The sequence below is a fragment of the Benincasa hispida genome, chromosome 9, assembly GCF_027475165.1.
Source record: "Benincasa hispida cultivar pf3 chromosome 9, pf3_genome.v1.1, whole genome shotgun sequence".
Lineage (NCBI taxonomy): Eukaryota > Viridiplantae > Streptophyta > Magnoliopsida > Cucurbitales > Cucurbitaceae > Benincasa > Benincasa hispida.
Genome location: NC_143486.1, coordinates 3132792 through 3276970, shown reverse-complemented (window position 1 = coordinate 3276970; position 144179 = coordinate 3132792). Strand labels below are relative to the sequence as shown.

At 35.6% G+C, this 144179-nt stretch overlaps 5 protein-coding genes across 6 annotated transcripts; 3 read left to right on the top strand and 2 right to left on the bottom strand.

Moving 5' to 3' along the window:
• Positions 1–47427: 47427 nt before the first annotated feature.
• On the top strand, positions 47428–52687 carry PDAT (phospholipid:diacylglycerol acyltransferase). The gene is made up of 6 exons (XM_039041991.2): positions 47428–48433; positions 48780–49002; positions 49138–49421; positions 50254–50563; positions 50993–51252; positions 52065–52687. The coding sequence occupies exons 1-6, from the start codon at positions 48009–48011 to the stop codon at positions 52546–52548; spliced, it is 1986 nt and encodes a 661-aa protein (XP_038897919.1). The 5' UTR covers positions 47428–48008; the 3' UTR covers positions 52549–52687.
• Positions 52688–54487: 1800 nt separating this feature from the next.
• On the top strand, positions 54488–60179 carry LOC120085821 (PHD finger protein ALFIN-LIKE 4-like). 2 transcript variants are annotated; one of them, XM_039042030.2, is made up of 6 exons: positions 54488–55075; positions 55912–55944; positions 56198–56426; positions 56515–56635; positions 57094–57363; positions 59110–60179. In XM_039042030.2, the coding sequence occupies exons 1-5, from the start codon at positions 54973–54975 to the stop codon at positions 57358–57360; spliced, it is 753 nt and encodes a 250-aa protein (XP_038897958.1). In that variant the 5' UTR covers positions 54488–54972; the 3' UTR covers positions 57361–57363; positions 59110–60179. The 2 variants fall into 2 exon arrangements, with proteins under 2 accessions (XP_038897958.1, XP_038897957.1); XM_039042029.2 differs by lacking the exon at positions 59110–60179 and having other exon boundaries at positions 57094–57647.
• Positions 58821–60088, bottom strand: LOC120085820 (Mitochondrial substrate carrier family protein). Its single transcript, XM_039042028.2, has one exon. It carries the CDS (start codon positions 60086–60088, stop codon positions 59033–59035), a length of 1056 nt encoding a protein of 351 aa, XP_038897956.1. The 3' UTR covers positions 58821–59032.
• An 18360-nt stretch (positions 60180–78539) lies between the features above and the next one.
• On the bottom strand, positions 78540–129569 carry LOC120086959 (midasin-like protein). Its single transcript, XM_039043780.2, has 78 exons — positions 129389–129569; positions 127712–127980; positions 127144–127460; positions 126448–126532; positions 124338–124597; positions 124052–124258; positions 123675–123844; positions 122833–122942; positions 122619–122738; positions 121958–122036; positions 121145–121267; positions 120952–121048; positions 120781–120877; positions 120558–120692; positions 120351–120407; positions 120100–120276; positions 119886–120011; positions 118046–119803; positions 117587–117654; positions 117300–117504; positions 117103–117201; positions 116728–117024; positions 115665–115858; positions 115529–115583; positions 110650–110800; positions 109666–109739; positions 102794–102941; positions 102475–102573; positions 102289–102389; positions 102080–102169; positions 101942–102007; positions 101667–101831; positions 101363–101570; positions 100407–101287; positions 98738–100315; positions 98484–98661; positions 98294–98374; positions 97864–97940; positions 97537–97785; positions 96840–96975; positions 96531–96616; positions 96352–96437; positions 94527–94668; positions 94352–94438; positions 93843–93966; positions 92717–92871; positions 91301–91417; positions 90704–90841; positions 90441–90611; positions 90165–90356; positions 89976–90077; positions 89654–89866; positions 89432–89554; positions 89018–89099; positions 88794–88924; positions 88552–88716; positions 87890–87965; positions 87699–87811; positions 87298–87356; positions 87098–87208; positions 86797–86865; positions 86544–86700; positions 85285–85379; positions 85094–85206; positions 84778–85007; positions 84439–84684; positions 83989–84210; positions 83745–83903; positions 83313–83537; positions 82913–83200; positions 82655–82825; positions 82222–82428; positions 80412–82112; positions 80035–80316; positions 79668–79847; positions 79195–79293; positions 78948–79073; positions 78540–78866 (listed from the first exon to the last, which is right to left on the bottom strand). Exons 2-78 carry the CDS (start codon positions 127814–127816, stop codon positions 78834–78836), a joined length of 16299 nt encoding a protein of 5432 aa, XP_038899708.1. The 5' UTR covers positions 127817–127980; positions 129389–129569; the 3' UTR covers positions 78540–78833.
• A 9993-nt stretch (positions 129570–139562) lies between these two features.
• On the top strand, positions 139563–143206 carry LOC150033580 (uncharacterized). The gene is made up of 4 exons (XM_090318145.1): positions 139563–139670; positions 140574–140635; positions 140806–140953; positions 141182–143206. The coding sequence occupies exons 1-4, from the start codon at positions 139563–139565 to the stop codon at positions 143204–143206; spliced, it is 2343 nt and encodes a 780-aa protein (XP_090174271.1).
• Positions 143207–144179: the final 973 nt, after the last annotated feature.

Here is a 144179-nt window from a genome sequence, read left to right as displayed (position 1 = left end):
GAAGGTAGGACCTTTTGTTCAAGTACCGGAGACACCACTTAAGAGAACACTCATCTACTTACCCTTTATTCGGGAATGAGTGAAATCCATCTTGTATGCTTATGTTCTCAACTGCCCATTCGGTCTTATCTCCAAAATGGTAGGCATATTGAGTCGACAAACTGGTCACTCTCACCTATATAAATCAAAGTACAATCCATCGTGAACAAAAGTTCATAATATACCCAGGAGTAAGACTAAGTAACCTAGGTCATCCTATTGAAATAAAAACTTAACTAGTCAACGGAGTTACATCTAGTGGTTACTATTGTGTGCTCCAGCCTTGTGTAAACTCATTGCACAAGATACCCCCACTCGCGTATCTCTTACACGAACGCAATGGTTCACTGCGTTTGTATCAAATACAAAGTGGGCCGTATCCATAGTGTTACCAGGATAAAGTACCCAACCTTATCCCTATACTATAGACCCTTTAGGCTGTATCTAGAACATTGATCCCTATATGACTCTATATACAGTTCAAGACTCATAAGACAACTTAGGATGTTAGTTCATTGGATTTTAGGGTTAATAAGAAACAATTAAATAAAACATCAATAACACTTATTGATAGTGTTGGGAATGTCCTAGAACTCGCAGTTCATAAATTTTGTTTTAAATATTCTATTTATCAATAAAATATTATTGAGTATCTTATTCGATAAAAATGTTGATATTGCATTCTATTATGAAAATCCAATAAATATATCTATGGCTATAGTATGAACACTTTAACTTTAAGTAGTGACATAAATATGATCAAGTTAATAGTATATAGCCTAAATGGTCTATAAGTATATGGATAAAATTGTATATCTCATCCTGGTAACACTATTGGTTGCGGCTTATTTTGTATAGGTAATACAAATGATGTGATTCGTAGGTCATTTATATAGAGACATGTGAGTGGAGGCATCTTATGCAATGAGTTTGCATAAAGACTGGACCACGAAATAGTCACTTTTCTTTATAATGACCGTTTACTGTTAAAACTGACTATTACATACTAAAGTAACCTAGGATAACTCGATCTTAATCTTGAGCTAGCTATGAACTCCTGTTTATTCAGGATTGTCCTTTGATCTGCATGGGTGAGAGTAGTCCAACAGCACTACTCAATAAGTCTTCCATTTTGAGGATAAGACCGGATAGATAGTTGGGGACATAATCCTGCGAGATGAAATTTTCTCTTACCCATTTTAGGGTTAGCAGATAGGTTGTTCTCTTAAGTGTTGATTTTGGGTCTTAAAAAATCGAGGCCCCGCCTTCTCATGATAGAGAAGGACATGATTCATAAGTAGTATTATGAATCAATTGTTCATTAGAAGGTCAGTGGGAACTTAAGAAAGAAGATGCATTTACAGGGGTAAAACGGTAATTTTGACCTAACTGTAAATACGAACAACCTGTGAAGGATCAACTTACAGATTATGATTAACGTGGACAGAAATACATCTATAGTGAGGAGAGTGCAACTATCGAGCTATAGTGGTATGTCTCAATGGTTAACAAAAAGTAATTAATTCGATTTAAAGAGTTTAACCAATTAATTACAAATAATTGGAGCTCATGATCTGTAGGTCCAATAGGCCCCTCTACTAGCTCATAAATTAGAATAATGAATTGAGTAATTGTTTGGATGAATTTTGAATTTAGGATTATGAATTTGAAATGTTCAAATTCAGATTTAGGGTTTTTCAAATTGATTGTATACGATACAATTAAAACGTTTAATTTATTCAAAATTAAAACATGATTGGAGAATCAATTAATATTTAAATTATGATTTAAATATTGATTATATGAATTTGGATCATATTAGTGGAATTGACGTTTTATTAATTTAATATTAAGATATTAAATTAATTAAATTAGTTTTATTTAAATTAATTATATAAAACTAAATTTTAATAAAATAGTTTTATTTAAATAAAAATTCAATTTTTTGAAATTGATTTTGAGTTATTGGTTTTTTCCCAAAAATTGGAAAAATCCACTAAAGTCACATATGATGTATTTTCACCAAATTCCACCACACACTCTTCAATCAACACCAAGTAGGAGCTGCCCTACATGCAGTCATCTTCTATTACATGATTTAAGGCTATATAATGAAGCTTCATGCATGAAAATTGATAGAAGACTAAGCACTTTATCCTTACAGCTATAAAATTGAAACCCTGCTCCACTCTTACTAGTTCATCTTCAATTTAGCTTGATTAGAGTGTTTTCACCACACATTCCTTCTTGAGCATAGTTGAGAAGATCTTGTTGGTAGTTCATCTAAAGAATCCAGCTCAAACTTGTGGAGATTCTACTGAAAACATGAAGAGAACTACAAAGGTATTGTCATGATCAAACCCTCTTTTGAAAAACTTCATGAGTAGCATGTTTAAAACTCAAATTAAATGTAGTTTAAGTGCTTATTGATTATGAATTATTCCATTGCATATTTTATTACTCCTTCAAATGAAAACATTAATAATTATTTATTAATGATAGTAATTTAATTACATTCACCATCTACGAGTTTTAGGGCATAAAACCCAATAGTTAACACTCTCTCAATATACTCGTGTGTCTATTGACTGATTGCTGAACATAGGTTTTAAATAAAACCTACTTTTGGACCTAGTGAGCCTCAATTGTGGGTCTTCACTAAGAGTGAAATAACCGAACAAATCTTCCCCTATTTCACTTTCTAGAGAAACTTGTCATTCCCATGGTGGAACGACAAAACTCAAGCTTCTCTTTTGGTAGATTCTCCGTCAAAATATCAGATCCATTATGGTCAATATGCATATTCTCTAGCTAAAAAAAATCATCATTAAAAGCATCTCTCATCCAGTGATATATCATATCTATATGCTTCGTTCTGGAAGGAAATGTAGCATTCCTACCAAGATGAATAACACTCTGATTGTCACATTATATCACGTACCTTTGTTGCTTGAAGCCAAGCTCCTATATAAAGTGCTTCATCCACAACATCTTTTTACAAGCCTTTGCTACTGCAATATACTCTACTTTAGTTGTAGAAAATGCAACACATTTCTACAACCTTCATTGCCAAGACATTGCGCCACCTGCAAATGTCATCAAGTAACCTGTTTCACTCTTACGTCTCCACATAAAGTTCAAGTACTCATGTAATAGTCATGGATCTTTTAGTTTATTAGATTTATTTCTGAAATGAAATAAGCAATTCATATATTCAATACAACTTTATTGAATCAAACTTCAATAACAACTTTATTGATTTACAGAATGAGTTTATTGTTTATTGTTTATAAACCATGAGTTTTAGGGCATAAAATTCAACAAACTCCCACTTGGACTAAAACTCCAGAGGAAATATACATATGAATATATAATGCTGAGTTGAGTTTTACGGAGAAATACAATAAACAAGGGCATTACATACCCATGGTTTGCTTTAGGTATCACATACCCATGAGTTTTTCTCCCACTTTCTCTAGGTTATTCAACTCGTAATCCTAGTCGCAATAGGTGATCCTCAAACACTTTAGCCGAGAGGATTGCTGTAAACACTTTAGTATACTATGGATTTCTCATTAAACTATATAGGGAATGCATCTTATTTTTTACAATCTTTGTTTCTCGATACCGTCACCGAAATTTGGTGACTTGAGTTTCCACTCAAATTATGGCTAGGCTATCGTACATTCCTCCCACTACATCAAGGTACCCTCAACTCTTTGAGTAAGATGCATCTGACCTGTCCAAACAACTTTTTTTTACAGTGTCAACTATAATCAATAACTCTTTATTGATATACACTTTGCTTTTTAAGGAAACTAAATAATATATGGTGATCTCATATACTTTTCTAGGAAAAATTTAGCATTTGTCAACACAAACACTTGATTTTCTTTTACATGAAAAGTGTACTACTTTTGGGTTGCCTACAAATAGGCATGCCTTTTGAACAATATTTCAACACTTGGTTCGACACTAACACATGTGTCGATCTTTTTTCTTGATTTTTGAATTATGTAAACATATTTTACATATCATAAATAGATTTATGAGTTATCCACATCTTATATGGAGTTTTAGAAAATACCTTAAAATTGGAATGATGTTCAAAACAACTAAGGCAACTAGGTGTAGAAAATTGTCACTAGATTTCATGTTCTATCGAAATAGCCCTAGAAATCTCTGATTCTCAGTATTCTCTATTTCAATCTAATCGAAGTGTTTTTCTTATTTTACCTAACAAGTTTTATACACCTTGAACCTTTCAAGTGTTCTAAACTTACCATTTAGGTTAAATAACTATTTGTCATATAGATTTTTAGCCACTTTAAATATCTAAATATTTGCAAATGACCTTTAACTTGGTTGGTTTTAACAAAAGTTTCTTTATAGTAGAACAAATATAACTTTTGCTAATGAAAATTTCATTTATATAAAAAAATTATACATATGTTCTTTACAAAAGATAAAATAACTTTTATTACAATAACAAAAGTAAACAAGTTTATCTTTCAACAGCAACTGCATCTCCCACTGGTTGTTTTGAGAAATTCTCCCCTGTTCAAAACGTGGAGTTTACAAGGAATTAGTTTTCTTGTCTTGCTTTCTCCGCTTTTTTCTCCGCAAGGTATTGTGGACAGTTTCTCTTCCAGTTAGGGGTGGAATTGGTTCGGTTCGGTTCGATTTGGAGGCCAAACCGAATCGAACCGCTTTTATTTATACATGAAACCGAATCGGTTCTATTCGGTTCGGTTCGGTTTCATGAATCGGTTTCAGTTTTTTTTTTATCTTTTTTTTGTTTCTTCTTCCTTTTATTTTCCTTCTTCCTTCCACTCTTTTATTTTTCTTCTTCCTTTTTTTGAAATTTGTATATTCTCTTTTTTTATTTTACCAATTTTTCACATAATTTAAATTACCGTTTATTTTCCTTGTTCCTTTTTTGAAATTTGTATATTCTCTTTTTTTTTATACTCTAAACATAATTTAAATATCAATCTAGTAATCCACAATAAGAACATGTCCAAAGTACACAATACACAAATTTCTTAAATATCAATCCACAATAACTCATAAAAACATATCAATCCAAATGACTACAATAAAAAGTTAAAAACTAAAAAGTTCTCCAAAGTAGAAGTACACAATACACAAGTCACATAAAAGCAAATAACAAGCTAAAACACTAGTGCTGAATTCTAAAAGTTCAATCAATACAAACAAATTTCTTCGCTTGTCAATCATGATTCTTCTTCTCCTTGTTTTTTTGCATTTGCCGCTCCATTGAATCCCGTTATGAAAACTAAGAAACAAATCATAAAGTTGTTAGTAGTTACTATAATAAATATATGAATAAATATGTTAATATATATATATATATATAAATATGTTTAGAATATATGAACCTTCCTCTTCATCTTCAATTTCCTCCAAGTATTGTCATAAACCAGTGCTAATTTGTTCAGAACGTAACCAATTTTGTACACATACAAGTGCCTCAACAATGGTTGGAGATAATGAGGTACGAAAAGGATCAATTACTCTCCCACTAGTGCTGAATGCGGACTCAGAAGCAACTGTGGATACCGGAACTGCTAAAATATCTCGTGCAATTTTTCTAAGAATCTTATATCTAGAAGAATTCCCCTTCCACCAATCTAAGATATCAAAATTATCTTCACATTTAACACGAGGCTCTAGTAAGTAAATATCAACTTCTGAATCCACACTTTGCAAATCATCTTCATCTAAATCTTCAAAATCAAAATGGAAAATCCCTGAAGCACTTGCTCTTGAAGTTCTAAATGGAAAACTTTTAATGGTACATGAAGATTGCCCCTTATTAGCAACCGATAGTGACAAATTGTATTCATTGAACAATGCTCTCAAACACCCTCTACCTTACTTCCTATGGCTTTTGGCACATCAACATCAAATAATTGATTTAGGCAATGCAAAAGAAATTTCATCTTATAACGAGGGTCTAAAACAAAGGCAACATACAAGAATAAATTTGTTCTATCTTTTTTTCCCTAATACTTATCAAACTTTCTTGCATTTTCATTGCCATTTCTTGCAAAAGCACATCGTTAGGACCAGTTGCACTTGAATATTTTTTGATGCAATTCTGAACAATACTAATCTCATGGAAGATTGTATTGGAAGTAACATACAAAGACCCTGAAAGCCTAACAGTTACTTCATAGAACACGGACAAGAATTTGGTAAATATTCTCGCAATTTCCCAATCCCTGGTGGTTAGTTTTTCTTCCTCATTCATGTAGACTGTGTCGTAGTCTTCTAACCTCTCAAATGCCTTTTCAAATTTTATAGCAGCCTCAAGCATCAAATAGGTAGAATTCCATCTAGTTGGAACATCAAGACACAACATACTTTTACTATCTATGTTCTTCTTTGTGATACACTTCTTAAATGTGCAAGTCTAATAGGAGAAGATCTAACAAGCCTCACAGCATCTCGAATTCGAACCAATGAATCATTAATATCTTTTAGGCCATCGCATACAATTAAGTTCAATATATGTGCACAACATTGAACATGCAAGAACTCACCATCTAACACCAACCCATGCTTAAAACGCTTCTTCAAATAAGCAATAGCAATATCATTTGACGAAGCAGTATCAACTGTCAATGTCATAACCTTTTCAATACCCCATTGTTTTAGACATTTCTTATCCTCTTTTCCTATCGTCTCTCCTCTATGATTCTCAATTTGGGTGAAATTAAGAATTCTCTAATGTAATTTCCAATCTTTATCAATAAAATGTGCAGTCAAAACCAAATAGTTCAGATTTTGGATTGATGACCGCGTATCGGTTGTGAGTGACACTATATATCCTTCTTTCACAAAAATGCCCTCAATATCTCTTTCGCGCTATCATAAATTCCCAAAATATTCTTAGCAATTGTTTTTCGAGAAGGAAGAACAAAATTAGGTTCTACTAACGTCAAAGTCCCATTCACAAACCTCTTAAACCCTTGGTTCTCCACGAATTTAAATGGCAACTCATCTATAATAATCATCTCAGCAAGTAATCTCTGAGCACTCTAGTAATCATCTTGTAACTAAGGGATGAATGTGATTGTGAATTATCTCTAATACCCTCATTGTTCTTAAAAACCAACTTAGTTTGTGTTACATCTAACTTAGACTTCTTAATCTGATAAGGATTTTTTTTACAGTAGTGTTCAATATGCATTCTCATAGTTGAATTTCCATTCCTTCTAGGATGACATGCATACACCATACCATAATAGTTACATTTAGCATGCGGATCATCATCACTATATTCAGAACATTTAGTAAAGTGATCCCATACCATAGATGAATTTTTTCTCTTTCGTCCACTTGTATGCTTTGAAACTGTCTCCTCACTTTCGGTTTTTCATGGTGGTGGTGGTAGTGATGGTATCACAATAACATCATCATTGGAATCATTGCTCTTTTTCAAGCTCATTGTGATAGACCGATGGTACCTATAAAGGGGAAAATAGAGAGAACTTATTACCATCAAACAAAATCATTTACTTAAACTAAAAATTCAAACACAACAACAACAACAAGACAACATCAATAGGATTTTATTTGTTCAAACATAACAACAACAACCAACAACAACAACAAAAGTTGTGCTAAAATAAGATAAAGATTACCTAACAATTTCATTAGTTACTTAAAATTTTATTTTATTTATCTAAAATTTTATTTTATTTACCTAAAATTTCAATAATTCAATCGGATGAGGACTGCCTCGAATGAGCTGCAGCCTGCGGGTGGCGATCTGAGCACGAACCAAATTTTATTTACCTAAAATTTCATTATAAAATCATTAACACCTAATTTTTACATGTATTTAAGAATTCTTAAATGAAAAATATTAATGTGGTAGTAGCGTTAAATGAGGGAGAAAATTTTTACATGTACTAGAGCTGCGGCCTGCAGGGTTATTTTCCTTTCCTTAGCACGACGAACGTTCCTGAGCACAAAGCGAACGGAAGCGACAGTCTGGTTCACGAAAGTTTCCTCTTGTTCACTGGCAGTCTCGAATGAAAGTTTCCTCTGGTTCACGAAAGAAGAATGGTAAAAGTCTTTCGTGCGTCCTGCGTCAGACTCAGATCGGCGCCGACGGCGGCGGCAACAAAAAACCCTAGAAGTTCTAAAGGAAGAAATCGAAAGCAGACGCCAAACGGAAAGGAAAAACTTGCGTGCGTTATCGTGCGGTCTACTGGTTTTCTCTTTAGTTTTAAATTTAAGTTATTTATTATTAAATAAATATTAATATTATATATGTATATTTAAACGGATCAGTTTAGAAATCAGTTTTCAAGCTTTGAACCGAACCGAACCGTTTAAATTCGGTTTCAACAGCCCAACGAACCGCATCGAACCGAAATATTCGGTTTTGCTTATAAATCGGTTCGATTCGTTCAATTTTGCAATTCGGTTCGGTTGCTGTCCACCCTACTTCTAGTGCCCTTCTTCGCCGCATGAAAACATTTTCCTTTATCTACAACTTTTTCCTTTCCCTTTCTGCCATTAGGTTTCTTTTTCCCTTTCCCTTTGTTCTTCTTTACCGGAATACTCTTACCCTTTGAAGAAGAAGCAATAACAGCCTTTTTAGAGGACGATCCTTCTTTTTCTGCAGTAGTAACGTTTACTTCTGGTTCTAATCCTTTTTCTCTCATCATGGTCTGGTAAGCCTGTAGCTTATTGAGAAGCGTAGTCAAGTTATACTCTATTTTATTCATCAGTGCATTCGTACAGAACTGCAAGAAACTATTTGGAAGAGATTCAAGAATAAAACCAACTTGACTCTTCTCATCAACGATGGCATAATTTACTTCTGCCACGTTGAAATGGACCATCATGTCCAGGACATGTTCTCTAACTGAGGCCATTTCTTTCATATGACAGATGTAAATATATTTGATTGCATCATGCCTCAGGAAGAAGGATGGTTGTCCAAACATCCCATGAAGAGATCCCATAATCTCTTTGAGTATTCATGCTCTCATGTTTCTTAGCCAATACATTAGATATGCTGGCAAGAATATAGGCACGGTCTTTCTCATTAGCCTTGATCCATATGTCGTATACATCCCAAACATTTCGATTTGCATTTGAGCTAGGAACAGGAGGACATTCCTCTATTAAAATGAGCCTCAAGTCATCTATTACCAGTATTGTATTTAAGTTTGATTTCCACGTAGCATAGTTATCATGGGTAAGTTTATCAGAAGTCAATAGTTGTACTAAAGAGCTCGTCATTCTGAAAATATAAACAAATTTTATTAGTGAATTGTTTTTAAACCCAATTATGTTTTAGTAAAGTAATAATGTACCCAAAATTCATTATTTTTGTAAGTCAGAATAAGTGCTATCGAGGGGCAGTCAAATACTCCTTCACTAAATCAAGACATTCTTGACTAAATACTATCTTCAGAATAACTCATATTCTGATAGTCATTTAACTACCGTTTTTTGTCAGAACTTAGTAACATTTTAGTAATTCCATAAGTGTAACCCTCCATTTTCAGACCTTAGAGGTCGGCCCCAACGATGCTACTAAATTGGAAAGTCAAGGTTGCAAAATGACCTAAGAAATCCTATCTATTTTTGGAGTATGAATTATTTCAAATCCTATGTTACAACCCTCCGAGGAGATAGCCATCATTAAACGAATAGCAAGTCCGAACTAAGACGACAAGCAGGTGCAACATAGGAATCTCACAGTCCAAACAAGCGGAAGAGACCACAGGACACGTTGACACATATCCTTCACCCACTTACTATAAACTACTTCCCCCATTCACCTTGATCTTGACCCATACAAACACTTTTCGAATGAAACACTTCAAATTGATATCATTCCAAATTCACTCAATTTACTAATTCAAGGTGTTCATGTTTTACGAGCTAGTAGAGGGACCTTATGGACCTACAGATAACAAGTTCCAACAATTTGAGATTAATTGGCCAAAACTCTTTAGATTTAATTAATCGATATTCGTTAACTATTGAGTCACACCACTATAGTTCAATAATTGCACTCTCCTCAATGTAAATATATTTATGTCCACTTGATTTAACCATAATCAGTAAGTCGACCCTTCCAAATTTTTTTGTAATAACGACTAGGTCAAATGTTATTTTACCCCTGAAATTTTGTTTTGCTCCTTAAGTTCCACTGATTCTCTAATAAACAATTGGTTTGTGATCCAATCACTAAATCGGATCCCTTTCGGGCCAATGAGAGGGTGAGATCTCTTATTCAAGACCTGAATTCAACACTTAAGAGAACAACTAGGCGTGAATTCTATCTTCCACTCTATATCCCCAGCTATCTACCCGGTCTTACCATTGAAATGGGAGGCTTATTGAGCCGGCGCTGTTGAGCTAACCCTCACCTATGCAAATCTAAGGATAATCCCGAATAAACAGAAGTTCATAGTTAGCTTAGGAGTAAGATCGAGTTACCTAGGTCATCTAAGCGAAATAGTCAGTCTTAAACAATAAACAACATTATAAAGTAAGAGCGACTTATTTCTTGATTCGATCTTATGCAAACTCATTGCATAGGATGCCCCCACTCCTCATGTCAATACATGAACGAATTAGGATCACTGTTAAATTATTAAATAAATTTTAGAATTTATTAAAATTTTAATAAATGATAATCATACATTGTTAAATTATCCGGTATAAAAGTTATATTGGGCAAATTTAATAAAACTTAGATAAATTTTTTAGCCTAATTTACCTAAGTAACGAACTCTCATTTTTAAAATACTTAGTGGAAGGAGAAAGATATATATAATATGTCATTTTCTTCTCATGTTCTCCCTTCAAGTTCACACCGTGAGATCTATGCTTAGTCTCGTGGCACCTTAGCTTGTGTCCTCATTCGAAAGGTGTTTGCATAGGTAAATATCAAGGTGAATGGAGAAAGTGTTTATAATAAGTGGGAGAGGGACGTGTGTCAACACATCCTACGGTCTTCTTCATTGGTTTGCAAGTGAGATTTCATGCTCAGCCTCGTAGCATCTCTACTTATGTCCCCCTTCGGAAGGTGTTTGCATGAACTTAATCTCAAACTCAAATAATGGATAGGATCGTTTTAGTTTTTGCTCCAGTCAGTTGTTTCCTTCGGTTGACTCGTTGGGACAAAATTCTAGGATCTAAAATGGAGGGACACATTTACAAGAAATTGTTAAACAAGTTATTGATTTCTTGACCAAATCAATGGTAGCTTATTGTTATAAGAATAAGAGTTGTTCTAATGTAACAATTAGTTGAGAAAATCTCAATCCAGTAAAGGAATAACTGATCAACCTTCAGTGGCTTTTATTCTATATCACTGAAGTATTATAGCAATAGAAATTTTAGAATAATATGAATAAGATTCATATTAAATCTATTAGATTCATTTTAATTTATATCTTGAATTAGAATGGATAAAAGATTGCATATGTTTCAAGATTATGTCAATTTCTTTTGGGAGTTTTAGTTTTAAATTATCGATATAAATCAAAAGATTTGATAAATAAGTTACTTGGAAAAATGTCATCAACACTTAATGACAATGTAGTTTTAAATTTGTCTTTATTTTGGAAAATGTTCTTAAAAGGGTGTTGTCAATTCATGAAGTGTTCATGAAGTACAAACGAAGTGATAATTTACTTTTATCATCTAGATAACACATGATGTTTCTGGATTTGAAGATAAAGTCATGACAAAAACATATTATATGTTGACTTATGGAAAGCTAAATGATCTTAAAAGTTGAATATTATTTGAGTGGAAGATATTTTTTTGTGACCAGAGTCAATGAGGAAAAAGTTTCCAAATTAGCTTGGGATGTCACACGATGTGGAATTTTAGAAATACCTCATAAAGGAAGAAAAAAGTAGAATAAAGTAAATTTGATTTACTGAGTTCTTGGTGGAGAATAAAGATTTCCACTTTGATAGTTGAATAAGGATACACTATCAAAAAATTTTATTCTTCATTACAATTAAATTGTATTTTTTTGGAAAATACTTAATTCAATAGAATAGCTTCTACTAGTTAGTAATAGAAAGTCCATCTCACATAGTTGGTGGCATTAAAATGTCGTTTATTTATGTTGAATACGGTGCTTTTATCACCGTAAGAGAAATTCAATTTCTCTAGAATTTATTACTAAATAATTCATAAAGTATGAATAATTTTTCTTGATAAGACATGTTTTCAAAGGTTGTTTAAAAATATGTTCAACTTTAAATAATTACACTTTTCTGTGTATTAAAAGTTAAAACGGCTGAATACTAAACTGAGGGAGAATAAGGATTAATGAGTCTAGAAAGAAAGACAACTTCTTTTCTCTTAAAAGAATATTTTCTTTGGCATTTAAATGAAAATTACGTGTAATTTTCTAAGAGTTAGAGTTAAATTACTATTATCTATCAAAAGTATGTAAGAGTGTCAACGAACCTTATTGAATAAGGCTACTTGGCCAAATAATTTGTTGGACTTATGCATTTTTACCCAAGTGGTCTAGTGATTGAAAGATTAAGTCTGATATCATAAATATGTCATTAATATGATTTATGAGTATTTATGAAGGAAAATATCTTAATAGAATGAAACTTAAGTCTTATTCTTTTTGAAATGTTCAAACCAAATCACTAAAGTTTAAGTCATTTAGGCATGTCTATTGTGACATTATGATTAGATCATAATGACTAGTACATGAAATTTTAATGTATTATGCCTAATTGATAGAGATGAGATAAGATCTCAACTTCAAGCATTAGGTACAATTTGGATGAAATTATGCCGTAACAGGAGAAATTTGGCCTTGTTAAACTTAGTACATGTTAAATACCTTGTTAAACATATTCATTACACTGATGACAGACTCCACTAAGGATATGCAATAGATATTGCAATTTTTTATCATTGTTTCCTCAAAAAATGTTTGAGAAACAATTTTGAATTAAGAAAGTGTTGTAAAACCGTTTACGAAATTTCAGTATTTGGGTAATTTGAGATACTTGTGTCAAAATGAACCCTTAATAAATACATTTAATGAAACAAATATTCGAACATACATCTAAATGTAGGTAGTCCTAAAGGAGTTATAAAATGACCTTTTGTACACTTCAAAATAAAGTAATGTATTTTTGTGACAAATACTGATTTTATTAGGAATGTCATATAAAAGGCTACAAACCTGAAAAAAGGTTAATTTGTGTTGATGAACTAGTTCCAAGTAAAACCACTTAATAGTTAACAAGTGTTGTTAACCATTTATTTTTATTTGAAAATAAAATTTTAATTGTTAACTAGACAAGTCTTCATCATAGTGGGAGAGTTGTGAGATAACTCAACCTTACAAAGATTTACTTGAAGTCTACACTGTGACATTAGATGACAAGATGGAAAGTTGTAGACCTAAAAAATAGTGGGTAAGTTATGAAATGACTGAACCTTTGCTATGACTTATTGACAATCAAAGTTGTCATAATGGATGACAACAATTGAAGGATGTTGACAAAAGAAATTATGTCAAAGTCATGAAACTTGAGACAAAGTATCTGTACTTAAACAGTATGTTTTTGTAGATTTTCTTGATGGGGTAAAGCCTAGAGGATATGAATGGATCTGCAAAAAGGAGACTCGATAGTGTAGAACTTGGAGACAGAGATCTTCAAAGTAGAATTAACGACACCTATTTCATACCCAAACAATTGGCTGTATTTCTTACAGTCTGGCTTAATTACGACTTGGAATGGATTATAGAAGAGGTTTTTGGAGAAGTTTTTTCCCTATTCTCAAGCTTCAGTATAAATAAGGATATCTACAAACTTTAAGGAAAGAATTTGAGAGTTATTGTTTGAATACTGGGAACTATACAAGAGGTTTTGTACAAGTTTCCCCCATCATGAAATTTCCGATCAACTACTTATACAATTTTTTATTCTGGTTTGCTTGAAGGTGATTGGAGCACCATAAATGCTACCACATGTGGAGTATTAGCTGACAAGACTCCTATAGAGGCTCGTGAGCTAATCTTCACCATGGCAGGAAATTCTCAAAACTTTGGCACTAGATCAACTGATGTGGATTCCTCGAACTCCAGGGAAATTAATGAATTAAGATCTTAAATTTCTTATTTAACTTTTCTTCTGAAATAGGTTACTACTAGAGGCAGTCAACAAGTAAAAGCTTGTAGAGCTTGCGATGTGCCAGGGCATTCATCTGAAGTATGTCCATAGGCTCATAAGAAGGTTAACGCCATGGAAGGATACCAAAGGAAGTACGACCCCAAGAGTAACACAAATAATCTGGGGTAGAAGAATCACCTTGATTTTAAATGGACCCATCAAGGAAGTAATCGAAAACCATCTTCATCTTCAAGTATGTCACTTGAAAGTATAGTTAAATCCCTTGCTGAAAATTCTTTCAAATTCCAATAAGAGATCCATCAACTGCAAAAGGATTCTATTAAGTTTCAGCAGGAAACTAGGATAGGGTTGAGTAACTTTGGTTCTCAGTGAAGGAAATTGGATACGTGATTTCCATGAGCAGCAGAAAAAGATTATTCCAAATCATAATCATGAATGAACATAACATTTACAGTCGACTTCAAACAAGCGGTTATACAATTCAAATGTAGAAATTACAGCATGAACAATACAAATGCATAAAGAGCAAGCTGTACGAACAATCGAAGAAGCGTCTCCACGCTCCGTTGCGCATGACCGCTCGAACAATAGAAATCTTAAATGCAACAAACACAACTCGAACACTTTGCACTCGTCTTCAACGATACCTCGGTCACGAACTCTTCAGCAACACGAATGGCCTTCACAGCACCACGAACGGTCTCTAGAAAACCTCGACAGTGTTGAGTTGAGTTTGACACCACCAACAAGGCTACCTTGGTATTCTCGATGTGAGAATCCAGAGGGTGGGCTTTGTTCGGACTTGGTATGAGGCAAAGAAGAAGGAACCACCGATCACGAACACGACTGGGCAAGTGGGAGAAGGCGGAGACCTATCGTATATGTCGATGCCCAATCGTTTAGATAAAGCTAAGTGATCGTCTAACAAAAGCTATGCCATTGTTTAGCTCATCGTTTAGCTCGGTTTGTCGGCTACAGACTCTACACGATCGTTTACTTTGGGCAAGCGATCGTCTAGCAAAACTATGTGATCGTTTAGTAAATACTGCATGATCGTTTAGCTCGCCACTGCACAATCATTTAGCTCGCCCAGTCGTCGTTTAGTAAATCCGTATTTACTTGACAACCTCGTGAGTTTCTTTTGCACGAGAGAGAAAACTCAAAAAACTTTTTAGCGATTGTAAAACTCCTTTTCAAAATAGGAAAACCATTTTTCTTTTAAACTCACGGTTACCATGAATTCAATAACCACCCACTCATATGGTTATTTAAAAGAAAAAGAATTAATTATTCAATAATTAATATTGTTATAAATATAAATGATAACTAACTTATCATACTATATTTATAACCTATAGTTTTAATATTTCATCTCATGAAACATATAAACCATAGTTATTTTTCTATTATATGGTACTTAATGTAAATCTCATTTACATCAATCCTCCACTAGATGCATCTCATACATCAAAGATATCGTATATAATCAAAATACCTAATTTAAACATTTCAAATCAACACCAAGAACTGATCCTCTACTGAATCCATTGAGCTACCAAGGGGACCTCATGGACCTGTAGCTCGAAGCTCCAAGGTACGTGAATAACTGACTAAACTCTTTAGTCACGGGATCTACCATCTGTTAATTGTCAGGCACTCCACTAAAGACCGACAGTTGAACTCTCCTTACCACATATATATTATGTGTCCATCTTAACCAATCAGTAGTGCGACAATCCTTCATAGATTGGTCGTAAGTACAGCTGGGCCAATAACCGTTATGCCCCTATAGTTATATCTGTCTCCTTAAGTACCACTGATTCTTCTAATGAACATAAGTCATAGTCCTACTATGACTGAGTCTTCTCTTCCAAAGAGAAGTTGTGGCCACTATGTTCATGCCCCGGAATCAGCCCTTAAGGGAGCAATTTCTCTACTTATCCCGAGTGAATTCCATATTGTGGATTGAGTTCCCAGCTCCCAGATCAGACAAGTCGCCAAAAAGGTAGACATGTTGAGTTGGCAATCTGGCCACTCTCACCCATACTAATCAAAGAACCGCCCTCAAAGGCAAGAGTTCCCAGAACACTCAGGATTAAGGTCGTGTCACCTATCTTTTAGGTGAGATATAAGTCTCTAGTATCAATGGTGTTATATACAGAGTCTAATCATCTCGTGGTTTAGGTCTTATACAAACTCTTTGTATAGGACACCCCCCGCTTCACGTCTCCACATGAATGGTTAGGATCTACCATCTGTAGTAGTTTACAACATTTGCAAACTTCTACAAAGCGGGTCGTATCCGTAGTGTCACCAAGATTAGGTATCCCACCTCAATCCTTATACTACAGACCTATTTAGGTTATCACTTAAGACATGTTCCACTTGTATATCACATATACATGCTTAAGTTCACATAAGATAATTAAGAAGCTTTGTTTATTGGATATGAGTAAATGTTAGAATTAAATAACACTTATTTTATTCATCGAACAATGTGTATCCTTATAAAACAACGAGACTTCGGGAGAATTAAGACACCAGTCCCAACACTCAGATCACCCAGTTGGCAACTTCAGTCAACAAGTTGGAAAGCAAGTCCTTTAGTAAAAGCTTCTAGCTCAACCTGATTATCACAACAACAATGCCATTACTTTGAGAAGTGATACAGAGCTTCCATATATAGCTCCACCACCAACTTCTCCTCCTGTTACTTCTTTTGTGGATACCCCTGATAAGGTAGAGAAAAGTAAAGAGAGTCAGAAGGAATTACCTAAGCCTTCGGTCACCCAAGTAAGTTCCAGTTCCCCATTTTCCTCTGATCCACTTATGCCTAAAGCTTCTTTTCCCAACAGGCTAGCCAAGCCTAAGAACGATGTCATGGATGATGAAATTCTTGAGACCTTCAAAAGAGTGCAAGTGAACATTCCACTCCTTAACACGGTGAGTTAAATTCCCTAGTACGTAGAACTCTTTAAAGAATTGTGTACCAAAAGTAGAAAAGAAAAAATGAAGATTGGGTTGTTGTGAATAAGAATGTCTCTATCATGCTTAAATGTAACATGCTTGAAAAATGTCGCAATCCAAGTATGTTTACTCTACCCCATGTAATAGAAGAAAGGAAGATTTATCAGGTCATGCTTGATTTGGGTGCATCGGTGAATGTTATGCTTTATCATGTGTATGTTGATCTGAAGTTGAATGACTTGTAAAAGACGTCCATAATAATACAATTACCCGATAGGTCTTATATCCAACCTCTAAGGGTTGTAGAGGGTGTCTTGGTGTAGATGAAAGATTTAATTTTTCCAATAGACTTCTATATTATGGATATGGATAATAATACCTCTACAAACTCAACTATTATACTGTTAGGTAGGCCATTTATGAAAACTGCAAAAACTAGGATTAATGTAGATCAGGGCACACTTTCAATTTGATTTGATTTGATGTTGTTAAATTTAACATATATGATGCTATGAAGTTTAGGAACATAAAGATTTACAACCAAAGACATGCAGGTGATCATAAGATATATCCTTATTTGATCATACTTTTCGAAACTTCTGATCCCAATGGAACACATGGTGTGAGATTTAAAACATGCACAATTGTATTCAATGCTTCACCTTAGAACGATTACGATAATTGTGACTCATAAAGCAAGCATTCCATTCTTTCAACTATTGTTCTGTTCACTCTCTCAGATATCCTATTTAACTAAGGAGTCTTAGGAGGTGTCTTTTGATGTTGAATACCATGGTTTCTTCATTACTCATCAAAATGTCCAAAATAATCACCTTCACTATCAGTCCTACACTTCAACTTTTTACTAGTTTCGCACTCAACAAGGGCATGAAATTGCTTAAACACTTGTACCACCTAATCTTTAATCTTCAATGTATAAACCCACGTCTTCCTTATATATCAATAAACATCACAAAATATGATGCACCTCCAAGTTTTTTGTTTGTTTGTTTGTTTTTCTAGGACCACACACATCAAAATGTATCAACTCTAGTGTATTTGGTTTCCTTGAATGCTAAGATGACTTAAAAGTAACTCTAGCCTGCTTTCCTACCAAATAACAAGGACATCTTTTTAGGGGTGCACTCTTTATGTTAGGAAAATGATTCTTCTTGGCTAATATCTTCAAACCCTTCTCAATCAAGTGACTAAATCTTTTATGCCAAAACTAACACTTGCGTCATCATCCATTGGATTTATATCACAATCAGTGATCTTAGCCTCTATATAATACACTGAGGATCATTTCTCTCCCTTAGCTACAACTATAGTGCCTTTAGTAAGCTTCCATTTGCCGTTATAGAAGGTATTATAGAAACCTTCTTCATCAAGCCTACCTATAGAAATCAAATTCATGCGAATATCAGGAATGTGTTTCACATTTTTCAAAATAAGCTTAGAACCACTCTTGTTCTCTAGTGTACATCTCCGATGTCAATTGATTTTGCTAATCTGTCATTACCATCATAACACTGTCGAAATCACCAAGTGTATAGGATGCAAAGAAATCCCTCTTTGATGTAGCATGATTTGAGACACCACTGTCAATCACCCAGTTGCTCTATTGTGTAGCAAGATTTATAACATCACCGTCGAAAATGATGTAAAAATCTTCCGTGGCTACAGTAATTGTGTCTGCATCACAGTCATCGTCATTCTTATTTTCCTTGCCTTTATCATTTTTATTGTCCTTTTTAAATTTTTGATAATGCTTCTTTATATGTTCTTTCACATGGCAATAATGGCATTCAACATTTGTAAACTGACCACTCTTACTTTTGCCTCTATCTTTATCCGTCGGACCTTTACTCTTACTTCTTCTCCTTCTTTCAGTGACGAGAACATCTGATTGTGAAGAAGAGCCCTATAACTTTCTTCTCATCTTATCATTCAATGCATTGCTTTTTACTAAGTCCATACTGTTGAGATGTATACTCTAAAGCCTCGTAGTTAATATGTTATTAGAAATAATGGTTGATTATTTTATATGTGCAATTATCCATTAAAGAAAGATATGAGGTTATTTGAAGATTGAAAAGTATGTGATAGACATACAAGTGGATCATGTTCAAGTAATAACCTAAATGGTCTGTAGTATATGGATAAGGTTCGGTGCTTTATCCTGGTGACACTATGGATATGAATCACTTTGTAATTGTTACAAGAGTTGTAAAGTGTTATAAATGATTTGATCCTAATCGTTCATGTGGAGACATGTGAGTGAGAGTATCCTATACAGAGAGTTTGTATAAGATCGAACCGAGAAATGAATAATCTCTCTTTATAACATGGTTGATTGAAGAGATTAACATTTCATAGGATGACCATAGGTGACTCGACCTTAGTTCTGAGTGAGTTATGAACTCTTGTCTATGAGGACAACCCTTTGATCTATATGGGTGAGAATGGCCAGATTCACTAGTGCAATATGCTTACCATTTTGGGGATTTATCCAAGTAGGGAGCTAGGAACATAGCTACAAAAGATGAAATTCACTCCTTCTTGTCTTTAAGATAAGTAGATGAATTGTTCCTTTAAGTGCTGACTCCTCCTCCCTGTCACTAGCCCGAGAGGGTTGTAAGGAGTTAAATGTAATTACAAGGATAAAATGGTAATTTTGATTCAACTATAAATACGAGCGACTCGTAAATGGTCGACTTACTTTTGATCAGTTATATAAGGGGACACAGAAATATATCTACAGTGTGAATAGTGCAACTGTTGATCTTTTAGTGGAGTGATTTGCAGTTAATGAATGTTAATTAATTTAATTAAAGAGTTTAATTAATTAATCTCGTATTATTGGAGCTTCTAAAATGTAGATCCATTAGGTCCCCTTGTTTGCTCACTAAGGGTAAAATAAGAATAATCTAATTTTGGATTAATTTGAATGGTTCAAATTAAATAAGGAAATTAATTGTATGAGATACAATTAATATAATGTATATTGATACATTATGATACAAAATTAATTATGAATGAGATTCAAAATTATACTTTATTTTATGAGAGAGATAAAAATTTGAATAAGATTCAAATATTATTTATATTAATGAGATTCATATAAAACTATATGTTAAAATTAATATAATACTGTTCATATTAAAACTATAAGTTATATGAGAGATAAATATTTGAATAAGATTCAAAGATTATTTATATGAATGAGATCCATATAAAACTATAGGTTAAAATTAATATGAATGAGATTCATATTAAAACTATGGGTTATATGGGAGAAGTAAATATTTGAATAAGATTCAAATATTATTTATATGAATGAGATTCATATAAATCTATATGTTAAAATTAATATGAATGAGATTCATAATAAAACTATAGGTTATGTGAGAGGATATTATTTGAATATGATTCAAATGATATTAAATATATGATATTTAATTTATTAATTTATAATATATATATATATATAAGAATAATTTCCAAAAGGAATTATTCTACATATTGGTGGATGGGAGTTGTAACTCCTCCTCCAATAAATTCATTCACACTCTCATATTAAGAAAAATTTATCATCTTCCTCAAGTTTCTGTCTAAAAATTTTCTCCCTTCCAAAGGAGGATCCCACCATTCGTAACACTTGTCCGAAGAATAGCGAGAAAATCAAGTGGTAGTGTCTCAGTGTTCGTGACTATTTGTGAGAATTAGAAGAAGTTTTGAGTTTGTGTCTGTTTATGAGATTGACGCAAGGAGAAACATTTTGTTGAAGACGACCTTCAAGAGGTATTCTTCTCATTCCTTAATAGCATGTTGTAGAATTAGTGTTCATCTTGTACAGGTTCTATGTATTTTCTCTGTTTTTCAAGTTTCCAAAAACGAATTTTATTGGCACCACTACTACAGAAATTGGATTACTTGACGTTCTTCCAGTGTCAAGTAAAGGGTATACCTGACTCTTATAAAGGGGTCAACTATTCGAGTGTCAAGTATAGTGTGATAACTTGACTCCGAAAAAACGTCAAGTAATATATTTCTTGATACAATTTTCGTGTCAAGTAAGATAATACACTTGACATTGGTGGTATGTCAAGTTTATTCGAGTGTCAAGTATAGTGTGATACTCTTTGACGTTTTTTATGTGTCAAGTATATGTCTTTTTGTTTTCAAATTAAATGCCCCAATCAATATTCTCATTTTCTACCTTGCATTCCAATAATACAATTACATCAAATAAATAAACATTATACATTTAAGATTTATCAACTCAATATATTCACTAAAAATCCATATGTTCAACTATGAACACTCCTCACAAACTACAACAATATTTCTCTTCCACATGTACATGCACAAAATAAAATCTCAACTATTACTTTTGTATACAAAACTCAACTTTCAACAAACACAAAAGTGACAAATTGTTTAATAAATAACCTCTCAACAAAGTACATTATTTAATCTACACATTGAGCTTTGAAGTCTAAAGATCGAGAACTAAGGGTCAGGCAAGCCATGTTTAAACAAGTCAACCTGCAAAATAGAATAAAGGGCGATAACATCAAATTTCAAAATATATAAATAAGTGTTAAAATACAACAATGTAATCCAACCTACGAAAAGTTCAATAATAATGGTTACAAAACGCAAATTCCAGCAACTATGTAATAATTCCAAAAGAGTTTCAAGACCTTAATACCTATCAAAACGTCCAAACATCATTAACTTTGTTGGATAGTGGCTCCAATCCCTTGAAATCTTTGAATTGAATATCAAAAATTGAAAAAAACTCAATTATTAAACCAATACTTCAATAGTTAACAAAGAACTATTAATACTAACCTCCAAACTTACCAAAACCTTGCCACGATCGGTCTCAAACCTATTGGACAAAATCTCAACTCCTTCCAACACTTCAATCTAACACAAAAAAATGACAGGTATTACTAAGTTAAAGTCAAAACTTATTGAGTGTTCAAAAATTTTCAAGTAAAACCACCAACACCAACCAAAATATTGGGGGCAACAATGGAACAAACCCAATATCAAACAGCAAACAAGATATACCTCATAAACTTACCGAATATCTTGTCGAAATCAATATCAACCTGTTGGACAACACATTAATGTTCTTCGAATCTTGAATCTAAAGCCAAATCACAAAGAGCATCAATCAATTTGGGTAAAAAAACTTATGAGTATTCAAAAATTTCCAAGAAACCCACTAAAGTAATCAAAACTCACCAAACTTACCAAAACCTTACTAAAAAATACAAGATTCCAGCAAGATGAAGTATAGATCTGATGAGATAGAGTGAAGCCCACACTTGAACAGATCTGTTACAAAGCTAGATCTCAATGAAGACGTGGAAGACCTCGATGACAACAAGTGGATTTGGCTGGACCAACTTGATTGAAGCGACGGAAGCGGTTGGGGGCGTTCGACTACAGATCTGGGCAGAGCTGAAGCGACGGAAGCGATGGAAGCGTTCGGCTATAGATCTGGGTGCGGCTGAAGCGACGGAAGTGGTTGGGGGCATTCAGCTACAAATCTGGGCGGGATTAAAGACTCGCAAATGACATGCACAACTAGCCGGCTAGCGCGACTGAGCAGATGGTGAGGGAACTAAGCAGACGACGAGGAAGAGGGCTGGCGCGAATGGAGGCAGGGGGAGAATGAATGCAGACGACGGCTAGGGCTCTCGGGCGCACGGAAGAAGAAAAAAATTAGGGGGAAGGGGAAGGTCGTGAGTGAGATGGTGAGGGAGGAGAGAAAGAGTTTTTAATTTGAGAGAGGGAAATGAAAATGGGAGAAGGAAATGTTATTTTATTTGATAATTTTGGTAGGAGGGAAACCAAATTTGAGAGGGAAATAAAAATTAATGTCTTTACATGATCGCTGAGTAAAAAATAAAGTCTCTACACGATCGCTGAGTAACACTAGACGATTGCCTACCAAATGCTACAAGATCGCTGAGCTCGGCTACATGATCTTTGAGTAATAAAATGCTATACGATTGCCTATCCAGTGCTATACGATCACCTACCAAATGCTACATGATTGCTTAGCTTTGCTACACGATCGCTGAGTAACAAAATGCTATACGATCACCTACCAAATGCTACACGATCGCTTAGCTCTTTTACATGATCACTGAGTAACAAAATGCTATACGATTGCCTACCCAATGCGATACGATCACCTACTAAATGCATTACAATCGCCTATCAAATTGGAGGCCTATAAAATATCCAAAATATTCCGTTAATTTCTACTTTTTTAACCCTTTTACTTGACACGAAAAAAATGTCAAGTAAGAGCTTCTTATACTTGACACGTGAAACGTGTCAAGTAAGACCTTATAGTACTTGACATGAAAATCATGTCAAGTAAAGGCTTGTGTGAAAATATCTGAAATATTCCGTCAATCTTTGCTTTTTTAACCCTTTTACTTGACACGAAAAAAATGTTAAGTAAGAGCTTCTTATACTTGACATGTGAAACGTGTCAAGTAAGACCTTATATTACTTGACACGAAAATCGTGTCAAGTAAAGGTTCGTGTGAAAATATCTGAAATATTCCATCAATCTCCGTTTTTTTAACCATTTTACTTGACATTTTTTTGTCCAAAATCATATTACTTGACGTTTTTTCCACAGAAACGTCAAGTAATTAAAAACTACAAGTGTCAAGTAATGTTGATTTTGTAGTAGCACATGCGTTCATGCGCTTGCGTTGAAGAATTTGATTCCTTCAATTGGTATCAAAGCCAGATCGTGCCTTTGTTTTTCATTTTCAAAACGAAGAATTAGAGAAAATGTAGGTTGTTTTCTGCATAATGTACGTGGGTTTGCATAATAATTGTTTAAAATATTGACACTTAGATTTACAACTTTTTACTTTAATTTGATCAATGTAAAGGTCTGATATCTTGGACATTTATTCTGTAAATCGATTCTGTAAGTCTGGTTCGCTTGTGGCATGTTTACTATGAAAAAGGCAGAAACAGAGGTGAAAGATGGGTTTTGGAGTGCATACCCAGAAGGTGTCTGTGTAGATTTCTATCGTCTTTCATGTTTAATGCATCATTAAAAGTTTCTGATTGCCATCCGTCATGAAAAGTGTGGCAGTTTTCTTCAAGCATGAAAGTGGTTGTTTTCTTCCAGCAATTGAAGACAATTTTTGTGTTTTTAAATTAAATTAATGTAATTTAATGTAATGTTTTAATTAGGATGCCAATTTTAGTTTATTATTACTATAATATAGTTTTAACATGCATGAAATATATGTTTAATTATCTTAACTATATGTTGCATATTGTATGCCATATAGATTAAAATCCCACATTAGGATAAACATGTTAATGCATCATATTTAATATAAATGTTATATTATGTAGTTGCATAATATATAATAAGCATGCTCATGCATCACATTTATTATAAGTGTTATATTATATGATAACATGTTTATTGTTTTCATTAGTGCTGATAGAAGAGTTGTATTAACTAATGAAAAGGCATGATCATGCATCATATTTAAATATAAATGTTATATTTAAAGTTTAGGTTAATTCCTAAAGTATGCACATGCATGATTATACTATATAGTATGCATCATTATATTATAAGTGTTATACTATATGTTTTAATGTTTGATTAAAAGTATGCCTACTATATAGTTTTTCATTAACATTAATATAAAAGTTATATTATGTATGCTAATGAATGTGATATGCATGGAATATTGTGTAATTAATTTGTTTATAGTTGTTATATTCAATTAATAATACCATGAGATGCATATGTTGTGATTGTATGCTAGCCTAATGCGATCAAGATAAGGTTAATTAATTTATTTCAAATAGTTTAAAACTTGTTTAATTAATTTTCAAATTTTGTTTCTAATGAGATTAGATTTAAAATAAATATTTTATTTTTCTTTTAATAAATTAAAATGAGAAGATAAAAGATTAAATTAATTTATTTGTCTAAAGAACAATCTGTCTAGGATTGAGAAGTTGACGAAAACAGAATACCCCTACCTAGGAACCGACGTAGAAGGTGAATTAGTCAAATTATTTTATAAGCATGTAATAGCTGATTAGAATTTATTAAAGTGTTTAATAAATGATAATCATGCATTGTTAAATTATCCAATATAAAAGTTATATTGGACAAATTTAATAAAACTTAGATAAATTTTTTAGCCTAATTTACCTAAGTAATAAACTTTCATTTTTAAAATACTCAGTGGAGGAAAAAGATATATATAATATGTCATTTTCTTCCCATGTTCTCCTTTGAAGTTCACACAATGAGATATATGCTTGGTCTTGTGGCACCTCAGCTTGTGTTCCCATTTGAAAGGTGTTTGCATAGGTCAATATCAAGGTGAATAGAGAAAGTATTTATAGTATGTGGGAGAGGGATGTGTGTCAACACATCCTACGTTCTTCTTCATTGGTTTGCAAGTGAGATTTCATGCTCAACCTCGTGGCATCTCTTCTTGTGTCCCACTTCGGAAGGTGTTTACATGAACTTAATCTCAAACTCCAGTAATGGATATGACTGCTTTAGTTTTTGCTCAAGTCGATTTTTTCCTTCAGTTGGCTCATTGGGGTAGAACTCTAGGATCTAAAATGGAAGGTCACATTTACGAGAAATTGTTAAACAAGTCATTAATTTCTTGACCAAATCAACGGTAGCTAATTATTATAAGAATAAGGGTTATTCTAATGTAACAATTAGTTGAGAATATCTCAATCCAGTAAAGAAATAATCGACCACCCTTCAGTAGCTTTTATTCTATATCACTGAAGTATTATAGCAATAGAAATTTTAGATTAATATTGATAACTTGTAAAAATACAAGTTATCTTTGCTCTTAAGTTAGAACAATTAGGATTTTTAATGATAAACTCTCCTCGGTTTTAATAGAAACACATGGATTTACTCAAACAATAGCAATTCACGTAAAAAAAGTTTATCACTAAAAACCGCGACGCTAACACACTACTTTGCAGGATTTCAACGCAAGAACTGACAATAATGCATTAGACAAGTGCCGCAGGAAACGCGTTAACACATGAGCCATGTGTCGGAGAAAATTCAACGCATAGAAGATTCATTACTCCGGGTTGATTGTGTCACATCACCACTTGCAAGCATGGACACCTGCAACAGGCGGCGTCTGAAAAGCTTCCAGAGGTCAAGCGGCCAACCAGGGCATGGACTTAAATGTAGCCTATCCTCCAAGTGGATGAGACCGCCTATAAATACTTGAAGACCCTCCAGAATTAAGAGTTCAGACAATTAGAAGCTCCATACTCTCTGTAAATTTGTAGACTTAGTTTTAGTTTGTACAAGCTGTGCCGAGGTGTAAGACGATCGAAGGAGCTAAGAACCACCACCATCGTTGGCCAGGGAGTGGAGAAAGTTATTCTTGAGAAAGATACTCTGTCCTCGGCTCTTTAAAGTGATTGTACACAATAAGATTGAGCCAAAGAACTACAAGAGATTATATTTTTTGGCTTGACTCAGTTTCTCTCTTAATATCATTTCCATTTCATTTTGATTGAATATAGTTCTTTGTAAAGACTCATTGATCCTTTATAAAATTCATATATTTGATCATCACTTTTGCTATTGTTTATCTTCTGTTTATGTTGAAAGCATTAGTACTTCATGCATAATTCTGTTCTAACGCCTAAACCAACTTGACAACTTGATGAAAGCTTCTTTACTTAGTTGTTCGAAAGAATAGCTAAGCCGCATTAAGTAGAACGCCTAGTACAACTAGAGATAGACTTACTGGTATTTCTTGCATTCTAAGTTAGACGCATGCACCCTAGAGATAGGCTTATATGTTATTCGCATTGAGAAGTGTTGAATGATGTCTAACATATGAACAAAAAGATAAGCAACCCATCCCATTTCATCCACATTACATCATTTGTGTGCAATTATCTTTAATCGACACGTCCACCTACTTAAATTCCATTTTCACATGATCCTTCATTTTCCACTCAATTCTTTTGTATTGTCTTGCACAGGCATAGCATGTTAGTGTAAATAATACATCTTTCACATTTATTTAGGAAAAACCTCCTACTGCAAGTACAACGCATAATCTGTGTTAGTGAAACTGAATCCCTATGATCGACCCTGGACTTGCCAGGAACCTAGATTAGATTTATACTTGGGTTTAATCTAGGAAAATTTGAATGTTATTATAAGGAGTTGTGTGCCTTCTGTGAATAATACTAATGCCCCAATGCGTTGCATTCATTTAAACGCATCAAGGCAGAACGCAACACTTAGACTTTATTCTTCCAATCTGTTTTACTTTATACACTCCTAAAGCATCTAACGATAGCAAGCGACCAAGTTTTTGGTGCCGTTGCCGGGGATTCAGCAACAAGAACTAACCAGAAATTTCGTTTGTATTTGTTGTAGGGACACTTCAATTAATGGAAGTATTACAAGCTACGCCTAGGCTTGTGAACGTGTATGAACAGGGAGAACACTCCTGAGTTCAGATACGACCCCGAGATTGAACGGACCTTCCGGCGTAGGAATCAATACAACCGTCGTCGAAGGTTGAGGCAACAGTTACTTAGACAGCAAGAAAGGGAAAGAGCAATGGCGGAAGAACAACAAAATCAGCAACTTGCTTAGCAACTGGCTCACGCTGCACAAAACCCAATCCTGAAACAACAACACGCGTCCTATGAGAGAATATGCGTCCCCTGTGATATATGATTTCTCTTCAGGAATCATATATCCGACGCCCGATGGAACCAAGTTTGAAATGAAATCTGTTATACTCCAAATGCTCTAGACTGCTGGGCAATTTGTGGGTAGCCGTGGCGAAGATCCTCATGCCCATATGAAGCATTTCCTGGAAACGTGCAATTCCTTTGTGATTCCTGGAATCACACCAGAGGCAATCAGGCTCTCCTTGTTTCCCTAATCTTTATGAGATGACGCAAAGCAATGAGTGAGTTCATTAGAGCCTGGGGAAATCACCACATGGGAAAAGTTGGTGGAAAAGTTTATGCAGAAATACTTCCCACCTACCACCAACGTGAGGATGCGTCGGGAAATCATGAACTTTGAACAAGAAGACACTGAGGCCTTGAGCGCTGCATAGGAGCGTTTCAAGGGCTTGGTCAAAAACTGCCCGAACCACAGACTACCTTTAACTTTTCAGATGGAGACATTTTATGGTGGACTAAACAGGGCGTCACAGATGACAGCAGACACAGCAGCAGCCGAAGGACTGATGGACAAATCCTACACTGAATCTAAAGAAATATTAGACCGCATTGCCAAACATAACATGGAGTAGGTAGATGACACATACGATGGAAGAACTGACAGGAGAAGAAGATCTCAAAACATTAAATCTGTTGATGCCAACGCGATAGCCACGCTCTCCGCTCAAGTGGCTACCATGACCAACCTTCTACAGAACATAATGCTAAGTAACGTACCAAACCAGCAGAAGGTGAATAAAGTGGAGGCGTTTGGGCAAGCCATGGTAACCTGTGTAGGATGTGGAGATTTTCACTCATATGCTGAGTGTCCTCAAAACCCTCAGTCAGTATGTTTCATCATGAATAACCCATTCTAATACTTATAACCCTGGATGGAGAAATCACCCGAATTTTTCTTGGACAGGAGGAAATCAACAAGAGCACCACCCAAGCGCGAGCCATCAGCAAAGGAATGGACCACTGCCTGTCTTTCAACAAACGCATCAACAACATCAACAATTCTTCAATAGAGGTAGCCACGCATCAAGTTCTGGAACTCCGCTGGAAAACCTAATGAAGGAATACATAGCCCAGAATGACGCAATGCTGAAGAGCCAGGCGTCATCAATCAGAAACCTAGAAATTCAGGTGGGACAGATTGCAAGCGAGTTGAACAGCAGGCAATCAGGCATTTTACCTAGCAATACAGAGACATCTGGGAATAATAACGGAAAAGAGTAATGTCAGCAGTGACGTTGCGGAGTGGAAGAGCCCTTGCAGAAAGAAAGATGAATCCAAGAAACAATAGTTCTTCGAAATAACGCATTACATGTTCAACAGATCAGGAAGAGAGAACGCCGAAAAATACAAGCCATTCGGAAACCAGCACGTCTAACATGGGAAAGCAGGAGGTGCCTCTGAACGCACCATTCCACAGGCGTCTGATGAAGAAGAATGATGAACATCTGTTCAAGCGCTTTCTCGAGCTTCTAAAGCAGCTGCACATCAACATTCCGCTCATAGAAGCTTTGGAGCAGATGCCAGCATACGTGACGTTTTTTAAGGACATTTTGACGAAAAAAAGAAAAGTCAGTGAGAAAGAAGTAATAGCACTAACGCAGGAATGCAACGCGTTAGTAAGCAACAAGCTACCACAGAAGCAGAAGGACTAAGGGAACTTCACAGTTCCTTGTTAAATTGGAGGATTAGATGTAGGTCATGCGTTGTGCGACCTAGAAACGAGCATCAATCTCATGCCCCTTTCAATTTTTAAGAAATTGAGGATTGGCTAGGCACAACCTACTTCTGTCACCCTTCAACTCGCTGACAGGACAATTAAGTACCTAGAAGGGAAGATTGAAGATGTTTTGGTGAAGATTGACAATCTCATATTCCCAGCAGACTTCATTATTCTGGATTATGAAGCAGATAGGGAGGTTTCAATCATCCTTGGATGCCCTTTCTTGGCTACTGGGAAAGTTCTGATTGACGTGCATAAAGGTGAGCTAACCATGCACGTGGATAATGAAGAGGTGAAATTTAATGTGCTCAACGTATTAAAATTCCCAGACAGTGATGATTTTCAGCTAAACAATATTGAATTGGCTGAAGAAGAGACTCGAGTATATGAAGTTCTCGCGTTGGAGGGAAGCCTGAAGGAATCCGAGCCGCCAAGTCTGAGTGAGCAGTAGACAAAACCAACGCATCCTTCACTCGAACAACCACCTAAACTCGAATTAAAACAGTTACCCGAACATTTGAAATACACTTTTCTTGGAACTAATAATACATTGCATGTTATCATTTCTGTTAATCTCACAAAGCCTAATGAAGATTCACCCTTGCAGATGTTGAAGAAACATAAACGCGCAATAGGGTGGACGCTTACAGATATTCGTGGAATAAGTCCATCCTATTGTATGCACAAAATTAGGCTGGAGGAAAGGAAGACGGGGTCAATCGAGCCTCAAAGAAGGCTTAACCCCATTATGAAACAAGTGGTCAAAAAGGAGATTTTGAAATGGTTGGACATGAGAGTTATTTATCCGATATCCGACAGCAGTTGGATTAGTCCAGTTCAATGCGCTCCCAAGAAAGGGGGAACGACCGTGATAGTAAAAAGCAATAATGAACTCATTCCTTCAAGAACTGTCACAAGCTGGCGAATTTGTATGGATTATCGGAAACTCAACGCAGCAGCTAAAAAGGCCACTTTCCTCTTCCTTTCATCGATCAGATGCTTGATAGACTTGTAGGTAAAGAGTTTTATTGTTTTCTCGATGATTATTCTTGTTACAACCAGATTTTAATAGATCCGGAAGATCAAGAGAAGACCACGTTCACTTGTCCTTTTGGCACTTTCGCATTCAGATGCATGCCCTTTGGGTTATGCAACGCACTAGGGACATTTCAACGCTGTATGATGGCCATTTTCTTTGACTTCCTGGAGAAGACCGTGGAAGTCTTCATGGACGACTTTTCAGTCTTTGGAGACTCATTCCAGTCATGCCTGGATAACTTAGAAGCCATCCTCGCTCGGTGCGAGGAAACAAACTTAGTACTCAATTGGGAAAAATGTCACTTCATGGTGATAGAAGGAATTGTTTTGGGGCATAAAGTATCTAAGGCTGGCTTGGAAGTGGATGGAGCCAAGATTGATGTAATAGAAAAACTTCCACCCCCAGCGAATGTCAAAATGCTAAGAAGTTTTCTAGGACATGTCGGCTTTTATAGATGGTTCGTCAGAAGCTTATCTTAGATTGCGCGACCTCTGAGCACATTATTGGAGGCGAACTGGCCCTATGTTTTTAATGAAGATTGCACTGACGCGTTCGAAACCTTGAAGTATGCATTGACAACAGCCCCAGTGTTAATAGCACCAGACTGGACGCAGCGTTTCATTCTAATGTGTGACGCAAGTGATGTCGCAGTGGGAACTATGTTAGGGCAGAAGAGGGGAAACTTGATACATCCCATCTTCTACGCATCCAAAACATTAAACGACTCTCAGGAACACTATACAACTACTGAGAAAGAGATGTTGGCTATAGTATTCGGTATTGAAAAATTTCGTTCTTACTTAATTGGTGCATCAACCACCATATATACCAACCACTTAGCCATGAAGTTCCTGATGAGCAAGAAGGATGCAAAGCCGAGACTGATAAGATGGGTTCTACTACTACTACAGGAATTTGACATTGACATCCAAGACAGAAAGGGAACAGAAAATCAGGTGGCTGACCACCTGTCCAAGCTTGAAAATAAAGAAATGCAAGTCTAGGAAAACGACATCAAGGACGCATTCCCTGATGAGAGCCTGTTTAGAATTGAAGGCAGGGAACCTTGGTGTGCTGATATAGTTAATTACTTGACAACCAAGCAATTCTCTTAAAACTTCAATTCCCAGCAGAAGAAACGGCTAGTCCATGACAGTAAGTTTTATTTCTGGGACGAACCATTTCTATACAAACAAGGCCCAAACTCTATACTGCGTCGATACGTCCCAGAGGAGGAGACACAACGCATCCTGGCTGAGGGTAATAATTCTCCTTATGGTGGCCATTTTGGTGGGAAAAGGACCACGACGAAAGTCCTTCAATGCGATTACTTTTGGCCTACCCTTTTTAAGGACGTATGAGAGTTTGTTCAAAATTGTGACCCCTGTTAACGCACAGGGAATATTTCTTCAAGAGACACAATGCCCTCGAATAATATTCTTGAAGTGGAGTTTTTTTATGTCTGGGGCATAGATTTTATGGGCCCATTCCCTCTGTCTTATGGTCAGCAATATATCCTGTTGGCTGTAGACTATGTATCTAAGTGGGTAGAGGCAGTAACCTGTGCCAGAAACGACACGTCTATTGTATCAAAATTTCTTATCAGGAATATTTTCACACGCTATGGAACGCCGAGAGCTCTGATAAGCGATGAAGGTACGCATTTTATCAATCGCATCGTTTCAAAATTACTTGCAAAATATAATGTCAGGCACAAGATTGCTACCGCCTACCACCCTCAGACAAAGGTCAGGCAGAAATTTCAAATCGAGAAATCAAATCAATTTTGGAAAAAGTCATCAGCACAACGTGGAAAGATTGAGCGCAGAGGCTGGATGAAGCACTCTGGGCCTACAGGACTGCATACAAAACACCTCTATGTATGTCTCCTTACTCACTTGTATATGGTAAAGCATGTCATCTTCTTGTAGAGTTGGAGCATAAGGCCTTTTGGGCAGTAAAGAAGTTGAACATGAATCCGGATGCGGCGGGCATTCAATCTAAGCTTTAGCTCAACGAGCTCGAAGATTGGCGAATGAATGCATATGAAAACAAAAAGATCTACAAGGAAAAGACAAAGCGTTGGCACGACAAATGCAACAGCAAGAAGGTACTTGTTGTTGGTCAGAAAGTTTTATTGTTCAACTCACGCTTGCGTCTGTTTCCAGGGAAATTGAAATCTAGATGGTCCAGGCCCTTCATAATTAAAACGATCTTTCCCTACGGTACTGTGGAATTAATGCGAGAAGATGGCATTGATGCGTTCAAAGTAAACGGCCAAAGGGTTAAGCCGTACTTTGAAGACGAAGTGGAACGCCAAAAGTCATCTCTTGCGCTACGCGAGACAAGTTGAAGCTTGCGTCGAGGCATCTCTGCGGTTATAACGCCACATCTTCCAGGGACGCCTCTCTCAACCTTATTCTTTTGCATTCTGTATGTAAGTTATGTTTGAATTTGTTAGTTTAGTTATTTGAAGGTTTTAAGTTGATTGTTTTGCCTTTACAAAATTTGGAAATTTGATTGTTTTTCTTTTAGAAAAGTTGTGTATAATTAAAACTGAAACATTGGGCGTGTTAGACACAAGTCTAATGCAAGGGGCAGTTAAAGGGACGCGTCTCGAAAACACAAAACACTCGAGTGTTTTGGCTAACGAGGCGACCCTTCCACTTTGCATTAATTGCAGACGTCAGGCGCCGTTTGACGTCAGCCACAATAATCCTCTCCCCCTTCAAAAACCTCACTTAAACCAAACTGTTTCTTCTTCTCCTTCACTGCGCCTATGAACCTCTATTTCTTCAGAAACCCTAGAACCTCAGATCCACAAACCTCCATTTTCCTCTCTCACTCAGCATCTCCGGTGAACAATATAGTTCGACTCAGATTCTCATAACCAAAGCTACAGCTTAGGCAACGATTCACCGGTAAGTTCCTTCTCCTCCTCTTCATTTTCGAGTTCACCACCACCTAGCCCTAAAAAATCAACCTCCATCCCTACCTAATTGAAAGCCTCTTACGGCGGTGCTACCTCTGCTCAGCGTCTGGCCGCCCCTACACCTCCTTCCACCTCCATGAAAGCTTTGGCCAAGAGCTCTAAGAAACCTGTAAACCCTTCGATGAAAAATTCTCTGCTTAGGGCTAAAACCCCACAAAAACCCAAGTCTGCCCCTAAACCAAGGGTAAAAACACCAGCCAAGACCAGGCTGCGTCTTTCATCTATGGCCGCATCCAAACCTTATACCAAGCCTGCTCCACCACTATTTATCCCGAACATAACCTTGGTGGGTGCAATGCATGAACCCCTTCCTACCTATGCCCATATCACACCATCTTCAGCGGTGTGTCCACCTCCCCCTCTATCCATTGAACCCTTAGCCACAATTTACCCGGTGGAACAGACACGTCTAACCAGCCATCACCTTCACCCATCCTAATATCCTTTCCGGGGACGCCTCACACCCCTGTGGGCACTCCGCCATTCACTCCACCTATCCCAGCCTCTGACAGTCCTGCGTCAGAGCATAACCTTGAAGACTTGGCAGAGTTAGCAAGACGTGATGAAGAGGAAGTATTTGGAGCTATTCTAGCATCGCTCAACAAGAGCAAGAAGCAATTCAAGTGATGCATTCAGATCCCCAAACGCATCACTCGAGTTGGATGAAACAGAAAGATATGCAGCGATGCTAGAAGAAAAGATGGAAAATGAAGAAAGGTAAGAGAATGAAGGAAGAAAAGAAGAAAGTAGAGAAAGGAGAGTTGGCCTCGACGCGTCGCAGCCACGCCCATCTGACGCGGATGAAGGGCCTATAAAATCAAAGAGAGTATCAAGGAAGAGAAGGTTGATACTGGAGGAAGAAGAAGAAGAAGAAGAAGTTGCATAAGGACCTGAGGGTGCAATGCGTGAAAAAAGGCACAACGCATTGGAAAATAAATTGGAAGAATATGAGCCTGCGAGACAAGGGCGAAGGAAAACCAATCTCCAAAAGGATTTGGAGAATGAGTTAAGAGAGTTGGCTAAAGAGGCAAGAGAACACATGGCAGGGAAACACGAGGTAACAGAGGCGTTAGCTAAGAGAACCACGGGAAGGAAGCGTCAGTTTAGTGACATATTAGTAGAGAAAGGCTTCTTCCCTGAATGTCACCCATTGCCAGTCTATATCACGGAAACCATCAACACACTAGGGTGGAATTAATTCTGCATTGGGCACGATCGCATCTGGCCCAACCTTGTCCGAGCGTTCTACAACAGCGAATTCAACATGGAAAAGAACAACGCCTTCGTGGAAGGGGTGTTAGTTCGCTTCTCGGCAGACAAGATAAATGAAGTGTTCAACTTGAATAGTAATCTTGACGCAGAAGGAAACTGCATCTTAGAGCAACCAATGCTTGGTCAATTGGAAGATGCGTTGAAGACAGTGGCCAAACTTGGAAGTAAGTGGCAAACATTAAGGAATCGATCAAAGATGCTTGCTTCCAGGTATCTAAACCCAGACGCTAATATGTGGTATTATTTAATCAAACGCAGCATCATGCCTACAACACATGATGAAACGTTATCCAGAGAACGCGTCTTGGCCACTTACTGCATAATGCAATGCATCCCGTTGGATATTGGGAGGATTATACGGGACTAGATCAAGGCCATCAAGAACAAGCCTCAAGGGCAACTATATTTTCCGTGGTTGATCTGCGCGTTATGCGAACGCGGGGGCATCCCTCTGGAGGATGAATATGAAGAAGTCGATGGTTTGATAGACATAAAGGCAGTAAGGCGGCTCCTTCGAGGATCACAACATCAACCAGCCTTACCTGCCAAAGAAGTGGCACATAGACAAAACGCATCCCCAAGAAAAGACACGTCATGGTAGTTGAACACAGCGATGAAGCTTCAGAGAATGAAGAATGTGAAGCTGAGCCAGAAGCTTTGGCTGAAGAAGCGCAGCCTGCACTTAAATTTTTCCACGACTCACCAATAGCCCAGCTAGAAGGGAGTCCTAAGCAGACGCATCAATAACCCATATTCATAGATCAGGATCCCTCTCACTCCATTCCTTCGCCCTAACAAAGTCCAATCCAAAATTTTGTGCCATCTCCAATGATCTTTAAGCCAGTTGGGTTAGGGTCCAGTAACACAGTAGCATTTGAAGACCCAGTTGGACGAGAAGAACCAGTACCCCAACGCAGCATAAACTTGGAGAAGTTGAAAACATTCATCGGTGATCAACTCCGACCGTTGGCCGCATCAATTGAAGATCTTCAACAACAAAACCGGGAATTAAGGGATTACTTGAGGCAACAGACAAGACGCATGCAAGACCAATTTGTCTACACAACGCAGTATATCAGTCAGGTCTTGGTGGGTATGTTTGCCTTGCCTCCGTTACCAGCCCATCTTAGAAATCCCTTGCACTTCATGGACGAGAACCCCGAAGAAGAACGTAGAGATGATGCGCCAGCACAGTAGAACCTTGGGGTGTTGGGTTAAAATTATTTTGTAATTTTGGTTTAATTGTCCTTTTGCATCTTTTTGTTGTGTTTATGCAATCTATGTTAAAATATGAAAAATGAATGAAAAGTTATTATCACTTTGATCCTTGCGTTTGTCCTTAGCATACTTTATTTTTGTTCTTTGATTGTTTTCTAAGTCTTGTGCTTAACTTAACCTCAATGATATCAACTATATGAACTTATAAGCATAAGATAGGCGTTAGGAAAATAGACAAGGCTTGAACTTCTCTTAAAAAGACTAAGTTTACTTTCTAATGCATGCAAGCTTGAAGTCTTAAACTCCTTTCAATTTCTCAAAGCCTTTTAAAACTTTGTTTCTCTTTTAACAATGAGGATATAACTCATCTCCAAATTTGGGGATGAAGGAAATCCGAGCGTAGACGCGTCAATGTATACATCATAAAGAAAAAGGGAAACAAAATAAGAAGAATTTTGTTACTTCAAAAGAAAGAAATTTCAAATGACATGAGCTTAATTGGAACAGGCACTTAGCCGTAGTTGGATGCCCGCATGATACCCGTGGGGGTAAGCCGAAACGAAGTTAAGTATCCTAGACCAACGCGTCCCATAAAACTCCTCTATCTAGTCTGAAGAAAAAAACTATACTTTGAAAAAGGAATGAATATTAGATATGAGTTTAGTTGTAAAGGGTTCTCACCCGTAGTTAGATGCTCACATGACACCCGTGGGGGCAAGCCAAAACGAAAGTGGGATACCTAGAGCAACGCATGGGTAAACAAGTACACAATCGTTTTCTTTTTATCCAGCATTTGTTTTTCAAAAGAAATAGCATCTAACGCATTGCTGGTTTAGAAAAGATTGAAATGTTTTGAGAAATGAAAGGAGTTGTGATGAGAAGCCTGCCACATCGGAAACTAAATATTAGTTCTTTTAAGAAAAGTGTCAATCTAAGTTATATTTTCCCGACTCTTATTTCAACTTTGAGACTAATATGATGAGAGGTGAAATTTGCACATTTAAGGTAGAGGAGATAGCAAAGAATTATTTTAGAATGCTTGAGGACAAACATTATTCAAATTTGGGGGTAGTTGATAACTTGTAAAAATACAAATTATCTTTGCTCTTAAGTTAGAACAATTAGGGTTTTTAATGATAAACTCTCATCATTTTTATAAAAACTCATGGATTTACTTAAAAAATAGCAATTTTCATGTAAAAGAAGTTTATCACTAAAAATCGCGGCGCTAACGCACTACTTTGCAGGATTTCAACGCAAGAACTGACAATAACGCATTAGACAAGTGCCGTAGGAAACGCGCTAACACATGAGCCATGCGTCGGATGGAATTCAACACATAGAAGATTCATTGCTCCGGGCTGATTGTGTCACATCATCACTTGTAAGCATGGGCACCTGCAACAAGCGGCGTCTGAAAAGCTTCCAGCAGCAGGCGGCGTCTGAAAAGCTTCTAGAGGTCAGGTGGCCAACTAGGGCATGGACTTAAATGCAGCCCATCCTCTAAGTAGATGAGACCAACGCCTATAAATACTTGAAGACCCTCCAGAATTAAGAGTTCAGACAATTAGAAGCTTCATACTCTCTGTAAATTTGTAGACTTAGTTTTAGTTTGTACAAGCTGTGCCGAGGTGTAAGACGATCGAAGGAGCTAAGAACCACCACCACCGTTGGCCAGGGAGTGGAGAAAGTTATTCTTGAGAAAGATACTCTGTCCTCGGCTCTTTAAAGTGATTGTACACAATAAGATTGAGCCAAAGAACTACAAGAGATTATATTCTTTGGCTTGACTCAGTTTCTCTCTTAATATCATTTCCATTTCATTTTGATTGAATATAGTTCTTTGTAAAGACTCATTGATCCTTTATAAAATTCATATATTTGATCATCACTTTTGCTATTGTTTATCTTCTGTTTATGTTGAAAGCATTAGTACTTCATGCATAATTCTGTTCTAACGCCTAAACCAACTTGACAACTTGATGAAAGCTTCTTTACTTAGTTGTTCGAAAGAATAGCTAAGCCGCATTAAGTAGAACGCCTAGTACAGCTAGAGATAGACTTACTGGTATTTCTTGCATTCTAAGTTAGACGCATGCACCCTAGAGATAGGCTTATATGTTATTCGCATTGAGAAGTGTTGAATGATGTCTAACATATGAACAAAAAGATAAGCAACCCATCCCATTTCATCCACATTACATCAGTTATGTGCAATTATCTTTAATTGGCACGTCTACCTACTTAAATTCCATTTTCACATGATCCTTCATTTTCCACTCAATTCTTTTGTATTGTCTTGCACAGGCATAGCATGTTAGTGTAAATAATACATCTTTCACATTTATTTAGGAAAAACCTCCTACTGCAAGTACAACGCATAATCTGTGTTAGTGAAACTGAATCCTTGTGATCGACCCTGGACTTGCAAGGAACCTAGATTAGATTTATACTTGGGTTTAATCTAGGAAAACTTGAACATTATTATAAGGAGTTGTGTGTCTTCTGTGCATAATACCAACACGTTGCATTCATTTAAACGCATCAAGGCAGAACGCAACACTTAGACTTTATTCTTCCAATCTGTTTTACTTTATACACTCCTAAAGCATCTCACGATAGCAAGCGACCAAATATGAATAAGATTCATATTAAATCTAATGGGTTCATTTTAATTTTTATACTGAATTAGAATGGATAAAAGATTGTATATAACCAAATAACATGTTTTATATATTTCAAGATTATGTCAATTTCTCTCGGGAGTTTTAGTTTTTAATTGCTGATATAAGTCAAAAGGTGTGATAAATAAGTTACTTGGAAAAATGTCATCGACACTTAATGACAGTGTAATTTTAAATTTGTCTTTGTTTTAGAAAATGTTCTTAAAAGGGCGTTGCCAATTCATGAAGTGCTTATGAAGTATAAATGAAGTGATAACTTACTTTTATCATCTAGATAACATATGATGTGTCTGGATTCGAAGATAAAGTCATGACAAAAATATATTGTATATTGGACTCATGGAAAGCTAAATGACCTTAAAAGTTAAGTATTATCTGAGTGGAAGAAATTTTTTTGTGACCAGAGCCAATAAGGAAAAAGTTTCCAAATTAGCTTGGGATGTCACACAATGCGGAATTTTAGAAACACCTCATAAAGTAAGAAAAAAATAAGAATAAAGTAAATTTGATTTACTGAGTTCTTGGTGGAGAATAAAGATTCACACTTTGATAGTTGAATAAGGATACACTATCAAAAAATTTTATTCATTACAATTAAATTGTGTTTTTTTTTTTTTGGCAAATACTTAATTCAAGTAGAATAGCTTCTACTAGTTGGCAATAGAAAGCTCATCTCAGTTAGTGGGTGACATTAAAATGTCGTTTATTTATGTTGAATATGGTGCTTTTATCACCATAAGAGAAATTCAATTTCTCTAGACTTTATTACTAAATAATTCATAGAGTATGAATAATTTTTCTTGATAAGACATGTTTTCAAAGGTTGTTTGAAAATATGTTCAACTTTAAATAATTACACTTTTCTGTGTGTTAAAAGTTAAAACATCTGAATACTAAACTGAGGGAGAATAAGGATTAATGAGTCCAGAAAGAAAGACAATTTCTTTTTTCCTAAAAGGATATTTGCTTTGATATTTAAATGAAAATTACGCGTAATTCTCTAAGAATTGGAGTTAAATTACTATTATTTGTCAAAGGTCCTGCTTTTTATGCAAGAGTGTCATTAAACCTTATTAGATAAGGCTACTTGGCCAAATAATTTGTTGGACTTATGCGTTTTGACCTAGTTGGTCTAGTGACTGAAAGATTAAGTCTGATATCATAAATATGTCATTAATATGATTTATGAGTATTTATGAAGGAAAATATCCTAATAGAATGCAACTTAAGTCTTATTCTTTTTGAAATGTTCAAACCAAATTACTAAAGTTTAAGTCATTTAGGCAAGTCTATTGTGACATTATGATTAGATCATAATGATTAATACATAAAATTTTAATGTACTATGCCTAATTGATAGAGATGAGATAAGATCTCAACTTCAAGCATTTGGTATAATTTGAATGAAATTATGCTGTAATAGGAGAAATTTGACCTTGTTAAACTTAGTACATGTTAAGTACCTTGTTAAACATATTCATTATATTGATGACAGACTCCACTAAGGACATGCAATAGATATTGCAATTTTTTAACATTGTTTCCTCAAAAAATGTTTGAGAAACAATTTTGTATTAGGAAAGTGTTGTAAAACCGTTTACAAAATTTCAGTATTTGGATAAGTTGAGATACTTGTGTCAAAATGAACCCTTAATAAATACGTTTAGGGAAAAAATGTTCGAACATATGTCTAAATGTAGATAGTCTTTAAGGAGTTATAAAATGACCTTTTGTACACTTCAAAATAAAGGAATGTATGTATGTGATAAATACTGATTTTGTTAGGAATGTCATATAAAAGGCTATGAGCCTGTAAAAAGGTTAATTTGTGTTGATGAACTAGTTCCAAATAAAACCACTTAATAGTTAACAAGTGTTGTTAACCATTTATTTATATTTGAAAGTAAAAATTTAATTGTTAACTAGATAAGTCTTCATCGTAGTGGGAGAGTTATGAGATAACTAACCTTACAAAGGCTTACTTGAAATCTACATTGTGACATTAGATGACAAATGAAAAGTTATAGACCTAAAAAATAGTGGGAGAGTTATGAGATGACTGAACCTTTGTTATGACTTATTGAAAGTCAAAGTTGTCATAATGGATGACAAGAATTGAAGGATGTTGACAAAAGAAATTATGTCAAAGTCATAAAACTTGAGACAAAGTATATGTACTTAAACTTAGTTTGTTTTTGTCGATTTTCTTGTTGGAGTAAAACCCAGAGGATATGAATGGATCTACAAAAAGGAGATTTGAAAGTGTAGAACTTGGAGACAAAGATCTTCAAAGTAAGACTCTTGGTATAAGGTGAAAATCAGCGTTGGAATTGGTAGGTGAAAATAGACGATGAATCAATTGTCTCACTAGTTATGATAATAGAGTCATTTATGCATTATTTGGTTCATTGTTTCATATGAGATATGTAAAAAAGAATTAATTCTTTTATGAAAAAATGTTCAATGCATCTACACAAATTCAAGCAAATTTTCAAATATTGGATTACAAAATGTTTGCAGAATTGTGACGTTCATTTGAGAAATAAATTTCACAAATAGGATCTTTGAGAATAAGGGTTTGGTATAGAATTATGACCTATGACTTTGAACGATGACAATGACAAGAAAATTAAAAGTGGGTATTTATCTGTTTTATATTAATGTTTACTCATTATGAATGAAATCAAAATCAATATGAAAGTTTGACTATTTAACCAATTTGAAATACTTGAATTGAAATGATTTTGTATATTAAATGTCTACTTAGAGATGTTGAGGACATGATTTAAGTTTGTCTCATACATCTTACATTTACAAAGTTGTTGTTGAATATTTGATGCAATAGCTTCAGATGGAATGATAATGTATCATTTTACAATGAAATTGATATGTCTAAGGAAAAGTTTCCTAAGACACTTAAAGTGTTGAGGGGATGTAATTCTTACATGAGACTTAATTAACATTTAATATACAATTGCTTAGTTATATCAGCTACACTAATGGTATGACCATCGAGTTTGAAAATTAAAACTAATGAATAATGAAACATCGATGTATAAAATTTAAGATTTGATCTTTTACGAGATATACTATCTCATACAGGATTTAGAGCGATCCATGTTTTATCTTAAGTGGTGTAAATTGGATTACGAGGCACAAAGTGGTGTAAATTGGACTACAAGGCAATATTTTTACTTGTGAAACAATAATTTGCATTGTCATGTATATCCTTAAATATTTCAAAGTTGTTTAAAATATAAATTAGTTTATCCAGTTTATGAGATAATGTGGTGCAAAAATTAAGTTTAAGGATATTAATAAACACCAAGTTGTAGGAATAGAACAAAATGAGAGTGACATCATGGTGGTGACCAGATTTTATTTATTGACATAACAATTTTGAATTATATAAAAAGATTCTCAAGGCAAAAGTGTGAGAGGATCTCCTAGGATGTCTAAGACTACGAGACATTTCTCTTGTGCGCTAGGGCAAGTGGGAGAGCATGTTGGGCATAGAGTATGCCTTATAATACATGTCTCATCGTCTTATGTCTCACCGACTTTAGTGCAAATGGGAGATTGTAGGGATGTATGTCCTAAAACCTCCTAGTTAATATGTTATCTGAAATAATGGTTGGTTATTTTATCTATGCAATTATCCATAGATTATTTTATGAAACTTGAACAGTATGTGATAGACATAAAGGTGGATTATGTTCAAGTAATAACCTAAATGGTATGTAGTATATGGATAAAGTTGAGTGTCTTGTCTTGGTGATACTACGGATACGACCCACTTTGTAATTACAAGAGTTGTAAAGTGTTACAAACAAGTTGATCTTAATTGTTTATGTAGAGACATGCAAGTAGGAGCATCCTATACAAAGAGTTTGGATAATGTCGGACCGCGAAATAATTAATATCTCTTTATAACAACATAATTTTGACCCAACTATAATGATGAGTGATTCGTGAATGGTCGACTTTGATCGGTTATATCAGTGGACACAAAAATATATCTATAGTGCGAAAAAGAGTGCAACTGCGAATCTTTAGTGGAGTGATTTGCCGTTAATGAATATTGTTTAATTTAATTAAAGAGTTTAATTAATTAATCTCATATCATTGGAATTTCTAATATGTAGGTCCATTAGGTCTCATTGCTAGCAAACATGAATGATCTAATTTTGGATTAATTTGAATTGTTCAAATTAAATAAGAGAATTAATTGTATGAGATACAATTAATATAATGTCTATTGATACATTACGATATAAAATTATTTTTGAATGAAATTCAAAATTATACTTTATTTTATGAGAGAGATAAACATTTGAATAAGATTCAAATATTATTTATATAAATGAGATTCATATTAAGATTATAAGTTATATGTTATATGAGAGAAATAAATATTTGAATAAGATTTAAATATTATTTATATGAATGGGATTTATATAAAATTATATGTTAAAATTAATCTGAAGGAGATTCATATTAAATCCATTTGTTACATGTTTAGAAAATCAATATATTAAAACCAACAGAGACATACACAATATATATCTCAAGATCAACATCTCGACAACAAATGTCAACAATAAAGAGGAAGAAATTAGAAAGATCTCAACTATCTGCTGGAATTTGATTGTAGATAGCTTCAAAAGAAATCTCCACCGTTCAGATTGAAGACCTTCATGCCAAGAACACGCTACCAAAATTTCAGCTCGATCGAACCATGAATTGACGTTCAAACAGTTGAAAAATGGCGCTGAACGGAAGACCTCTTTTCTCTGATTTTCTCATTGTCGTTAACACCCCTCTCGGTCTGCATGTGTGTCTATTGACCGACTGCTGAAAACAGGTTTTAAATAGAACTTACTTTTAGGCCTAGTGAGCCTCAATTGTGGGCCTTCACTAAGACATCAATGCTAACCCAACAGTTGAACCGCAACATCTCAATTTCTCTCAAACACATCAATGCTAACCGCGACATACTACCTATGCCCTCTAAAATCCATAAGGGGAAAGACATTGATACTCTGACAGTGTAGCACCAGGCTTAGAGAATTGATGTAGAACCTCAATTTATGGAACAGAGGAATTAATTTGGGAGATGGATAAAAGAAACAGGAAGATGAAGAAGGAAAGTTGCTTGAGGGAGCAAAAGTAGGGAGAGAAAGGAGTGAGAAGCTATTTTTATTTTTTTATTAGTTTAAAAATATCATTTTCACTATTTAAAATAATAATAAGGACGTTTTAAGTCTATTTTAGAATCATCGACTAAATTGACTAAATTAAAACATTCCATAAAACTCATGGATTAAAAGGTATTTTTTCCTATAAAAATAAAATTAGTCACTTTTCTTTAGAAAAATAAAATTAGTTTCCCGTGTTTGAGTTTTGAATATGATTTATATTTCATATAAAAACTTTAAAATGTTTAAATTTTGAGTATGAATCTAATATCATGTCTCCTAGGTCAACAACAAAGTAGGAGGGAGAGAAATTCAAATATTTGACATCTCGATTAATGATACATATCTTAATCAATTAAAATATGCTTATGTTGGCATTTTTTTCCATTTTAGTTTAATAATATATGAAGTAGGGGAATTCAATCCTTTGAATTGTATTTCAATTGCCTCATTGTTTGCTTGATGTGTAGTATTTTTTACCATACTTTGTACGAGTTGTATTATTTTTAGTGTTTATATATATATATATATATATATATATATATATTCAAAGAGGTGGCGAGGATGTTCACATTGCACACATTTAAACAATGATCGAATAACAAAATTTATTCCTGAACTTTGTATAAACTTTCCATAAATATATAGTTATATAATTAAAGAGGTGCCATTAATATTCACACTATGGCCCAGTAATAAAAATTATCTTCCAAGTCTATTTTCGGTTTAAAGAACACTAAATATTATTTCAAAAATTGCAACATGATTATTAAATTAACAATTCATAATTAATCTTAGAGCGTGATTTTATTTTATTTTTTTGACAAAAATTAGGATGTAAAATGATGGTGAAAAATCTAAACAACATCACATTATTTCAAATAATCGTAATGTTGTCTCAATTTTCATCTAAAATTTTAATAAGTGTCAATTATAAGTATATTTTTTAACATTTATCAAATGTAAATGATATATATGTATTAAAAGAATAAAGGTAAATAATCCAGGACAATACTTGTATCTACCATCTTCATTTAGAAGAAATAAATTAGCTGATTTCAACTACATCCAAGAAAAAATTTGAAAAGTTGGTCAAGGATGGAAGAGATCTTTTTTCTCCAAAGCTGGAAAAGAAATCTTAATCAAAAGTATCGGTCAATAAATTCCAACATATGCAATGAGCTTATTCAAACTTCCAAGGCAATTTTGTGAAGACATAACCAAATCATTTACAGTATTTTGGTGGGGATCAGAGGATAACAAGAAGAAGATTCATTGGATGAAATGGAAGAAGATGTATTTACCGAAGGCATTGGATGATCTAAATTTTCGTGATCTGAGTGGATTCTACCAAGCATTGATTGCCAATCAAGTATGAAGAATAGTGGAAAATCCGAATACACTGATTTCTATTGTTTCAAAAAGTATTTACTTTGAGAATTGTTCAATCATGGAGGCAGTAATGAACCCAAATTCCTCATATATTTGAAAAAGTTTTATTTGGGGGAGAGAATAATTATCCAAAGAAATAAGGTACAAAGTAGGTGATGAGAAATCAATACATTTTTTCTTAGACCCCTAGCTACCTAGACCCAATGCATTTAAACCAATTTGTCTTAATCTTCTTACATCTTCTTTAATAGTGGTTGATTTCTTACATCATTTAGAAAGATGGAATGAGACTTTTAACTGATTTACTTCTTGAAGATGATGGAGAATTTATTAAACAAATTCCAACAAATAAACGAATTCTTGACAAGTTAATTTGGCATTATGAAAAGATTGGCTCATACTCAGTTAAAAGTGGTTATCGTCTCTTCATGAAGAATATTATCAACATGTAAAGCCCCAATAACAACAAGATGGCTAATGTGTGGAATAGTCTTTAGAAATTAAAAATTCCAAACAAAATTAAACACTTCTTATCCAGCACTAAACAATTTTCTACCCACCAGAACAATGCTAAAAAAAAGTCTGAAAATCACACCTTACTGTCCTTTATGTTTTGAGGAATTTGAGACCATCGATCACACATTGTTTAAATATCAAAGAGCCCTTGATATTTGGAGTCAGATTTTGATTGCTTGATTATTTTTGACAACTTCAACTTAAGCTTCATCAATAGATGGATTCACTTCAACAATTCATTTAACAAAGACGAACTTACTCTGTTTGTTGTGATGTGTTGGTGTATTTAGACGGATCGAAACAAGATTGTGCATAATTCTACTATTGTCGAATCCTCAATCCAAGCTGCATGGATCCATAATTACTTATGAGAATTTTTCAAATACAAGAATCCTACTAATGAATATCCTAAATTGAATTTAAATCTTACTATGTCAAGCTGGTCAAGATGGTTGAAACCTCCAGCTAATACTCTGGAAATTAATGTTGATGCTGCATGGGGGAAATCTCCTTCAATTCTAGGGTTGGGAGTTGTTTGCAGAAACTCAGATGGATCCTTGAATGGTTTAGCTCTTGACTGCCTATCCTTCAACTAAACTCCCCCTCTGCCTGAAATGAAAGTAATTTTAGAAGGTTTGCATTTGGCAAAAATTTGGGGTATGTTAGAGGTGATTATTAGACTAGACTGTTTAGAGGCAATAAATTTGATAAACGGGAGATCACAATCACACAGTGAGATTGATGCTTATAGCAGAGATCCTGGAGCTAGCTAACAAATTTTTGGCCAGTTTTTTTTAACATATTTGTAAAATTCGAAACAAGGCTGCCCATGAAACAACGAAAGCCAGGAGGTTTTATTTGATAGGTGTTTGGCGTGATGCTTTTTCTGGTTCGGTTAAAAATTCATATTTCTAGTGATGTAAATACCAATCTTGCCCAGGCTTAATAAAAGTACCTTTTTCTTTAAAAAATAAAAAAAAAAGAAAAAAAAAAGGTAAATAACAAGAATGTAACTTTGGAAAAAAGACGGATAATTTGAAAAAAGAAAGGGCAAAAGTTCGGGCTTTTAGGGAATTATCGAGAAGTAGCATAATCCATGTTGGAAAAACAAATGGGGGCATAAGATAAAATTAAATTCCTTTCCCAAGGACAATACGACGACGTATGCGTGCGAGGCACACGTGTTTCACGCGCTGGGGGTGGGGCCCAGAGACATGGAAATTAAAATCCACTGCAGTTGCGCACACGGATAAAAGAACGGTCCTCCATAATCACGTCTCTCAATTCGGTTGAACTTCATTAAGAGAGCCAATCAAAATGGATAAAGAATATAAAATAAACAAAAAACTACCCAATTAAGTACTGCCACGTAATAAAACGAATATCTAATTTTTAAAATTTGCAATTTATCAAAAACGATTCAGTCAAAATCTGAAAGCAATAGCAAACACGTAGAGAGAGCCAGCACAGTTTCGTTTCTGCGCCATAATTTTGCTATCTTGCTGAGCAGTCGGCAGCTCCTCCCGATCCGACCCCCCATTGATTGATAAGCTTAAGCTTCTGTTTGTAACTGCACAAAGTGACGACAAAGCTTCCATTTCCTTTCCAAGGCAGTCTTTCGGTTATTTATCTCTTGAACACGGCGTTTTCTTTAGATTTTTAGGTATTCTTTTCGCTTTGAATTGGCGCTGTTTGTTTGCCCAGAAAAACAACTTTTTCCGGATTGGGAAGATACATTTCTTCTTCTTTTTATTACATAAGAATTTCAATTCACAAACAGATGTTTATTTAGTTTTTCTTTCTTTCCACCAGATTTTGTTGTTGGGTTTTCGTTCCCTAGATTGTTTTGCTTCTTATTATTCTGTTTCTGAGAGAAATTTGATGAAAATTTCGGAATATAAACTCTGAAACTCAAATGGGTTTGTAGAGATGATTAATTTGTGAAATTTTAGTTAGAGGTTTTTAATTGAGTACTGCCAAATATGTCTTTAATTCGTCGGAGAAAGGCGGTGGAAAAAGATTCCAAAATTCAGAAGGATGAAGACGAGGATAAGAAGGAGAAGGTTAGCGGAAGAGTAAAGGAAACTAAGGCAAAGAAAAGGTGGTCGTGTGTGGATAGTTGTTGTTGGTTTGTTGGGTGCGTTTGTACGACATGGTGGCTCTTGTTGTTTCTGTACAATGCGATGCCCGCATCATTGCCTCAGTATGTGACAGAGGCAATCACAGGTCCATTGCCGGATCCACCGGGTGTCAAATTGAAGAAAGAGGGGTTGAAGGTGAAGCATCCTGTGGTATTTGTCCCGGGGATTGTCACTGGTGGGCTTGAACTTTGGGAAGGCCATGAATGTGCAGAAGGTCTATTCAGGAAGCGTCTGTGGGGCGGCACATTCGGCGAAGTGTATAAAAGGTATTTGATAATATGACCCTTCTCTGTACCTTTGTTTTGATGGTTTAATCATTTCAAGTTTCTTTGTCTAATTGTCAGAGTTTTATAAGTGATGCTAAGTTTTAGTAAATCTTCCACATGAATTGAAGAGTGATATATGAGAGCTATATAGTATGAGGTTTTAAAGTCATTGATGTATTGAATTATATGAAGCTGTGGTTATTGGTGTTGTATGGTTGATTTTTGAAGAATTCGTTTGGATGGTAATATTTGCAATGAACTGTTTCACGGTGCACATCTAAAGAAATTGTTAGTTGGTTTTATATAACTAAATTTGGTATGCTTGTTGAACCTTTTTCCCTTGCAGACCTTCATGCTGGGTGGAACATATGTCATTGGATAATGAAACTGGATTAGATCCTCCAGGAATTAGGGTTAGGCCTGTCAGTGGGCTTGTTGCTGCTGACTATTTCGCTCCGGGTTATTTTGTGTGGGCAGTCCTGATTGCTAACTTGGCTCGTATTGGTTATGAGGAAAAAACTATGTATATGGCTGCATATGACTGGAGAATTTCATATCAGAACACAGAGGTAATCATTTGGTGGAATACAATTTTATATTTGATAAAAATATCATCATTTTTCATCTGAGCAAGTTGTTCCATTTTTACCCTTGCTAACTGTTTGCAACTGTTTGTTGATTACTTAACTTATCAAATCATGAAGGTTAGAGATCAAACCCTCAGCCGAATAAAAAGTAACATAGAATTGATGGTTGCTACGAATGGTGGGAAAAAGGCAGTGATTATTCCGCATTCAATGGGTGTTTTATACTTCATGCACTTTATGAAGTGGGTTGAAGCTCCATCGCCAATGGGTGGTGGGGGAGGACCAGACTGGTGTGCTAAACATATAAAAGCAATTATAAATATTGGTGGACCTTTTCTAGGTGTTCCCAAAGCTGTTGCTGGGCTTTTCTCTGCTGAAGCTAAGGATATTGCATTTGCCAGGTCTCTATCACTTTAATTCCACTGTAGTTGGGTAACTTGGCTGTTTTGTGTATTTCTGTGTGTTTTGTTAGATGATATAATATTAAATTTACCTTCACCCATCAATTTAAGCTTGAATCAAAAAGTGATTTAACATGGCATAAAAGCAGATGATTTAGGAGTGTTCAAACTCCTGCAATATTATTTTCTTCCCAATTAATATCTATTTCCACTTGTTGAGTCTTCTGCAAATTTCAACTCCACAAGTGAACGGAGCGTTAGATGATATAATCTTAAACTTACCTTCATCCATCATCTCAAGCTTTTGGGTCAATAGGTGATTTAACATGTTTCCATGGTTAGGGAATGAAATTACTATTTTTATAGTTGGCACATGTAACTTGTCCTTGAATTCATAAGTTTGGAAGTTGTCTAGGGTGAAAGTTCTCATTCAATGAACTCAAGTTGTTGATACACCTACTCTTGTGCTACAAATCCTCGGCTGTAGCAAGTTGTGTGGTAATGTCAGGTCACCCCTTTGTCTATGTCAATAGTTATGACGCTCCAATTCTTAGCATATAGATTTCTCCTAGTGTGTCTGGATGAACTTTAAGTCACAATCATTTCCAATTTCGTTAAAAACCTTTAATTTTTTGAATCATATATAGGGTACATTTTGAGGTACTTTTTCTCAGTCAGAAGGCTGCTCTGTAAAATAAAATGCTAACAGCTTTTAATTTCCGTGAGATCACTTCTCTAAGAACACTTTTGTTTGATTATCAATCTACAAACATTGAATCCTTGCATTTTTGTTGACTGAAAGAGTTCATATCTCTTGCTTCACATAATGCAGGGCTATTGCACCGGTTTTCTTGGACAATGATCTATTTCGCATTCAAACATTGCAGCATGTTATGAAGATGACTCGTACATGGGATTCAACCATGTCAATGATACCAAAAGGAGGGGATGTCATATGGGGTGGCCTTGATTGGTCACCTGAAGATGGCCATGTTCCCAGCAAAAGAAAGCAAAAAAACAATGATACACGTAATGGTGATGGAGATACTTCTTCAAAGAAAGTTCACTATGGGCGAATTATATCGTTTGGTAAAGACATGGCAGAGGCAGATTCATCTGAGATTGAGAGGATTGAGTTTTTGGTAAGGCTCTTTTATTTAGCATAATGATTTTTAATTTAATTATTCAATTCTGTCCCAAAGTAGAAATAAGTAGTTAGGCAATTGGATTTCAGGCAAATGATTGCCCTATGGTGAGGGATTGTGTTGGTAGGTTGTCAGCAGTATGTTCATCAGGTAAACATTTCATGAAAAGTTGTGCTTCAATATGTGGAGGCTCAAAGAATTTAGTGGCTGAGTTGAAATTGAATTTATTAAGAAGCCTGCATTCTGTTCAGTTCTGGAAAAACTTCACAGATGGATATATCGTTGTTTTGTTATCCTCTTTTTCCTGATTCTTTCATGGAGAAACTTGCAAGTCTCCTTGTATTTGTGCAAGAAAAACGAACTCATCAGTTACCTTGATGATTTTCTTCAAAGAAGTCTTATGTTGCACGTCTTATTATCTTGTAGGATGCTATCAAGGGTCACAACGTTGCAAATACTACTTGCCAGGACGTTTGGACTGAATACCATGACATGGGAATTGAGGGTATCAGAGCAATCTCAGATTACAAAGTTTATACAGCTGGATCTGTCATAGATTTACTTCATTATGTTGCCCCACATACAATGGAACGTGGGAGTGCCCATTTCTCTTATGGGATTGCTGACAACCTTGATGATCCGAAATACAACCACTACAAGTATTGGTCCAACCCGTTGGAGACGAGGTGAGAATCTTATCCTTCTTGATTTTACAAAAATATATAGATTTAGGTTTCATAACAACATTTTGATAGACCACCTATCAAATACACTAATGTTATAATGAAAGAATGGGCGAAGATGTGGGAAAGGAGAAATCGTTGGAGGAGACTGGAAGAACGTGTTTGATAGTATTTTATCTTTAGATTTATGAGAGATAAATTACAAAAATGTATGTTTTTTTTTTCAGAGAAGAAACATTTCATTGAATAAATGAAATGAGGGGAGACCCCAAACACCTATAGGTGTTTACAAAAGAGATCTCCAATTGAAAATTAATTAGGAAAGAGTAAAAAGCTTAAAGGGTACTTTGTTTTTCACCAATACAGTCCAGTAGACAGAACTAAATCCTTGAAACTATCAAAACAAAAAATGTTTATTGCGCTCGCCCATAAAGTCTAGAGAAAGGCACAGATGAATTCATGAACTAAATTACAAAATTTGTTTCAAATGGTTATTAGAAGGCATACACAGATGTAAACTTTGTATCCAACGGTTACTTGGAAGCCATCACATTATGGTGGGCACATTCTATATTTCTGGAAACAAAGCAGTATGTTGGTAGTGTGATAGAATTGTCGGACAGGACAAATTGTTGTGTACTTGTGTGTTTTATAGTAAGTTTCGGAAGAGACTTTGGCCTCTTAAAATGCCAAAGACTCACATTTTTTCCTCTCTTGTACTGCATAAAACTAAGAATATCTTTGAGAAACCTATCAGAATCCTTATCTAGTCTTATGCTCTATTAAACTTTGTTTAATATGAAACTGGTCTACAGATTGCCAAATGCTCCGGACATGGAGATCTTTTCTTTATATGGAGTTGGAATCCCGACCGAAAGAGCTTATGTTTATAAGCTATCTCCTGCTGCTGAATGCTACATTCCATTTCAGATTGATACTGCAGCAAATGAGGGGGAAGAAAATGGCTGTCTGAAGGATGGAGTTTACACCGTCGACGGAGATGAAACCGTACCTGTTCTAAGTGCTGGTTACATGTGTGCCAAAGGCTGGAGAGGGAAAACTAGATTTAATCCTTCAGGAATCCGAACGTATGTTAGAGAGTACAATCATTCTCCCCCATCAAACTTGCTAGAAGGACGAGGAACGCAGAGCGGCGCTCACGTCGATATAATGGGGAACTTCGCATTGATCGAAGATATAATTCGAATAGCAGCAGGGGCTCAAGGGGAAGATTTGGGAGGTGATCAAGTCTACTCTGATATATTTAAATGGTCAGAGAAGATCAAATTGCCTCTGTGATGTGATGATCTTAGTTGTTAGTTGATGATATATGTTCTGATATCATAGCCAATTCAGCACACACACAAAAAAAACCTTGAAACTGTATCATTTCAAGCAACTCTGGTGATTTTAGGAGTATGGGAAAACCATTTCTTAATTTGGTTGTCCAAGATCATTTTCACATCTCTTGTGTTTTACATCAGAACTGGTAATTAGCTAAGCCCAAAATTTTATTTTCACCATTATTATTGTTTTACAATATTGTAGACATTAGAATTATCGTATCTTGATGTAGAAATATAAATTATTGGTGCACACATTTATTCTCCTTGAAACAAAAGTTTGAGACTGCAAATTTGATTTTTTCATCTTGAGACCTGCAAATTTGATATTTTCAATTAAGTAACGTGGGAATTATAGACTGACAACAGCCTTTTTTTCCCCAAAAAATAATGTAACTAATGTATGTCATTCCTGTATTTTATTTATCATATTTGTTAAATCTTGGATTTAAATTTAACTATAAATAAAGTTTGTCCCGTTAAAATAAAAATATCGAGAAACAGAATAGTTTTAATTTTAAATGAGAGGTAGATGTACTAAATAATAATAATAATAATTGCTTGACAGAGGTAGATAAGGATTAAATTTTAAGATTATGCGAAAAATAGAAATGAGTGTGGTTATCAAATATAAGAAAATGAAAATGAGTCAATTTATTTACAAATATTGTAAAATCTTACTATATAGATAGTGACATTACATTATATTTTTAATAGTTTTGTTATTTAAAATAATTATCCATAATGGTTTAAATATCACCAGATGTCTTTAGACTAAATTTCACTTATTTATTTATTTTTTTTTAGAAAAATTAAAAATCGATTTTTACTCGGTTTATTACCGCCAGTTTTACCGTAGATTGTTTTCTCAACCTAAAACTCTAGTAATAGTAGGAATAATTTGTTAAATTCATAAATATGTGGATTTGAATAAAGTCCTTTTTAAACAAAGTAGTAGCAAGAGTAGTGCCAGGAAATAGTAATACTCACAACATCAACTTGTTAACTTTCGTTTTAAAATAAAGTGTTTTTTCTTAAAAAAAAAAAACATGTTAAATTTGATAAATGTTATCCAACGAGATTAAGGATTTATTTAAAATGATTTAAAGAAAAAAAAATGTTTTTCATATTTAAATATTTTTTATAAAAGTTCCTTAAAATAAAAAATACATGAGTTTGACAACTCTTTTTTCAAAATGTTTTTATGTAATTTTTTTATTTATTATATACTAAAAATATTTTTATTGATTTTAAATTATTATAAAAGAATTCGCTAGTGGCGGTGGTAGTCGGAGTTCGTCGCTAGTCGTTGAAGGTAGAGGTGTCTATCCACGATTGCTGGAGGTGGTGGTTGGAGTTTCTCATACAAATTATAAAGATTAATCACATTAAACACTCAAAATTCATTGGTTTAAAATTTGGTTTCAAGTGCACCTAAATCAAATTATTTTATAAATTCATTTTAGGGCATAAATTATTTTCAAAACAATTTTTTTTTAAATTTAATCACTCGAAAAGTTATTCCAAACACAACTTTAATATACTGAAAATAAAAGAACAGATGTAAAAGTCAAGGGTTGTCAAAGAGTTTTAGTAGAAGAGTAACAAATACAAAAAGGGAAAAAAAATCATCTATACTTTTGTGGATATCTTATTTCAAATGTCAAAATGAACATAACTCAAATGATATAGACTTGTACAATCAATTTATTCCACTCACATAATTAATTCAATATCTTTGCCAGAGAAAAAAGAAACAATATTTCAAATAAAATATATAATCATATTGTTTATATATATTACACCTTTAAGGAATGAATACACCCACCAATATCCTTAAAAAAGAAAAAAGAAAAAGGATACATATATATGGCTTAATAAAAGATTATGACAAAATCAATCCTGTAAATTTAAAATAAAAAATAAAAAATAATAATTATGGCAAAACCAAGCCCAAATGAACAAATAAATAAACAAAATACCAAATTGAAATTAGGTTGAGATAAAGATCAAATTGGTCATTCGAGCATAAATTTTTTATTTCATTTTATTCTATTTTCCATTATGGAAATGAAAATATATTTTAAGTTTGAATAAAATTAGAATAGTATTATTTTGGTAAAAGGCAATTGGATCCAATGAAGGAAAGATATGGAGAGATCTCAATAATCCGACTTTGCCCTTCAACAAATTCAAATTTCTCTGTTCACGATCCATAACCATAAATATATATTCCTTTCGCAAATTGAGCTTTTGGATTTTGGATTTTGGATTTTGGATTCTCTCTCTCTCTCTCTCTCTGTGTGTTTTGGTAATCTGCAGTTTTTTCTTTTCCCTTATTCGACTCTATTTCGTCTCCAGAAGGACGAGCAGGAAGAAAATGGCCATGGATGGAGGTGGCGCAGTGCACAATCGCTCAGTGGAAGATGTTTTCAGTGATTTTAGGGGACGAAGAAACGGCGTCATCAAAGCCCTCACCGTAGGTATTCTTCTTTCCTGTTCTCGTTGACTCTTTCTAGGACACGCCGTGATGCAAATCCATTTTATGTTTTTGCTGTTTTCATGGCTTTAATAGTAAGTATTTTACGTCCTTCACCTTACGTTTCGGAATGGATTGTTTTCTCCTTCGTTGTTTTTGGTTGATTTTGGCTGATTTTAGTGTTTTTTGTTCGTCATGTTGCTGTTTGGTTTTTGAGAGAAAACTAGGAGAAAGGAAATTGTGTTATCTAATGTGCTACTCTTGGCTTTACATGACTGTCGCCATGAAAATTTGAATCTCAGTTTAGTTTTGCCTGTACAAGCGTTGAAACGTATTGTGAATTTTGTTCCTGAATGCGGATCCTTTTTTTTTTTTTGGGTCAAGTTGTGTACATGCGTAGCCGTCTTCATACGGTAAGGAATAATAGAGAGTATTGGTATTGTAGCTAGAGAGCTCTCTTCCTTTGCCTGCAATATTTAAATTGTTGCGACTAATCTCTGCAGCATGTCTGATATTTTGGGCGAGTTGCTGCAAAACCTATGAGGATATGTTTCTGTATAGTTTGTTCACGACTCTTATAACAATTGACTAATTTTGTGTTTGGATGTAGTACTTGATAAATGTAGGAATGTGAACTATGCTGTTCAGGTAGTGGATACGTCTTTATTTCTTTTTATGCTGTCCATACTTTGTGTCTTGCTGATTTTTTTTTTGTTCAAGAAACGTGATGGCTGGAGGCTTTGTTTCTGTAAATTTGATTTGAGAGCTAGGAGCGCTTGGTTGTTTTGGTTACATCTGGGAGTTGTGAATGTCTAATTCTTGTCGGTTTAATCATTGCAGATGTTGAAGAGTTCTATCAACAATGTGATCCTGGTACATGCCCGTATCTCTGTTTGCTTCTTATCTTCTAAGCTGTAAATTTATTGTGTATGAAGTTGAGTTATGTGTTCTTGTTACCTGGAATTTTAACTTTTGTCCTCATCCCCTTTCGTTTAATATTATGTGCGTTTAATTTGTCCATTTTTCCTTTGTCTCTTGTCCATCACAAGTACTAGATTTTACATTCTTGATCTTTAGTTTAGAACTCCCTTCTGAGCTATGTATATTGATTATTTGGTGCTTAAAGAGAAGGAAAATCTATGCTTGTATGGGTTTCCAAATGAAGTATGGGAAGTTAATTTACCTGCTGAAGAAGTACCTCCAGAACTTCCAGAGCCAGCGTTGGGTATTAATTTTGCAAGAGATGGCATGCAAGAAAGGGATTGGTTGGCTTTGGTTGCTGTCCATAGTGATTCTTGGTTGCTCTCTGTTGCCTACTATTTTGGTGCGAGATTTGGATTTGATAAAACAGATAGGTATTTTGATTTTGAATTTAGTTCATATAGGATTTATTTCAACAACCATGATGGCTGATTTTTCTATGTGCCATGTTCTTTGATGCAGGAGGCGGCTTTTCAATATGATAAATGATTTGCCAACTGTATTCGAAGTAGTCACAGGTATTGCAAAGAAACAAGTTAAGGAGAAGTCATCAAGTGCTAAATCCAAGTCGAGCTTTAAAACGGTATGTGGATAGATCTTCAGTTTTCCAGTTGGCTGATTGATTTTACTTGAGGTACTCTATTTCTGAATATAACATTTTTTTTTTATTTCATATCTCTACTAACAGATGTAGCTTAGACATTCCCCCCCGCTTCTACTGTTCTACATATAGTAAAAGAATGGAGCTGGGACAATGATATTAGTTATGATAATGTTTGTTGCTCTGCTGGACAGTCTCCAATTTTTCAGTTTGTCATTGATGTCTTGATTTGTGATCTATTTTTCTAGAAATGAATTTATTTGTACTCCATGCCTGTTCCTGGGGCTCAGCTATTTCCCCTCCTTCTATTCAAGGAAGAAACCGAGCTAGGATAAGATATCCTATGACACTTACTTGTTGGTGGTGCTTGTTCATGCAATGCAATCTACTGCATCAATTACACGGATTAGTTATTCTTTCTATCTTTCAACTATTTTCAGAGGGAAGCTGAAATGCAAGGAATGTACGCAAGGCAGCCGCAGGCAAGGGAAGAGGTAGAGACGTTGTATGAAGAAGACGAAGATGAGCACGGTGACACTTTGTGTGGGGCATGTGGTGAGAATTATGCTTCAGATGAATTTTGGATTTGCTGTGATATCTGTGAGAAATGGTTCCATGGAAAGTGTGTTAGAATAACTCCAGCAAAAGCCGAGCACATTAAGCAATACAAATGCCCATCCTGCAGCAACAAGAGAAGCCGCATTTGAATGGTATAGTACAAATCTGGAAAAGGAAATTTCTATTTTGATTGATAAATTGATATCACAGGGCAAATTGCTTTGCTTTTGAGCACATTTCATGTTTCCAGTTTTGGGTATCACTTGCCTTTTGAGTTTCTATGTAAATTCTAGATCGCTTAGTCTGTAAGATTGCCTCTTAGTATTTCCTTTTAATTCTCTATGAAAATTAGCTTATAACTTTGAAAGCTCTCAAGAAATGAACCATTTTTACCTTTTGATTTAGTAAAGAAATACTCAGTGATCTGGAACCTCTATTTCTGTTTGCCTGTTAGATTCCAATAGGAGATTGGTTATTTTTTCCTTCATGAGTGTAGTTTGTGGTATACAATGTACTTTTCTTGATGTTGAAGGTATTTTTTTAAAATTATTTTTTGTCTAAGGTTGCTAGTACAAGTTTGTGACTGGAATTATTTTGGATTAATTGGTAACTTAGAGTTGAAACAATTAGATCTATATGATAACCCCACCATGACCAAAAATAGAACTACAAACCCATGGGCCCACTGCAACATTATAATTTCAATTATTATTAAAGATCCATATAAGGTATAGGCCCACTTATAATACATGAATGTCTTTTCTGGGTGTTATGATTTACTTTATTGAAATCTTCAGTTTGAAGATGGAATCTTTTAATCATCATTTATATCTATGGACTTTGACAAGGACAAGGACAATCGTTTAATTAATCTAGATAACCTTTATTAATCTCCAGTTCGGTTGGCAACATTCTTTTGTTTTAGGATAAGGAAAAATCTATAATAAACTTAAATTTAAAAAATATGACAATTTTTACCCTTTAATACGTTCTGATTTGAAGATTCTTAGAAAATATAAAATAAGCTATAATTGAAAGTCTCATTTATGGTTGCAACTATTATTTGATCTATTGCACTTACAGAGCCCATTTTGCAGCATGGGGTTTATATACAATTATGAAAGTCAGTATGGCATTTTTATAAGGTTATAATATGCTTTTCCATGAAAACAGTACTATGGAAGTTCGAGTTATGTTAGAAAATGTTCTCTTTGGTATTTGAAATAAACAATGTTTATGCTGTCTTTGAGCAGAATGATTCTAACTATGATCTAAACATTTTGGGAGATTTTTAAGTTTTTATTTAATAAAATTAGCAAGTCAATTTAGAAATTGAATCATCGTGTCAAAAAAACTTTTAATTTCGACTCATTTTGATTTTCATTTTTATCATACTTTTGATCTTGGTCTATTTTAATTAACGGACTTTTTAAAATTGTCTATTTTGATCCCTTAAAAATTTAAAATGAAAGGATTGAATGTTTAAGAATCAAAGCAAAAAAAATATATAGATTTCTAAAAAAAAAAAAAGAAAGCAGTATTTAAACCTACATAATTTAATATGGCCAACACCATATTCAGTGTTAAAATAAACAAAGAAGAGCACCGATTTTACAGGAAGTAATTATTTCTATACATTTTATAATATGAACATGGCGATGCCTTACATTATATGAACAAGCTAGATTCAGATTGGATTCATTAAAATAAAATTAGAAAAAAAAAAGAGAGAGAAATTGAAAAAAAAAAAAGAGAATTACAGAAGCAGTTTCAGAAAAATGACAATCTTCTCCATGAAAAGTCCCATCTTCCTGCTATGTTTTAGCTACTTAAACTCTCTTGATTCTTTGTTGATAGCCGTTTCAAAAACTCATATGTAGTGATCATCGTCGTTGCAGACATCGACATCGACGCACATCTCGGCGCCAAGCCTCGGTAACATGCCGTCCATCCACCTTCCCTCACCAAATTCCTCAATGTCTGTCCTATAGTTGGCCCTCTTCTCCCATTTTCATCCCCATCCAAAACCTGCAATCTTGTCTTGATTGTATCGAGCGGCATTGTTATCAAAGCCGATATACTCCCCGCCATTGCTGCGCTGGCCCCCTGTACTGCAATCACAGTCTTGGAATCGGGTTTGTAGACATTATTACCATAACCTCCATTTTCATTACCTTCATCAACCTGAACCTTCTTTGCATAATAGCAGCATCCAATTCCACCCCAAACCAGCCGCTGAGCTACATAATAAGAAGCCCACCACACAGCATTCGACGGTGCGTAGGTCAAAATTGATATCCCGAATCCTCGGTAGAGGCCTCGGAGGCCATCGGCATTGAGGATCTTACGAAATGCATCGATTCCATTGATGTAATGAGTTGAGGAAGAATTGGGATTGTTATAGCTAGGTTGAACCATGAGTCTTTGACTTACAACATCAACAGGAGTCCATACAAGCTGAGCTGCCATTGCAGCACTCAATCCAGCAGCTGCGTTAGCAATGGTAGCTGCGGTAGTTTCTGGAAATCCCACTTTAATGGTGGCTGTTCCGACATAGCTCTTTGTAATCTCAAGAGCTCCCATGTAGAGAGCTCTAGCAGGGATAGTTCCCATTAAAGAAGTACCAAACCCTCTGTAGAGAGCTCGAAAACCTTCATGGCGGACAAGAGAAAATGCGGTTCTGATGCAAGAAAGCTGCGAATGAGCAACCTGTTGCCGAGTTTTCAACACTACCATAGGGTAAAGAGAAGCTGAAACACCTGAAAACAACGCTGCACCGAGAAAGAAGAATTTAGATTTATCGAGCATTTGCCAATCAATTTCGGCCGGAATATGAATTTCCTGCGGCGATTCTTCCTCCGCCGCACCTAGATTCATCTTCGCCACCTTCTCCAAGCTTCACAGAATGAAAAAAAAAAAAAGAAAAAAAAAAGAAAAACGAACAGTCGAAGAATTCCAAACTTCAAAACTCAAATCTCCGGCGCCATTTCTTCCGGCTACAACCGAATCTAAGGTAACTGTACAAAACTTTTGATTAATATACAAATTTCAGAGAGGAGACAGATCTGGAATTATTCAATTCTGAAGAGTTTTTTTCCTCTTGTGGAACAAGGTCTTGGATGGAACACGATCGACGACGTACTGTTCCACCATTTCCAGGTGAAACGACAACATTCACCGGCGAAAAATTCGTCGGAAACCAGTGGAAGAAGGAATTTTAGGGTTCCGATTGGGTGGAAATGGCGGTCGGAGAAGGAGGAAGGGAAACCGGATGAGTGCGGAAAGAGGAGTGAGGGAAAGATAAAAGAATGGGAAAAGATGACTGACACGTGGCGGTAAGGGATTAGGAAAATCGGCTGGCTTTGCTTTGTTAGGGTTTCCTTCTTTGTTGGGGCGCTAGGCGGCGGGTCGTTCGAACCTATGAGTGACGTGTAATCCCTATCCATCGAGACCGTATTTTTTTTTCAGCTTTTATCCTCTGCGACGCACCTACATGAATATCCACCAATCACATTTGATTTTTCTGCAAGTTTTCTCTTTTTCTCTTTAAAATTACTGCTTTCACATTCCCTAAAAAATAATTTTCATCCCTATATTTTGAGTTTTATAATAATTTACTTGTATATTTTAGTATATAATAAATTAGTTCAAGATTCTTTTTTTAATGTAAATGCATGGATTGCTTATGTTTTGTGGGTTTATAAATTATATCGACTAAATTCAATATTTATTCTTAAATTTCAAAGGATAGAAATGAAATTGTCTGATACTATGTTATTTTAAAATAGATTTCTAATGTATTATTTTTTAATGGAAATAACGATCTTAAGAGTTTTTTTTTTTCAAAAGAAACAATTTTTTAATAGATAAAATAAAGGAGATTAAACTCCGACACCTAATGGGTGTAATACAAACTAGCTTCCCAATTGGAGATTAATTGATCTAGGCTATAATGAATAAAAATGTGATCTAAAAAAACAGTAGATAAATAATCAAAGGAGGGAGTATTAAAAATAAAATAAATAAAATAAAAAAAAGACCTTGGGATCTTTCACCCAAAGCAGTTACAAAGGTGAACCAACAAGCTAGAAAATATATTATTTATATTTGTGAAAAGGGATCTAAGAGGCAAAGTGTCTGGATCTTAACTCCTGAGCATCGGCACGGTCGGCCAAGGCCTTGGGTTAACTGGTGCCAAGACACGCGCATGGGCAGCATACTGGTGAGAACTCAAGGCTGAATGCACGGACAGGCTGACAAGAAGGTTAGCCGAGGAAATTGCATGACATGGGCAAGAGGCTCATGCCCCATGCGTGGACATCGTACGAAATATTTAAGTGATAACTTAAACGGTCTATAGTAGTAGATAAAGTTGGATATCTTATCCCAGTAATACTATGAATACAGTCTGTTTTATATATGTTACAATTGTTGTAAAGTGCTACATAAATTATCTGATCGTGATCGTTCATGTGGAGACATGTGAGCTAGGGTATTCTATACAAAGAGTTTGTATAAGACCGGACCGTGAAATGAATAGTCTCTCTATATAACACCATTGCTAGAAGAGACTTACATTTTACTAGAATGACCATAGGTGACTTGACCTTAATCCTGAGTGAGTTGTGAACTCCTATTTATGAGGAAAATCCTTTAATTTATATGGATGAGAGTGACCTTGTTAACCGACTAAAAAAGCCTACCATTTTGGGGACTTATTCGAGTAGGGAGCTAGGAACACAACTACACAATATGGAATTTACTCCTTTTCAGACCTTATGGAAAGTAGATAAATTGCTCTCTTAATAGCTGAGGCCTCAACCTCTCACTGGCCCAAAAGGTGTTAGTTTATAGTTGGATATAAACTGTTTGTTAATTAGATGGATCAACGATATTTAAGAATTAGATGTAACTACAGGAGTAAAACGATATTTTGACCCAGTAAGCAATTTGTGAAAGGTCAACTCATGTTGATTGGTTATATCTATGGACACAAAAATAAATCTACAATGCGAAGAGTGCAGCTATTCACCTTTAGTTGAGTGACGGATGTTAATGAAAATTGATTAATTTAATTAAAGAGTTTAATTAATTAATCTTATATCATTGGAGCTTCTAATCTGTAGATCCATTAGGTCTCCATGTTAGCTCACTAAAGGATATATAAGAGGAATAGTTTGAATTGTTCAAATTAATTACATATTGACGAGATTAATATAATATGGTTAATTATATATGTGATCTATAATTAAGAGAGAAAAATATTTAAATAAGATTCAAATATTAAACAAAAGTATATATATAAATATGTGACAATTATATGTTGATTAATTCTATATTAAATATGATTTAATATAGTCGTTTAATCGATTAATTGATGATTAATTAATTTTTTTAGAAGTAGAGATAAATAAACATGTGATATTTATTTATTAATTAAAGATATAAAATTGGATTTAATATATATGATTATTTAATTAAATAAAAGTTATTTAATTAAATTAGAACTAGAATAGAAATAAGAAAGACTAGGAGAACGGGTTCACCCCTCCTCTCTATAAATAGGTTTTTATGGCTCATGTTTAAGGCACAGTTGAATTGGAAATTTGTAATCCTAGTCTTCTACTACTTCTCTCAAAATCTCTCTTCTTTTCTCTACTACTCTTATTCTTCTTCCAAATCTTGGAGACCACATATCCAATTCTTGGCATCCTAGAGAATAACAAGGTTTCACTTACGGTGGTGTCCCTTGATTATTGAAGATATGTTCCGGAAAAGTCGCGGAGGGAATTGTGAAGAATTTGGGAATCTACAAAGGTAAGTTTTAGCTATTCCCTCTTTTTTTTTTCTTAAATGCATGCTAATCTTGATTGTTTATCCATTATGTTATTCTTTTATACCGTATTTTTTTTTGTAAAATTGAAAATAAAATTTTAAGGCAATCACACGCTTCCACTTGGGATTCGATCCCTTAAGGATAAGTTCATATTTGGAACCACTTCCAAATCGCTTAGAACTTCCTAAGTCAAACTACTTCCTTTGCTGCTTCACAAGCAACTACATACTCAGTTTTCATAGTGGAATCTGCAATGCATCCTTGTTTGATGCTTTCATACTACAGATACCCCATTTAGGATAAACACTGATCCTGATATGGATTTCCTAGAATCTTTGTCAGTTTGGAAATCAGTGTCGGTGTATCCTATAAGGATCAAATCCTTAGCTCCATACATCGGCTTATAGTCCCTCGTTTCTTAAGATACTTGAGGATGTTCTTAACTACAGTCCAATGATCAAACCCTGGATTGGACTGGTAGCTACTGACTATTCCCATTGCATAACAAATGCCTGGCCTAGTACAAAGCATAGCATACATTAAACTACCCACAGCTGAGCCATAGAGAATACGTCTCATATCCTCATCTTCTTGAGGTATCTTAGGATAAGGTAATAAACCCTTTTTAGAGTTCTGCATCGAAGATCTAGTCAATATTTTGTTGATATAAGTTGCTTGAGACAGAGCCAACGTTCTGTTCTTACGATCTTTAATAATTTGGATCCCAAATACATATTGCGCCTCTCCCAAGTCTTTCATTTGGAATTAAGCTACCAACCATTTCTTAATGTTAGTAAGATACCCTACATCATTCCCAATGAGTAAGATATCGTTCACATAAACTACCAATAAAACTACTTTATCATTGACGATTTTCTTGTAGATACAAGGTTCATCAACGTTTTGATCAAAACCAAAGGATTTGATTGCAGTATCAAATCTAATGTTCCAAGATTTGAATGCCTGTTTCAACCCATAACTGGATCAATTCAGCCTGCAGACTTTTTGCTCCTGACCTCGGGCTATGAACCTCTCAGGCTGCGACATAAAGATATTCTCTTTAAGATTGTCATTCAGAAAAGCAGTCTTGATATCTATTTGCCATATCTCATAGTCATAATATGTGGCTATGGACAAGAGATTCTTATAGACTTAAGCATAACAACAGAAGGAAAAATTTTTCTCGTAGTCAACCTCTTCCCTCTAGGTATAACTTTTTTCTATAAGTCTAGCTTTAAAGGTTTATACCTTTCCAGCTATATCTCTCTTTCTTTCATAGATCCATTTACATCCTATAGGTTTAACTCCTTCAGGTGGATCTACAAGTTTCCATAGTGAATTGGAATAAATAGACTCCATTTCAAGGTCCATGACTTTGGCCCATTGGTTATTGTCTACGTTATTCATTGCCTATTTACACGACAATGGATCTTCAACAATATCATCTGGTATGACAACCTAAGTTTCAGTTTAGCCCAAGCAACGATTAGGTTGTATCACAACCATCCCACTGCGTTGACGTACTCTCAACGATTGAGAAGGACAAAATTAACTTGAAGTATTGGCTTCTTCATTAACTCTTGATGAAGGACCAACTGCATCAACAACCCTTGTTGATTCTTCAGTGGCTTCACTTAATATTATTTTTCTTCGTGGTTTATGATCTCTCATGTGGTATTCTTATAAAAATGTAGCGTTTGTCGATACAAACATCTTATTTTCTTGCGGGCCATAGAACATACTACCTCTTGTTTTCTTAAGGTAACCAAAAAATTGGCATAATATTGAACGATGCTCTAACTTCTTAGAATTTGTCACTAACACATGTACAGGACAACCCCCGATTTTGAAATAACATAAACTCAGTTTACGCCCCCTCTATAACTCGAAAGGTGTTTCAGAAACACTCTTCGAGGGAACATTATTCAAGATGTGCACTGAGTTTTTATTGTATACCCCCAAAACGAGTTAGGCAATTGAGCATAGCTCATAATAGAACAAACCATATCTAATAAGGTTCTATTTCTCCTCTCTGATACACCGTTCTGCTGAGGTGTACCAAATGCTGAAAGTTGGGATTGAATTCCATGGTCTATCATATAGTCCTGGAATTCTAAATCCATGTACTCTCCACTTCGATCAGATCAAAGTGTTTTAATTGTTTTACCTAATAGGTGTTCAACTCCAGCCTTATATTCTTTGAACTTTTCAAAGGCTTCAAACTTATTTTTCATTAGGTATAAGTAACCATACCTCAATTAATCATCTATGAAAGAAATGAAGTATTTGTACCCTTCACTACAAAGATCTGAATTTATGAGCTCTAAGGGCTCTATGGCTCCATAACAGTTTCCACTAAAAGGTCTTTTAGTCATTTTTCCTTCAAGACAGGATTCACATGGAGGTAATGAATCATCTTCCAATTTGCTTAGAAGTCCATTCTTTATCAATTTCTCGATCCTATCAAGACTTATGTGACCTAATCTCAAATGCCAAAGATACGTATCATTGTTACTTGGAGAAATTCTTCGCTTTTTTTGTTTGAGTATTTGCAGTTTTAAACATCTCATGATTTAAAAGTGCTTTTAATTCAACTGGTTTTAACACATATAAGTTGTCTTCTAATATAGCTGAACAAATAGTCACAACATTTTTCATAATGAACGCTTCATTAGAAGAAAAAAACAGAGTACAATTGTTCAATCAAACAGGAAGTAGAAACAAGGTTTCTCTTGATTTTGGGAATAATATACAAGTTTTCTAAAAACAAAAATCTCAAAAAAAAACTTAGCAACTCCCACTACACAAACTGAAATGGTGTCTCTCGTTCCAACCTTGAGCGTCATTTCACCCTCTCCGAGCTACTGGAAGGAATTAATTCCCTATAAAGAAGAACAAACGTGAGTAGTGGCTCCTGAGTCAAATATCCAAGAATTATGATCATTTTCCACTAAATAAGTTTCCAGAACTAGTAAATCATATTTACCTCCCTTCTTTTTTTTTTCTCAGTAACCATCCACATCCACATTCCATTTCTAGAAACCATCCACATTGTAGTGGAAGCATTTGCCCTTGCTAGCCTTAGCCTTGTCCTTACCCTTTCCAGTAGCAGAAGCCTTACCTTTCCCCCATTTCTTTTTCTGGATTTTCTTAGAACCAGAGGGTGAAGGAACAAACTTAGTTTCTAAGAATGAACCCTTATGGAACTTTTTAGAATGGACAACATTAGCCTCTCCTTCTACTAGTTTCTTACCTTTCATAAGGGACTGAAAAGTCTGTAACATTAAGAAGGGTAGTAAGAGTGTATTGTATTTTGTTGATAATCACATTGCTGCGAAATTGAAGAAAACTCTTTGAAAGAGATTCTAAAATAAAAGACACCTGACTCTTCTCATCAATGACCACACCTTTGATTTTGGCGACATTGAGCTAGATCATCAAGTCGAGAACATGTTCTCTCACTAATTAGCTTTCCTTCATGCACACATTGTAAATGTACTTGAGGCCCTCGTGTTAGATCTGAATGAGATGGTTTTCCAAACATCTCTTGGAGGGACTCCATAATTTGATACGCAGATATCATGTCCTCATGCTTTTTGGTAAGAATGTCAGACGGACTTGCTAATATGTAGACTCAGGCCTTTTCATTGGCCTTCGTCCAATGGTCATAAGCATCCTTCAATGCTTGGGATGCATTTCGAGTGAGGACTAGAGGACATCCCTCCGTTAAGAAGAACCGCAGATCACTAGAATAATATTTAGGTTAGATTTCCACGTCACATAGTTTTCACCAGTTAATTTTTCATTTTTAAGCAAAGACATAATTGTGGAAGACATGTTGAAACAAATAACAATCATTGATCGTATTAGTTATATTTGTCTTAACCCATTACATAATTATCTAATCAATTTAGCAAAAACACATGTAATCATAGAATCCTAATCAAACTATTGATTTTAGTTTTTGTAATGATACTTCAGAGGTTTAAAGCTACAACCACCGAAGGTTGATCAACTACTCCTCCCCTGACTTGAGACAATTTCAGCCAATCATTAATACCAGAATAACTCTTATTCCTATAGTTTTTAGCTACCGTTGTTTCGTTGAGGATTCATTAACTAGCTTAATTCATCCCATAAGTGTGACCCTCCCATTTTTGGATCCCAGAGTTACGCTTCAATAAGCTACCGAAAGAAAAGACAACTATTGAAGATTAACATAAGAAATCTTATCCATTATCAGAGCTTGCGTTGTTCCAACTCCTATGACCAGGCCCTCCAAAGGGATGGTCGCTCCAGGACGACACGCAAGAAAACCATAGAAATATCATGGTGCAACCTAATGGAAGAGACCGTAAAATACATTGACACGCGTCCCTCTCCCACGTACTATGAAAACTTTCCCTATTCATCTTGCTATTGACCCATGCAAATACTTTCTAAAGGAAGGCCACGGTAGGATGACACGAAGCCAAGCATGAATCTTATGGTGTGAACACTTAAGGACGTGAGAGCTAAAATTTGATATATCACATATACCAATTTCCTCCTACTAAAGTATTCTGATATTTTTAGAATTTTATTATACTTACCTAACTAATGAATTTATCTAAGACTTTTTAATTTTCTCAATATATCATTTATATTGAATGATTTAAAAATACTTGATTTCATTTATTAAACTATTTAATAAAATCAATCATTTATTGCACGCTTATAAAATATTTTCCCAATTCACCTTCCAGGTCAGTTTCTAGGTGGAAGTGTTCCGTTTCCGTTAGCTTAAATACCCCTTCCTAGACAGAACGTTCCTTAGACAAAGGTCCTTTATGGGCAAGTATTTTATAAATTTAATATTTTAATTAAATTCATTTTAATCCTATTAAACAAAGTAAAAAGAATAATCATTCTTGATCTCATTAGAAATAATATAAGTTTAGGTTGATCAATTTTAAATTATTTAAACTTAATTTGGACCTATGTTTGCATGCAACTCTTGATTATAGATTTTAACCTATCTCATTAAAACTATAACACTTATATTTTAATGTTTTAATAAAACTTATAAAATTTTCATCTAATGACATCGATTAAATACAACAATTATACAAGCATTCACAAAGATCATTCCACTATTTATTATAACAATTTTATTATATAGCTGAAGGAAATTGTGCACGAGGATTTCCATGAGCAGAGGAAAGATCATTCCAAATTACAATCATATTTGAACTTTACAATTACAGTCATAAACAGAAACATATGTGGTTATGCATTCATTACAGAAATTACAACATGATAATACAAATGATCAAGAAAAAACTCTACACATATTTGTAGACGCATCGCCAAGGTCTTTGATCACGAACGCACGAACACAATAATCTCGAACGCTGGTCCAACATGACCGCTACATAACACAAACACCGCGCCCTCGAACTCAGTGATCACCTCGGCCACGAACAACCTCCACAGAAGCTCGACGATGTCGAGTTGAGTATGACACCACCAAGAAGGCTACCTTAGTATTCTCGGTGTGAGAATCCAGAGGATGGACTCTGTGTGGACTTGGTTTGAGGTAGAAGATGAAGGAAAAAAAAACAATCCTGTAAACGATTGAGCAAGTGGGAGATGACCGAACCTATCGTATAGGTCGATGCCCAATGTTTAACAAAAGTTAAGCGATCGTCTAGCAAAAGCTAAGCGATCGTTTAGCTCATCGCTTAGCTGCGTGTCTGTTGCCTACAAACACTACACGATCGTTTAGCTAGCTCCAAGTTGTTGCTTAGTAAATCCTATTTACTTGACAACTTCTATGAGATTATTTTCCGAGAGATAAAAATCTCAAAACATAATTTTTTCAACATTAATATTACTAAAATTAGGAAAACAATTTTTCTTTTATCTCACGGTTACCATGAGACCACCAATAACCTCTCACTCAATTGGTTATTAGATTAGAGAAAAAGATTTAATTATCCAATAATTAACATTATTATAAATAGAAAAGATAACCAACTTATCATACTATATTTATAACCTATAGTTTTAATATTTCATCTCATGAAACATATAAACCATAGTTCTTTTTCTATTATTTTTCTATTACATTAATCCTTCTCTAGATGTATCTCATACATCATACCGATCATATCATATATAATCGAATTATCTCTTGTCAATTTGAATATTTCAAATCAACACTAAGAACTGATCCTTAACTGAATCCATTAAGCTACTAAGGGGACCTTATGGATCTGTAGCTCGAAGCTCCAACGGTCGTAAATAACTGACTAAACTCTTTAGTCACAGGATCCACCATCCGTTAATTGCCAGGCGCTCCACTAAAGACCGATAGCTGAACTCTTCTTACTACAGATATATTGTGTGTCCATCTTAACCAATCAATAGTGCGATAACCTTTCACAGATCGCTCGTAAGTACTGCTCGGCCAATAACCATTATGTCCTTGTAGTTACATCTAACTTCTTAAGTATCACTTATCCCTCTAATGAACATAATGTTGGGGTTAATGCCCTAAAGTCTCGGGTCCTATAGTTTGTAAACATTATGTACGAACATTTGTTTTATTAATATATGATATTTACTTCACATCTTGTATTTTGCTTGGTTAATTGTTTTATTTGCTTTACCACAAACCAATAAACATAAAATCCTTGGTTATCTGTATGTGACTCAAGCATGTATGTGGTGACATACAAGTGGATCATATCTTGAGTGATAACCAAAATGGTTTGTAGTAAATGGATAAAGGAGGAAAACCTTATCCTGGTAACGCTACGAACGCGGCTCGCTTTGTGGAATGGTCATAAGTGTTGTGACTTGTCACAGATGGTCTGATCTTGATCATTCGTGTTGGGGACATGTGAGCGGGGGCGTCCTATCCAAAGAGTTTGTATAAGACCTGACCACGAAGTGTTAACATCTCGTTATATAACACCGTTCATGACGGAGACTTCACTTCACCAGGATGACCATAGGTAACATGACCTCAATCCCGGGTGAGTTGGGAACTTCTGCCATTGAAGGCAGTCCTTTGATTTGTATGGGTGCGAGTGGCCAGGTCACCGATTCAAACCTACCATTTTGGGGATTCGTCTGATTTAGGAGCTGGAAACTCAGCTACACAAGATGGAATTCACTCATTCCCCGAGGTAGGGGTAAGTAGATAGATGGCTCCCTTAAGGGCTGATTCTAGGGCTTAAACGATGTGGCGCCACACACCTTCTCTTGGCTCGAGAGGTGTTCACATATAGTTGGATTATGTTGTATTGTTCATTAGAGAAATCAGTGGTACTTAAGGAGTGAGATGTAACTATAGGGGAAAAACGGTAAATTGGCCTAACTGCACTTACGAGCATCTGTGAAGGGTCATCATACTCATGATTGGTTATATCCGATGGACACAGAAATATATCTGTGGTAAGAAGAGTATAACTGTTGGTTTTTAGTGGAATCACTAACAGTTAACGGATGGTGGATCTCGTGGCTAAAGAGTTTAGTTAGCTATTCACGTACCGTTGGAGCTTCGAGCCACAGGTCCATTAGGTCCCCTGGGTAGCTTGGATAAAGTCGAGAACCAGTGTTTGGGTTAATTTGAAATGTTCAAATTGACAAAAGGAAGTTCAATTGTATATGATATAATTGGATTGGTTAATTATATATGATATAATTGGCTAAATATATGAGATACATTATTTTGGAGGAAATTAGATATAAATATGATTGATATCAAGTAGAGGAGAAAATACTATAGTAGATATGTGATATCAAACTATAGGATATAAATATAATATGATTATATTTATTTATTTATTAATTGATTAATTATATGATAATTAACCGATTTTTTCACGTTCGAACGTAGATAGTGGGCAACGTTGGTTATGGTAACCGATAGGTTAAAAATGAAAAGAGTTTTCATTTTTCATATCGTGCATTTATAATTTTCGACTACCCAAAATAATTTGTGAAACGATCGCCCGAGAGCCTATACGATAGTAGCTCTTCCGTCTAAACGATCTTCTACCTCACGATTTATCTAAACGATCATATGCGTTTTTCCTAAATGATTATTAAGCTTTTTCTACACGATCGTGTAGCTCTTCTATACGATAAACACTTTCGCTATACGATAACATTGTATTATCTCCCACTTGCTTATCGTCTACACGACTCGTTGTCCTCTGTCCTCTACCAAACTCACCAAAGCCCACTCTTTGGGTTTTCACTCCGAGAATACCCGGGGTTCATTAGTGATGGTGTCATCCCCGTTGCAGTATTCGTGTTCGTTCATATTGATTGTGTTGTTGCAGTCGATATTCCCGTCGGGTGTTGGTAGATCTGTTGGAGAGATCCGCTACTTGGGGTTTAGAAGTTCGAAGAGAGTCTTCAACTGGTATGGAACCCTTTCATTGTTATTTATTTTGTTCTGAGCATGCCGATAGTTAGATTTATGTACATAACTGTTAGTGTTGAATGTATATCTTTTGTGTTTCGGTTACTGTGAAATCGAAGCGATTTGAACACGCTCATGGAACTCTCGGTATGAGATCCTTCACATAATTCATAGTCCTACTATGACTGAGTCCTCTCTTCCAAAGAGAAGTTGTGGCCACTATGTTCAAGCCTCAGAATCAGCCTTTAAAGGAGCAATCTCTCTACTTATCCGTGCATCAGGAAAGAAGTAAATTCCATCTTGTAGATTGAGTTCCCAGCTCCCAGATCAGACAAGTCCCCAAAAAGGTAGGCATGTTGAATTGGCAATCTGGTCACTCGCACCCATGCAAATCAAAGGACCGCCCTCAAAGGCAGGAGTTTCCAACTCACTCAGGATTGAGGTCGTGTCACCTATGGTCGTTTAGGTGAGATGTAAGTCTCTAGTATCAACGACGTTATATACAAAGTTTAGTCATCTCGTTGTCCGGTCTTATACAAACTCTTTGTATAGGACACTCCGCTCGCACGTAGACATGAATGGTCAGGATCTACCATCTGTAGTAGTTTACAACACTTGCAAACCTCTACAAAGCGGGTCATATCCGTAGTGTCACAAGGATCAGGTATCCCATCTTAATCCTTATACTATAGACCTATTTAGGTTATCACTTAAGGCATGATCCACTTGTATATCACATATACATGCTTAAGTTCACATAAGATAACCATTAAGCTTTTTTTATTGGATATGAGTAAATGCTAGAATGAAATAACATTTATTTTATTCATCAAACAATGTGTATCATTACAAACAACGAGACTCTGAGAGAATTAGGATACCAATCCCAACAATAGCATGATGCATTGACATGTTTAGTGTAATCATACATCATTATAACATAACATTTATATCATGATACATGAGTATGCTAATTCAATCATGCATCCATAAAATATCTCTTATATTTAATTATGATGCATGTATATGTTTATCTTAAGGTGGGTATTTTTGAACCTATATGACATAAAATATGTAATATGTATACAAATATTAATATACATGTACATCCAATGCATAATTAAATTAATTTAAACAACAAAAAATTGGACCAATTTTGGCACCCTAATACAAAATTAATTAATTAAATTAATATAACTATTATATCAATTTAATTAATTAACATTAATTAATAAATACAAAAACAAAACTAGGTTAAAAGAGGGCTTCAATCGTTACTTTCTCTCTCACGTGCGCCGCTAGGACTCTGTCAAACTTCTGAGTGTTGGAACACTATGAATTCAATGTGTTGCGCCTTGCCTTTCATTGCAACATCACATCCATAATAAATTACATATTGATCATATTAATATACTATTTCCTCAAATTGATTTGAACCATTCAAATCATCCTTCTTTAATATCCTTTAGTGAGTTAACAAGGGGACCTAGTGGACTTGTAGATCAGAAGCTCCAACGATTTATTTATTGGCTAAACTCATTAACCAAGTTAATCAATATTTGTTGACTGTGAGTACACTCCACTAAAGACCCACAACTGCACTCTTCTCACTACAGGTATATTTCTATGTCCACAAATATAGACCAATAACAGCAAGTTAGTTCTTCACGAGTGTTTGTAACTTCAATTGGTTCAAATTACCGTTTTACTCCTGGGTTACTCTTGTTGGGGATGATGCCCTAAACTCTCGTGTCCTATAGTTTGTAAACAAAGTTTTGAACAAACCCTTGTGATGTATAATATATGATATTTTCTTCACTTATTATCTTTGTATATTGGATGTTTTATTTGCTTTACTACAAACCATAGGTAACATGACCTCAATCATGAGTGAGTTGGAAACTCCTGCTTTTGAGGGCGGTCCTTTGATTTGCATGGGTGCGAGTGGCCAGGTACTCAGCTACGCAAGATGAAATTCACTCATTCCTCAAAGTAGGGGTAAGTAGATAGATTGCTCCCTTAAGGGCTGATCCCGGGGCTTGAACGATGTGGCTACACATGCCTTCTCATGGCCGGAGAGGTATCCACACATAGTAGGACTATGTTGTATTGTTTATTAGATTACTCCCCCCAAAAAAAAAGAGCAGACCCCATTGAAGACGTGGTACTTAAGAAGTTAGATATAACTACAGGAGCAAAACGGTAAATTGGTCCAGTTGTACTTACGAGCATCTGTGAAGGGTTATCACACTGTTGATTGGTTATATCCAATGAACACAAAAATATATCTGTGGTAAGGATAGTTCAACTGTCGGTCTTTAGTGGAATGTCTGTCAGTTAACGGATGGTGGATCTCGTGGCTAAAGAGTTTAATCAGCTATTCACGTACCATTGGAGCTTCGAGCCATAGGTCCATAAGGTTCCCTTGGTAGCTTAATGGATTCAAGTTGAGAATCAGTTTTTGGGCCAGTTTAAAGTGTTCAAATTGACAAGAGGGAGTTTGATTATATATGATATGATTGAACTGGTTAATTATATATGATATGATTGACTTTATACATGAGATACATTAATTAGAGAAAAATAGACATAAATATGATTTATATCTAGTGGAGGAGAAAATACTTTGGTTTATATGTGATATTACACTATAGATTAATGAATACAATATGATTATATTTATTATTTTAATTGGACAATTATAGGATAATTGTGACCGCCATTTTCTCCATAACCGTGTGTTAGTGGGAGTTTTGATTCAGTTTATGTAACTGAAGAATAAAATGAAAATCGTTTTCATTTTGCAAGAGATCACGTAATTTCCTCACGAAGTGTATATTGCCCATCGCTTAACTAACCAAGAGACTATATGATAGCTCAAAGTTGCTTCACGATCGTATACATGCTCGCCATCTTCTAAACGATTGCATACGTTTTTCTAAACGATCGTCTAGCACCCGAGCGATTACTAAACAATCATCTAAACAATCGCTGCCTTTTTCCTACATGATCGCATACCTTCGTCTAAACGATCAAGCACGATCTATATGATAGAGCTTGCCCTTCTCCCACTTGCTTGGTCATTGTATATGATCTTCATATCCTCCTCCTCTCTACCAAATTCCAACAGAGCCCACTCATTGAATTCTCACACCAAGAATACCGAGGGTTCCAAGTGGTGGTGTCATCCCCATTGCTCTTCTGTTCGTGTGAAGGCCGTTTATGAGTAGACGGTCGGTGGTGTTGGTGAACGATTGCTTCACGTTCCAGCGAGAGCGAGAGCACCAGTTTGCTTGGAGAGAACGAGATTTCGGTGAAGAAAAGTTTTTCAACTGGTACGTTTTCTTGTTCTCTTAGTTTTAGTTTGAAACCATGCCGGTAATTTGTAGTATAATGCATATCTGTTTTGTTTGAATGTAAATGTGAAAATTTTGTCACAATGTATTTGGAATGATCCGCTTCCGCTCAGAGGCACTCTTGTATAAGAGTTCCTTCAACTCTAACTTCCTAAGTACAATGCTCCTCTAATGAACAACTTTTTTATGGTCCAACCAATAAACAGAAACCCTCTCAGGCCAATGAGAGGGGGGCTCTTTGTTTAAGTCCCAAAGACAGTACTTAAGGGAACACTCATCTACTTACCCTGAAGACGAGAAGGAGGAAATTCCATCTTATATTATTATGTTCTCAGCTCCCCACTTGGTCTTAACCTCAAAATAGTAGTCATATTGAGTCAGAGAATTTGTCATCTTCACTCATACAAATCAAAGGACAATCTCTCGTGAACAAGAGTTCATAATATACTCAGGATTAAGATTAAGTTGCCTAGGTCATTATATTGAAATAGGAACCTAACTAGTTAACGGTGTTACATCTAATCGTTACTATTTCGCAATCTAGCTTTATGCAAACTCATTGCATAAGATACCCTTACTCGCATGTCACCTACACAAACACATTGGATCATTGCGTTTGTATCAAATACAAAGTGGGTTGTATCCATAGTGTTACCAGAATAAGGTACCCTGTATCTTGAACATTAATCCCTGTATGTCTCCACACACAATTAAAGACTCGTAAGGTAGCCTTGGATTTAGTTTATTGGATTTAGGGTTATTAAGACAAAATAGAAAACAACATAATAATATTTATTGAATTAACATCTATAACTCTTTATTGATGACGGTCAATTAATAACATTTATTATCTACGAGCTTTAGGGCATAAAATCCAACAAACTCCCACTTGAACTAAAGCTCTAGTCAGTGAGTTGCACATGATATCAGAATCCAAAATGCGGGATTATGGTAAAAAAATACAATAAACTAGGGCATCCATATACCCATTACATATAGATCATCTTTTGCTTATCTTGAGCAAAGTGGTAGGCTCGAGAAGATAGAGGTGGTTGTCCGCTGGCCAGCTCTGCCGAACTTTGGCCCATAGCTGAGGGCTTCTGAACATTGTAGAATTGGACTACATCTAGTAGTTCTACCCAATTCCTTTGGCTAGTGGTGACATATGTCTTAGGTATTCCTCCAATAGTGCATTGGTTCGTTCTGTCTACCCATTCGTTTGGGGATGGTTGGCCGTGGAGAATTTTAGCTCTGAACCCAGTTTATCAAATAGACTAGTCCAGAATCTTCCTGTAAATTCGGCATCTCGATCACTAATGATATCTCGAGGAAGTCTAAAATACTTTACTACATGTTTGAAGAATAATTCGGTCGTTACCTCTATTGTACAAGTGTTTGGTGTGGCTATGAACACAGTGTACTTCAAAAACCTATCCACTACCACAAAGATAGAAGTACACCCATCTAGCTTAGGTAAGCCAACAATGAAATCCATGGATATTAATTCCCATGGTCTCTCAGTAATTAGAAGGGGCTACAATAGGCCAACCTCCCTTCTCTCCATCTTGTCTAACTGTCATACTAGACATGTCTTGACATAGGCCTCCACATCGTCGTACATCTTGGCCCAGTAGTAGGAACGGGATAAAAGAGCCATCATTCGTTCCACTCATGGGTGTCTGACCCATTGAAGGTCATGGGTCTCCCTCAACAAAGATAAGAGACTTCTAGGGACAAACAACTACATTGGGTGGATGTTGCCTTCCTACTTCCAACGGTGGTGTGTTTGGCTTCCTACTTCCAACGGTGGTGTGTTCTAAAATAGTAAGTTGGAGGGTGGGAGCTAAAAATGGGGAAAGAGTGGACATATCTTCTTCCTAAAAGGAAGGAAGAGTTGAGATATGTGAAGTGGTCCTAAAGTCATGAGTAGTGAGCGGTTACTCCACATTTGTAGGCTTCTTCTCACCTATAAATGTGTCTTGAAAGGCCAAGACATGAATCGAAATTTATAAGGATCATAAGGCGTTCACTTGAGCATTTTGTAAGCGAAAGTGAATCCTCTCCATTGTAAAACTCTTATAGAGTTAGTATTACGAATTAGAGTCCTTTTGTAATTGTGGTTTTCATAATCTTGAGTAACAAAGTATTATTTCCACAAGTGTGTCCCGACCCTCCTTCCTTATAGCTGTGAATGCCTAACACAACCTGTTCTAGGGTGTGTTCGACTTTCCACAGTCAACTGATGAACAAAAATTGAGTCCAATTAGTAGGTTGGTCATGTATAACTTGATGCCGCACGGGAAGAATTTAAAAATACGTAATACTGCATTCCCACCCTGTGACACGAAGTACAATACAAAATTCAAAAAGAGGCAATTGAATTGAGAATGACTTTCTAATTTGAACGACAACTAATTCAATGGTTTAAAGATGTCATGCTACATAGAGGCTTTATGAACATTTCGTGGAGGCAAAAATGATATTGACAATAAGACTCCACTACAATATTCATTCAATAGGAAGGAGTATTTAACAATTAGCATAGCTTTATATCCCTCTTTAATCCCTACTTTTTAGGGGGTGTTTGACCCAATGAGTAGGGTTAATAAATTTGGGACTAATATGTTGGAGTTAGTAAGTTTGTGTTTAGTGTGTATTATAAGATAAAGTTCCTCAATAATTGTGAAAAGTAGAATTAAAGGGAAAGATTGAATTAGTCAATAAATTTGAAAAGTAAATTATAGAGGAAAATATGAAGTTCTTCGATAAATGTTAAAAATATGTATAACAAAAAGAGAAAATAGAGTTAATCGATAAATGTACAAAACTCAATAGTGTTTACTATTAAAGTTAAGTTGTTTATACCAACTTGAATTAAATGACCTCTATTGTTGAATATTTTTTCACTAAATTGCTTATACTTGCATTTCAAAAAGAAAGAAAGAAAGAAAAAAAGAAAAACTATTTAACGTGAAAACGAATAATGAGATCATCTCGAATTTCAGGAGTTTAAATAACTTTGAATACTCAGATGCAATCAAACCCAAACTTCAACAACTAAAATTGTATTTTTTATAAAAAAAAAAAATATTAGTATTTCATTGGATTAAAAACCGCATCAATATAAAATAAAAAAATTCAATTGATTTGTTTAATATTTCCCTCCAAAGTAAAATCAAATTAGCTCAAATGAATTATTATTTTATGATTTGAATCTCTTTTCATTATATATGTTGACGTAGGGTGATCTAATCGCCAATAATAATATAATTTGTGAGATATATTTAAAAGCCACATGTAGATTTATAATATACAAAAACGAAAGTGGTAGACAAGTCCAAGTCAATGGCTTCGTTTGTTGATCATTCTTTTATGTTTTTGTTTGCCGCCTTATATTACATCCATCAGTTGTCCTTTAATTATCAGACAGGAATATGTTCAACTATAAATATGTTCAACTATAATAATCTCTTCTTAATCCCACAATAATACTAAATAAATAATTAGGACAAGTAAATTTGAATCGTGTAAAAGAAAAATCCTCTTTCGTGATTTTAGTACAAATGACTTTAATTTTATTTATGCTAATGCCAAAAGCCAAGATTCTAAAAACCATAAAAACTAACATTTTATTATGTTACAAAGTCCGATTCGATTTCATGATAAAAAAAAAATTCATAAGATCATAAAAATTTTAATAATAGACGAGAACTTACATTGTAATGAAAATCATAATGTTCCTTGAAATTAATAATGGGTACAAACTCACGATCTCAAATTACATCCATTAGTTATCATTAGTGCAGCCTTATATTATTTAGGTCATCCTTCTCGTTTTAACATCTACAATAGTGCTATAAAAACCAGTGACCAAGAGGGAAAAAAAAAAAGCAGACGGCAAGTGGAGATAACTTGTGATCTTATATTGATAATAATTGTGATCTTGATTACATTTTCATAGTATAAGATGCAATTTACTTCCAATTTTCCCTCCACTAAAGTTCCACAAATTTAGTCCCCGGCATTTTGCATAAGCTCAAACCACTGCAAAAAGAAAGAACATCATTACCTCCAATCATATGAAGGAGGGGAAAAAGGAAAAGGAAAAAGAAAAGTTATTTTTACCTGTCTCAGTAGATCTCCAAGGGTCCTGGGAAGTGCTTCAATATTCCTTAGAATTATGTAATATGGGAAAGGAAAGGAATCCAAATACTTTGAGAATTTAATATTTCCACCATCAAAAGAAGCTTCCTGAAAAACCAGAGACGGATTGTAATCAATGGGAAGAAGATTTGCATCTAATATCTTAATCCTCAGAATATTATACTTCATATATGGAAAAGAAAAAATATATATATATAAAAAGGAATACCATGAGTTCCATGATGGATTCCTGCGGACTATCAAGAAGCAAAAATGCAACCATACGTTTCCGACTTAGAAGATCCCTCACATAACGTTTCAATTTATCCTGCAAAGGAAAAATGCTGTTTATAAAATAATCCAACATAAAACAAGAAAAAAGGGTCAAAGATAAGATGCTTTTTCCACTGAGTTATAGATGATAAAAGTTCATTCCCAAACAAGCCCTGAGAGTTTGGCTCAAGACTAAGAATAAAACTTTTTTAAAATAAAAGAAACATTTCATTGATAAATAAAATCAGGGGAGAACTCCAAACACCAGAGGTGATTACATAAGGGAGCACCAATTTGACTTAAAAAAATAAGCTGAAATGAGAAAAAGGGTGCTTTGTTTTGCACCAAGAAAAAGGAATTGATAAAACCAATTCTATAAAGCGATTAAAAGGGAAAGAGTCCCTAAGAATAAGCAAGAAAATGTATCACCTTCTCATGAAATCGTCCATCTGCAATGATTAAAACAAGCTGCTGTAAGGGATTGTATCCAGATGGAAGACGGGCTTTGGTGGCTGCATTATCCATTGTGTCATTGAGATATTTCAATAGGTCAACAACAGGTTCGTCAGTGATGCTATTCTCTTGTTTGAATGTTAAATTGGAGATCATCTGTATCCACATTCATCAGAAAAAAAAAAAAAAAAAAGGTTTTGAGTTTGAACATCTGGTATATTAGATGAGCATAACGAAAGGATAAAGGATCTTTCATCTTTCAGGTCTGCCGCTCAGTTGGAAGCTATGAAACAAGTCTGCGGTAAAGTCCTAGTCTCTAGATGAGCAATGGAAAATTCCATACCTGAACACCAGCCTCCGCTGTGAATGATTGATCAAAATCATGCAGTAACCTTATGTTTCCCTTCTTCCCAAAGCTTGCAACTGCTAAGCTTCCCATTTCTAGTTGGGACATGGCACGGCATACGGTCACTAAAGCTTCAATAGCAATATCTCCACAACAACTTTCAGACATGCTCTGGGAATCGTCCACGGCAATAACAATTTGGTAATCACGTTTGTTTGGCCTTGTCCTTCTCATCCAAATCTTATCTTTACGATAATGACTTGCTATATAGGGAATGACCTGAATGATCAGAAACGATAGATTTTTTAAAGTTTTCTTAAGGGCGAAAGAAAGAGATGAAAACATTAAGTTTAAGAAGATTTCATAGAAGGGACCTTTTTCATATTGATCCTTTTGCCAGTTTTGTAATCCCCCTGGAGCTTGCTGGCAAGAGTTGGCTCCATAACAAGACGCAGTTGTTCAGCCAACTCCTGAGATAACCTAGTTGTGCGCAGTTCATATTTCCTCCAGAGAACGGTTGCATTATCTTTAACCTCACTAGATACTACTTCAGTATTGTTCACTTTCCCCAATTCATCATCACTCACGGAGAGCTTTTCAAATTTACGCATTGGCTCATTCAAGTAAGTTCTATTGACAGATACCAAATTATCTGAAATGGGTGTTGAATCACCATCTTCAGTGTGACGATGTTCTTGAGATTCCTCCTCAGTTAGATTGTTCAAATTTGAAACAGGCAGGGGATGATCTGCTACACTTTTATGAATGGAGGCACGACTAGAATCACGAGTTTCAAGATTTTGTCTCTCAGACTCCATTGGCTCAGAGATGTCAGACTTCAAGGCAGCAGTACTATCTTTGTCGAAGTTATTACCATTGGCATCGGTATCAATCTGCTCAGATGTTGCGGGTCCCATTGCCTGTGCAGAACCCTTTTCCAATTCAGAAACAAACCCATACTCTTCTGCATCTTGGTCCTCCATCTCGTCTGGTACATCTTCATTATTTGCCTGGAGATCGACAGAAACTCTTGCTCTTTCCTTCCAGGTATTTAGTGCATCACCAACATTACGGTAAGGATTTGGTTGCATTTTCTGAAAAGATGATGCTTCAGGCTGAGGCAATTGAGTAATTAAAGGATCATCGGTGAATCTCCCACCACTCGATGAATCTGCTGCCAAGATATCAGTCTCAGAAGCATCACCACTAGGCATGCTTCTTGATGAAGCACCATCATTTTGTATTTCATTACTTCTAGACGAGCTTTTCTCCAGGTCAATTTTTCTCGAGTCTGATGACTGCAAACCACCATTTGGTTGTGTAGCAGATTCTGCATTTTGCACATTTTCACCTGCATCTGATGCATCATTTCTCGGGGCCATTGCATTCAGCTGATTATTTTCCTCACGATCACCACCCTCAATGTCCATTTCAGAGGTTTCACGCTCTGTCTCAGCTTCAGTCATATTTTCATGTATTGGATCTGTCACATTCTCCTCGATATTCCCATTCTCGGTAGAATTTTCATCCTCGTCAAGATTATCTTGCACAGAAGATGCATCCTCTTTTTCATCCATCTCCAGATCTGAGCATTCATTTGACTCTTCATGTTTCAATTCTGATGGTTCAGCCACTTCTTGCTCATGATCAAAATTCATGTTCTCATGTTCCTCTCCATCAGAAGGGTCACTATCATTTTCACCTTCACCATTGCTTTCTTTTTGCTCATTAATGTCTGTCTCACAACTTTCATCTGCAGAAGCAGAAAGTTCATCATTGGCTCTAAGTTCACAAGAGCCGACATCCTCATTCTCAACTGGAGGCCCTGATCCAACTTTTTCATTCTCATTAATAAGACATTCATCTTCCTCCTTATTCCACATTTTCTCATCAACTACTTCACTTTCGGCTCCAGCTTCTCCCAGGATGGACTCCAATTGTTCATCTCCCTCAGCTTCATTGTCGTCCTCAGAATCCTCGCTAACACTAAATGTTTCAGCATCAAAATCTTGCTCCATTTCAATACCTTTATCACTTTTACTTGGGGTTTCGGTTGGAGCATCCAGGTCACTTGCCTAAACAAGTAATTTATCATTAACAAAATAAATAGAGAATTGAAAACAACAACAAACAAGGAAGTCCGATTATCCAGCAAGGCGACTTGTATGATTATGCACAGCATACCTTCTCATTAGCACCAAGCAGCTGATCCTCATCAATCATCTGGTCACTCACATCATTTAATCCTGCACCCTCCCCCATGCCAGTTCCACTCACATCTTGATCTTTTCTATCAGTAACATCATTGTCCGGATTTTCAGTAGGAAGGCCAAATCCTTCTGAATACAAATTAGTCAAAACTGTTGCTAGCACATTGGTTGTTACTGATACCTGGCATTGAAATTTTGTTAAGACCATAAAAAGGTGACCTACAACAATCTGAGATAAACTGTGGTAATAAATGAAATGCAAATGTCACTTATTTACTGCAAATTGTATATCAATGTTCACAAAACGGCTAACAGATAAAAGAGAGAAATAAAAATCATCAATGTGCCATGCATCTAAACATCAGCAAAATTTAAAAAGGAATACAATTGAGTTATGACCAACCTACCGAGCAATTGAAGTCGAGAACATCTTGTAGTAGATGCTCACCAATATTCTTTATCAAGTCTAAAAGTACATGTAATTGCTTAAAATATGTGCCCACTTGCAATGACAACATGCGATCTTCAGAGAGGGAATTGCCCTTGGCTTTCATACCAGAAGCATAAAGCAATTTATCCTGAATACAGAACTCCAAATGAAAAACCAGGCCAAATTTTCAGAAAAAAAATATGTATAAAAACAAGCGAGAGAAATATCAACTTACAGCGTAAGAGACTGTATTGAGAAGCTTATCACATAAAGTGTCCAAGCTCAAATTTTTCATACACAAGCCCAATAAAGGTTCCCAGGAAGTAACATTCCCTATCTTTTCTTCTGGAAGACTATGATCCGAGCAGGACGAAATAAAATTTTCCAATGAGCTGAAAATATGTCCAAAAATGTCCTGAAGAGCTTCATTAAATCTGCTACAAATCTCGGAAAAGTTTTCACCATTTCTAATACTACTCTCTGCTGCCAGACCGGATCTGAACTCTTCCTCAACAAGACTCGACTGCAAAATATCCAATTTTCATATGACCATCTGTGAGAAGTTGAATTCACTTGCAAGCATCTGACATCGGTCAGCACAGAAAAAATAGCGATAAAATTTATTTAAGGCATACCTTCTCAAATACTTCATCAAAATGACCAAGCAGAATATTCTCAATTGATCTTCGATTAGCAAGACGCTTGGACAAATCAGAGTGATGCTCCCTGAAGATATTGATAACTTCAAAATTCTGAATGATAAGTTCTTTCATTTGTTCTGTAACAACATATGGTTGCAAGAAACTAGCAGGCGTTGATATAACTTCCTTCTGGCCAAGAAGGCAATTATCAAGGCATTCCTGGAACATGGATTCCATAGATTTTTTTGATAAGAAACAATTTTATTGATGAATGAAATAATCTAAAGAGAAATAAAATAAGGGCCATTTCATAGGGAGGAAAAAAGGTGCAATCAAAGTGCAAGAGAGATTTAACATGGATTTCACGAATATAGAACAACGATCACTTCATCCAAATAATACAAGATTATGTAATAAATTCTGAACCTTTGACTTCCTGAACCCAGGCAAAAATGTCTCTATTGCTTCAACAATCCAATTTTCTTCAGATTCGATGCTTCGGCAGGACTTCAAATGCACATTTTTGAAGGATTTTAGCAAGATTAATTCTTCTTGAGCCATTATACTCAAACTGTCAAAGATTTTCTGTAAAAATCCAGAAAGGCAGTCAAAAACCTCTCAAAAGGATGAAATAGCATTGATATCAGACGACAATGAAAATCAAACTGACCTTCTGCTGCCACAAGCATCTATATACGAGTTCCTGATTACAACTAATTCTGCTTTCATAACCATTCCGAGCACTGGAATCCTTAGAACTGGAGTACAACTTTTCCAAAAGTGATAGACAACTTTTCAAGTGATTCAAATGCTTAGCAAAGTGATCAGTAATAGTGTGTTGCTTTTGCTGTATTACAATAAGTTGGTTCAGAAAAGAGCATGACTGCTCCACCTGGAAAAGAAAAAACCGGGATATAAGGGCCAGTTTTAATTTGTGGATCCACAAAACATGAAAAAACAGCAGCAGCATGTTATAACGGGAGTATAAAAAAAAAACAATGGGAAAACATTATTTTGTTAGTGTGGAAAACCAATGTCAGACAGACGTGCAATCATGCTGGTTACCTGACAGCAGAATTTCTACTATATTGATTACCCGCACTTTCATAATAGGAGTTACCTGCTCGCGTGTAACATCTTTATGAGAGTTCAAGCAAGTCTGCTGCAAGAGCAACACTGCTTTTACACTCTTGAAGTAGTATTCAATGGCATCACTTCTTTTTGCACCTAATCCTAAATTCTGAAATTCTTGTACATCACTGGAAGGAGTATCGTCTGAAACTCCACGGGACAGTCTACTTTGAGACAGAAGTAAATACTGAATGTCATCTGATTGCTGAAGGAACCACCAGGATTTAGAATTCTCCTGAAAGGGCCACGCCAGTATTTAAGAAAGCACAACATAAAAATCTAGACAGCTTCGTAATTTAAGGAAAATTTGACATCTGATGTTTACTACCTCCAAATAAATAGACTTATGCCTTGACAAACCACTAGTTTCCAAAAGCTTCAGAAGTTCAGACAAGGCCCTCCGCTTCCCTTGGCTCTTTTTTGATTCCTTCCAAATAACGTCACAATAGCTTGCTCTTTGGTATATTCTTTCAACTGTGCAACTTAAAGATTTCCATTCTTCTTGATAAGAAAGAGACTGCGATTGAGATTCTGATTGCTGAATTACAGTAATCAAATCTGAAAAGGTGCAATATCCTTATATTCATAAGCATTAAATAGGAAACAGAACTAAACAATCACTAATATAAATGCGAATAAAAAACCTTCAGCACTTTTTAAACTCGGGAATGATAGCTTGGATTCAGGAGTTCCATTCGGGTACAAATTTTGCAGCACACTTAGTACACTTTTTCTCCAGTCAGTAAACCAATCAAACCTAAAAACCATACGAGGCATATTAAGAGTTCAATACAAGGAGTTCTAGAAACAAAGAATGAAGAAAAGAGAGGCTAACCTATCTTCTGCACCGGATTGAAGTGATTGTATTTTGCTCCCCTTTTTTGCAGCCTCTTGGTTGAAGAAAAGCAACACAGGTTGCTGCAACAGATCCTATAATGAAATGGAAAAAAAGTAGAACCAAAAGAAAAAAATTATAAAAAAAATGTCAAAGCTTGACTCATGATGCCCTCTATCATCCTTTCTAATAGTGAATGCAACCCAAAGGTCACATTTACCCACAATTCCAAATTTGATTTCGTGAATAGAAGAAATCTAGGAAGCATCGACACGCAACACGACACGACACAACACGACAACACGCCAATTTCTAAAAAAAGTAGGAAACGACATGTTGGGGACACGTAATTTTTTTAATTATTATTTTCATTATTATTATTAAAATAATATTAAAAGATAAAACCTAAAACACTTTAATTTTTTTTTTTTTTTACAAACTAGTAAAAAAATTGTGAATGAAAAGTAAATACAAATATGCTGATTATTAAGTTGCTTAGAAAAAGTTTAATTTAATTTTAAATGTTAAAGGTGCATGAAACTCAATAAATTATTGCCCACTAAAACTAAAAAAGACAAAAGCCCAAAACCCATAAAAAAATAAATAAAATAAAAAAAACCCACATTAAAAGGCCAAACAAACACTAAAACAAAGAAGCCCTAATATCTTATTCATCCTTCTGTAGCCATATTAAAACAAGAAAACCCTAACATCTCATTCTCTTTTCAGCCGTCTTCCTCTCTTCCCCTCCCCCCGATATTGTTCTCCCCTCTCCCCTTATACTACTTTCATCCCCAATTTCGTTCAGTCCTCCTCCCTTCACCACTGATCTGCCACCGCTACCGCCACCACAAGCCATCACCATCCTGACAACTGCCAATGCCTGTCGGTGCTCTCCAACATCCAATGATGCAATAGTGGTCCTCCAGCGAAAGAAAGGAGAGAATAGGAGGGAAAGGAAATAGAACATGGAGTTGTCCAAGCTGTCTAAGAATGTCACCCGGTGTCTGATTATTAAAATAATAAAAATAATAAAATAAGACACGCAAATTGATGTGTCTGACACGTGTTCGAGTGTGTCAGTGTCCGACACGGACATTCCATAAAAAACGACGTGTCCGTGCTTTCTAAGAAGAAATTACTTACAAAATCAGTATTTGATCCCCAAAAACTAATATTATACTGTTTGGATTTCAAAGAAGGCACCCAAGACCCTGGTAACATATAAAAGCAAGTTTAAATGATTGTTCATCACTTACACTGTATTTCTTAATAAGCTTCCTGAGCTTCAGCCTACTTCTCCTTGAGTTCTCCAGAGAACAATAACTCTCGAGACGTTCCCAACGACATAATTTCTGAATTTCCTTCAACTCTGTTTCAATTTTCTTCCGACAACCTTCTATATGCTCCAATATTCTGAAGTGAAAAAAATCACATCCCATGATCTATCAATACAAGAAGCACCCAGTAATCTAAAGAGGGAAGAGAAAAAAAATCATAACTAAAACTCACATTGGTAAAAATTGAACATAATATCCAAATAAGTTGTACAAGGCCTTCACAAGTTCCATCTCAAGAGGACTGCATCATTTGAGACAATTTCATAAAGGATCGAGTTTAGAATACAAATAGCTAACTGCAGAAACTAATCACCATCAAGTGAGAAGGGTTACTTTTAACACTATACTTGAATTTGTTTGTACCAGATCTTTATAGAATGTAAGAATGAATAATAATCAGACACGATCCATTTTGTCCATCTTCTTATTTATACTTCTCACAAACCAGATTTAATAAAAGAACCTTGGGTTACCTGGAAACTTTAACGCAGAAGCCAGTTCTAATTTGTCCAAGAAATGAGAAAAGAAGTTCAAGGCGTTTCCTGAATTCCCCAACACTTGATGTATGAATGAAATCCTCCAAACTGCAATAAAAATGCTACTGTATGATATAAATAGCAGAAGTATAAAAACATTTGGGAAGCAGGGTGGGTTTAGTAGGTAAAGGACATGCCTACTGATGGTAGAGTAAGAATGCCGATGCCGTAGAATTGAGAAAAGAGGAAACCATAACTGCAGCAAATATGAGGCAGAAGAATTTTATTAGTACTGAAAAATGAAACATAGGTAGTTCAGGACAAAAGACACTTAGTCAGAACAACAGCAACATAAAAACCCAAATCCCAAGCAATTTCTGCACGAGTAATGATCAACTTTTATAGCAATAGCCAGTAACAATATCAGGGGGGAAAACCATTCCTCAACCACTGGAGGTCAAGACTAAAACAATCAAATTAGAAGTATGAATCAAGGTCTGAAACAAAATATTTTCTATGGCCAAAGTGAAATTTAGAACCCTCCCTCATCCCATGGAACAAAAGTGGTCTTATAAAATCAACACTGTTCCAGTATCACCTTTCCACAATTGAGTTCGTACTGGTCCTGCACCTCATCAAGCAATGCTGGCCATGAGTCAAACTCCATCTTTTTCCATGATGAAACTAATTCAAGTATAGTCTCCAGTTGCTCTGCAAGTTATTATAAAAAAGTTGTAGAAGATGGACTTCCAAGAGCAAAACCAAAAAATTTTAATTAAAAATCCTTACCAGAGGAAGAAAACTTCGACCCATGTTCAGGTAATGTTTGCACCTTGTTAACCAGGAGTTGCAAACCTGATAAAGCCTGTAAAGATCATGATGAGAATCCCTTATTAATATAAAATCCAAAACAAACTACAAGAAAATTAGGATCTCCAAATTTAGTACTAATGGTACAATGTAGCTTTTAACCAAGGACTAATTATCTTGGGAGGAAGTTACATTTTTGTGCTTGCTTGCATAAGAGTTCACACTATGGGGTATAACAGAATTGATATATAAATATGCCCCCATCTTGATAATTAAAGATGATCTTCTAATGGGTTGCTCTTACTAACAGTGTTGGAGAAAGGCCAAAGTGAGCTTGGCTTAGTGGTGTTGGCATTTATTGTCTCTAGAGGTCGGAAGTTCAATCTCCCACCATGCAATTGTTGTACTCCAAAAAAAAAGAAAAAATCTGTGGAGAAAGTTACATTCTTGTCCTTTCTTGCATACGAGTTCACGCTACGGGCTCTTACACAATTGATATATAGATATGCCCCAATCTCAATAATTAAGGATGACTTAATCTTACTAACAGTAATTTCAGTCAATAATCTACATCCCCTTGGTTTTTCTTTTTTAAAAATGACTTAATCTTACAAACTAGCAATATATAGCAGTACAAATACCTTTGCTACCGGGGTGTCCGTAGAAAATTTTTGAAGCATTTCAATTATATCCAAGATCTTCTGAAGAACATGATGTTCTTCGTGATCAAGCAAAAGTGAAGAAACACGTTGATGAAGAGGATCAAGTAACTTCACCATGTTTGCTATCATTGAAGGATTTGGATCCTGAGTAAAAGTATTATAACCATAATTATTAACAGTATGTTAAAAATTAAAACAATACATAAATCACTTTGTAAAACCTTGTAGAAATTATATTTCCCAGCTACTCTTTCAGGAAAAACACAGTATCCTTCATGCTCCAAACAAAGCCGTAATAAGTGCTCTGGTGCAAGTTTGGCGTCCAGACTTGACAGCAACAAACCACCAAAATCTGAAGAAAACACAGCAAACAAATTTCAACTTTAAGGGCTTAAAAAAAATACACACTACAAAATGTGACTAAATGTCTCGTAGTCATGAATACCTTTAATTAATGCTAAACCCAAATTATATGAACCAGAAAAAGAATGTAACCGGGATGCATCAGATACTTTGAAAGTTCCAGGCTGAAACCAAAGGAAACATGTCAGATACTGAAGTGCTACAACATCCACAATACAAAAAATGGCATAACAAAAGTAGAGGGCAGAAAGCTATAAAGTTAATACCATAAAAACCCTTTATAATATTCAAAATTCTGACAGTATGCATTTGTGTTTGTGTTTAGAAGGATACAACTTTAAAAGTTTATTTAAGGGCAGCAGTGTGAAATAAGTGATGCACTAACGTATCTGAAGTAAAATTATAAAAATCACCAATTTCTCAGAATAACTAGAAGTACAAGTTACCAAGGAAAGAAAGGAACAACAAAGCTCACAGTAATCTGTAATGAACTTACAGCCAAAACAAGACCAGGAGAGCCGAACAGCTGATTATGAATGTGAATCATCTGGTCGATCATAGACTCATCTATTGACGCCCATTCATCTTCTGAAGTATCATATTGCTTGCTAGTATCACTCTGAAGATATCATGTCACTTAACACAATTAATAAATGAAAATAACACAAGATCAAAGATGCGTTAAATAATTGCTTATGAATCTGCAGGGGGGTGGTACCATCTCAGTGGCCTCATCTTCAGAGAGTAACTCCATTTCCGAAGAATTTTCGTTGTCTAATGATTTGTCAACATCAGCTTCAATAACCTTTTCAATCTTGAACATACGGGGCTTAAACTTGTATAATTGAGAGTTAACATCTTCTTTAGTTGTTAACTGAACTTTCATACTCATCCAGAGATTGGCAAATCCATTGAAAATTTTATCCAATAGCTGAGCAGTACATACCATAAAAAAGATTGTTAAAAATCGAGACTTATATGATGTACTTATAGTTATAAACCTTTACAATTCTGAAGTAAAACATTGCAAGAAGCTTCACCAGAAAAGATGAAGTATCCATCAGACCAGAATCAGCAACAACATGTGAAGCACGAACCAAAATATTGTATTGTAGAGAACTTTTAAGTTGCATAATGCAGGCCTGTAATCAGAACGGATGATGTCGAGAATAAACAAAGAACAGAAATTAATTATTAATATCTTTTTAAATGAGATAGAAAATACAGACCGCATCATTATCTACAGTTTCTTTCGAACTAATAACCAACTTTTCCAGCAAACCAACGTCCATTGCGTAGAAACAATCTGTATCAGCACTAAGATCGTGGAAAGAAAACCCAGCCAGTCCATTGTTTAAACCAACAGACATCTGATTGGAAGGAGGCCCTCGTGGGAATCTCATAAAGGAATAAATTGATTTCTGGCACAATTTTCAGGATAAGTATTTGAACTTATGAAATCTAATAGGAAGGGAAAAATAAAAGTAAAAGCTGAAATAGAATACCATAACTTGCTTCCCATTATACGGCTCAACTACACCAGTAAAATACAAGCTTGATAAGACAAGGGACAAGCCTAATTTCATTTCATAAACTGCAAGCTGAATGGGTTGAATAATATCAAGATATCCAGTGTATTCATCCGATAATCGATCAATAAAGCAAGTAGCCACCTCCTATGAAATAAAACAATGTAATGTAAAATATGCCAAAATAATCAATAATATTGTCAGAGAAAAAAAAATCAACTAGAGAGATGCAACAATACCTCCCAGTTGCATAGTCTAGCAATTTGGTGTGAGTCTGTTGCTTCTATATTTGTCAACAAAATATCAACAAACTCAAAAAACTCTTCACACTCATGTTTCAACTTCTTAAACTTCCCAGGTTCCACACGGAAAACAACCTGAACCAACAAAAATTCATCACAATGACAAATCAAAAGTTAAGATTTTATCCATCTCTAAACTGCTATAAAAGAGTATCGACAACTTAGCTTCCAACACATGGTAAAATAATGTTTTCCTACAGTTTAGTATTAGATATACTTATCTAACTTTTAATTTTTAGATGAGATTTTTTTAGAAGAGAAACAATACTATTGATGGACGAAATAAAGGAATACAAACCCCATAAACACCCAAAGTTGAAATTATACATTTAAATGAGATTGTATTTAATTTACACAATAATGCATTACAACTAATTTAACGGCACTATATAATGGGAAGTAGTTTCTACAATCAAAACCGTCAGATAGTGAGATGGCATCTCCAGCATATAGACGGTAAAGCAAAATATTATCTACTTCATTGAACATCAGGTACATCAAATTGACAAAAAAAGAAAAAAGAAAAAGAAAAACCTTTTTCTGCAATTTAGAGCACTCCAGTTCAAGATTTTCAAAGGTCTGTTTTCTTTCCTTATCAGCTTCTCCCATGATGGAAAACAATCCTGCCAAAAGTTCGCACTCTTGCCTCACCTACAACAACATTGTGTAGTTGCCTCGACTTATCATTTAAGAAAAATAGAAGGTTTGCTTCAAGTAGAGACTAACAAGAGTTAACACAAGTGAGCCTGAGGGAAGCAGTTGCACTCAATACAAAACCTCAAACAGTCGCAAACAATTATTGATTTTGTTCATATTACAAAAGCATAAAGGAAGATTGCATTTTCAAAATTAATTGCCAGCCAATGATGACATGGTTTAGAATGTCTTTACGAAAAGACAGCAAGGTGTGTGAGCTGTGGATTTAAAGACTGAGATGGTGTCTTTATGTTCACCATGGCTTGTTTAATAAGATTTGAAAGTGTTGGTTGTAAAATCATAAATGATTTTATTTTATGATTATTTCCTTCTATGTATCAAGCCTTTCTCCTATATAAGAAGATTATGTATTTTTTCACTAAAATTATTGGAATACAAATATCTTCTTCCATTCAACCCAAGAGAAGATTTGTTTCGACAAAAAAAAAAATTGAGAAGAGATTGTTTTGAAAGGGAAATTGGATGCATAGGGCAACTTTAGTGCTGTTCCGGACATTGTAACCTGTCTCTTGCTGAGGATTGGGTGCTGTTGGTGGTGTGAAGATTGCAGTTAGGTGGCAAGTACACTGGTAAAACTGCCTCTATGGATTTGTACAAGAAAAGAAGGATCCTTGACGATACTAGTTGTACTTCTATTTGGAAGGAAACAGTCCTCGAAAAAGTAAAGTTCTTATCGATCACGGCGAATGAAAGCATTAAAAAGGAAGATATCCTAATTTTGCTCTTTCTCCAAAACAAGTGCATTTTGTGCAAGAAAACTGAAGAAACTTTGAACCACTTGTTTCTTCACTGTAATTTCAGTAGAAGGGTATGGGTGCATTTTGGCAGCATGTTTAATTTGAACTGGTGTATACCTTGGTCTGTTAAGGTGTGGATGGTTGAGACCCAAAGTAGAAGTGGGTTGAAAGACAAAGCCATCGTGATTTGGATCAATGTGCTGAAGACAATTTTGTGGTTAGCGTCGAAGGAAAGGAATGCCAGAATCTTTTCAGATAAGTGTAATTCTTTTTATTACTTTTGTGATCTTGTACAATTTACGGCTTCCAATTGGAGTAGCCAACACAAACTTCTTTGAAATTTCACTACCCATCTATCAATCTAGATTGGTCAGTCTATTGATGTTTCTAATAAAAGGAGAAAGAAAACATGTAAAATACAAAAGATGCATTATCTTTAAAAACAGAATTAAAATTTAAAATATATATATATATATATAACAGCATGAAATAATACCTCAGTTTCAACTTGAAGCGAAGATTTCTTTTCCATTAATTGTGAATATTTGTAATAATATTTGATGGTGGGATCCAAAAGAGAGCAACTGAGCAACAGATACAATCGCAATCCTCCAAGTCTTAACCACACACGACCAAGTTTATGATGCAGATCTTGAAAAAGGAACAGAAAAATTGTAAGAAAACACAATGGAGAAAGCTAAAATTAAGCAATTGTGTCATCAAAGGGATCTCCAGTCAACAAACTAATAGTCACTAATCTGCAGTAAGGTTAACCATATTAAAAATAAGATAAAGGTGAAATATTATGCTAGAAACTTATGCAGTGGCCATATAAATCCCATATACATAATTGCTATTTTTGAAGAAATAATAATTTTACATAATTGCTATTTTTGAAGAAATAATAATTTTACATAATTGCTATTTTTGAAGAAATAATAATTTCTCTTATTCTTCAAAATTGACCCAATAATGGATTAATATAATATGAGAAATTATAACAAGGAAACTAATTATAACAAGGAAACTAATTATAAAAGGAAAGAACATCTAAAAATAATTAAAATGCAACTATTTTACATACAAATCTACAATAACTAGTTCATCCAAATGCAAGGTAATGAGAGAATGCAGAGATGATATTCCTCCATGAGCTTCATCAATTATTTTATATGAAGCAGTTGGGCTGAAGTAGGATTCCTCTTCTGTTCATTGTTGTTTCACTAGATTCCAAAACACCGGGGCTTTCAGTAACTTGTGGCTGACCCCTATTTGCATTTACGTCTTCTGATTCCGTATAATTGTTGGGCCCATGCCCCAAGAATCTAGGATCTTGGCGATCAACCTTACCTTTCCCCTCTTCTGTGAATTAGAAACTTTACTTTATATGATAGAAAATCTTTTCAGAAGGGATATTGTGCTTTTAGAGAATAATTGAATCTTCTCAAATTCGAATTTCACTAAACCCCTTTGTTTATGACGAATTAAGTGGATAACCTTTTGACCTCCTTTGCTCTAGACTTGGGTTGGGTATCTAGTCAGCCTTCAAATATGCTTCTTAACGATAGATGCATTTCTTAAGTTAAAGTAGTTGACACAAAGTGATACCGTTATTTGCTTACCTGTTGTCACATCATGAGCAAATAGATCTTTAAGCAGCGGTTCAATGAACAAATGCACAGAGTTTTTCAATCTTTGTTGGCCTGACTTCGCAACAAGGGAGCAAAACAACCCGATGTTTTCTTCCTGTTAAAAAAGTAAGTTAAGGTTTTTAGGAAAAATGATGGATCATATTTGTAAAACCTAGAAAGCAAGCAACCATTTTACATGAACACTGTTTAAATTGAACAATAATGTATCTGACTCAACTAAATGCAAGGTATCTCCCTACCCTGAGGTTTAAATTGATCCTACTTGTCCTTTCTTTTGAATATTCTTGTTCCATATTTAATCTACTTGTTTCACATCATTTAAACACTCTATATAGTACGCATCGCCTTCTCGACTTCTAGGTTACAACTTACAGTGAGAGAACATCCCGTGAGACACCAAACAATAAGAATATCCATGAGCATGGTATGAATGGAAAATTTTGTAAGGTGCATAAGTCAATTACTTTCAAGGAGCATACCGTAGTTTTGTCATTGTAAAATAATCCAAGGGACTTTATCTCAACAAACAGGTCCGCATCAAAAGACTTTTCATGAGAGTAAATAATCTGCAAGCACACATAAAGCAGGAGTCAATTTAAACTTTGACTTCCATACATGATACATAGGATCTCCAGAACAAAAATGTAAACCTACCTGCTGGAAAAGATTACAAGCAGCTGATAAAAGAGAAGAGTATGCATCTACTTCCCCTAGTGGTCTGTGCCAAAGATAACAAGCTGCTATTTGTATCTTCAAACGCTTAGCAAAAAAGTCTCTGATAGCAGTAGGATGCCACCTGAATGGAGAGAAAATATGAGTAATACACTCTGCAAAATACCCACCTTCAAATGTGAACCACTGTTATGAATCTATTACATCAAAAAAAAATAAACAAACAAATAAACACACACACACACACACATAAACCACAACTCTCGAGCAATGAAAAAGAAATCCTCATCACAGACACTAGCCATAACCATATCTGAAGCTCCAAAAGAAATGACTTCATATATAACTCATCACTAGCCGTAACCATATCTGAAGCACTTTATTTGAGGCACGCTTCTAGCTATCAACCCCCCTCCCCTAATCACCTACATTACCATGAAAGGAAATCCTCATCACAGATACTTGAATTTCCTTTTTCTCCATCCAGCTCATAACATAATTTCTCATAGCCAGTTACCAAAAGTAATGTACACTCCAAAAGGAAAACCTGACACCAAAGTGCAGCATAAGAAAACATGCCTACTCATGCCATGTCGTCCCTCATAGGTTAATCAGCCCAACAAAATTTCCCATAATTCAGTATCTGAAATGAAAAACTTGCATGATTCTCAGTCCAAAGGTGAAACATGTTGACAACTACAACCAATGCTTCGGAGGCCTAAAAGGTCCTAAGAAAATAAAGGTGATTTAGCATCGGGAGGCTTGTCTTAAATCGAATAAACTTTACATTTTTCTTTAGCTATTAAATGCTGTTTTGAACCATATATTGTTCTTGGCATCTAGGAATAATAGCAAATACATTTTACAGAAGTCAGGGTAAATTTTTTTGAAAGAGAATTGAATTTATTGGTAATTACAGCTGCAAATTTGGAAGAAATATCGAGCAAGAAAAGATTTCAAGAACTACGATATCTTTTGGTTAATAATAACAGAAGGCCCTCCTTTTCATCTGCCTCTTTGTTTTCTTTTTTTATCTCAAGAAATTGAACTTTCATTCCCTTAACGAGAGAATACAAGAGAGCCAAGACTAAAGTACAAGAAGAAGCTCCAATCCAAAAAACAAAGCCTAAAAAATAATTATAGAAGTCTTGAAAGAAAAAAGCGTGTTGGTCGATTAGCCCTCTTCTCTTTGTTCTTTTTGTGAGCTTGTGCAGCTTACAGCCTCTAGTTGGAGTGCTCAACATAGGGTTGTTTGTAATTAATTAACCTTGATTGGAAGGTGTTTTTGTAATACTTCCTTTAGGCAAGAAATGCCTTATCCCCGTGGTCTTGGTTGTTTTGTTGAGGTTTGTACCATCTTAATAGTATCTCTTGTTTCTCATTAAAAAAAAAAAAAAAAAAAAAAAAAAAAAAAAAAACAACAAACAATTTCAAGACTTCCACACCCCTAATGCTTCTAGTGTAAATCTCTTTTTTTTTTTTGGATAAGAAACAATTTCATAGATGAATGAAACATCTAATGATATACAAAAGAGACTCTTTTAAAGGGTATACAAACGATGATTCTAGTGTAAATCTTTAGGGGACCCTTCTCATAAGCTTCTTAGAAGAATACCCTTGAAAGTCTCACATCCCTAGATTTCATAAAAATTAATCACAGATTAGTAGGCATCCACAAGAAACATAAACCACAACTCTCAAGCAATTTTCCCCTTTTGCATACTAGGTCAAATATCATATCTCCGGACAGAAAACACCCGTTTAATTTCATTGCTATCTAAATAAATAACAATAATAATAATCTTACAAGATCTGTGAAACTGTTGCTGAAATCACAGGCTGAACAAGTACATGAGGAACTGGAGTTTTGTAATCAACAGCCTTTGTGAAGTTCTGCACACAAGAAAATCATAAAAAAAAAAAAAAGGGCACCTAATTATAAACCAAAGATACATATTGATAATCAGTCTAAGAAAGTAAACCTACCTTGACAAAATCAGGGCAATGAATCCACAGAGACTGATGCCATCTAAACCACATCTCAAGAAAAAAACCAGCTGCCTTTGCACGCACTGAAAAGCAAGGCAGATCAATTTTATGAGTAATGGAACCATATATGTGCTAGAAGAATGCTTGCATGATAGGTGAGTTTCAATTCGAGAAAAAATCCTCCAATTAAAATCCAATCTAATCCCCATACAAATAAAGGTAATCTTCAAATGTCCATCTACTACCGAGAATGGAATAACTATAACATAAAGGTGAAAGAACTACAATATAATTATTGTACAAAACCTGTATCCATAGAATCACACTCATCCAGTGTCCATAGCATATTTTGATGAGCAATAAACGTCTGGGGAGGTCTTGAGGAGAATTTCAATGAAAATTGTAAAGTCTCTTTCATGAGGTTGGACAGGCCGCATAGTGCCTACCATCGAAGCAAAGAAATATCATAATCAAAGCGTTTACAACCAAAACTTGGGATTGAAGCTTTTTTTTTTCTTTTTTTGTAAAAGAAACAATTCATTAATATGGAACCCCAAGCATTACAAGGGGGATTGAAGGTTATAAATCGCAACACATGAAAAAAGAGGGAAAAACAAAAATAAAATAACCCTAACATCCATTTGCAGAAATACCAATATCCAAAATGGAAAATAGTTTGTTTCAGCCCTGATTGAAGTTTTATAATTTACAGAGCCTTAAAAAAAATCAAAAGAATTATTTTTCTAACAAGATACATAACTATAATTTTTCATTGATAGATGAAAGAAAAAAAAAAATCAGCACTAAAAAGATTATATAAGTACTTTTTCGTTAGATAAATGTTGTTTCTTATTAATCAAAATTAAAACATATATATAATCAAGGAAAAGCGGACTATAGGGAGTTTGTGATCACAGAAATTGATTATTGCCTAGCTGATTGTGTACATATTATGAAGCAAGATAAGTTTCAGGAGAATGAAGCGTAAGGATGTTAGACATACTTGCTTCAGGCTTCCCCGGTCAAGCAAAAGAATTGATGAAAGCTCCTGCAGCAACAACATATCTAGGAAAAAACTGGTACCATCATTTATAGGAAGAGTGTCCAACCAAACATTAGGATCTGCCTTTTTAAATATATCATAGCCAGAAGGACGACAGATAAATGTCATTTCTTCCTGAATAGGACGGTCCTTTGATTCCAGAATTGCCTTAGCGTTGTTTTTCTCATGTTTGAACCTTACCAAGAGCATCTATTATAAACAAAATTGATTTCCTTTCAGTTAATGAAAAAATTAATTCGTACAAGAAGAAAAAAGGTGATACTAAACCTGATAAATGTCCTGCAAATTTTGAGCGACATCATCTTCATCAGATTTACCAAGTATACAAGAAGACATGGAAAGGCCTACAAGATCATAAAGGAAGAAAATGTCCACTTCATTAGTTAAGCCAGCAGTAGCTGCAATCTCCAAAAACAAGAACTACTAAATTTTATAGTGAAGAAACATCATGAAGATATTTTACATAGTCCAAAATTTTGCATAAAAATACTAATATGTACTTTCAACTATTCGAAAGAACTAGGCATATCATCTTCCTTTAGTTTTCATGGGGAAAAGAAGAAATAAGAAAAAGGTACGACCCAGTTCTAAATACATACACGTGAGTGAGCACATGTACACAGGCACTCTTTTTACATGTACCCCTCTGTTTTTGCCGATAAAATAACGTCCCAAGGAAATATTAAAAAAATACTACCTTCCATTGCAAGGCAGCGAAGCTCAGGATTGGATGATGTGAAAACTTCAATTAAAAGATCCTTCCCTGCTACAGCAGGGACTGCAAAACAAAATGAATTCAGCTTATTCTTGTCCTTATAAAGAATATAGAAAACTGCAAATAAACATAACTTAACAGGATGGAGGATCAAGATATCAAAGTCCCTTACCCCGATCGTGTAATTTTAGCTTTATTTGCCATAGAGATTCACATAGCCTACAAAGCTGCTGTTGCTTATGATACAGATCAGCGGAAGAAGGTAAGGTTGGGTGACCACCATGAATCCATAGTAAGGACTTTTCTGAGTGAAAGGACCATGAAGTCTTTTCAAGTTTCTTAGTCTCCCTCTATAAATAAGAAAATCCATTAGCAAAAGAAGAATATTAATATGCTCACAATCTTTCCAATTCATTACCAGCTTACCAGTATGACTTCAACAGCATCTGCAAAGAAATCCCTGAATCGGAGGATATCTTTTATCAAAAATCGTCCAGAAACTTGTAGCAGCTCAAAATTCAAAGAGACAAGACCATCCCAGAGCAATATGTGATCATCAAGAAGAGTGCTGTAAGACTCGATAAGCATGTCAAAAGAAGTAGACTCAATAAGCTTATAAGATGGATCTATGAGTTTAAAAAAGATTTCCTGCTCTAGTGCTCGCAGAGATTTCAAAACTGGTAAGAACCCTCGAATTTCACTGCTTAGCTCATGCCTGCTTTCAGCGTTCCACTGTTGATATGTAAGCATTAAACGACCAATGCACTTAATAGCATTACGTAAAGATGTGCAGGACAACTGAAGTTCATCTTTTGGCAATTCTAACATGCCTTCTGATGCATTTAATTCATCACTCTTGTCATCTTCACCCATCATAGCAACAAACTCAGATGATAAAATTGGAATTGGATGCACATCAAAATCTATTCCAATAAGAGACTTGATCTTCCGGCGAAGGTGACAAATAAAATTCCACAATGGATGCTCTATAACCTGTTTGATTGACGTCAAATAAAAATTGAAAAATTGGCAGAACGGCTGCAATATAGAGCTAAACCAACTAAACCAGATGATATAGAGCTCAATATCCATTTCGGAAGCTTGCTCGATAGCCCAGTTGGCAGCAAAAAATAACTTGTTATTATCTAATTTCAAGTTGAATTCGTTTTTGACTTGAGAGTACAATAACATACTGTTTGAAGCCTTCGAAAACAACAGTTTATGTAACTTCTTCCAATCCACTAAATATCTCTGTGCATATCCACCGGCAGACAGGTTAAAGTCAAGAGAATAACCCTTAGCAATTCCAAGTTCACGCAATGCGCATTGAGCTCCCAGAAACTCCACATACATACAATTCTGCTTTACACAAGCTTCTTTTGAGTGCCAGACATAATCTATCAATGTTATAGGCCTTGGCCATCCTCCAGGCAAACACAGTGATGCAATTGACGCATCAGATTCAGAGAGGCAAGCATCAGACAAATATAGACGTTTTGCATTTTGGACAATATGCATCCCCTCGGACTCACCAAAAGAAGAAAGATAGGTATGCTCCCAACTGACATGAAGGCTCCACCATGGCTTACAGCCATTCATGATGAGTTGCTGGAACAACTGCACCCAGCGTGCAAGTTCAATGTGCGTTAAGCGAACATTAAGGTGACAACCTTCTTCCCTTGCATAGACATGTGAATTTGCCATAGATTCAACCAATTTCGCACCAGGAATACCAGATAAAGCAAGAAACCTCCGAGTGTCATTCAGTATGTCTTTTTTACCACACTGAGCTTCATCTTGCAGCCAATGAGGCTGTAACATGAATATTTCCACTCCCCTATTTCTCATTGCACGAGAAACCTCACCATGAATTGGATTAACGGTAAGGAATATTCGAAAATTAGCATGTGGATGCAGGACCACTGGTTCCCCATCGATGGTCCCACATTCATTGATAGTAATTGAACCACATGACTCCACCAATGAATTGATTCTATCAAGTACCTAAGGTACAAAGAAAAAGTTAATTAAAAGGCAGTTAGTGCAATTTATCATAATAAATGAAATAAAAAGGTTGATGATAGCTCTCACTTACGGTGGGGTTACAAGAATTTGCATTCTTAAGAATGATCCATTCACCGCGCTCAATAGCTTTGACTAGTATTCCGGTCACCCATTCAAACTTTGCTGAGAATGGCTGTCTCTGATTACTCTCTACCAACTTTAAAACTGTCTTCAAGCAACTTTCAAGTTCTTTGTTGGCTGGCACCTCTTGCAGGTATGACATAAGCTGTTTAATGATATCAACTAGCAAACCAAGAGAATTCACAATTCTGTTCCAATTCTTTGCATACACACAAACAGAACTTGTTGGCAACTGGAAGCTAATTTTTGATGAAAAAGATAGCCATTTAGTCATTATACTGTTTCCATCCCTATCAAACTGTTTCATAGAATGTCTTATTTGCACACTACAATATTTGTTGACATAATAGCCAACTTGATCAATAACATGATGGAAATTCCGAATGGCATCATACTGCTCAAAGCACCCAAGCAATTCTGATATGTCAGTTGTGGACGAAAGATTCAACTCATTTAGTACATTGCCTGTGAGCTGAGCAAGCAACCTAATGAGAGATGTTTTGCCAGATGAAGATGGGCCAACCAAAATGCACATCCACTGATGTTGAATGCAATGTGCAACAGCTTCTAAGCTTTGACGAATTCCTGGCAAAATCTTAAGCTGGCTACTTGCTACGTTACATGCTTGAATGCTATTCCTTTCAATGGCAATATTCCCCACAATTAAAAACCGAGAATTAAGTTGAACTCGTGGATAGGGATTTATAAAATATTTTGCACCAAATACTTGCTCATAAAGCTGCAGTACTGCCCTGCGATCACCAGCTGTTCGCATCCGCTGAACATAGACAATGTTGAGGAAGCAGTAATTTCTTAATCTTTCGGGTGCACCTTAAAAAAATTTTAAAAATAAGCACGGATCTATGCAAAGGAACCAAACAAGTCCAACCAAAGAGGAGATCAAACCTTCAATAATCTGACAAGATCGAAGAACATCCCGAAGATTAAATTCCCAAGGTGACCCATCCTGAGCAAATTTTTTATGCAGCATAACTTCCTCATGCAACTTTTTATTAAACAATATCAATTTTGATAGCAAAGGCTTAGGGATTGATTCATAAAGTGAGCTACAAATGAAGAGGTAGTCATCTTCAACCAACTCATCCAAATAAACCTGAAATCAAATTAAAAACTCAGTTCCCAGCCTATTTATATCAAGATAAGGAGTAAATAGTTCAAATCAGTCGAGTCTATGCAGCAAAAAATATACCTTAGTAAACCGATTGAGGAATGACTTAGGAAGACCTTTCCTTCCACCTCCTTGATACGTAGGATTCTGACATGCAAAAACTCTAAAGGATGGTGGACATTTAAACGTAAGTGCCAACTCAGGTATGAACACCTCAGCTCGATGGTCTAATATGGCATTCAATCCCTGAAAAGAAAATTACATTCCTTTACATCTCTAATAAGAGGAAGAAGGTCAACTGCATAACAAATTAACAGTAAGAGATAAAGAGAAATTATGAGATCCTCAAACCCTGCCTCTAAAACAGATTGTGGAGCAAGATTCAGTTCATCTAGCAGAACCCAACAGCCTTCCTTCAGAGCCTGCAGAAAGATGGCGAAAATGTTATATACTAAACTTCATGACATTGTTATTTCAATACAAGGGACTCTAACCTGCAACAAGATTCCATCAGACCATGCAAATTTTATTCCCTCATCACTTTCCACTGGTAAGTCAGACCCCAGCAAATCCATCATATCAGTCTGTGTCACAAATATGATGAATGGCAGGCGACGATAGCAAGATAGAGCATTAATTAGGTATACGTCAAATGATAGTCAGACAAAAAATGAGCTAAGATAGGTATGTGGAAAATCATTACCTGCTCAGACAAATTTATGCGTACAACCCTATGTCCAGAAAATTGTCCCAAGGCCACAATCAAACTTGTTTTTCCAACACCTGGACTACCCTCTAGTAAAACTGAAAAGTACAATTCCATTCAGCATGCTTGAGTATGAGAATCTCATAAAAGATGAAATTAAGACGCAAGTTTACTCGGACAAACCAGGCTTTGAAAGCTGCATAGCCCGCAGTACCCTTAATGCATTTTTGTACGTTGTTGGTGCCAAGAACTCATATTTACCAGTGTCACAAGGCAGACAGCCTACAAATGAAGCCACTATTGCTCAACTACAATACGGAAAATGGATATTTCTACACTATATAAAAAGAACTGATGGCAACTATACTACCAATATGAAGGAAAACAAGCAAGAGAAATAGCAGATGAACGAAAAGTTAATTATGCTAGATCAAGTTAGAAAAGAGATGAAAATGAGATTTCGGCATCATTCCCATCATTACGAACATGGTAGAATGTATACCTTTCTCAATAAAGAATGGATCAATACCAAAGAGGTTGCTGTCTTGCATATAATCAGTGTTTGAAAGATCTGTAGCTGTTCTAAGCTCTCCCCAGCCATAACTTTGAAGTCTCGCAAATTTTGAGCATTCAAGCATAGTGTTATCCAACTGTAGCATCAAAATCCAATTATTAAAGCTGAGAAAAAAACTCTCAAAGAAGGAAGAAGAAAACTTTCATCAGACGAAAGAGTATCAAAATTCAACTGACTTCATAAAAATAAATAACTACACAACTTCACATGAGAATACACCATCTATACCCAAAAATTAATTCATTTTATTGTCGAGTTGAAAAGATGTCATCAAAGGCTTGCTAAGTCCTTTCAACCAAATAGCCCAAATTACCACAGGTTCTGAAAATTTCCAAATGACCTTCATCTTGAAAAAAAAAAAGAAAAGGGAAAAAAACAATTAACTAACTGACTGACTGACAAAAAAGAAATGGAACTCATACCAAAGGACGATTGGGATATGGTCCTTGTTTTCTCATCGAGAAGCTACCAAGTTACCGACATTTTTTCCTTTCTCCAATTATAGTCCAATGACATTTTTTCCCATCCCCTGTAAGTTGCAAGGGAACTTTCTACAACTTTTAACTGAGTGTTTGGGGTGCTGAACTAAGTTGATTATTATTGATAATTGTTGAAATTAGGGTTTTGCGCTCTAGGGGCAATTTTGTCTTTTTCATTGTACCCTAGGGTTTCCCTGTTCTCTATTTAAACTGTCAATCTACTGTATTCCATTGTATCAGTTTCTAATAATAATTCCCTTATCCCGTGGTTTTTCTCCCTAATTAGGATTTTCCACGTAAATTCTTGATGTGCTATTTTCTTTTCCCTACTCTATTTTTCATCATGGTATCAGAGCATGGAGACAAAATTCTAGCCACCATTGAGGAAAATCCAACAGGAGAATCCCAAACCAATAACCCAGATATAACCACTGTTATCCAAAAAGCTATTGATAGATACTTCCAAACCCTTCTTCCCCACTTTCGTGAAGACCAGCCGCCGCCGCCCTACCCACCGTCGGCCATTCCCGTCGAGCCAGCCGCCTCCTTCGAAGACCCAACCACCAGTCGCAAAAACCCACTGGAGTTCTGTCTGACTGCTACCCTTTCGAACTAGCCGCGCGCAGATGAAGGAAGTTGTCCGGTTTAGACGCGCGCAAATGAGGTCAACCAGCGACCAGCCACGCAAAATCAATCCAACCGGTCCCAAACGCTGCCGACTGACGCTATGGAGCACCGATCTGCTATATCCAAGGCCGACTAGTCCAGATCCGCAATGCCCAAGCTCCGATCTGCTATACCCAGCGCCGATTGGTCCAAATCTGTGATGCCCGATGCCAATCAGTCAAGTTTCCGTCCTTCGGGAGTGCCGTCGGCCTTCTCCTCTCAGATCAGAGCCTCATCCCAATCTTTGCCGCACCAAAGGACAGATGGAAGAGGTATGAGTACTTTCCAGCCAGGTATGAGCAACCGAATGGGGCAGTTTTCGCCAATTATAGATAAGTTTAGAGGGGGTGAGTCTTCATCATACCACCAGGACCAAGGAAATATAATCCAAGATCAAGTTACCCAGTTGCAGTTGCAGATTAAACAACAGAACAAGATGTTTCAACAGCAGCTTGCTGCTATTGGGGAAGCCATGGGATCGAAATCCAAGATCCAATCAGATCTAAATCCATACCCTAGTAACTTCGTTCCCTACTTACTCCTTAAAGAACTATAGGCAATTCTTCTGGAATTATTATAGGGGAAAAGTTGAATAGTGATAATTACTTCTCTTGATCCCAATCTATTAAAATGGCTCTTGAGGACCGTCACAAATTTGGATATCTGACAGGTGAAATACCAAAACCAAGGATCGGTGACCCCAAGAGCGAATGTGGAAAGGAGAGGATTCTTTGTTGAGATCAATTTTGATTGGCAGTATGGAACTTCAAGTTGGAAAACCTTTATTGTATGCAGCTACAGCCCGTGATATTTGGGAGGCAGTCCAAAAACTCTACTCCAGGAGACAAAATGCTTCACGTTTATATACTCTACGTAAGCAAGTCCATGAATGCAAACAAGGAACGATGGACGTTACCGCTTACTTTAACAAGCTATCTCTGTTGTGGCAAGAGTTGGATTTGTGTAGTGAGATGATCTGGAACTGTCCTTATGGAGGAGTGTTACATTATCAGTCTGAAGAAACGGATCGCGTGTATGACTTTCTTGTAGGACTCAACTCTAAATTTGATACAGTGCGCAATCGTATACTGGGGACCAGACCTATACCGTCCCTAATGGAGGTCTGTTCTGAAGTTCGCCTGGAAGAAGATAGGTCGAGAGCCAAGAATAGTACAGCTGTAACACCAACTGATTCCGCCACTTTCAAAACATCAGGGCCCTGTACAAGATAAACAGAACAGTAAGCCACCCCCAATGTGCGAACATTGCAAAAATCTCTGGCACACTAAAGATCAGTGCTGGAAACTCCACGGTCGACCGCCTAATGGTAAGAAACGACAGCCAAGTCGAGCTCTCGTAGGTGAATCTGTTACTGAAGGTACTCAGACTCAGAACCAGGAAACTACTCAGAACACTACTATAGTGGATGTAAGTGCAATCGCCCATACAGGTACTTTTCAATCTTTTGGTCTTGTGAGTATAACTGGTAATAAACCGTGGATATTAGACTCAGGAGCCACAGATCACCTCACTGGTTCTTCTGATCAATTTTTATCTTATCAACCTGGTGCTGGAAATGAAAGAATCAAGAATTGCATATGGGTCCTTGGCTCCTGTTGCTGGAAAAGGACGAGTGTCACCCTTTGCCGGCTTAATACTCCAAGATGTGTTGCATGTGCCAAAAGTGTCTTACAATCTGTTATCTGTTAGTAAACTAACAAGAGATTTGAAGTGTCGTGTTAGTTTCTCACCTGATGATGTTGTTTTTCAGGATCTGACCTCGGGGAGGACGATTGGCACTGCCCGACATGACAGGGGACTCTATTTCCTTACTGAAGAAGCTTCCTTTAGGCTATGTGATAGGACTAGTTTGTTTTCTCCTCATTTTTCCATTTCTGAAACTGATTATATGTTGTGGCATTATCGTCTTGGCCATCCTAATTTTCAATATATGAACTATTTGTTTCCTCATCTTTTTCGCAATATTAATATTTCTAAATTGAAATGTGATGTGTGTGTCCAGGAAAAACAACCTCGTGTTTCTTTCTCTTCTCAGCCCTATAAGCCCTCTAAACCGTTTGCTCTATTCCATAGCGATGTTTGGGGTCCTTCATCAGTCACTACCATAACTAGGAAGCGTTGGTTTGTAACCTTTATTGACGATCATACCCGTCTAACCTGAGTTTTCCTTCTGACAGATAAAACAGAAGTCACTTCAGTTTTCCAACAATTTTACAATTCCATAGAAACCCAGTTCAACGCTAAAATCGCTATTCTCAAGAGTGATAATGGTCAAGAATACCTTAGTAACACCTTACGACAATTCCTCATCTCCAAAGGTGTTGTCCATCAGAGTTCCTATGCGTACACTCCTCGACAAAATGGAGTGGCCGAACGGAAATACTGTCACCTGGTCGAAGTTGCCGCTCTCTTATGTTCAAACTCTCTTCCCTCTTATTTGTGGGGTGATGTTATCTTGACAACAGCCCATCTAATAAACCGCATGCCATCCCAAGTCCTCAAATTCCAAACTCCATTAGATTTCTTCAAAGAGTCTTACCCAAACTCTAGACTTCTTTCTGATATACTCCTTCGTGTCTTTGGTTGTGTGGTGTTCGTCCATACACACGGACCTAACTGTACCAAGTTTACCCCTCGAGCACAAAAATGTGTTTTTTTAGGGTACCCTCTACATCAGCGTGGGTACAAGTGTTACACCCTCCTTTCAGAAAATACTTTGTCTCTATGGATGTGACCTTCAAAGATCATTCATTCTTTCCCAATGGTTCTCTTCAGGGGGAGCATTCCAGTGAAGAAACCAATTGGGATCCCAGCCTTTCTGCTTTACCTGAATCTGAACTCATCCTTGATGTCAGTATCAGTACTAACGCACCTATCCTCCCAACTGAACAAGTCCCTTGGATCACATACTATAGAAAGAATCTCAGGAAGGAAATAGCGCCACCTGTTATCTCTCCGACTCCAGTTCATGAGTTTGAACAGAAATCGGTTCCAGGTACTAGTAGTCCTATCCTTGATCATGATAATAAATGTGATAACACTGATGCTTGTGTTGAAAATGTTGAGAGCAAAAGCAGGGAAGATAATGCCAGCAAGGATGTGATTGAGGTTGATGATGGTGCAGAGACAGATGAGTGTGTGACTCTTGAGGACATGGTAGAACCTGGAAAAGAAGCTTCTCTTATTCCCGCTAGAAAAAATGTTGAGAGTGGGAAAATAACAGAACCGGAGGGAGAATGCAGTATGTCAGAAGAAAATAAAGATAGAGATGAATCCCTTGATCTTCCGATTGTCCTAAGGAAAGGTACGAGATCATGTACTAAATATTCGTTGCAAAGTTACTTGTCCTATAGTAATTTATCTCCTGAGTTCAAAGCCCTCACTACAAGCCTAGACACAGTGGTGATACCAAACAGTATACAGACAACATTGGAAAGTCCTGAATGGAAAGAAGCAGTTATGGAAGAAATGAAAGCTCTCGAGAAAAATTATACGTGGGATCAAGTCAATCTTCCAAATGGTCATAAAGCAGTCGGATGTAAATGGGTGTTAACAATAAAGTATAAGCCCGATGGAATTGTTGACAGATGCAAAGCCAGATTAGTGACCAGGGGTTTTACTCAGACGTTTGGGGTTGATTATTCAAAGACCTTTTCGCCCGTTGCAAAGCTAAATACAGTTCAGGTCCTCTTTTCTATTGCAGTTAATAAGGATTGGTCCCTTCACCAGCTTGATGTGAAGAATGCTTTTCTCAATGGAGAACTGGAGGAAGAAGTCTATATGAGTCCTCCCCCAAGATTTGAGAAACAATTTGATCACCGAGTTTGCAGATTGAGAAAGTCCTTATATGGGCTAAAACAGTCACCAAGGGCTTGGTTTGGCAGATTTACTATGTTTGTAAAGTCTCAAATATATAAACAGGGTCATTCTGATCATACTCTATTTACTAAAAGGTCTGTATCCGGGATAATCGCAGTTTTGATTGTTTATATTGATGATATTGTTAATTCAGGTGATGATACCTCAAAGATTGACCGATTGAAGGCAAAGATGGCTGAGGAATTCGAGATCAAGGACCTTGGAAAACTAAGGTACTTCCTCGGAATGGAAGTAGCTCGATCAAGAGAAGGAATTTCAGTTTCCCAACGGAAGTATACTCTGGACCTACTCAAGGAAACAGGTATGACGGGGTGCAAACCAGTTGATACCCCTATAGAAGCCAATGCAAAGTTAAGTAATATGAGTAAAAGTGTTCCAGTGAGCAAAGAAAGATATCAGCGACTTGTTGGGAAATTAATATATCTTTCTCATACTAGATCTGACATCTCTTATGCAGTAAGTATGGTAAGTGAGTTCATGCAGTCACCATACGAAGAACACATGAGGGCAGTAGAGCGCATTTTGAGATATCTGAAAACTTCTCCAAGGAAAGGCTTGATGTTCAGGAAAAATGAAAAATGATGTATCGAAGCTTACACCGATGTTGATTGGGCAGATCTGTAGTAGACAAAAAATCAACATCAGGATATTGTACCTTTTTGTGGGGCAATCTTGTTACATGGAGAAGCAAAAAACAAGGTGTTGTTGCCAGAAGCAGTACTGAGGCAGAATACAGGGCCATGAGTCTGGGAATCTGTGAAGAGATCTGGCTTGAAAAAGTCATGAAAGACCTTGATCAAGAGCATACCAGTCCAATGAAACTCTACTGTGATAATAAAGCAGCCATAAGCATAGCAAACAACCCTGTTCAACATGACAGAACAAAGCATGTGGAGATTGACCGACACTTTATCAAGGAAAGACTCGATAGTGGCAACATTTGTGTTCCTTATATTCCCTCCAATCAATAAATTGCAGATGTCCTAACAAAGGGGCTTTCCAAACAGTTGTTTGATGTGTGTATGAGCAAGTTGGGACTTGTTGACATCTACGCCCCAACTTGAGGGGAGTGTTGAAATTAGGGTTTTGCGCTCTAGGGGCAATTTTGTCCTTTTCATTGTACCCTAGGATTTCCCTATTCTCTATTTAAGTTGTTGGTCTACTGTACTCCATTGTATCAGTTTCTAATAATAATTCCCTTATCCCATGGTTTTTCTCCCTAATTAGGGTTTTCCACGTAAATTCTTGATGTGCTATTTTCTTTTCCCTAATCTATTTTTCATCAATAATAATAATCTATTTGGGGTGCATATTATTTTAGCCTGAATTATAATAATTTGTGTTTAAGCTGCAGACTATTTTAGTCTAGATAGGAAATAGTAAATACCGTATCAAAGGGGGATTTCAAATAGAATGATTGTAATTATATGTTATAATCAGTTGTAGACACCACTATTACATTTGGAGCTCCAAACTAGAGTGGGTTATAAATTATAATAGCTCACTCTAACTTAAAGTTGGAGGCCCAAACAGCCCGTAAGAGTTTCTTTGCTTTGTCTATATCATTGTTTTAATGTTGCTCTGCTCACTGAATTTCACTGATATAATGATATGGTTCATACTGTTTCCTATCAAATAATTATTTTATTGCTTCATAGCAATTAACTATCAAGAAAAGAGAAGGTATAGTACAACCAAACCCCAGAGAAAAAATACCCAAGTCATATAACATGAGGTTAACAGAAGATTGACAACCTTTAGTTTCTCCAAAAGAAATGTAAAGCATCTTTTCCGCAATTCTTCAGCATCTCTTTTTGACATACCAGTCCCTGAGAATCAATATAAGAAAATGAATTTCATCAAAGAAGAAGAAAAGAAGCCACACATCTATAAACAAATGGCTAATAACTTATAAACAAGTACCATAAGCAACCAATATGAAGAAAGGACAAGACTAAAACGCAATTCACAGGTTAAGAATAAACATATGGCTCCTTTTTCTTATAATTCCTGAGCAACTTGGGAGAGGGAAAGGTTTTCCATCCAACACATTTGATTACCATCCAACACATTTGTAGCTCCATTCTTTAATAATGGAATTCGTGTTTCTTATAAAAAAAAAAGATATTACTAAAAGAAAAACAGGTAATGGGGTATGGATCTCAGTTTATAATCTTTTATGCACACTCCTGATGGGAAGGACATTCTAAAATTTGACAAGCCTGGCAGACCACAAAAGAGTAGGTAGAAACCAAATGTTCAGAACACAAGTTAAAAAGTTGAAACAACAGTAATTACAAGCAAGAAAACACAGACAAGATCCAAGAAATAATACACTAAAATTTGAAACACACCAGCCTCAACCTCTGTGTTTTGGCTCAAGTATAAAACTAATTGGTTCCAGTTGACATTATAATGTTATTCACCCGTTTATCATTAGCTTAAAAAAATGTGTTCCCTTGGCTTCATGCTGCTTAATTCTCTATTTTTACTCTACTTGCTTCCACTTTTTCCATTCCATTCCCATTATTCTATCAAGCTTAGTCCCTGATTAGGATTTTCTACTGCGTTTCTCCAACAAAATTGCAAGCGTTCAGATATGATTATAAAGTATAGGAGTAAAATAATTTATGTCATATTTGGGTCTCCTAAGCATAAGCATAAATATCCCATAAAAATATCATTTAAGAATGCAAGAAATTTAGTAAGCAGATAACGATGTAATACTGTAAGATTTACCTAAACTTAAACCATCTAGCAGAATAAGGAACGCTCCATGAAGGAATGCATATTCAGGCCCTAGATTCCTCGAGGTTGAGTCAATAAAGGAAACCCAAGAGAGTAGATCTCTCACTGTGATCATTCTCCCTGACCGAAGGTGATTAAACCACTGTAATAAAAAAGACAACAATTTAATCAACAGTTGAAAGAAATAAACCAAGCTTCGGACTTGGTCAGTTATTAATCAGTTGTGATGGTTGGTCATTTGCAAGTTGGGCAGTTGAATATTGGGACTTTAAACCTAGCAACTACTACCGACTAATAAGATGAATGACATATTTTCAGGAAATAAACAGATATATTCTTCAATAAAAATCTCTATTCGGTATACCAATTTTGGTATCAAAGCTTGGAAATTTGATCTGTTCTGTAGCAATGGACCATCTCAGGAAGATGTCACGCTTTAAACCTTTCAAAAACTCCACATGCAATTTACATTTTTTTTTAATTTAAAAATATACAAAAAAAAATAATAAAAATAAAAACTGAAGCATTTTTTTATTGAATATTCGTCCTTGAACTGACATGAGATACCAGGGACAAGTAATCCGATCTTCAGGTTTTCCTTTGCTACATCCGTGTCTTCATACGCTAGCACCATGGTTGCAGGAAAATGGTCTCTGTATTACGGCCATTCCAACCACATCCAAAAAGGCCAGGAAATCCAACCCCAAATCCACAAGACTGAAAAGGGAATTAAAAAATCTATATTCCACTATCGACTACAATTGAGATCCTCTGCCCCTGTTATGCAAGGGTCGCCCAACCAAAAATGATTATTTTTCTTGGAATGTTTGAGGCCTCTGCTCGAGGAAGAAAATAGCTTTGATAAAGGATCTTCTCAACAAAACCAATGCTACCATCGTCATTTTACAGGAGACCAAAAAGTCAGATATTGACTGCCTCTTTATAAAAACTATTTGGAGCTCCAGACACATTGCTTGGACATCTTTGGATGTGGTTAACAAGGCTGGCGGCATCATCATTATCTGGAACAATCCATCTGCTCATGTTGATGATGTTTACAAAGGTACCTATACTCTTTCAATTCGGATTACTCTCACGGATGGCTTCTCTTTTTGGCTGACAGGAGTTTATGGTCCTAAGTCCAGCGTTAGAGTCTGTTTTCGGAAGAGTTATATGACTTCTCTTTTATGCAATGATCATTGGATCCTTGGGTGACTTCAATGTTACAAAGGTGGTCTTTTGAGAAATCTAGTAGCAAACCAAAGACCACCAGTATGGGTATGGACCTCTTCAACAAGTTTATTGAGGATTGTTCTGATTGGCCCCCCTCTTTCTAATGGCAAATACACTTGGCCCAATTTCAGAACTCCCCTGGTTATGACTCTCGTTGATCGATTCCTTATCTCCGAAGAGTGTATTAACAAATTCAAGAGTGATATTGTTAAACGGCTCCATCAGTTAACCTCCAATCACTTCCCAACCCTCCTCAGTTTGGGCATACAGAAATAGGGTCCTAGTTACTTCAAATTTGAGAATATGTGGATGGAGCATCACTCCTTAGCTAACTTACTTTCAAACTGGTGGCATCATAATCTATTGTCTGGATGGCCCGGCCACAGTTTTATCCAAAAGCAAATGAGTCTCGAGCAAATCTTGAAAGCATGGAATAAGATACTTTTGGCTACACACAAACAAAACAGAATGATCTCTTGAAAGACACAATAGATTAGATGAAATTGAAGAATCACACAACCTTACCCAATCGAATGAATTATCCGATCTTTCTTTTTTGGAAGACATTAGATGGAGACAGAAATGCAAGCTCAAATGGGCCAAAGACGGGGATGAAAACAGCAAATTATTCCATCGTTACATGTCATATCGCAAAAGGAAAAACACAATTGTTGAGCTTTTGTCTAGACGGGGCCATAGCTTAACCAACGACAATGACATTGAAACAAAATTTCTTGATTTCTACCGTGATCTTTATACCAAACTACTGGGGACTAGATCTCTCCTATACATTGGCAATTGGGACCCTATCTCCACCGAACAAGCAATATCTTTGGAAGCTCCCTTCACGGAGGCAAAAATCTGGCATACTATATCAGACTTGAGAACAATAAGTCTCATGGACCAGATGGCTATACTTCTGAGTTCTTTAAAAAGAAATGGAACATCCTTAAGGATGATATTAAAAGGGTGTTCCAAGACTTTTGAGAAGTCTATTATCAACGCCAATCTCAACAAGACTCATATTTGTTTGATTGCTAAAAAGATTGATGCCAGGGGAGTTGGAGACTATAGGTCGATTAGCCTTACCACTTATACAAAGTCATTGCCAGAGTGCTTTCCGACCGTCTGAAGAAGATCCTCCTGCATACGATCTCCACAACCCAATTTGCCTTTGTGGAGGGTCGACAGATCATTGATGCCTTTTTTATTGCAAATGAACTGATTGACCTCTACTCTATCACTAATAGAAGAGGAGTGGTGATAAAACTCGATATTGAAAAGGCCTTCGATATGGTAGATTGGGATTTTCTTGATGAGATTATGAAAATCAAAGGATTCAATTCTACCTGGAGAAGCTGGATTTTGGGTTGTCTATCATCTGCAAACTTTTCCATTATCATCGATGGAAAGCCTAGCGGCAAAATTAAAGCCACTCGTGGCCTCAAACGAGGGGATCTCCTTTCTCCTTTCTTATTTACGTTAGTGGTTGACTGTCTGAGTCGTATGCAGGGGGTTAGACGATGCTCGAATTGAATGCTTTATTGTTAGAAACTCTGGCCTTCAAGTTAGTCACTTGCAGTTTGCTAATGATACCATCTTGTTCTCTTCACCGGATGCCGAAAAGCTTGCCAATTTGTTTGAGATTATTCGGTCATTTGAACAATCATCTGGTCTTCGTATAAACCACGCCAAATCTAAATTTTTAGGCATTAATATTGCAGAGGGAGATATTACATCTATGGCATCACTCTATGGCAAGTTTGGCACATGGCCCTCAACATATCTTGGCTTACCCCTTAATAACAAATCCTTCTCTATTCCATTTTGGGAGCCCCCCCTCATTGAAAAGATAGAGAGGCACCTTAATGGGTGGCATGGTAATTATATCTCCAAAGGTGATCATCTCACACTTATACAAGCCACACTGAGCAACCTCCCTACATATTACCTCTCTCTTTTTAAAATCCCCTCCAAGGCATCTGAACAGATTGAAAAGATGCACAGAAATTTCCTTTGGAATGAGAACAAAGACAAGAGAGATATCCACTCAATTAACTGGCAAAAGGTACAACTACCAACTATAGAAGGGGGTCTCAACTTGACTGATTTGAAGAAAAGAAACAAGAATCTTTTGGCCAAGTGGATCTGCAAATATCACTTTGAGGAAGATGCCCTTTGGAGAAGCCTTATTGACGCTAAATATGGCCTTTCCAACCACAAAGCAGTCGGTTTAGAGTGGCAAAAGGCCCATCGAAGTGCATTGCTACTTGCTAGGCAAATTGATCTCATTCATAATCATTGTCACATTGTTGGCAACAGCAAATGTACTTCTTTTTGGAATATCACTTGGGTCGGAACCACTGCATTTAAGGATGTCTTTCCGAGTCTATATGCACTCTCAAGGAAAAAAGAGGCTACCATAGCCCAATGTTGGCACAATAGCTATGAAGCTTGGAACCTTGGTCTCAGAAGAAGTCTCAATGATAGTGAAATTAACAAATGGTTTGTCCTATCCACTCTTCAAGTGCCACCAAACAGCCAAATGGTTAAGGATTCATGGAGATGGACCCTTGATAAATCCGGCAAGTACACCACAAAATCTCTCTCAAATCATCTTGCATCAAGTGGTATAGATACAAACGCTGCCCTCTATAAAAACATTTGGAGAGGCCATATCCCAAAAATACTCCATTTCTTTTTTATGGGAAGTAAACCATGGAAGCATCAATACAGCCGACACCCTCATCAAATCGACCCCACGAATCGTGTTTGCTCCTAGTTGGTATGTTCTTTGCCATCACAGCTGTGAATCCATCATGCACTTATTGGTGTTTTGCTATTTTGCCAAAACTTATTGGGGAAGTCAGCCATGGAAGCATCAATACAGCCGACACTCTCATCAAATCGGCCCCATGGATCGTGTCTGCTCCTAGTGGGTGTGTTCTTTGCCATCAAAGCTGTGAATCCATCATGCACTTATCGGTGTTTTGTTATTTTGCCAGCACTTTTTTGGGGAAAGATCCTTACATGCTTCAATTACCATTTGGTTTTCCCTAATGATCCTACCAAAAATAACTATGAATAATAATAATTGAAGTAAATGATTTTTTTTTAATTTATAATTCAAGTTCACGGGTTTAACCATCATGGGTTAGCCTAGTGATAAAAAGGAGACATAGTCTCAATAAATGGCTAAGAGGTCAAGGGGTTCAATCCATGGTGGCCAACTACCCAAGAATTATTTCCTACGAGTTTTCTTGACAACCAAATGTTATAGGTTCAGGCAAGTTGCTACGAGATTATTTGAGATGCACGTAAGCTGGATTGAACGCTCACGGATATTTATAAAAAAAAAAAAAAAAAAAGAGAGAGAGAGAAAAAACCAAGTTCACCGGTTTTGAACATTGCAACTACTTTGTTTAGAAATTTTCCCCTTTCTTTTGTAAAATGAAGATACTCTTGTACTTCTCATTTATGAAAATTAGAAAAAAGAAATTAAAAAAGGAACTCTTGTAAAAGATCCTGGGACAAAACAGAATAGTGCTTGAAATTAATAATAAACTATAAATACACAAAGCAAAAGCAATTCTTCCCTAAAAGAACAATTTTTTTTCCATAAAGCAAGGGAACATACCTCCCAAAAATTTAACATTAGATCCACCAGATGCTTACCTCCAGGGTTGGAAATCCTGTAAGAAAATATGCTTGTAAAAATCATAGAAGATTACATTAAAATTTGGTGCAATGGTAAGAACATGCTGAGACCCTACCTCGTCAGCGCAATACTTCTGAGCTCATCAAGCTCCCCAACAGGAGGAACCCATATCTCCGTAAACCTATTACGAAGGGCAGGAGATAGTTCCTTCTTCCCATAATCACCACCAGGATTCATTGTTGCAAAGAGGCAGAATTCAGGGTGAGCAGTCACCGTTTCCAGAAATTCTCCTCCTTTCTCAGCCAAAGCCTACAAATTAAAGCACAAAGTAAACAATAGTGCAACATTCAAAACAACATGGTAAGTATTACAATAGGTACAGCAATAACAAAGTAGCATGAATCCTGAACTTGTATAGAGAGCAAAATATTTTTAAGGGAAGTGATTGCTAATTGCAGAAAGATCCCAACCAGAATTGAATTTCACATCATCTGCCGATCATATTGTCAGCCATGTAAAACAGTAAAGCTAACTACCCTAATGCTAGTCAAAACTATGAAATAAAATTCAATAGTGTTTTCTTTTCCATTTTTATGTGTGGAAGGGCGAGGATACAAACAGGGGGAATCGTATTTATACCATGAACGAACATATAAGATAAAATAGAAATGAAACCAATATAGAGAAAATAACAAATTAGTGGGTCAGAAAAATAATGAAAACTAAACATAAATGTTTCCAAGAACATTGAAAAAACAAAATGAAGTGAAACAGAGTGTCCTTCAAACATTTTCCAAACAAGTCCTAAAACCTTCCAAAGCCAAAAGCGTAGGCAGACCTACATTTCCCCACCAACGTTTAAAATGCAATAGTTTCTTACAAGATCTCAGATAAAAGCTACAGTAGCCAATCCACTACTTGTTAGCTTTTCCATTAAAAACGACGGTCCATTAAAAGATGTGAAGAAATAAATCTTGCTATTCTTTCAAGCTGCTGAATTATATTTGAAAACAACCTCTTTCAAAAAGAAAAGAGAACAGGCACATGTATATATATTAGAGAATGGCACAACTGTTAAAATCCGGCAACTTTTTATATCAAATGAAAATATGACCATTAAAAAAAAATAAGCACAAAATGGCAAAACAGGCAATCATAGAATAGGTTAGTAATATTACCAGCTTTCTTTCTGGTTCCAACACGCTGTTAATTCTTTCAAGCACACTATCATCAGCAAGAGAAATTTCATCTATAAGAAACATATCACCATCTCTCATTGCCTGCACCAGTGGCCCATCCTGCCAGGTGAAAATTGTCTGCCACTGTTTATGCAACTCTGCAAGCTTTTTTTTTATATGCTCAAGCTCCTCTACGCATAGCCTTTGACAGTTCTCCCTGCCTTCTCTAAGAATTTTCATGATCCGGTCCAACGAATCAAGGGTTAAAGACGTTTGACCTATATCAGAAGAAATGGACTAGAAAAGCAAAATTATTAGATAACCTTCACATAGAACAGAAGTATTAAAAAAATAAAAGGGCAAAAAAAAACTTACAATCCCAAGATCATACTCGGATATCTTCGATATCAACTCGTGAACTTCTTTTTCATACTGTGATGTAAGCTTTGATCTCTCTCGATTAGGGTAAAAGCCCTGTAACAGTTCATAGTTATTAGATTAAGGAACGGTGAAAATTCATAAAATTCAAGCCCCATAAGCTAAAGTAGCAAGCATTACAATAGATAACACACCCCAATGAAGTCTGATGTCTCCGTGTATTGATGGCAATTCAAAATGTGTAATTTCTTCTTCATGTGAGCACTCAAAAGTTGACAAATGGTCGTCTTTCCACCCCCAGTTTCACCAACCAAGAGAGCAGGTTCACGGTTTCTGCCATTTTTATAGCATCTTTCCACAAGAAACCATAATCTTTGCATACTCTTGGTCAAGGTAATACTGCAATTAAAGATAAATGTCAGGATAATGGCTCATCCAAGCTACCAGAACAAAGTGGGAAACAGGGTATTTGAGCACTTGCTTTGGAAGAATCCTTGAAATTACCGCACCATCACTCATTCTATATGAAAACTCCCCTCCATTAGGGTCCTGGAACAAAATAGTGGATATCCTTCGTTAAGCATAAGTTTTCAGTAATCAAATGAACAAACACCTAAGTGCATAACATCTGACTATGCAATGCATTTTTATGATATACTATTATTCACTTTCGTCAGTCACCACAAGACATTCATGCTTTCCAAAATGTCTGCTAATCATACATCAATTATCAAAACCATCAAACCAATACAGGTGCCAACAAGAATGGGCAAGGAGGAAGGAGCTTCCTACTAAACATGTAAACTTTTTAGTCTTCATAATCCTTTCTAACAAGTAAATATAGTTTATTTAGCTAAGAGTGATTCATTTTATTGAAAAAGCATACTACAAAAGACCACATACACAAATAATCTGAAGAAGCAGATAATGATAAAAATACCTGCTTATACAAGTCCTCAATCGCAAGTTTAACTCGGAGATTTCTCTCCAGAACATCTCGTACTACAGATTTCTCATCCAGATCGCGTAATCTCTCTGCTAAAAGATAATAACCATCTCTAGCTAAATCTTCATACGAACATCCAAATTCCTTAAAACGATATGCCCAACGAAACAAATCTCGTGGTGTTATAAACCCATGCTTTCCAGAAAATACTTTACTACTTTGCCTGAATAACTGCAATTCTTTCATCACATCTACCATTTTTTTAGCATAGTTTTGGGGGATTTCACACCTTTTCTCAACTATTGTGCTCAACTCGTCTTCCGGTATTTCATCCACATGGATCTCCACGAAACGATTGCGAAAAGCTCGAGAAAGCATTTTACGACCACCATAGAGAGTTGGAGGGTTTTGGGTTGCAAAGAGCATAAAATCTGGATGTGCCTGTACAGTTTCCCTGAGTTCAGGAACAAAAAGTTCCCTATTGTCATCAAGTAGCCGATTCAATGCTTCAAGAACATCAGATGGAGCCAAGTTAAGTTCATCAAGGACTATCCAGTAGCCATTCCTTACAGCCTTAACTAGCATGCCTTCTTGAAACACAAGATTGCCAGAAGAATCAGTTAGGTAAGTGCCTAGATATTCCTGCAGATCCGTGTGTTCATGATTATTGATCCTTACAAATTCATGACCTGTAAGTGCAGCAAGGTACTTAACTAGACTAGTTTTCCCACTCGATGTGGGTCCTTGTAGGAGGACAGGATATCGTTTAATCAACACAGCACGTGCCAAGTTCCTAAGATGCTCCTTGACACTCTTAGTCAATACATAATTCTCAGAAAGATCTGGATGGATGTCCTTTTTTGGAGATAAGTACGCATCAAATGATATGTAAGGAGGTAATTTCCCCCCCAACAAATGTGATAAAATCAACTGGTGCACTATCTGTGAACTTGGATGATCCAACATGGTCAAGAAAAACATACAAAAACCATCATATAGTGCTCTGAGAAAGCCAAAACGTCTTTCAGCTTTTCGAGTGTATTCCAGAGCACGGTAAAGTGACCTTAAACTATATTGTGGCTTTTGATTAGCACCATCTTGTAGCCTTTCTTCAGAACCCTTTTTTACTGCTTTATAGAAATATACAATTCGATTTACTAGTTCCCGGTTAGCTTGGCTGTCATCCATGAATTGATTAATGAATAAAGCCAAATCTTCATCATCTAGCACATCATCCACAAAAAATTCTGTAAATCTACTCCTAAGAGAGACAGGCAAATCACGCTTTCCGGCATCGGTTGCAGGATTCATACAGGCAAATATCCGAAAATTTGGATGTCGGGATATGTAGGTGATGTCACCTCTTTCAGCCAAACAGAGTGAGCCAGTATCTCCTTCAAGGACTCCAATAACTCTCTGCAAAGTCTCAGGCGGAGCCAAATTAATCTCATCGAGTAAAATCCATTCTCCATTTCTAAGTGCAGTAACAAAAGCTCCTTCAACAAATGAAAAAACCATTCCAGATGACGCATCAATCTGCACATTCGCAGCATCAAGCTTCACAGAAAAATCTTCCCAACCTTTAATCGAATCTTCAACAAATGGCTTCTTCCGTTTTTTATCAGAACTAGCTCGCCCCGCTTCAACTGACTTCTTGAAAAATTTAACACCTTTCTCAAACCCAGCTAGTAGCATTTTCCAATTCTTATCTCCAAAATGCTTCTGCAAATGAGCTAAAAATTCCCCATTGACCTGAATTTTGAAATGGAACAAGCCGATTAAGAATACAATATAAGGCTAGCAACCACGAAAGAGACTCAAAAATTAAAAATACCTTAAGAGAGAATGTCTTTGAAAAGAGATCCTCAAACTCCTTGTAAAGGGAAAAACATATAAACTGTGCATCAATAGGTTTAAAACCACCTAACAAATCTGCAACGTCACTTTGCTGGCTCAAATTCTGAAACAACACGGTAATAATTTAAATTTTGATCTACTGAAAAAGTGAACAGATGGAAAAATAAAAAACAGATAAAGAAGTATTATACCAAGACAGTAAAATTATGACCAATCCTTCTTGCCAAGCTCTGCACAAGCGTAGTCTTCCCAGTACCAGTTTCACCAACCAGGAGGACAGGCTCATTATACTTAATAGAGCAAGCTATTCTCTCAAGCATGTGCAAAGAACTACGAATCTCAACAAAAGGCTGTATTTTATGTTTCAACTGCACAGTATACATAAGAATAAGCAAAGAACATAAAATTATAAGAGCACAAAGGTATATTAAATAGACTTAACAGTTGGTTGAACTCGTTGAATATCAACTCGGCCAACTCTTAAATTCGTGATTGAATCCTGAAATATATTTGTAAGAAACATAAAACAGAAGAAAGTATGTCATTCAAAAGGTAAAGATGAATACAATGCAATAAATCAGATAAAGGCTTCTCCAACATAAGCAAAAAAAAAAAAAAAAAAAGCATGAAACATTAAATGACGTGTAACCTGAATTGCAGGTTTATGTTGAGGGTACAGTGTCCCAGGTACTGAAGCATCTCCTAACCATAATTTTGCTATTTCCTTCATAATAGTCAACCGGTTCTCCGGCGAAGTTGAGAAAGCAGCAAATATATCAACTGCCTAAAATCAACTCACTAGTTAACCAACTTTCTATGGCAACACAACTTTCATAAGAAAATAAAGCCAGCATAGATATGAAGCATCAAACCTCCTGATATATGGACTGACGTTGATAAGCTGAAAAACCATCACCCATAAAACCAAAACCTAAACCTACAATGCGTTTGCACCATTTAAGAAGATCCCTGTCATGAAGAAGCATAACAACCAATTAAATCCAGATAACACCAAGCACCACACAGAATGACAAAAAAAATACCTCAATGAGAATCGGTTAGGATAACTAATAGAGGCAGATTCTTCACAGCGAAATCCTAGGAATTGTTGGGTATAAGAATTCACCTTTTCCAAGGTTTCTACAAAACGAATGAGAAAAGAAATTGATAAACCACAAACAACTCGGGCAATAAAAAGCAAGGTTCAGAAATCTCCATATAAGAATTATAACTCACCAACTAATTTTGAAGCAATAGATTCAAGAATGGGATACTGAATTATAACTATACTCTGCAAGTCCTCATTGTTTGGAGGTCCAATCATCACTTTCCTCCAAAGCATACCAATTGTACTTCCACCTGCCACCAAATAAAAGAAAAAGAGACAGAACTATCACTTCTAAGAACTTCTCCAATCAACAAAATGATGCACACAGGATATGCATAACCTTAATGAAACAATATGTGAATCTATTTATCAAAGAGAGGAGAAAAGAAGAGGGGGGAGCAGAAGATAGCTACATTGTGTCAACAAATTTCTTGATATATAATATTGGAAAGGCATCCCCATGGTACATAACTCCACATAGAACGGCTCCAAACCTCTCTGGTTTTCAAAAACATATGCACATGTGTGTGTGAGAGAGAGAGACAGACAGACAGAACAGAGAATTGATACCCAGAGAATTCAGAGACATAGAATGGAGGAAACTGATACCCACAGTAATTATTCAAGCATTGCAACCACAACCAAGAATCAAATACAGTCCTCTAAAATCGAACTTAATAACATCATCAGTCCTACAAGTACTGTAATAACTTTTAGGGCCTAAGCGTGAAGCATTGCATTAAAAGAGTAAATTTTAAAGTAAAAATGATTTTCTTTAACAAATAAACACACAAAAAGTAGTGAAAACCTCACAATGTTCTAAAAGTTCATATCAAATGTAAGTAGTTGAGTGTTTACAATGGATAAAATATTTATGCAGCAAAAATTGCAGTAATAAAATTGATAAGGACATCAAAATTACGCCAGATTAATTAACAAACCTTCTTTATTGCGAAGTTGATCGAGTCTAAAGGCCGATATGGTAGCAAAAAGCCTAAAATTTTCAGACACCCTGACTTCCTGCAAACATACCCCACAGTTTTCTAAATAAGGAACAAGTTCTATTAAAGAAACATAGGTACAATAGAAAACAATGATAAGCTAACCTACCGAAACAATATTTCACTTGCCAATAATTAAAGAAGGAACTAACTGCAAATGTGCATGGAAATCAAGAGGAAAATGCACAAATGACACAACATAAATACAAGAAGTTCGATCTGAATAAGAAATATGGGAGATGAAATAAGGGAGGAGTAAACAACAAGCAGGCTTTAAAAACAACTAAACTGAATGGTGAACCTTTTCCCCTTCCTTTTTGTCAAGGACATGGACATGTTAACGAGGTGAAACTACAGCAATAAATTTATTCTATTTTTAGTTCCACCCCTAACTTCTATGAGGAAATGTAGAATAGTTGTTCTCCCATTTCCAGCTCAAGCTAGAGCTCATTTTCTTAGAATGACAATAGAAACCAGGTTATAGAAGCATCGGACTACCCATTCACAGGGAAAAAATAATAATAATAAAAATGAGAACATTAAAAACTGCAATCATGTCAGCATGAATGTCGAAATCAATGGAGAAAGAAAAAGAAAATACCTCCCCACGCCCAGTTGAAAATGTGTTTCCACCTTCTAGTAATGGTAATAAAATTGACTGCACATCAGATGGCGCTTTGTCTACATCCTCAAAAACGACCCAGAGTCCATTCTGAACAGCCTGGAAAACCAACAAAAAAAGCAGAGAAGAGTTGAAATGACAAGCATATATGAATAGCAGAATGAACTTATCTTGATATGATAACAAAACACACCTGTGTAAGTGAACCAGGCTGCCATCTGAACTCACCAGGACGTTCAGCACAAATGTAACTTCCAATCAACATCTTACCGTCAATTTGGTCATCCATGTGGATAAAGAGAACTGAGAAAAGGAAAGGAAAAAAGAAACGGGTAAAAATCAAAAGAAAATAATCCTCACATGAGAACTTGCAATCATTTAAGAAAGATTTGTGAAGGTCATATGGTTTCAAAGAATATATTATATATTCAATAGAAGTCTGTCGAGACCTCTGAAAGGAGAAGTGAGAAGTAAGAGGGGAGGAAAAAAATGAAGTGGAGAGCAAAATAGGAACTCAAATCTCAAACAAATAAAGAATCAAAAAAATTTTAAATTAAAAATTGACGACCTAAAGCTATTTATAGCTCACAAATCCTGATTTAAATAAAACTCTAAAATGACTAAGAAATTCAACCATCCCCAGCTTATGAGATTCAAAATGCAAATGCTCAAGAAAGGTTTAGACAGCCAAGGGAATCGATGTGAGAACTAGTCTCGGAGATAATACAAAACTAAGAGAAGTTACCATAAAACTACAAGTAGGATAAGAAAAAGTTACTATAAAATATAAGGACAAGATAAAGAATATGCACATGCAAACGTATATACTTGAACAAAATTGTCAACAGACACAAAGCAGATGCGAACTTGAATAGCATTGCACATCTATAACAAAGGACCCTGCCATATATATTGTTAATCAATTGTTTTGTTTCCAACCAAAGAAAAAGGGCTCGAGTGTGACACAATATGTACCTATTAACACAGAAGTATACAAGGAAATCATGTCTACTGAACCATAAAAACAATTACTACCTTGGTTATGGCTATCACTGGCTATCTTATGTATGAGAGCAGATTTCCCAGCTCCAGGGGGGCCATACAAAAGAACTGGCCACTTTTGACTCAATGCCAACATAACCATCTCATAACCTTTCTTTATAGATGATGTCATTACAAATGAATTTTCAGCCTTTGGACTGCCCCTATATGAAGTAGGTAAATTATTGTATCAAACAAAGAAAAGGAATCACCAAATTATTGGAAAGTATTGCTAATGAAAAAATAGAGGATTGCAATAATGCAAACTTTTCTTCTGTTATTGCCAACAGAGAGAAAAAAAAAAAGAACAATTGGCTTTTTTAAAGGAAACAGAACTTAATAATTAGCCTAAATGGGTGTGTCAGTGCTACCATGTAGCAAGTCGTTGACTTCTCTTTGGTCGTTCAATCTCATCGTGATTCAAAAGAATGGCAGGACCACAGAAGCTAGAATTGGCAAGCAAACAGTTTTCTGAGTCAAAATCAGCGTTTACACCTTGAGAATACCATTCCTTCACAAATAACTCAACATAGGAGCCAGCTTTCTCCAAGGATACATCCTGACAAAATTCTTCCCATCTGCAAATGAAAAGGCGGCATGAAGCTTATAGAAGTAAGTTTTGTTATATAATAGAAACCACCAAGGTTCAGAGCAAACCGCAGTAAGCAAGGTAGTGTTTCTTCAGACCCGGACAACAAACTTATGGTTGCTTCATAACCCAATTTAAGCAATATTGATAGTATTTGTATCCCGCACCATCTTATGTCGGGTAAAAGTAAAAGTCCTGCATGGTCCTGGTCAATGTTTGATAGCAGCTTCATTAAGTCCAAGAAACACGACCAATCCCAAAGTTTGGTGAATGTTTCAGGCTCCACCAGTAGGAAGCGGTAAGACAACCGAACAGCAAGGAGTCCACCCTAGATAAGGGGAAATCAACAGATGATTTATGTTTTTGAAGATACAGCAGTACACTCTTGTATGACTTACATTCTTGGAGAAAGATGAATAGCGAGGCATAGAAATTATGGATTGTTGGATTAAAGAATTGTTTATATACATATACACACATAAGAAACAGGATTTATAGACAAAAAGAAAATGAAAGTACACCTTACAGGTAGGGGGATAGAAAACAATCCCATCTAAAAGAGCAATTACAAGTTAATCAAAAGAACACCACGATAATGCAAAAGAAATAACAACTGCAAGGCAACAAGTGGCCGTGTACTATACATGGCCACAAAATAAATGGTCTTTCTATTTCTTTAAGCTCTTTGGTAGAGTTATTTGGTTTTCATCCGTCCCAATAAGCCACAATAACACTCTAATCACACAACTCCAAAAGATTTTAGTCGGTCATTGTTTCAATAAATCCATCCAAGTAAGTGTTCACATACGCTCAATAAGTGTTGGCAACATCCCCGCATATTTCCATTCTATCTTTACAATCCCTAACAAAGTAGGTAAAGAGCGGGAATGACTATAAGAGATTTTCTGTTGGAGGGGCAATAGAAAGAGGGAACACAGTTACTCCACCTTTGGAGGCTGGCACCTTGGTCATTGGTAATGAGACTTTGTTAGCAGAGAGGATTCAAAGACGCCCTGCAGAAGGTGAACCCCTTTAGTATATTAATTCAAGAAAGTATGAGCATTACTCTAGCTGCTCATTAACTGGACGGGATTGTTATTATAGCAATCACAAAATAAAGACTTTAGCTGCTGGTTGACTGGATGGGATTGTTATTATAGCAATCACAAATTACCCAGGAGTGGTCACTCTTCAAAAATGGCTTGCAGGGGTATCCTTGTGAAATTATGGCAGGACAAATGGCTGATAAGGTCTTATAATATTTTTCTTTAGGACATGGCAAATACTACGCATATGTTAGAGACTGCTGAATTCATGAGACCAGAGAATGGAACCTTTACAAAATCAAATGATAAAGAGAGGGAGGAATGAGCCTCTCCTGAAATATTGAAAAATTCATTCCAAATGCTTCGATTATGATAAGTCATTATTCTATAGAGGCCTTAAAATCTGAATTGCAGAAGACAATGGAGAAGATACAAGCTATTGAAGAATTAAAGACTCCGTCTGTTATTGGTAGGCCCATCTTTGAAATCTCAATTGAACACAAGACAAGTCTCTTCCTTGGTTTGATCAATTTGAGTTTGCTCGGATTAAGGCCTCCTCTTGGTGCTCTATTCTCCAAGTCTTTTGCAGGATTCTCTATTCAAGATTTATGTTCAAATTGGAATGCCTTTATTTTTCTTACTTTGTTTTATGTATTATGGTAGAAGGATTACCTTTTTTTCTTCTTATTTTTGTCTTTGTATTTTGAGCATCACTCTCTTTTTATTAAATAAGTGATCATTTGTGTTTCCTTTTAAAACAAATATCATAAATCTTTATTCTTCAAGCTCATGGCCTTGTTTGTGTTTTCTGCGAGGTTTTATGATGTACGGATGAAATGCCTTAAAAGGATGAAGTTCTTGCCTTAAAAGGATGAAGTTCTTTATATGAACCTTAAGTCATGAAAGCATCCAACCTAAACGACAAGAATCAAACAAGACAGAACACCGTATTGTTCTTTCCAAATTTGGACCGAGAGAATGGCAGGGATGGCAACCATTTTTTTTTTTTTATTTCTTCTCATGGAAACCAACTTTCATTAAGAAATATACTAATCATATTCATAATACTAGACAAGCAAGCTCGTTTTAAACCTTACATAAAACACACAAACACGCATTCAGAATATCATACCTTGTTATAAACCTCAGAACTTGTTCCTTTGACCAAAATGCGGTGAAAAGGGCATGGAGCAAACTTGAAATAATTTAAAATAGTCCTGTGCAAAAACAGAAAATAAAGTATATTACAGAACACATTGACCATAGAAAACATGAATATGCACGCATGAAATTAAACAAACCCAAACTGAAATCAGTTAGTAAGTCAACAAAACATAAAGTTTGCCCACTCGTTCAGAAACCCAAGTAGTGTTTAAATATAAAGAACTGATCACCACAAGCAGAAAAAGCAATTAGACAAATTTAATGAACCAACGGTGAGAAAGGTAAGACAATTAAGTATTCATAACTCAGGTACTTCAAAAACACTTCTAAGAAACGTGGTTATATAAGTTCGAGAATTTGATGGCCAACCTTTAAGATCTTATTAAAAAGAATTCACCCATTTGTACTTTTTAAGGAATTGGAAAAAAATGGTTTCATGGCCACCCACAACCATGAAAGTCGTGATTCACGAACTAGTGTGGAGGTGGAGTTTAAAGATTGAAAAAGAAATAATATCAGCCATCAGGATACCAATGTAGCTAACTGGTTATTTAATTAATTATAATTGCACCAGAACTAGGTAAGCAGCAAACTATTCAATAATTAATTGAACTGGGACCAGATAAAAGCTACAAGCTGTAATCCAGCAGAGTAAGTGACAAACCCTAATAAGAAGGGGGCCAAATCAAGGGCACGGCAGAATGCCAGACAAGCAAGCTCATGAAGATCAATCCCCCTCCCTCTGTGGTCATAAAACGAAATTATATTGACTACTCCATCCAGCTCCTCTTCGTGAATTTCAGAGTCTGTGATATCTGAGTTTGATCTCAAATTGGGAACGAGTCTTAACAGTCCTATCACTCTGTCCACGATCTTTTGAGCTAATGGACAGAAACAGCCTAATAAACATATAGAATAATTTGGATTCAGAAACAGCTCTGCCGTAATACTCAAGACTTCCTCTTCAGTCACTGCATATCCCTACAAAAACCAGAGAACAAGAAGGATTATTAAGATGTGATTAGAGGCAGCGAAATAAATCCTTCCATTTCTGACAGCATCTTCTCGTATAAAATTAGAGGAACAGAGAATAACAGTTTAAAGTAAAAATGTTAAAATTGTTCTGTTTGCAATTCCAGAAACTATTTTAAAATGCATATCAAATGGTGAGATATAAAATGCATACACTCAAAACAATTGAACATCACATGTGCGAGTGATAAACAAAATACCTTTTTAATAAGCGTGTCAAACGGAGAGTGGTGTGTAAGAGCTGGGCAACGGGAAAGGAATCTTTCCAGTGCAAATTCAAGCTTAAAACTCCCATCAATTGCCATTGGAAACAAAATATCTCCTAACTCAAAAATCTGTAATAAAGTAAAGATATAATTAGTAAGGATGTAGCTTATTCACAAATATAACTGATAAAGTTGCCAAATATCTATAATTTAAGCCGGATAACGAATTCCAAAAGCAACTCTCCCTTCTTCCCAGCTTCAACCTGTCCATGTTACGTGATCAAACAATCAGTAACACATCAAAAGAAAATCTCCAAAGCAAATAATACAAATAATTAATCAAATTAAGAATTCAAAAATGAAAAAGATATAATATGACTCGTTCTCTAATTAAATCCAAACTTTTTATCAGTACAACCAAAGGGATAAAATTAAGCATTCCATTTTTAAGGAGAATATCGTGTCAATTATCAATGCGTTATTGTAAGAATCATATATTTCAAAATATTATATAAAAAATCGAGTTTCAATTACATATATATGGATTAAAAGATCACATTTGAAACTATTTTAAAAAATATCATATGCATTTTACTTTCTTTTTTTTTTTACAAAATTTATCTTTTTTTACAATATATGAGGTCGGGGATCAAGCTTCAGACTTTTATATTAATAGTAACGATTAATTGTTTGAGTTATATTTATATTGTACACATTATTGAAAGTAACAATTGTCTGCCAATGCGAGTGTAGCTTAATTGCATAAAGTTTGTGTTAGCGACTAAGAGGTTTGTAGTTCAAATTAAGTTGTCTATAAGAGTTGTTGGGTAGAAGGAAGATCGAGAGAAGATATAATTTTTTACTTATCTCTTTTAAAAGTTTAGGACTATTCCTAATTATTATTGTCATGTGGGGAAATAAGCATGTGGATAGCCAACCCAGACATACCGCAACATGCATAAAACTATCAAATTGAGCATCGCTCAGCTATATGAGTCTGTCACCTAAGATCACTGTGATTCAAATCTAGGTAAAAATTTTTTATGCTAATTATATCCTTTCATTATAATGATTTTCAATTATACTCTGATGGCAATTGTCTTTAAATACAGATGGTAGGGATGAGAGAGAGAGAAAAAGAAAAAAAAAACAAAACAAAACAAAAAATCTATATATGTTTGTGTGTTGTTTTTACATTGATGCATTAAATTCTGGTGTTTCATATTCCTGCGGTTATATTATCCTATGAAGCATTGCAATCAATTGATGAGTAATTCTAATGAATGCTTTGAATGATATTACTTTAAATACCATTATTATCCTAGTTCTAAAAATCTTTATATCTTCCACATTCGTGGATATATATATATAGTGTAGGTATGTATGTATGTATGTATGTATGGTTTATGTTTGTTCACTAAAGGAGAACAGGGAGAGTCCAGAGTTAGAAAATATGCGTGGAAGCTAGAGGTTGCTTTTAAGAGAGATTTCAAGAAGTGATGAAAATAGCTTTTTTCCATTTTAGAAAGAAAAAACGGAGAATGGAGGGGATGATCGGACTGAAAATTTTTCTGACAAGACCAAACATCACCGAAGAGGGTAGCAAACCAGAGAAAATATTGCAGAGCATAACAATTTCTATTGCATAGATTGAATGTGAAGCGTAAATACCGAATTTAGAGAGCACCGTTGAAGCTGCCGTGACCGATGGCGGTGGCAACGAGATTGAGTTGCTGATAGGAAGGAGGAAAATAACAAAGTGGAGGGCGCGAGAATGAGAGGCAGATGAAAGAGGGTTTAGGGTTTTACTCTTTCTTTTATGGAAATTGTGAACAATGGCTAATTACAAATTGCGGTTTAGATAACCAAAAAAACTAAATATATTCAAATATGGTTAAATCGTTTTTTAATTTAAAAATACTTAAGACTATTTCTTCCTATTTTACTCTCATCACCTTGGTCGTTGGTTATATAGTTATATAATATAAATTTACATTGTATTAAAAAAAAAAAAAAAAAAGAGTTTATAATTCAAGTACATTAAGTGCATATTTGAATGGATTTGAGAAAATTTTGATTTTTAAAAGACTCAATTTTATCTAGACACTTTTAACCAAAATTGTTGATTATTTTGAATGGTTGTCAAAGACACCAATTTTTTTCAAAATGACTTATTTTTTAAATTAAACACGACATTCCAAACACAGTCTAGATTTATCTATAATATTTGATTCCTAAATTTACCTATAATATTTTATTCTAAAATTTATCATTGTTAAAGAGAATATTTTCTTAAAAAATCAAATCACATTTAAAAGATTTTTGTAAAGAAGATAGTGATGTATAAATTGAAAAAATAATAACAACAGATCTATATGCTATCTAAATCTAATCTAATATATGCCATCTAAAAGGGGTCATGAGTGTGAAACGTTCTATTTTCTCTTTTGTAGGTATTTGATTATAGGGATATATAATGTAATTTTACATTAAATCATTAAAAATTAATTTATAATTCACGTAAATTAAATTTTTATAACATTTGGTTCCAAAATTTATCATAGTAAAAAATAATATGATTTTCCCTATTTTTCTTGACATTTATGTTAAAGAGAAGTTATTTAAAAAAAAAAAAAAAAAAAAAAAACTATAATTTTAACGTGATTTTGAAATAAATTAAAAATTACAATTTAAATGGTTTATCATTTATGGTTTGGATATATTGGTTTCAAATTTGATTTTTTTTTCCTAATATTTGATTTGAAGTTCAAATCAAATTAAGATTTGAATACAAACTTTCTCTACTGATTAACTCAATTACACCCTAAATTTTCATCAGTTATTTCTTTTCTTTCTTATTGTTTCTCTCTTTTTTTTTTTATTTCGTTCATCGATAATAACTTTTTTCTTCTTTTTTGTAGCATCGTTCACAATTTGTAAGATCCACAATGATATAGTATATTAACTACAACAAAAGTAAACATAATCAATAAACACTCTAATTATGTTTAATTTGAGTTCTAAAACCATGCTAAAAACACATTTTTCAGAAGTGGGCTTCAAGTAACATACCTTTGATGAATTTTCTCCAACTCAAGCTATCCAGCTCCAATCCCTCAATAAACCAACAAGAGATATTCTCTACTATTCTCAGCCTTTAATTTGAGTGATGGTACTCTACTTGGAGTGAATTTGGTGAAGGAGATTGGAATGGTTTTCAGGTGAAGATGAGATGACTGTAGCAGCAAAAAAAACATTTTTCCAGCTCTCTCTATCAACCCTTTGGCAATTGAAGAGCTTTTATCAGTCAATTACATGAATTGAAGTGGGCTAGATGGGTGATTCAAGGAGGAAGCACCTCCTACTAAGTTGAAAATGGGAAATTCCCACTCAAATTCCAATTTTCAATTTTTGTTATTTTCAATTTTAAAGTTAGTTAATTCCAAAATTAACTAGAATTTAATTTAACTAATCCATGACTAATTAAATTTAAAATATCAAAATTCAATTTCTCAAATTGAATTGAAATAGAAATTTTAAGTTATTTTTTAATTGATTAAATAATTAAATATCAAATATTAAATCAATCATACACTCGATTTTAATCCTGAATCTTATTCATGTAATTGAAATTTAAATCATTATTTAAATATTATAAGCTCTCCAATTACATTTAATTTTAATAAAATAAATGTTAATTATATCAAATATAATTATACAAACCCTAATTCGAATCTGAACTTATTCAAATTCAAAACCCTAATTTTAATTTGAACAATGCAAATTGATATCATTCCAAATTCACTCAATTTATTAATTCAAGGTGTTCATGTTTTATGAGCTAGTAGAGGGACCTTATGGACATACGGATCATGAGCTCCAACGAGATTAATTGGCTAAAACTCTCTAGATATATCTGTGTCCACTTGATTTAATAATCAGTAAGTCGACCCTTCACAGGTTGTTCGTGATAACGGTAGGGTCAATATGTTGTTTTACCTCCGATATTACGTCTTGTTTTTTAAGTTCCACTGATCCTCTAATGAACAATTGGTTTGTGATCCAATCACTCCCAGATCCCTCTCGAGCCCATGAGATGGTGGGACCCCTTATTCAAGACTTGATTCAATACTTAATAGTAGGTGTGAATTTCTTATTGCATCCTATGTCCCCAACTATCTATTGGTCTTATCCCTAAAATGGGAGGCTTATCAGCGTTGTTGAGCCAACCCTCACCTATGCAAATCTAAGGATAATACGGAATAAACAAGAGTTCATAGTTAGCTCAGGATTAAGATCGAGTTACCTAGGTCATCTGAACGAAATAGTCATTCTTAAATAGTAAACAGCGTTATAAAGTAAGAGTGACTTATTTCTTGGTCCCATATCATGCAAACTCATTACATAGGCAACTTGTAACAACTACAAAGTGGACCGCATCCAATAGTGTTACCAGAATAAGGTACCTAACCTTATTCGTATACTATAGATTATTTTGACTATTTACTTGGACTTGATCCACTTTTATGTCTCCACACACAAAGTTCAAGTATTCATATAATAATCGTACATCTTAGTTTGTTGGATGTAGACTTTATAAGTACAATTTATAGATTCAATAACAACTTTATTGAAGTAATTTCAAATAACATCTTTATTGATAAAATAATACGTTTAACTTTACAAACTACAAGTTTTTATGACATACAACCTGACACATAATTGGTGAGGTATTATGCTTTCACGAAGTGAGACATTATCTCTTTTTTCCTCATATTTCTTCAACTTGAAATTGATGTTTTGGATGCATCTCCTATACCAAACTACATAATTGGCATCTATGATATTGAGAAAGGAAGCCAAAAAAACACACACACGCACAATTTGATGCACCACATTGATGTAGAACAAACTAAGATTAATGAAGACAATCTTTTGGCACTCATCTAGGTAGCATGAAGTAAAAAGATACCTAACATCTCTTAAAATGGTTACTTTGATTTGTAGATTAGATTAGTGTATATTTTGGTTACCAATTATTCACTCTCAGTTATTATATTTAATAATACTCGACACTCTCTTTACCTTGAAATAAGGGGAAAATCCTATTCATCAGTTTTTATCTCTAACAAAAGATTGAAAATTCTAAAATCACATTTTATCTTTAATAATATTTATTCATCTTGAATAAAAGGATTTTTTTTTCAAGAAAAAAGTCACATTTTACCTCATTCAAAGTCACATTTTTTTTAATCACATTTTGTCTCTACTAATCTCTATTCATATATGAATGAAGAAATTTTGAATAAAATGATCAAAACTCGCTGATAGCAAAGGACAGAAGAAACGAAGCATACCAAGAGTTCCGTCAATCCGTTGTTTATAGGTAGACGAAGCTCTCTCTTTATCATCTCATGCCATATGCAACAAATGATGACATTTTTCATATTTTTGTTGTCATTCATATTTAGGGCTCAACAAATTTTATCCCCTACTGTTTTTGCTATTCACATTTAGGTTTAATAGATTTTATCCCTTTTTTTGTCATTCACGTATAAAAAAGACATTATAAGTAAATGATGTAGGCCTCTTTTGGTAACCATTTTATTTTTGTTTTTATTTTTTAAAATTAAATATATGGAAAGAAAAAAAAAGAGGCAATAACTTTTCCCCATTCACGTCAAAGTGTTGTATACATATATGCACTGCAAAATAATTTATTAAAAAAAAAAATCATTCAGTCGAAGTGATAAAATATATATTTTTTTAAAATAATTTTATCTAAAACAATATTTCACCTTAAAACTTTGGTTTTGGTTTTAGGTTTTTGTTTTTCTGAGATTTGATTTAGAATCAAAATGAATCTAAATTTCTTCTATAAATTGAGTGAAGTACACTCCCAATTTTATAGGGTTCATATTTTATTCTCTCATTATTTTTTAATATTTCGTTGGTCTTTTATGTTTTTGTTTCTCTAAGGTACTTAGTCACTTTTGTTTTTTTTTTTCTTTTTCAATTTAACTTTTCCTTCTTGGTTTAATATGCATCTATGAGTTTCTTTTTTTGTTGTTTGTTAAATTCATTTGCCAACATAAGTAGGCGAACGAGGATAAGGCAATATGAATAGGAAACTTTTGTTTTGTTTTTGTTTTTTTTTAATGTAAATATATTTATTATTCATCTGTTACACATAAAAGATTATGTTTATTTTTCAAGTAATGTATATATGTGTGCATGTGTATTTGTTTTTCTTATGTTACATACAACATTTTGTATCTTGTCAATTTATTTTCTGCACCTTACAATGTTTGATAGTACCAAAAAAGTATTATCTTGTTCTGTTTAATTCAAGATTGTTCTTGTATTTTATAGGTTTATTTGATTATTTTGTAGGTCTCAAGCACTTAAAGGGTAAAAAGGGGGCGTTAGTGACAAAATGGAGTTCAAATAGGCCAAAACGGAGCTTGATTGCATCAAATAGGAAAAGAAAGATCAAAATGACCATTTTGCCCTTAGGGAGAGTGCAGCAGCGCTCAGCTATGCACCACGCTCGACACTACAAGGCAAAGAGCTCCAATTTTGTGCAAAACACACAGTGCCACAACGCTACCTTAAAACGTCACAGTGAGTCTGGATGCGCACGATTTTCGTCGGTGCAGCGACACTATATCCTAACGTCATGGAGCTGTCTCGATTTCTATAAAAAGAATTCGAGTCGCCTAGGTCAAGGGATCTACCGATTCCAGTCGATTCTCACACATTTTATCTCCACTTTTCTTCTCTTTTTGGTTAGTCACTACAACAAAATGGACTTTTTTTGACACATGAACAACAACAAAAATAGGGAAGAGAGAAAAACAATCATTAAAGCTAAAATCATGCATTTTTTGTGAGAAAATTAGAGTTTTTCGAATTTTCCAAAGTTTATGACAAATTTTGCGTGTCACTAATTTATGATTGAAAATAGCTTATGTAGGAAAAAAAATAAAAATGTGCGATTTTGGCGGGAAAAGTCGAAAAATTTCAGATTTTTTGACTATGTTGACATTTTTTTTTATCACCAATTTATGAGTAGAACTGACAATCATTAAAAAGCACCAGTTTTTAAGTAAACATATTTGAAATATATTATATTTTCTTTTATTTTTTGTGTGATCTTTGTTTAAAAAATGAAAAATAAGAAAATGAAATTAAGACTTTGAAAACCCCAGCATCCACTCTTCTTCTCTCCTTTTTCTTTTTCCCTCCCTCTCCTTGCTGTGAAACAAGACTAGTTGTAACCCTTCCATTGTTTGTCCATCTCCTTTAAGCTTCCATCAACAAGCTTCAGACCTTGAGCAAAGGAGCGGCTTCTATTATAAATAAATCTGCTATATCATTTATTAACCATAAGAGGCCTATAAATAGACATAATTACAACAGTGACTAACCATTTAACTACCTGTATAACAAACTTATAACAAAATATAAACTAATTTTTAATACTCCCCCTCAAGATGGTGTGGTTATATCAAGAATACCCATATTGGATAGTAAGGAGAAAAACAAAGTTGGGAAAAGCCTCGGTGAAGATATCAGCAAGATGCAAGTGAGACCAGATGGGAAGAAGCTTGACATTGCCACGAACAATGTGATCTCGGACAAAATGGCAATCAATTTCAATGTGCTTCGTCCGTTCGTGAAAAATCGGATTTTCAGCAATATAGACAGCAACCTCATTATCACAATAGATTAAAGAGGGATGAATAAGAGGTACCGAAAGCTCATGAAGAAGTTGTTCAACCCACAGCAATTCATTTGTAGTAGCAGCCAAAGCTCGGTATTCAGCTTCGGCAGAAGAACGGGATACCGTAGACTGCTTCTTAGCCTTCCAACTAATTATGGAATCACCCAAGAAGATGCGAAAACCGGTTATAGACTTCCTTGAATCAGGATAAGATCCCCAATCAACATCAGAATACGCCTTTAATTGAAATGTGTAGACAAGTTGTAGCAGAATACCTTGCCCTGGAGAAGCTTTCAAATACTTAAGTAAGGACATGACAGCATCAAGATGAGGCTGTCTAGGTTGAGCAACAAACTGATTGAGCTTATGGACAGCAAAAGCTATGTCGGGCCGAGAAATAGTCAAGTATAGCAGTCTTCCAATGAGTCTCCGATACAATGTTGCATCAGGAAGGAGGGTACCAACATCAAATTGGAGCTTTAAAGCCGGATCATGAGGTAGAGGAGCCGGTTTGCAAGCTAACAAACCATGATCTTCTAGGAGCTGCAATGTATAATTTTGTTGTGATAGAAGAATACCCTAAGACGATCTTGCAATTTCAAGACCCAAGAAATACCAAAGAGACCCCAAGTCTTTGAGCTTGAAGGTCTCGTGCAGATGATCTTTGATCTCATGTAGTATAGGTAAAAAAGCACTGGTAATGACTATGTCATCAACATAAACAAGCAAAGCAACAAAGGATTGAGCAGAACCTCGAGTGAATAAGGAGTAATCGGACTTGGACTGAGAAAATCCCAAGTGAAGGAGTACCTTTAAGAACTTGTCAAACCATTGGCGTGATGCTTGCTTAAGGCCATATGTGGATTTATGCAAGCGACAAACAAGATGCTCCCTCTGTTTGTGAACAACATCGTGCTTGTAACCCAAAGGTAAATCCATGTATACCTCTTCAATTAGATCACCATGTAAGAAAGCATTATTAACATCTATTTGAAGTAAAGACCAACATTTTGAGACTATAAGAGTAAGAAGTACTTTGACAGTAACAAGCTTGGCAACAGGAGAAAATATCTCAATGTAGTCGAGGCCTTCTTGCTGCGTGTATCCTTTGGCTACTAACCGTGCCTTATAGCGGTCAATGGTCCCATCTGCACGATACTTAATTTTGTATATCCATTTGCATCCAATAGAGTGTTAGCCTTGAGGTAAGGGCACAATAGACCAAGTACGGTTGGTTTCCATTGCTAGAAGTTCATCGTGCATAGCTTGGCGCCAATGTTCATGAGGGACAGCCTAGTGATAAAACTGAGGCTCATATGCGGCTGAGATATTGAGGGCAAACATCTTGTAGATAGGATTCAGTCTGTCATAAGATAAAACAGCTTGTAAAGGATACTTAGTAACTGTCTACTGAGAATGATTGTGTAAAAGGAAGTTGCAATAATAGTCCCTGAGATACGAGGGTGGTTTAGTTGTCCTTGTAGAGTGGCGACAGTGAGAAGAATTGTCAAGTAAAGACAGATAGGGCTGATCAATGACTGTAGCATCATCATCAGCAGGTGCAAAGGGAACAAAGGGAGTAATAGGTTGAGAAACGTCATGTGAAGTAGGTTGGTCAGAAAGCTCAGGAGTAACAGAAGCGGATGATGAAGAGGCTTCACTGCTGGATAAATCACCTGAAAATGGAAATGATAATGGTAAAACTAGATCAGGAAAAGGATCAAGTACCTTTGCTTGAGAACTGATTTGATGAAAAGGGAATATGTCTTCATGAAACACAACATCCCTTGAAATAAAGAATTGTTTATTCTCAATGTCATATAAGCGATAGCCCTTGATGCTAGTAGGATATCCCAAAAAAACAGAGGCAATGGCCCGAGGCTGAAACTTGGTCCTGTGAGAAGGTAAAGTAGAGGCAAAACAAAGACAACCAAAAGTTCGTAGTGAAGTATAGTCAGCATGTTCAACAGTTAAACGATAGTAAGGTGTTTTCCAAGACAAGATATGAGATGGAATGCGGTTGATCAAATAAGATGCGGTCAATATGCACTCTCCCCAAAACAAGATGGGTAACCTAGCTTGAAATAACAGAGATCGTGCGACATTTAACAAATGTTGATGTTTTCTTTCTACTAACGAATTTTGTTGAGGCCGTTCAACATAAGAAAACTGATGGAGAACACCTTTGGCAGCAAAAAATCAGTAAGGCCAGTTTTGGTGCATTATCCGATCGAAAAGCTTTTATGGAAAAACCATATTGAGTTTCAATCAACTGAAAGAAGCGAGGGACAATAGTAATAGCTTCACTTTTGTTCCTCATCAAAAAAATCCAAGTGTACCGAGAATAATCATCAACTAGTGTTAAAAAGTAACGATATCCAGCATAAGTAGGTTCGTTGTAAGGCCCCAAATGTCATAATGTATAAGATCAAAAGCATGAGTAGCAAGTCTATTATGGCTTTGAAAAGACAGTTGTTTTTGTTTTCCTAGAGGACAAATTATGTATTTAGTACAAGTACTATCCATGTCTACATGTAAAATGTCTTTTAGGAAACTAAGATGTTTATATGATGGATGTCCAAGCCGATTATGCCAAGTAGAACCAGAGAAAGTAGTAGTGGAAGAACAAACAAGTTCTGTAGTATGTGAAAATGAATGTAAGGACTTATCAACTGATGCTTGCAATAAGTATAATCCATTCCATTTGTTAGCCTTGCCAATCGTCTTCAAATAGTACTTGTCCTGAATGAGGCAAAAATCATTAAAAAAGTGACCATGATGGGTAGATAGGAAGTTAAAGAGCTTAGGGAAATTAAGTTGAAACATAAATCTGATATATATAGCACATTCTGTAGCATGATATCTGTACTGATTTGAATATCCCCAACAAATTCAACCAGAAGCTGAGACTGATTAGGCAAAGTAACAGTTGTCGGTTTCATTTGTCTTAGAGTAGTGAATAGGACCTTATTATGACAGATATGAGCTGATGCACCAGAATCAAGTATCCACTGATCAGAAGATATATCGGAAAGGGAACAAATACCTGCAACGTGAGCTGTAGAAGTGATAGAATCTGCCTTATTGGACGTTGCTGCTATGGTGGCTGTTTTAGACTTATTGAGATGGGACTGGAGCATAGCCAATAAGCCTTGGCATTGTTCAGATGTTAAAGAGGATAAAGAATCAGAATGATCTGCTCTTGCTGATTCGGGAGGTTTGTAAAGCTTGTGCCTTGGTGGATATCCATGGAGTTTGTAACAACGGTCAACAGTATGCCCTTGAATATTACAGTGGGTGCAGATCGGTCTATCCTTCTTCTTATTTTGATTGGTGTTGCGAGAATAGCTTGGAGCAGTCTAGTGGGAAGCAGAAGAACCATTTTTCACAAGGAGGGCAGTGACATTAGATGAAGATATCGCATTGCCAAAGGATTAAGAATAAGTTATTTGGTCAATCTTCTGTGCAACTAGAGAGAATGCCCGATTGATTGATGGTTCTGGTTCCATTAGTAACAACTGAGATCTGATAGGAGTAGATGAATCATTTAAACCCATGAGAAAAGCCATAACATACTCTGTTTGGAAGTAAGTCTATAGGTTCTTGACACCATCACAAGTGCATTTTCCACAAGAACAAGATGGGTAGTAGGAGATGAGTTCATTCCACAACGTTTTCAGCTTGGCATAGTATGTGGTAACAAAATCTTGATTTTGGGATAAGTTAGAAATTTCACGGCGTAGTTGGAAGACTCTTGGTCGATTTTTACGTTGGTACCGTTCTTGCAGATCAGCCCAAATTTCTTGAGCGGAATCGAAGAAGTTGATGCTAGCAAAAATCTCTTTGGAAAGAGAGTTAAGAATCCACGCAGTGACAATGCCATTTCATATGATCTAAGAATTAATTAACTCACCGGAAGGTCGAGGGATTTCACCATTAATGAAGCCGAGTTTATTCTTGACAGTGAGCTCAATCTTCATCGCCTGACTCCACGAGTTGTAATTCGATTTCATAAGAAGATTGGAAACGAGCACAAGGCTGGTGCTGTCCGAGGGATGAAGAAAATAAGGCTTTTGATATTGTTCAAGAATGGAAGATGGGGAAGCTTGAACATTCTCCATGGAGTTGGAGTTTCCGGATGAGGTTGGGTCGTCGAATCTGGTCATGATCGTCGTTTCAGATGAAGAAGGAGAACGAAAAATCACGAGAAAAATCTCGCTCGACACTGTGGACGGAGGCGAGCGAGATCAGTGTTAGAGTCTGGAATGTTGGGGAGTGAGATCGGCCCGAGAAGAAGAAAAGACACGAGAAAAAGAGTGGCTGAAGGGAAAACGAAAAGTCAAAGAGTTTTAATTTTGCTCTGATACCATATTAAAGCAGAGTAAATAAATCTACTATATCATTTATTAACCAAAAGAGACCTATAAATAGGTATAATTACAATAGTGACTAACCATTTAACTACCTGTATAACCAACTTATAACAAAATATAAACTAATTTCTAATAGCTTCACTTGTGTGTGGAGGTGAAAGATCTAAATCAGCACGATTTCAGCGTGGACCAACGACGGTGACACTTCCCCTCCTTCGGTGACAATCAGTTCTTGGCATCCAACAACTTGTTTTGGTGTTTTCGTCATTTTTTTTTAGTTTCAACGCTTACCTATTATAGTTTTTGGCATTATTTTCATAACATCCTGTAAATCTTAGAATTTGAGTTCCTAAACATCTTTAATTTGAAACTAAATTCGATGCTTGCTTGCTCTAAGATAATTCATGAATTTATCAAAATTTGTACGGATGACCCAGAAATTGGGCCCAAAATGTCAAATGACCCTCTACTGACATCATCGTCATACCACATTATGTAAATTTCCCTTACATCGACTTTACGAGGTAAATCTCGCTCTTATCTGATTAAACGCTCTTGCTCTCGCTCTCGCTTGAAATTCCCTAGTTTGATGTGATTGCTCGTCAGTGTACTGTTGATTTGACAAAATGTCACGATGGAAGCCTCTAATCAAATCAATAATACCTAAACACAATACAATGGTGATTTCTTTAAACTCTAAACTCCATTTCAAAGGTGATTACTTCTCTGATTTTCGATGGTGTTTTGTTGAACGAAGATTTTTCGAACGAGGATTTCCAAGACGGGGCTTTCTAAAAAAGGAACAGCTTTTTCAGAAAGGTGAATTACTTTGAGTCTGTTTAATTATTTTTGATGTGTTATTTCTGGAAATGTAGCATTACGAAATTTTGTATTGGGAGAGAGTAAGAAAGAGGAAGAGTAAGAGAGAGAGCGAGAGTACACTTCAATTGCTTGTACAACTGAATGAAAGATGTTCTCTTGCTTGGTAGGATGATAGAAAAGTGTCTATTTATTCGATTTGGAGATGATTGGGATGAGAGTGAAAGTTCGTATATTGGGGGACAGTTGAAAGAAATCGTTGTGCCCCCTACAGTGAATTATGAAGAACTTAAATCTCGCATTTATAGGGCTACAAAAGTCAGTTCTTCAGAGTTTGATCTTATCCTGAAAGTTAAATATAATATTAAATTTGAAGCCCTTCCACAATGCATAACGGATGATGATGATCTTCACTTCCTTCTTTTGTGAGAAGAGCTTAGTAGACTTCAGATAACTATAACGTTGAAGTGTAAACAGGACGAAAGGGTTAGAATGGGGTTTTGAAATGTGAGTTATGATGATACGGTTGTGGATGAACAATACAAGGAATCATATCAGTTTCGTCGAGAAGAGGATGATATTCCATTGTCTACCAACACCGTACCATCAACATTCGATTATATGGATTGTAGTCCTTCAGTGAATGTGGATGTGAATGAGCAACCAACAGGATTGAATGAAATATATCGTGACCATGGAGATGTGCGTCGTTCTACAAAAGCTTCAGTGGTTCCACCATCTTTGTCTTCAAGTCATAGGACAGAGTTGATGATTCCTGGCACCTCTTCATCTGGGACAGAGGACGTTGAAGTTGGTAAGCTATTTTTTAGCACAAAGGACTTGAAAATGAGATTATCTATTCTGTCCATCAATAGAAATTTTGAATTTAACGTCAGGAAATCAACCAAATCTCTATTCACTGTCAAATGCATTGAGGAGACATGTAAGTGGAGCCTTCGTGCAATCAAAATGGAAGGGTCTGATATATTCAAGATCATAAAGTATTGCAGTTCGCACACATGTTCCATAGGAATTTTGAATCACGACCATAGACAAGCAACTGCTATGGTTGTTGGTCAACTCATCAAAGATAAGTTCACAGGCATAGGACGTATTTATAAACCTTGTCATATCGTTGAGGATATGAGAAGAGATTATGGTGTGAACATAAGTTATGATAAAGCGTGGTGTGAAAGGGAAGCCGCGTATGATCTCACTAGAGGTACTCCGGAATACTCATTCTCCATACTACATGCTTATGGAGAAGTGCTAAAAATAGAGAATCTGGGTACAGTATTTGAGATCGAACTTGAAGATGAGGTGCATTTCAAGTATATGTTTATGACATTAGGGCCTTGTATTAGAGGTTTTGTAAGTTGTCAGCCTTGTATTATTGTTGATAGGTCGCACTTGAAAGGAAAATACAAAGGAACCATGTTGGTTGCGATTTCTATGGACGGGAACAATCAATTATACCCATTAGCATATGCAATAGTGGACAATGAAACCGATCAATCATGGAAATGGTTTATGTCAAACTTGAAATGCAGTATCAGAGAACCCAATAATCTGGTGTTTGTGTCTGATCGGGTAGTATCTATTGGTAATGCTATTCGTGCATTTTTTCCCACAGCATTTCATGGATTGTGCACATGGCATATAGAACAGAATCTGGTTATAAACTTTAAGGATAGCACGGTTGTTGGGATATTTAGAGATGCAGCAAGGGCATTTCGCATGACAGAGTTCCAAACAAAATGGGACGAACTCCACAGTTTTAAAGACGGTGTTGTCACGAAATATTTGGAAGACATCGGTCTTCAAAGGTGGGCACGGGTTTACCAAATAGAACGAAGATATGATAACATGACATCCAACAGTACAGAGTGTTTAAATTCCTTAACTAAAGAGTATCGACTAATGCCTATAGTATGCTTGATTGAACATGTTAGAGGAATGCTTCAATCATGGTTCTACGAATGGAGGAATTACTGGGCATCTCGAACGACATTGCACTCTGACTACTATGAAATCCGATTGGCAAATGAAGCTAATAAGGGCATACGATATCGGATGGAGCCTATTGATTGTTATCGGGTACATGTGCGAGATAATCGATTGGATAGTATTGTCAATCTTCACACGAAGGAATGCACGTGTAAGGAATTCGACTCACTTGGTATCCCGTGTTTCCATGCAATTGTTGCTGCCAAGGAAAGAAATATACCCATCCATAGTCTTTGCCGTCGATTTTATACAGTGGACTCTTTAATGACTGCGTATGCGGAGCCTATAAATCCACTTGGCCACATATCTGAATGGAAAATACCTTCTGGATACGTAGAAAAGATTATCCTTCCTCTGAAATTTGTGTCACAAGTTGGGCGACGGAAAGTGAGAAGAATACCATCAAAAGGAGAATTTCGCAGACAAATGAAATGTGGTCGGTGTGGGAATTATGGACATAACCGCAAAATTGTACTGAACTGCTTACAATCGTGCGAAGTGCTGAAAATTCCAGAGACCGAGACACAAACACCCTTCATCCAGTTTAGTTATAAATATCATTGATCACTTTTTCATACGTCATACTTGTATCATACTTCATACTTTTTCATACTTGTAACATACTTCATACTTGTAACACTCTATACTTCATACTTTCAACTTGTAAACAAAAAAAAAACAACAAGTTGGAGTATTTATATAATAGCAATATTCATACTCTCTCAATCTTCATACTTTCTCCATCTTCATACTCTCTCGGTCTTCATACTTGTAACAAAAATGGATAACTTCATACTCTCTCCATCTTCACACTGAAAACAAAAAACAATAGCTTCATACTCTTTCAATCTTCATACTTGCAACAAAAGTGGATAACAAATATTCTTTCAATCTTCATACTTGTAACAAAAAACAATAACTTCATACTCTCTCAATCTTCGTACTTGTAACAAAAATGGATAACAAATACTCTCTCAATCTTGCTCTCTCTGAACATCTCACTCTCTCTCACGATCGTGCTCTCCATGAATCTCGCTCTCTCTCACGATCTCGCTCTATTTCAATCTCGCTCTCTCTCATAATCTCGCTCTCTTTCACGATTTTGCTCTCTCAAACTTTGAATCTTGAACGATATAATGTTCTAAGCTTAATTATGCATGTTCTGATAAAATTCTGATTCTGAACTTTGAACTTTGAACTTACATAAAAAAATACATGTTCAATTATACAATGAAATGAGCAGTAGGTCCATTACACATAAAAAATGCATGTTCTAATAAAATTATGATATTGAACTTTGAACTTTCATAAAAAATATATGTTCAATTATACAATGAATGTTTTTACATACATAAAAAATAAACGATTGTTTTACATACATAAAAAATACAATAAAAAAAATACATGTTCTATACATATAAAAAATATGGAGTGTTTGCCCATAGCTGACACGCTAATTGCATCCTATATTCACTCATCTTCTCCTGAGTGATTACTAATGGATCAACCCAGTCACCAGGTGTTCCAATAGTTTTAT

Excerpts from the sequence above, each read along its gene's own strand:
- PDAT (XM_039041991.2), top strand. The coding sequence starts at position 48,009 with ATGTCTTTAATTCGTCGGAGAAAGGCGGTGGAAAAAGATTCCAAAATT. Across the intron at positions 49,422-50,253 it reads AAGGATATTGCATTTGCCAG|GGCTATTGCACCGGTTTTCT; the intron begins GTCTCTATCACT and ends CACATAATGCAG. Across the intron at positions 50,564-50,992 it reads TTGAGAGGATTGAGTTTTTG|GATGCTATCAAGGGTCACAA; the intron begins GTAAGGCTCTTT and ends ATTATCTTGTAG.
- LOC120085821 (XM_039042030.2), top strand. The coding sequence starts at position 54,973 with ATGGCCATGGATGGAGGTGGCGCAGTGCACAATCGCTCAGTGGAAGAT. Across the intron at positions 55,076-55,911 it reads CATCAAAGCCCTCACCGTAG|ATGTTGAAGAGTTCTATCAA; the intron begins GTATTCTTCTTT and ends TAATCATTGCAG. Across the intron at positions 56,427-56,514 it reads GGATTTGATAAAACAGATAG|GAGGCGGCTTTTCAATATGA; the intron begins GTATTTTGATTT and ends TCTTTGATGCAG.
- LOC120085820 (XM_039042028.2), bottom strand. The coding sequence starts at position 60,088 with ATGAATCTAGGTGCGGCGGAGGAAGAATCGCCGCAGGAAATTCATATT.
- LOC120086959 (XM_039043780.2), bottom strand. The coding sequence starts at position 127,816 with ATGGCAATTGATGGGAGTTTTAAGCTTGAATTTGCACTGGAAAGATTC. Across the intron at positions 89,555-89,653 it reads AAGATGAGGCCACTGAGATG|AGTGATACTAGCAAGCAATA; the intron begins GTACCACCCCCC and ends TGATATCTTCAG. Across the intron at positions 88,717-88,793 it reads GGAAATATAATTTCTACAAG|GATCCAAATCCTTCAATGAT; the intron begins GTTTTACAAAGT and ends ACTTTTACTCAG.
- LOC150033580 (XM_090318145.1), top strand. The coding sequence starts at position 139,563 with ATGGAGTTGGAGTTTCCGGATGAGGTTGGGTCGTCGAATCTGGTCATG. Across the intron at positions 140,636-140,805 it reads GGAACAGCTTTTTCAGAAAG|GATGATAGAAAAGTGTCTAT; the intron begins GTGAATTACTTT and ends CTTGCTTGGTAG. Across the intron at positions 140,954-141,181 it reads GCATTTATAGGGCTACAAAA|GAATCATATCAGTTTCGTCG; the intron begins GTCAGTTCTTCA and ends GAACAATACAAG.